Consider the following 144,179-nt stretch of genomic DNA (forward strand, 5'->3'; position numbering starts at 1 on the left):
ATTGTACAATGCAGGATAGTGAAAAGAACATGGGTTTTGTTTCAGACAAATCTAGTTACTAATTCTCAGCTCAGAAATTCATTGGCTACATGAACCGCAGGATGGTTTCTGCCTCCAGAAAAATGGCATGCCAATACCTTACAGAATTTTAATAAAAATGATGTGCCTACTATACATTAGGTACTCAAAATAGTATTTATTATTATAGAATGTTGGAGCTGAAAGCACCTTAGAGTTTATCTAGTCTGACTCCTTATCTTACAGAGGTAGAAATAGGGACTTGCTTAGATTACTTGAGGGTTTAAGAATCTCTTAGAATTTCACTACAGTGTTGCAGTTGCCCCTTCCACTCCTCTGCCCCAGATTTCATCAAAGACATCCTAATTTATAATTCCAGTGGAGGTATTTTCTTTGATATTTTGCTAGACCTCCCTGCTGCATTCATTAGCTGAGTATTTCTAAAAACTCTGCCTCTTTGTTCTCAGGGCTCTCAGGACCTCTCACTTTATTGGAATGCCAAGTCTATCTAGTGACATCTTTGTCCCCTTAATTCTGGTGTGCCAAAGGGTTTTATCTTGGGCCACTGTCTTTCATACTCCTGTATGGTTACACTCCTGTTTTCTATAACTCCTATGATAATAACTTGCAAATTTGGACCGCCATCCCAGAGCTCTTTCCCCAAGCTCGAGACAGTCAGCTCTGACTAGCTGCTCAACCATCTACCTGGAGCTCCCTCAGCCCCTTCATGTTCAACAGCACTGAAAGTTAATTCATTAGACTACTCCCAGGTCCATGTATTGGTCCTCTTATAGGCTCTTCTTCAGTAAAAGGCACCACCAATCATCCAAACACTCAATCAAGAAACTTAGGACTCATTTTTTAATTCTCTCTCTCTTTCCATGCCCTGCTCCTGTACTAAGTATTTCCAAAATCCATTCCCTTTTGTGCACTAACACCACCCTTGCTCTAGTTTAGGTCTTCATTGTCTTTCTTTGGAATTACTTCTGCATCTATCTTAGGTGGTCTCTCTGCTTCTGAATATATACCCCTCACACCCATCATCCACAGTAAGCAGAGTAAATTGTCTAAAAATGCTACTCAAAGTGTGGGCCTCAGACAAGTGGATAACTTTCCACACATAACCAAATAAGAAGCTTCTGCCAGAATGAAAAACTACATCACTTATCTTGCTGTTTAAGTTCAGTAGACTTTTTTTTTTTTATCTCGAGATTTACTCGAGGAAAGACACAGAGTGTTGATTTACATTCTGCACATGCTTCTTACATCATCACAGATCAGCATGTGGAATAGGACCCATCTCAAAAAGTCCAGGTCCCCAGCATGGCATGTAAGAGCCTCTGTGATCTGCCACCTGCCTCCCTCTCCACCCCCTTCTGTCCCCTTGATCAACCTTATCCCTTCTGTTCCAGCCACACCAAACTTCTTATTGCCCTCTCCTTCTCCCTACCCACAACCTCTTTCCTCCAGCCAATCCCACATTTGCAAGAAACTCAAAATGATGCATTTCCTCCAGGAAGCCTGTCACCATCAGCATCCCTTTCTTACCACCTGCTCTACTTCCACTGCATATTATACATTTCATTTGCTATATTGATCATATTGTTTTATAATCATTTATTTAAATGTTTCTCCCACCCAAAATAGTAACTCCTTAAAGATAGGATCTGTATCTTATTCATCTCTATTAGTCAGAGTACATAATATAGTTGCTGCAGTAACAAATAAATCCTGAAATCTCAGTAGCTTAACAAAATTAAAGTTCACTTCCTCATCACACAAAGTCCCATCCAGAAGTATCTCAGAAGATAGTTATCCCAGATGGCTCACTGTCATGTGATAATTCAGGAACCCAACTGTTTGATCTAATGACGGTGCTAACTCCTAAGGCCTGAAACTCCTTTTCTGGATCTACTGCTTTCAGCTGGCCATGATGAATGAGGAAGAAAAGTCAAGGTCATGCAAGCAGTCAGACCTGAAAATGGCCCTTATTACAACTGCTCAAATCCATTAGTCAGAACCTAGTCACATGGTCTCATCTGACTGCAGGTGAGCTAAGAAATATGGTTTAGCTATGTGCCCATGAGGAAAAGGAAACTTCCGTATGAGCAGCCAGTTGTGCCTAAGCCACATCATCCCTGAATTTCCAGAATTTACCACAGTACCAGACACAATGCTGCAGGTTCTCAATACACACTTCTTTAGTGAATAAATGGCTGTGTTCTCACGTTTAGTCAAGTCTTTATTCCTCAATAGACTAGGTCCAGAATGAAAGATGGGTATTGATTGAATGAAGGAAAGAAGGAGTTTGGGAGAATGGGAGCTATGAGAGTCAGTGACAGGCACAAAAGTGGAGAATGACAAGTGAAACATCTTGAGGAGAGACTTCAGGAAGCCATGTTTGGTCTCAAGAGGACTTCGCTCCACTTTCTTTGCCATTTCAGGCAACAACTCAACTGCTTGATAAAGAACTTTCAAAATCTCTCCCTCATTTATCTGTCTATTTACATTTTTCATTTCTAGCAGCTTAAACTTGAAGAGTAAAGAGTCTTGCATTCCATTTCTAATGACCCCACATTTTTTTCTGTGTGCTTCAGTTCTCTGGGAAAATCTTTAAAGGTTACTCTTAAACTAAAGTAACTTTCCCATTTTTTAACTTAAACCATTCCCTCAAAATCTCTTGATCTCAACTTTATATGGCACTCTTCAAACAAAACATAAATTCAGGGCTTGAACATCTTAACAAGTGTCCCTTTAAAGGAATAGCATTTAATAGTAAGAGCTATTAAATAATCAATCCAAAGTTCAGAATGGTATTAATAGAACATGATGTGAGATGGATCAAAAACACGTCACACTCTTGGGGTATAAAACAACCCACTTTAAACACTTACATGGAAATACTCAAGTCCTGTTCTCAGAAGGTGGATCAAAGGGTTTCATTCAGCCTGACCCCTCTTTGAAGAGAATTATGACTTTAAGCTCTTGTAACCTAATGAATGTAACATAATGAAACATCCAACCAAATAATGCCCATTAGATAGCTTTGTAGAAGCAGAGAAATTTTAATTAGAAGACTCCCAGTATTGTGGAAATCAGGCTATTAAAGCTATGGGGCATGGAATCTACTCTCTAGTTACAAAGTTCACCAGAGTTAAGCTAGTCCAGCCAGCCACCCTACACACAAATCCCTATTCTTTCCCTAACCACTTTCACACTTTGGCTTCAGGCTTAGAGGACAGATCCTCATCTTTAACACTACATCTTGTCTGACTTTTTATTTCAACAGAGGCTTAGGAAACAAAGACTTGGACCACAGTGTTTGCCTTCAGCCCATATGGCTAAGCCCGCATGGCACACCGGGGTGAGATCTCTCATGACACCTGCAGTCTGCTCTGCTCTCTGAAAGGCAACATTAAATAGTCATTTCTGCACACACTTCACTAATACATTGGCTTCTTTGGGAATTATTTGAGTACTGATTATGTGCAGGGGCACTGGCTAGCATCCCTGATTATTGCTAAAAAGCAAAAGGCACACTTTAATGAGCTTAGGATCTAATAAGGATAAAAGGCATAGACACCAATAATTGAATTTCAAAAATATTTGCTGGACACCTGTTCATACCAAATAATGTACTAAGCCTTTGGAATTAAAGTTACATGACAGTCAGGTTCACACAAATAATAATAACTGTGTGAATGAAATCTGTATAAATAAAAGCACTAGGGAGGTATATATGATGGTAATGGTAGTGGTAGTAATAAATGATAGCAAAAATAATAAAAATTAACACTTATTGAGTTATTGTGTGCTTAAAGGAAACTTTCTTGATTACTTTATTGTCATAGTAAATAATTATTTGCAATATTATTATCTCTGTTGTACACCTGAGGGAATTAAAGCACAGAGAGATTAAGTGACTTGCCCAAGTTTACAGCATTAAGTGGTGGAGACAGGATCCACACTTGGCATTCTGACTCCAGAACTGTGTTACGAATGTTTGAGATGTAATTGGAAATGGAATCAGTGACATCCCCATGGGGGAGATGACATTTCACTACCTCTCACAGATGAGTATAGAAAAATGAAAGAAGAAAGTCAAGTTTCTCAGGGAGGGAAACAGTGTGGGCAAAGACACAGAGGCATAAAAGAACATGTCACATTCAGGCACTGGCCAGTTAGAGCTCCCTGGAGCACAGAGATAGGGTCCATGCAAGGGAAAAACATAGAAAGATGAAGTGGAAGAAGAGGTGGGTAGAATTCCACATGCTGCCATGTTTAGGAACAGGAACGTCACCTTGCAGGCAATGAGAAAGTTTGCGGATTATGGGCCCGGGAAGGGATCTATCAGAAGCCCCGGCCTCCCTGCCATGCTTGTGCAGCCCTTTCTCACTTCTGCCCAGCTGCTGATCATATTTGTTTCAGCATTTGACCAGTTCCCTCCTCTCCGTACCATGGGACTCAACTCTCATTCTTTAAGAGTTTGTGGGAAACAGTCACCGTCTCAAACATCTGCTCCTTTTAAGCAAGTTGGAAAAGTTTACTTTTAACTGAAATTCACCAGAATAATGAAAACAACTGCACTTGAAAAATTACTATATAAAGCACCTTTAAAATAAAATAAATTCAGGGCCTAGGCTGTTTGACTGAGCCTCTTGAAAGGATTGATATTTATCTTTTTAAAAAGGAAATAGTATTTAATGACTACAAGTACTTAGAAACACAATCCAAAATTCAGAATGTGAATACTACACATGCCAGGCAAAGTTAAAGTCCCAACTGTGGCTGACGAAAAGTTCATTGCTTGCATTTTTCTGTCATGGGTGTCCTGTTTTTCCGGACCCAGTACTCTATCTCCAGAGCCCAAGATAATGGAATCACTCTACTGTTCTTACCGTACGAGGATGTACAGTGCCTGGTCTCAAAGACTCTCATCAGTCCCTGTGACCTCTGTATTGCGATTTCTACACATCTGGGAGGCTGCCACTCAAATGGTCATCAGGCATCTCCATGTCAGTCAAATCAAGCATGGAATACAATTGTTCTTCAATCTCTAGGAAAACAAGCGGGAGGGAGTGGCTGCTGTATCATCTCCTGGTAAACTAAGGGGATGCAGGGGAGCAGTTTGTCACAGGGGAGCAGTCTGCCCCTGGTGCTGGCAATATGGATGTCCTTTGTGGTACAGAATTTAAAAACAATAATGAAATCAAGTATTCTCCTGTGCTGCAAATTCTAAACAAAGACAGTGATGAAACCAGGCTCCCCATCAAGGTGGGCCACATGCACTGCAGGCTCCTTAGTGTGTCACAAATTCCTCCAGCGACTGGCTGGATTTCACGTGGGACATGGCTGCTGCTTTGGCCACTTTAGGTGGCATTCCATGTGGACTGAAGGCAGAGATTATCAAAGCACCCAGGAGAACATCCATGTTCTCCACCTTCTACTGAGAAATCTTTCCCTTAACTCCTCAAGTGAGAGTCAGTGTCCTTTACTGCATTACGAAAGACCACTTTGGATGGAAAGTGGGGAGGTGTCATCTAATAATTAAGATGGGCAAATGGCCCAGATCCATTAGCCTGTGCATGTGTGTCAGACGTGGTCCCTATCATTCCACTGGGTTTTAAACAAGGAAGTAGCATGATCACATTTGTGTTTCACAGAAATTGTTCTGATGGTTGATAGTAAACGGGGCACTGAGCAAGAATCTATTGGGATGTGATGGAAAAGAAGATGAGATTATTTGGCTGGACAGACAAAAAATCACATAAAATATTCTGTGATGCTTTTCATCTGTAACCCTATTAAAGCTGTGGGCCACAAGGTTCAGTCCATGAAGAATGCTACATGGAGGTCAACCTCCAAAGGCATTTTTAAAATAATTCCACTCTGTGTTTATGTCCTAACTCCCAAACTGTATTCTCTTCTCCACAACTTTTTCATACTCTTCTCTCTCTAATGCTTCTCATTTGCAAATAGCCCCTAGAAAAATCTCCTCCTGCATCCCCTTTATACTCTGTTCCTATTCCTGCCTCCACTCTTCATTCTCTGCCACAGATGTTCAGCGTGAAGAAAAACCTTTAGGAAACAGACTGGTAGGCGGGTGGAACATTTGACTGCCAATTACAGATTCTCCTTAGCAGAGGAAAAGTCTGAACACTCCCAGGTTGATAATTTTTATTCTATCACACATCCTCAATTAAGTGCTGACTAGCAGAAAAAGTAAGTGCCATAGGAATTCTGAGAAGTATCAGTGTAAACGAAAATACTTAGCGACTTGTACTTATTTCTACTTTAAGCAAATTCTTCTGAGCTAGAAACACTTTGTATTTATATTACACACACAATATATAGCCACTTTATTTCTACTGGTCTGAATGCTCAAATATTAAATAATTTTTTATTTTCTATGCTAGACTATAATCATAAAAATACCAAATTGTCTTAATAATAGACAGCAAAAACAAACATTTTCATTAATCTCTTACAGTATTAAGATTAAATAAAAATATATTTGTATAATTTTGTCATACATTATTTCATTTATTACTTGCAGAAAGTGACTGGAATCATTCTTACATACAGATAAAGAAACCGAGGTATTGAGAAAATGGGTTAAGGTCACTGGACTGGAAAAGCAATAGAGCTGGAATAGTAACATAGGTCTTCAAAGCCAAATTTTCAGCTCTATGGACTCAGAGAACTTTACAGATGTGGTTTCCTATATGCCATTCACCTGGTCTTGATTCACACACTAGGAAAATGTTCATTAAGTACTGACCACAAGACATCAGCAACAGCAGAGGGTTTCAATGGATGCTCTTTTCATTAAGGGGCCCAGATACCTAATCATGAGACTGGCCTCAGGTCATTGATCCACTGTCATCCTTTAAGCATCTTTTTGTCTTCTGTCTTGATGACACCAAAGGCCTTTGCAAATGTAAGTTTTTCTATGAAGAATAGAAAAAGAGGGCTATATAGCCTTCTTAAAGCTTTACAAGGGAATTCCTGAGTAAAACAGAAAAATGAGCCATACTTAAACTGGCTACTTCTCTGAGGATTTACCAGTAAACGATCCTACTGGCTCCAACATCCAAATGCAGCCCAGAACCACTAATGTGTATTCTTTAATTCAACACTTACAAAAGCCTGAGTAGTGTAAATAAAGAACAAAACATGCTGCATTTAAAACCTGACTTCAGGGGATATAGAATGGAGAACAGTCTGATTTAAATCCTTAGAACTGAGCTGGGACACAAAACCCACAAAAGAAGTTTGTCAGATGCATCCTCATTTGTCTGTGGCAAGAAGCAGCCAACTGAGAACAGGAAGTAATTTTCAATTAACCGGCCACACAAAACATGCCCGAGCCTTCTTAGCCATAATCATTCAAAAGTAAATACTATTTGCCTTAATGGGCAAGATGTCTTCAGAGCTTATTTGGAATCGAAGCTATTGTATAGCAATGCAACCACATCCCCATGGGTGAAAGTGCCCCTCATCCATGTGAGCACTCAGCTGCTGAGATCCAGGACACCTGCGGCCTTGGTTCAGAAGAGTAAGGGCTTCAGTAGCTCGCTGGCAGAGAAGATGCCAAGGTAAGTGAGGGAGAGAGTAAGGGCGGGCAGAGATGGAAAGAAAGCAAATACATTGATTCCAAGAAAGCCCCATTCCCCAGGCAACACTCAATAATGGATTAACAGGGGCAAAGGAGTTACAGAGAGTTAGAAAGTCAGCTCCAAATAGATCAAATATCCACACCACGTTGCCTCTGAGCTCCTCCTCTGCCTCAATCCCCAGAGCAAAGTAAACCATCAAACCATCATCTGCCTCTGCTCACTGATTTCATAAGAGTATGTCTAAGCAGAATCACCTTTAAAAAGAAAAAGTATATATAAACTCCCTGCAGGGTTGCCATGCCAAAACGAACAGTTCCACGGTGAACGTGGCTTGTCACACCACTGCAGGGTGTCAAATTGAGCAAACTACTGTTTATGGACAAAATGAAGCAGCAGTTTCTTTCCTCTTCTCGCTTTCGAATCTCATCTCTGATTTCTGTTTCAGGCATAGAGCTTGGCACTCTAAAAGAGGTGCTACTGTCGGAGCCTAGTCAGAACTCAAATAATTAGGGGAAAAATGTTAATCTTTATACGGTAACGTTATGGAGTTGATGTCATTGCTTTCATTCCATGACCTTAACATAAAGTTCTGTGCTTTATCTGGTCAATTTAGAATTGTTAAAAGTGCATGTATTAGTAGGTTTTCATGCTGCTGATGAAGACATGCCCGAGACTGGGTGATTTATTTAAAAAAAAAAAAAAAAAAGACTCACAGTTCCACGTGGCTGGGGAGGTCTCACAATCATGGTATCATGGCTGAAGGCAAAAGGCACGTCTTACATGGCAGCAGATAAGAGAGAATGTGGCTGGACACAGTGGCTCACACCTGTAATCCCAGCACTTTGGGAGGCAGAGGTGGTCGGATCACTTGAGGTCAGGAGTTCGAGAAAAGCCTGACCAACATGGTGAAACCTTGTCCCTACTAAAAGTACAAAAAATTAGCCAGGCATGGTGGCACACGCCTCTAATCACAGCTGCTCAGGAAGCTGAGACAGGAGAATTGCTTGAACTCGGGAGGCGGAAGTTGCAGTGAGCTGAGATCGCACCACCGCACCCCAGACTGGGTGACAGAGAGAGACTCCATCTCAAAAAAAAAGAAAAAATTAAGAGAGAGAATGAGATGCAAGTGAAAAGATGTGCGCGCGCACGCACACAAACACACACACACCCTCTGCAGTCACCTCTCCGGGATGTACACACACACACACACACATACACACCCTCTGCAGTCACCTCTCCGGGATGTACACACACACACCCTCTGCAGTCACCTCTCTGGGATGCACACACACATACATACCCTCTGTAGTCACCTCTCCGGGATGTACACACACACACACATACACACGCTCTGCAGTCACCTCTCTGGGATGCACACACACATATATACCCTCTGCAGTCACCTCTCTGGGATGTACACACACACACATACACACCCTCTGCAGTCACCTCTCCGGGATGCACACACACACACACACATACACACGCCCTCTGCAGTCACCTCTCCGGGATGCACACACACACACACACACACCCTCTGCAGTCACCTCTCTGGGATGCACACACACACACACACCCTCTGCAGTCACCTCTCTGGGATGCACACACACACACACACCCTCTGCAGTCACCTCTCCTGGATGTACACACACATACAAACACACACACATGCCCTTTGTAGTCATCTCTCCTGGATGCGCACACACACGCGCGTGCGCACACACACACATTGTAAAAACATCATATCTTGTGAGACTTATTCACTACCACAAAAACAGTATGGGGGAAACTGCCCCATGATTCAATTATGTCCCACTGCTCCCCTCCCACTACACATGGGAATTATAGGAGCTACGATTCAAGATGAGATTTGGGTGGGGACACAGCCAAACCATATCAGTGCAATAGAGAAAAAGAAAACAGGGTAAGGAGACCAGAGCAGTCCCCTGCCCCATGTTACCCAGAGGCTGGCACTTTCCATTCCTAGCCACCTATATTTGAGATCAAACTTCTAAACAATATGCTTATCATGAATTCCTGATTATTTGTCATTTTTAGACATTATCTATTCAATTTTCATAGAGAATGAAAACTTGATCTTAAACCAGACCAATACTAGACAGTCACTCATGTGCTCACACATGTGCACACACACACTTTCCCCAACTTTTTAATGTTCGATCACATTTTCAGTTAAATTAACTACTGCCATTATTAGGACTATGAGAATGTTCTTTACAGCAGAGACATAGAGACACCATGGTCACATTCCTTTCTCACAGAAATGTACATATTTTCTGGAAATAATAATGGGTTTAATTTTTTAAATGCACCTATCATACAACTTTCCCCCAAGCGCTCCAACCATGAGGTAATATTTCTCTCAACGTCATATGCATCAGGTAGTCTATCAGTTTCCTTCCACACAAGCATGCGCGCACACACACACACACACCCTCTGCAGTCATCTCTCCTGGATGTACACACACACACACACACACCCCCCCTCTGCAGTCATCTCTCCTGGATGCACACACACACACACACACCCCCTTCGCAGTCATCTCTCCTGGATGGTAACATACACACACACACACACACACACACACACCCCCTTCGCAGTCATCTCTCCTGGATGGTAACATACACACACACACACACACACACCCTCTGCAGTCATCTCTCCTGGATGTACACACACACCCTTCGCAGTCATCTCTCCTGGATGGTAACATAAACACACACACACACACACACACACACACACACACACACATATACACCCTCTGCAGTCATCTCTGCTGGATGCCTATCTCCTGCTCCATTCTGGGCTGGCTGCTCTCTTGCCTGAATTGCAGCCTGGGATTTTACTACATCAGCCCTCTGGGAATTCCCTTCCCCTTTCTTCCGGTAGAATCCTGTTTCCTGGATCCTGTGTCTGTCTCCTTTGTGGTTTACTCCCTCCCCTTTATGAGGCATTATGTTGGTGCAATTATGGCAAAAACCGCAATTATCTTTGCACTAATGTATCTGTCAGTAGCTTCCTAATAAAAAGTGCACCAGAAAATTAAAGTTTAAGACATTTCATGTTTAAAATTATCTTTATTTTTACTTCATACTTAAGTGACATTTGGCTGAATATAGAATTATGGACCGGAAATTCTTTTTTCTCAAAATTTTGAAGTTATTACCACATCATCTTCTGGTTTCCCATTACTATTGAAGAAGTAACAGTGTTGATTCTTGTTTTGTATGCAAATTTTTTTATTTTTTTGAAAACTTTTTAGATGTTTCCTTTATCCACAGTGCAGATAATAATTTGGCCTTATGTGAGTCTTTTTAAATTCATCAAGCTAGGTGTTACGTGGTCTTTTCAATATGGAAACATGTCTTTCATTATTTAAATCTGTTTTCTTAAAATTTTTCTGTAGTAATGTCTTCCTTTCTATTTTATCCTCTATTCTTTCTTTTTGGAAAGCTTACACTTTCAGTGTCAGAGATCCTAGACTGGTCCCCTACTAGCTTTTCTCTTTTATTTTCCAACCTGTTGTTCCATTTCCCAGTACATTTCCTCGAGTTAAGTTCCCAAACTTGCCAATGAATTGTTAAGAATTTGTCCACCATATTTTAAATTTCTTTTATCAGAAGACATTACATAAAATGCCTGAAAATTCTACCTAAGAGATACAACCAAAAGCGATTGCCAAATTTTTGCTCTCAACTGAGAAAATGAATTATAAAGTTGTGCACTAAAATGTAAGGAGTGTTTCCAGTAGTAATTGATTAATCTATCATCATCAGAGAACGTTTTAATGCAATAATTGATATTTCTACATAATAACTAACTTTAAAAACCAACATAAAAAAAATAGGACACATATGTTGACCTAGAATGTATTTACTCAAAAAACAGTCATTTCTAAATGAAAGGTATTACGCTAGGTTTCGTGAAGACGATAGACATGGCAATGAATTTACTTATATAAAGCACTTACATTAAGTGCCTTAGTAAATATGGAAATTAATACATGGTCTTTTCCTGACAGGAACTGAGAGTCCATATTGATATAAGGGAACCACATTGTTTTTATTCTTGCTTAAACATAAATCTGCTATGCCTGTCATTTCTCTAAATTTCCATTAGATGCAGGAACGCTCCTATTATTTTAGTACATCAAATCAGCCAGTCAGTCTGGTAAACAAACCTTTGTGTGCCAGGTTTGTGCCAGGCTGTAAAAATATAAAGTTGAGCAACAAGTGGAGGCTACTTCTGGGGATCTTGTGTCCTTTAGAGAGTAACAGGTTAGTGTAAAAAGAAAGACACACACAGTTGCACACAAAGCCCCTAGGTTTAACCATGGATAAGGGGAGATTTAAGACAGAGGAAGCTTCACTTTATCTAGCCTATGCTCAAACTCTATCTGTTCAAAGTTTCTGTCATTTTGTTTATTTGTGTAGCCAGAGGTGGAAGAAGAGGTAGATAGCACTGTTTTCGAAAAGGCACCGTAAGGGGCCAGGCACCGTGGCTCATGCCTGTAATCCAAGTACTTTGGGAGGCCGAGGCAGGCGGATCACTTGAGCCCACAAGTTCGAAACCAGCCTGGTCAACATGGTGAAACCCCGTCTCTACTAAAATTTCAAAAAAATTAGTCGGGCATGGTGGCATGTGACTGTAATCCCAGTTGCTCAGGAGGCTGAGACAGGAGAATCACTTGAACCCAGGAGGCAGAGGTTGCAGTGAGCCAAGATCGCACCACTGTGCTCCAGCCTGGGCAAAAAACCAAAACTCAGTCTAAAGAAAGGTGGGGGACACTGCAAGGGACCCCCCACTTCTTAGGCACAGAAAAAAAAAAAGCAAAAAGCTTCCTGTGGGTGAACTTAAAAGCAGAAGGATGGGAAGAAAAAATATTGCAAATTGTATCACCTTTAGGAAGACAGTTCTCAGCCTCGACCTAGAGTTACTTTGAACTGCCTGCAAATATCTGTGCATGTGCTTGGGGCAGGTGTGCGAGCGTCTGCATCCAGATATGGCTCTGCATCAATGAGTTGTCCTCAGGAGGCTGGCAGGCCACAGGAAGAGCACGCCCCAACTTCATTTGCACTAGTAAAGACCTCAAAGCGGAGTCTGTGAGCCAAGATCTTTTCCCCACTCACACAACCACATTTGGACAATGAACTGTTAAAAAACATTCTGTCCATTTCTGCCCTGTGTCAGAGGAGCTCGCAAGGTCAGATGCTTGGACAAAATCAATTTCTATGAGCAAGGAAGGGTGGTTTCCTTCAAGGTGGTAGAGATTTATACTGTGAAGGATGGAAGAAAAGGCTTTCTCTAGGAGACAGAAAAAGTAAGGCAACATCTAGGGTGCACCCATGAGGGGGCCTCTGAAAATATTAACCTTTCTCTTTTTCCTGTGGATAGAAGTAGCAATATTTAACCTCCAGCTTCAATATTATGGTCTTGTTATCCCAAGTGTTTAGTAAAAGCTATTACATTTTAGCTTTATGTTGATGGTACTGTGGGAAATACAAGGACAGGACAATAAAGAGAATAGTGTCTTACCCATTAGGGTCATTAGGGCCAGCAAGGTATTCGGGAAGAAAAGTGATCCAAGAGGTCCTACAGGGGAAGCAAAAGGCTGACCACATGGAAGCATCTGGGAAATGCTCCCTGGAGTTGTGGACAACTGAGCTGTGTTTTGAAGGATGAATAGGAGTTAACCAGAAGAAGAATAAGGTAGGGTAGATCATTTCTGTCATCCCAGGCAACCAAGAGGTATTTATAAACTCATCATTTCTCCTTCATCATCAGTCACAGGTCCAGCTCAGTGACTCTAGAACAGATATGCACTGAAGTCCATCCAATGCATTTACCACCTGGCGCCATGTGGGAACTGAATTCTGTCAGTCATTCGCTGCGTAACTGTGCCAAAACATTACTGAAAACATTACTGGACCCTTGTTTGCACTCATTCATAACTCCACCTCACATGAGGGCACTGAAATTTGGAGGCAAACGACTCAGAATATCCTTTCATTAATTTTTTTAGATCATCAGAAATTAAACAAAATCTAGTTTAATCTCATGTTATTGTTGCATAAGGGCTATAAGCATTAAAAATTTACAACAATGTTCATGTTTTATGTATTCAAGTAACTAAAATAAAAACAAAGTGTCCTAGAGATCCTCAAGAATGATTTTTTTCTTTAAAAGTGGCTTGTATACTGCTGAAATTGATAAACACCACGCAAGCTGCTTTGGATATTGAAAAGTGATCTCTGCATTGTTCAAGAACTAAAGACTTCCGCCTCCCTCTCACCGCCCAGCTCCTCCCACCCGAGAGCCTCTAGGTCAGGATCATCTTCTCTTCTGTCTTGGCTTACACTGCATGATTGTTAGCTCTGTGTGGTTCCACACAGAAGAAAAAGAATGGCAGAGGAGGAAATGCAGAGGGCCCTGCCACACCCCCTGAGATTTTGCTGTCTGTGATGATGGAGGCTGAACCCCTAGAATGTACCCAATTATCATCATTGTGCCAAATCCCCAGAGTAAAAAACTTAGGCTTTGGTGATTTGCACAGTATTACATGATGGCCAAAAAAAAAAAAAAAGAAAAAAGCACCACTAATCCAAACTTGGATAATTATACTGTACCATAATAGGCAGATAAATCTAGAGGGAAGATGATTATTTTTAGGGTTGGGTACCATGAATTCAGCTCCAGCCTCTGCCTTTTACCAGCTGTGTGTTTGGGACTTCTGAACCTCAGTTTCCTCATCTATAAGGTGGGATAATAACATTGGCCATATCTGTTTTCAAGGATTTTTACGAGAATTACATGAGACAAAAAGTGTAAAAAAAAAAAAAAAAAAAAGGCTTGGCAGGTTGTAAAGTGCTCCGTGCATTTGCATGTATAGAAAACAAAAGGCAGACCTAGGAGAGTGGCCAGGGCACTCAAGCTAGGTGCCTCCTCAGGCCTGACCCAGATCTTCTCACCATCCCCAGTACCCCTGGCTGGACAACACTGGGTTGATGCTGCTGACTCCTCAGTGTAACTCATCTGCACGTCTCAGTAGATTGGGATGACTCAGGAGCAGCTGAAGCATTTTCAAATGCACATCCCTCCTCAAATCCAATCTGAACCGGCCACCTAATTCTTTTGTTGTCTTTCAGCTTGGAGCACACTAGGAATGGCAATTATGAAATTTTAGAAGATTCTTTGGCACCATTAGAATGAAATTCATCTTCTGAACAAAGAAGACTTGCTAGCTTTGCATACAAATAAAATCCACACAAAAGCCTGGGATAACTTCCATTTTTCTCCTTGGCAGAGTTTCTGTCCTCTAGAAATAAAAGTGATTCTAAAAGGCAGCATGCTTTGCAACTCTGTTCTTCTTCATTAGAAATAGACTGAGCCCTGTAGAGGGAATATATGGGGAAAATGCTATGTTGAGAATTAGCAGTGCTTGTCAAAATAATAACAGCCACTTATTCAATGCCTACTACATGCTAGATACTGTCTCTGTCATGTCATTAAATTCTCACAACGGTTCTAAGAAAGGTACAGCCATCCCCACTTTATTTATTTAAAAAAAAAGAAGAAAAAAAAAACTTGAGGTATAAAGAAGTGAATCCCCTTATCCACAGAGACTGAGCAGTGAGACTGAATTCACACTCTGGTGTGATTCCAAGCCCGTGCTCTTTTCAAAACACAAATTGAACCTTCTCTCAAAAAAAAAAAAAAAAGGGAGGAAAATACTCGGCATTTCCCACCCTGGTGTAGCAGGGTCATGGAATTCTTAGTTGGAAAGGTGAGGAGGCTGGGTTTGCTGTGAGGATCCCTGCATAGACCAAGCTTGTAAGAGCTGGCAGATGAGGCTTTTATTTTATTTTATTTTATTTTATTTTATTTTATTTTATTTTATTTTTTTGAGACTGAGTCTTGCTCTGTCTCCCAGGCCACAGTGCGGTGGCACGATCTCAGCTCACTGCAACCTCCGCCTCCCGGGTTGACGCCATTCTCCTGCCTCAGCCTCCTGAGTAGCTGGGACTACAGGCACCCGCCACCACACCCGGCTAATTTTTTTGTATTTTTTTTAGTAGAGAGGGGGTTTCACTGTGTTAACCAGGATGGTCTAGATCTCCTGACCACATGATCCGCCCACCTCGGCCTCCCAGAGTGCTAGGATTACAGGCATGAACCACCACACCCAGCTAGATGAGGTTTGTTTCACAATGACTTCTGTGCATAGGAAAGCATCGTAGAGCTTGAGAGGGAATGACGGAAAGCAGCTCCAGCTTTTAGAGATGAGGTACATGCACTGACAGAAAGGAGGGCACCTGCTATTGTCACCCCAAGCACAGGCAGAGCCAGGCCTCAGCAAAGTGGCAGAGTTGGCCGAAGTGGTCTCTCTTGGCTGGGTAGTGAGCTCAGTAAAAGGTACTCTGGACTTGGAGCAAGGCAGACTCAAACCCCAGCTCCACTGTTTATTAGCCTTGTGACTTGGGAAAGATACTGCAAGTCTCTGAGCCTTAACAGGGTTACTGGGGCAATTAAATGAATTATAAGCCTTAACATGGAATCTATCTCACGCAGGTGTTCAAGGCAGATGCACCACTAGACTATAAGGAGGAACACCTTGACTGAACCCACTCTGCCCCTGAGTTGACCCCAGAAAGCTGGCAGTAGAGTGCACAGGACATTGCATGGTTAAAACATTCCCCAAACACCCATTAATTCATTCTATCTCCACTGGATCAAGGGTTTTATATTTTGGTGAGGTATCACTGAAGCCCATGCTCTGGTAAAATAATTTAGAATGGCAAATAAAAAGCAGCAAATCTGTGTTTTCCTATAAAGTGTAAATTAGAAACGATAAAACTGTTAGGAGACACCTAAGTCATCTTGACTAAGGACACTCTGATGCATTTGTCAACTTTACAATCTTTTAAAAATGGGAATCTTGCAATTTTGAGCAAGTCATTTAGGAGACAGAACTGATTCCTCATCTTAAGCATTTCATAGCTTTTCTATTTGTAGAATTGAAAATACCACATAAAGAGAGAGGTCACATAGTTCAAAGTATTTGAATATACAATCCAAATAACCAGTGATTTGGGAAAAGACAGTAAATCTCTTACACACAAGAAATGACACTTTAAAGTAATGGAATGGTTTCCAAGGACATCCTTCACAGACCCAGTTTGAACAGTGGACACCAGCTGTCTGGACAAGTTTTCACATACAGGAATGTATTGCTCCGTGAAGTCTCATTAAGGATGTAGCTGTGACTGTCTGTATCCTTCCACTCCCTTTTCCCGTGGTTGAGACTTCTGACAATCCAGTGCTGGCCAGCCCTACACAATTCTCCAGAATATGCTGGACCAAAGAAGACAGACTTGGGCAGCTATGGCCATTCACTGTTAATCCAGCCTGGTCTTCATGCCCCTCATCAGGTGATGAGAAAATAGCTTTGTTAATTCTGTCATTGTTTTTGTTTTAACTCTTAGCTCAACATAATTTAAACTTACAGAAAAGTGATAAGATTCTACAAAATAGTACATTTTGCCCAGCTTGCCCTAATGTTAACATCTTACATAACCATATTAAAATTATAAACCCAGGAAATCAATGTTGCTACAATGCTAGTAACTGGACTGCAGACCAATATTTTGCAATTGCAAACAATGTTGCAGTGAAGAAACTGGTACATGTGCATTTTCCTAATATTGAAATAGGTCTTCAGGGCAGATTCCTAGAAGTGAGATTGCTGGATCAAAAGATAAGTGCATAGTCTGTGAAGTGTTTATAGCCAGATTATCCTCCAGATGAGTTAAACCAGTTTGTGCGCCCACTAGCAACTGTGTGATAGCACCTGTTTCCATACAGTCTTGCTAACAGGATATATTATTAGACTTTTAATCTTTGCTAACCTGATAGGTGAGAAATGGTATCTTGTGGTGTTTTAATTTCCATTTCTCTCATGATGAGTGATCTTGAACATTTTCCATTTGTTTGAGGGCCATCCGATTTGCTTTAATCGCTGTCCCATGGAAAGGCGCAAAAGACCACCTTGGTCAAAATGTCCATCCATTCAGCTAGGTGCAGGCAGAGAATGAAGGTCACAGAGACTCCAGTACAAAGGCTACAGATATAGGCAGCCACTGTCCCTCCACTGGCTCTTTCTCCGTGCCCTGGCAACATCCCATTCTGCTTATAGACACCAGGGGCTGTCCTCTCCCCAGAAAACTGAACCTGTAGAAAGAATATGGGCTGAAAATCAGATCAACCCGGTACTACTTCCTACCTACATCGTTTTGGGCTAATTATTTCAACTCTGAGTCTCAGTTTCCTTATTTTTCAAATGGGCATAGATAAAATCTATTTCACAGACCTGTTATAATGATTAAATGAGTCAGTGGACACAAAGCTTCTCCTTAGTGACTGACAAGCAAGAGATCCTCAGTGAACATTAATTCTCCTGAGTTACCTTCTCCTCCCACACAGCCATGGAGTTGCCCTGCATTCTGGAGTGTCCCTCACCTACAAACACCCACATCTGGTGCAAGGGGTACCCATTGAAGAGGCCCAAACCCAGACATTTCTCCTTTGACCCATGAAGCTGGCAAACAGGGTGGCTCTTAGAGACTACAATTTAGACACCATGTTGTCTGGATCAGAAAAACAATTGGAGTGGATAGGGGATATGGTTGCCAGATTCAGCAAACAAAAATACAGAAAACCCAGTTAAATCTGAATTTTAGACTCTATGTATAAAAAGTTACTCAGGGCCGGGCGCGGTGGCTCAAGCCTGTAATCCCAGCACTTTGGGAGGCCGAGACGGGCGGATCACGAGGTCAGGAGATCGAGACCATCCTGGCTAACATGGTGAAACCCCGTCTCTACTAAAAAAATACAAAAAACTAGCCCGGCGAGGTGGCAGGCGCTTGTAGTCCCAGCTACTTGGGAGGCTGAGGCAGGAGAATGGCGTAAACCCGGGAGGCGGAGCTTGCAGTGAGCCGAGATCCCACCACTGCACTCCAGCCGGGCTACAGAGCGAGACTCCGTCTCAAAAAAAAAAAAAAAAAAAAAAAAAAAGTTACTCAGGTAAGATGCTCTCCTAAATTTAGAAACCTCATAATACTACTATAAGTGCATTCTTAAAATATGGTTATTTGATAAGCCTAGATTAGATGAATAAATACAAGACACTTAAATTAGAATTTCAGATAAGCAATAATTTTTTTGGTATACATATGTCCCACATACTACATAGGACATAAAAATTTATACTAAAATTTTTTTAGTCGTCTGAAATTCAACTTTAACTGGGAATTCTGTATTCTGTCTGGTGACCACGTTAGGAGACTTCCTCATCTCTCTGAAAATCACCTGCTTCCTTCCCCCACATGAACAGGAGGTATCCATTGTCTACTCTCTGCAGACCATGGGACTAGCTGGTGTCAAAGGATACAGAAGTAAATTACACAGGTGATCAAACCAAATAAAGAGAAATTTTCATGGATAAAATGCCTAGAAGTTATATCTCTCAGGACACTTTCAATTGCAAATGACAGAAACCCACCTCATGCTAGTGTATACAAAAGATGGAATGTATTTCCCACATAGCTGAAAATGCAAGGGATACAGCTGACTTACGTGTGTCAAGATGCAAGAGTTCAATGATGGCATTAAGAAAATCCCTTTTCTCTACCTCTCAACTTCGCTTTTCTGTCTTGATTTATTCTTAGGCACACTTTCCCCACATGGTAGCAACCAGCAATTTCAGCTTATGTCATCCTTACAACTAATGGTCCTAGGAAGAGAAAGAACTCTGCCTCCCTCCTGTTTGTCTTTGCAAAAGGCTCAGAAAAGACTCTATCTTAGTCAATTTTCTGTTGCTGTAACAGCATACCACTGACTGGGTGATTTATTTAAAATATATATAAATATTTTTTTACAGCCCCGAAGACTAGGCAGGATATCCAAGGTCAACGGGTCACATCTGGTGAGGGTCTTCTACTGCATCTTCATATGGTGGAAGGCAACACACGGCAAGGGGGTAAGAGCATGTCAGCTCAAGTCTCTCTTCTTCTTCTTATAAAGCCGCCAATCCCCATCATGGGGGCCTACCCTGATGATTTTATCTAATCCTAATTACCTCCCCAAAATCCCACATCCATACATCATCAACATATGAATTTGGGGATTAAGTTCCAACACATGAAATTGGGGTACACATTCAAATCGTAGCAGACTCAAGGGCTTTGATCATTGCACTCTCCTGTGACTGACAAGTGGAAGTATTAGCCCCAGCAGAGAGCTTATGAATTGGTTTTCCAAGAGAAAGATGAAAGAGACATGGTCTTGGCCACCGAAAGAACTAGCAAAAAGAAAACATGCATGGGGATGCAAAATCTACAATGACTATATTGCTCAATAAAGTTTGTTAGTCAAATATTCAATAACAAAAGAGATTCCTACTGTTACTCATTCACAAATAGTATAAGGAAGAAATCAAAGGAAGGATATGATGGATGACTAACACGTGGCCTATAATATCTAAATAAAATACTTAGTATATGTACTGAAATACTTAGTAAAATACTTGTATGTGTATGTATAATGAAATAAAGTAACATTTACCACCCTTTATCAGTCTACCTGATATAAGGTTAAAATTGACGGGGAAAAATCTCTACAGATGATTGGGCATTAGTAGAAAACAAAGTAATCTCAAGATTCCACCAAGGCTACTAATGATAACTAAACACATATTACTGTCAAACAGAAGGAGGGGGCTGAAGTCTGATTTCTCACCAAGTGAGAAAGCATTTATATGCCTGTCTAAACTTTTTCATAAGATGGCCTGACTCCCACAAATGCATGGCTTTATAGATGTCAGCTTTTCTAAAGCTGCCTTCTCCTAATCTAATAGTTGTATCCTAGGGAGGTTTTTCTGAATGGAAGAATTCAATAATTATTAAATATCGCAAGCTTGAAATTACTTGCTTTAATGGAAACAACATTTCCGGTGACCAGTCAGCCCTGAAATCAAACAAATAGTTCAAAATGATGGCTAGACATGGAGGCCAGGAAGCCAGTGAAGTGAATCTTTTGTATCTCAAAGGACATACTAATTGGAATTCATGGTAGAATCCAGGTAAGTGATTGCTAAGGTTTGATCCACAGATACCTCTTTCAAAACAGCAGAGAAAATGCCTTGTGGCTTTTGTGAAGGGAGCATTGCACAGAGAGAACATATGGTGCAGAAGGCAGCAGTTAAGGGCACAGAAAAATGTGGGAACTGTATTCAAAATCCTTCTCCCAAGTCTTACAGGGTTTCTCCACCAATGAGAATAGTTTTTCTTTAGTAGCATTTGGTATATGTGATCTCAAATACCAGGTCAACAGTAAGGAAATGTTTCTCAAGCTAACTGCTTACAAAAATAGAGTACAGAAAATATTATACTTTATAATTAGAAGAAATAGTCATGTGTTTATAACATGTAATACAGGAAAAAAACTGAGTGAAATCACATTTCAAGTTATCTCAGCAAAGTATTATTCAAGGAAACATATTTCCCCCTTAGGAAGCTTGAATTCCTGTGTAAAGAACAAAATTGCCTTCCTCTTGTTTGTATTTCTCTGAAAATCTCATTTCACTTTTCCTGGGTCCTAGAGAAGGATGACATTTTAGATATAAAATCACAAGCTACCATCACTCTTTTGTTTTGGGTTTTTGGTTTTTTGTTTGTTTTGAGATGGAGTCTTGCTCTGTCACCCAGGCTGGAGTACAGTGGCACAATCTCAGCTCACTGCAGCCTCTACCTCCAGGGTCCAAGTGATTCTCGAACCTCAGCCTCATGAATAGCTGGGAAGCACCACCCCACCCAACTAATTTTTGCCCTTTTTTTAAGCAGAGATGAGGTTTCACCGTGGTGGCCAGGCTGGTCTCGAACTTCTGACCTCAAGCAATCTGCCCGCCTCAGCCTCCCAAATTGCTGGGATTATAGGCATGAGCCACTGCACCCAGTCACAAACTACCTTCACTCTAAATCTAAGAGCAAAAACAAGAAACAACCAACAAAACTCAAACTAAGGAAATGTCGATCAAAGACAGGTAACCAAAGAATCAACATTTAACCTCAATAATCCCTGGAGAGCCTCACGTAGCCCAGCCTCTGCATGAAGTCACAGTCAAAGGAAACATAAAGTGGATAACAGTGGCATTAAGGAAAAATGTAGGTCTTTAAGAGGGGAGAAAAGCATCTTCTTTACACATCTCAGCACCCATGAAACTTCCCAAAAATAGCTTCAGATACTGTTTCCTCTTCCCCACCCCTCCTGCATGTGGGTCCTACACCCCAACAGTCCCTTCTTTCTTCATATGTATGTAGCAAGTCATTCTGACGCCCAGTCCATGCACATTCCTGGGCCTGCCTTTCCCAACAATTAGTCATGTTTCTCCGATCCAAGGAAGCTGAAGATACCTCCATTAACTACCTTGACTCCCCCACTCAGAAGCCACTAGGGCCTCCTTTGCTGAGTAGTTCTTCTCTTGCTCTGACTGTTTTCCTTATGAGAGACCCTCAGGCAGCTTTTCCCTTCATTACACACTCATGCTCCTGCTCTATTCCCCCAGAAGTAAACAAGGGAGAAAGTCGAGAAGCAAAATTCTGGGAAAGAATTCAGACTCCCCGCAAAAAGAAAATGGTGGTGAGTTGAAGGAAATGGGATAAACAGTACAGGTGAAACTACATGGAATGTCCCTGTGGAACAAAAACTCCTCTGGTTCCTCTGGATGGAAATCTGCAGGGAAATCTACCATGGTGTTGCTCCTAGATGCAAGAAAGTTAGGGGTGAGCCCAGGAAATAGGATTTCATGCAAAAAAAATTACATCGTTGGCATGTACACTCTTGTGAATAGCAGCATTATTCGTAATGGCCAAAAATCAGAGGCAACCCAAGTCCATCAACAGATGATGGATAAACAAAATATGGAACATCCACACAATGGAATATTAGTGAGCCTTAAAAGAGAAGAAATTCGTGACACATGCCTTAACATATGCATCAGCCTTGAAGATATTATGCTAAGTGAAAGAGGTCAATCACTAAAAGATAAATACTATAGTCATTAAGCCATTACTGAGAGTAATCAAAATTAGAGAATGGAATGGTGATTGTCAGGATCTGAAGGGAGAAGGAGTGGGGAGTTGTTTAATGGTCATAGTTTCAGTTTTGCAAGATAGAAATGGTTCTGGAGACTGGTTGCACAACAATGTGAATAGAGTAAGTCCTCACTTAACCTCATCAATAGGTTCTTGGGAACTGCAACTTTATGGGAAACTGTGTATAACAAAGTCATTTTTTCCTTATCCCTGTTAGAAGCACATTGAAGGAAACGACATTATTTGAGGACCTTCTGTATGTCTTTTGCTTAAAGTCTCAGTTTCTAAGAGCCTGTCTTTTACTAAAGTCAGTTTCCGAGAACCTACCAAGGACATTAAGTAAGGACTTACTATATACTCAACATCACTAAACTTAAAACACTTAATAATGATTAAGATGGTAAATGTTATCTCTATTTTACCACAATTAAAGTGTTTTTTTTTTAATATCACTTAAAACAAAAAAAAATGATCAGGAAGATGTAAAGGATATGACTGTATAAACAATGTGCATTGACTGGGGAGAAGCCAGAGGCAGATAGACAAATTATGAAGCCATTGTAGAAGTTCAGTGGAGAGTCTATTTTTACACACTATATAAATATCAAAATTTCACATGTACCCCCCAAATATTTATATCTGTTAGGTATTAATAAAAAATAAAAAACAAAAATTAAAAAGTTCAGGGGAATCATAGCAGAGGCACAGCCCCCAAGATGAAAGAGGGAAGGACTCCGTGCTGCACTGCCTGCCTCCTCCGCTGCCCAGCAACTGCAGGGAGGATCCAACTGAGAAGCTTCTGTCCCTCTGAAGGGCTGACAGGTCAAGTGTAGACACACTGCACACTCGATCACACCTGTGTGATTGGCCCAACTGATCAGAGAGACCAGAAAATCAACATTGTCCCCAGGTATAAATTGTGGTCCTGCTGAGCAAGCAAGGAGTGAGCAAAACTCAGGTCAGAGAACTAGCAAGTCCCTGAGCCACTTGGATGAGAGCCTGAGTACTAGTTCCTCAAGTCCTTTGGCATCAGTGGGGCTACAATTTAACCACTAAATTGACCCGAGTGGCCCTTTCACAAAACCAGTTTCAGATATTTATTTCTCATAGTTCTGATCATTCCACCCACACCCATATTGCAGGCTGTGGGTGGATTCCTACTGATCATTCCACTCACAGCCTGCAATATCAATGAAGCTTAGTGTCAATCCCAAGATCCCACCAGAAACACAGAGCAGCGACGCCGTCCAGACAGTGGCAATTATTTGTAAACCGAAATGTCTGGGTTCCCTTGAGGCTGTCTCTGCCCCTCGATTCATGTAATAAAGACACAAACCTAATTGCAAGGACCTTGAAGAACAATGTAGGACTATAGTAGGCTTTTGAAGAAACTTAAAGAGAAATTACTCCCATAGGAAACATGGCAAGATTTCTCGAAAGTCTTTTCTGAACATATCCCTTTTCCCCAAGAAATCCAAGATCAAGGTGCAGCAAGTTCTGCTCCTGATGAGAGCCTTCTTCCTGGTTACAGATGGCCACCTTCTCACTGAGTTCTCTCATGGGAGACAGAAAGAAAGAGAGTGCTCTCGGAAGTCTCTCTTCTTATGAAGGCACTAATGCCGTCATGAGGATCCCACCTTCGTGACCTTATTTAACTCTAATTCCCTCCCAAAGGCCTCATCTCCAAATACCATTGTATTGAGAGTTAGAGCTCCAACATATGAATTTTGCTGGGACACAAACATTTAGTCCATAAAGTACTTAATATATTTAATCCACAAAGTGGCAAAAACTATCTTTGTCATCAAAAAAGTTCTGTTTTGAACAGATAAGAATCATTGTAGCATTTTTGAATCTTTAAAATGCTTCCAGCTGAAGATTTTAAAAGAGGAGAGAAAACTATATTTTTAAAGAACTGCATGATTACTATGAGTCCAAAAACCCAGCCACTGAAGGCAATCAGTGGGTGTATCCTGAGGAAAAAACCTCACCGTCCAGCAGCCGCCTTGTCCTGTCCTCCCACAGCTTGGTGTTCTGCACTTCCTTGGATCTGTGACTCTCTCCTGTGTTTTCTAATAAATTCCCCCCTTTTTTAAGTTAGCTAGAATCAGATTTTGTTGTTTGCCACCAAAAGAGCCTTACCAGACGCAGGGTTTCCTATTCAACTCCGTTAAGGCTATTAAACCGAAGTTGTGTGATATTATGTGATATTCCATTGTGATCTCAACTTCTTTGTAAAGTGTAAATGATCTCCAAGATGCCTTCCAATTCTGGCAACCTATGATTTTTTGAGAGCTCAGAATGAGCCAATGTATATATCTGTGTAAAGTCACTCCACTGATCATTCCACCCACAGCCTTCAATATGGATGAAGCTTAGTGCCAATCCCAAAATCCCACCAGAAACACAGAGCAGTGAGGCAGTCCAGACGCTTCCAATTATTTGTAAACCGAAATGTCTGGGTTTCCTTAAGGCTGCCTCTGCCTCTTGATTCATGTAATAAAGACACAAATCTAACTCCAACAAATCTAACCTTGAAGGCCAATATAGAACTATAGTAGGTTTCTGAAGGAACTCAAAGAGAAGTTATTCCCACAGGACTCATGGCGAAATATCTTGAAAGTCTTTTTTTTTTTTTTTTTGGAGACAGAGTCTCGCACTGTCGCCCAGGCTGTAGTGAAGTAGCGCGATCTCAGCTCACTGCAAGCTCCGCCTCGCGAGTTCACGCCATTCTCCTGCCTCAGCCTCCGGAGTAGCTGGGACTACAGGCGCCCGCCAGCACGCCTGGCTCATTTTTTGCATTTTTAGTAGAGTTGGGGTTTCACCGTGTTAGTCACGATGGTCTCCATTTGAAAGTCTTTTTGAACATATCCCTTTTCCCCAAAATTTGATAAGATGAAGCCGCTATTCCACCTTTCACTCTCCGTGCAGTGTCTTCATTGCCAAATGCGCTCCAATTTTCTTCCCTTCTCTGTGTGATGCACCACCCTTGCCCGTGCACCCAAGCCACTTCCTCCAAATCCTTACATGTGATTAGGATTTTCCCCAGCATGTCCTAAGTCCGTTGGTCATCTACTTGCTGCTCTGATTTTCTTGCAAGATGCAGCTTCCTAGAATTTTGGCAAATAGATTGCACAGTCATTCAACAAATATTTACTGAACTCTTACCATATCTCTATAACTGGGAGGAAGAAGGTGCCACTGAGAAAATGCAAGATGCATATCCCATTCCAATTCCAGCCCCACTCCATGTTTTATTTCTAAAGTTTAATGAGTAGAAATACATACACACATACATACACGCATATACTACTCCAGTTGGCAGTTAAAAATGCCCTCATTTAACCTAAGCTGCACATGACCCCAGTGGGATGCTGGTATCACAGCCTCAGCACAAATGTGACAGCTGTGTCATGCTAGCCCAAAGAGGGAAAGGGCCACCACCATTTGCAAGGTGCTGGTGCTATCTGGAGTGCCTTCCTTGGCTGCCTGGAGGGAGATGCTGCTGTAACTTTTTCTAAATAGGGCTCTAGGGCACTGCTGACAGGTGATTTCAGCCTCCTGGCTCATGCAGTGCAACTGACCCATGTTTCATTGGAAGAATAACTACAGAAATGGCCTTATGGGGCAGCAAAGACATTTCTTCAGGAAGACTCAAGGTAAATTATTTAATGAAATCTCTTGCCCTTAGGAAGGACCAGAGCTCACATAATTGAACCTCAAGTCTGAACACTTATATTACTCTCCTCCGAGGGGCAAATTAAGTTATTATAAGCCAAAATGATAGACTTTTTGTAAAGTGACCTCTAGTTTTCTATCCTTGGCAGACATCCTAATAAGCCACCACCATCTCATGCCTCTTAACTAGCACCTACACAGCCATGTGTTCTCCCCTCTTCTCCATTCTCCACATTTTAAGACAAAATTAAAATCAATCATATCATCTTTATGCTTATAACCCTTGAACAACTGCCCTTATACATGTAGGATATAGACAAAACTTGTCACCTGATCCACTAGTCCCTGCATGGTCTGCCTAGTCATCTCCCAGCCTCACTCAGGCCCCACTGTTGCCTGTAGAGCTACTCCAGCCTTGTCTCTGTTCCTTCAATGCCCCAGCTTGCTTTTCCCAGGGCCTTTGCATGTGCTATTTCCTCTGCTGAGAACATATCATCCTCTATCCTTTAACTAGTTACTCATATTCTTCCTTCAATTTCAATTTAAATCTCAGTTCCTATGGGAAGAAATCTTATTGCATATTCTTATACCAATCTTGATCATAAATAAAATGTTCCATTTATTTTTGCAGTTCTTTGATCAAAGTCAGTCTTTCCCATTACAGTATAAATTTATAAGAGCAAAGGCTGGGACTTTGTTTTGTTATTTACTTTTATTTTCCCACGAACGGGCACAAGACAGAAAGGAAGGGAAGGGAAGAGAAGGGAAAGGAAGGGGAGAGGAGGGGAGGGGAAGGAAGGGAAGGGAAGGGAGAGAGGGAGGGAAGGAAGTAGAGGGAGAGAGGGAGGGAAGGAAGGAGAGGGATGAGGGAGGGAGGGAGGAAGCAAGGAGGGAAGGGAAGCGAAGGGAAGGGAAGGGAAGGGAAGGGAAGGGAAGGGAAGGGAAGGGAAGGGAAAACCTGACTTGAGAAGTGGTTTCTGGGCATCTGACTGGAGTGACAGCATGGATGTGCTGCCATCCCCTGAAACAGACAAGACCATAGGATCACCATCTTGGGAAGATGATGAGCTCACTTTAAGACTTGTTGTGGAACATCCCAGTGGTGGGGTTCCACAGGATTTTTTGTCTATCTGAAACTCAGGGAAACAAGCAAAAACTGAAATATAAATGCCTGTCTGCCACTGCTGCATGAGTGGATGCAATGGCACAACAAAAAAAGAGCAGAGAAAGAAAAGCAGTGGACCAGAGGGAAGCTTGCAAAGAGCCCGTACTTCAGCTATGGGTAAAGACTGAACAAGCTTTTAGGAAGACAGAGACAGAATGTTCAGGATTATAAAGATCCAGAGAACAAGGTCAAAGACACCAAGGAATCACTTCCAGAAGGAGGGAAGAGCCAACACTGTCCAAGGTGACTGAGAGGCCCAGGATGGTGTGGACGCAGAAGTGTTCAATGGAGTGACTTTGATAAGGGCAGTTTCAGACCATGGGGATTACAAGTGAATGTGCAGACAGGAAGGGAAAGCTATAATTATAGGCAATTCTTTGGAAGCTTGGCTTAGAAGAACAGAATGAAGGTGATAAAAAGAAAGCAGTGGAAGAGGATGAAAATGATTTGGGCATTTTTATAGGTTGAGTTAAACCAGCAAAAGAGGGAGTGGGTATAAGTGACAGGAAAGGGGATGGTACACACACAAAAGGTTGAAGACAGTGGAAGGACTGGCATGAAAGGACAAACCACAGTTAATTTCCAGAGCCTGGCACCACATCTGGCACCCAGGAGACGATCAATAAATATTGAGTGAATTAATGACAAACAAATAAACAATGGATAGAAATAAGTGATGAGGCTGACTTTGAGGAAGACTGACTTTCTCTCCCCAGGATAGAAAGAAGGCAAAATAGGTGATGGTATAAGTAAATTGCTATGGATTATGACTAGTGTTGCAGCAGAAGCTTCCACTTTATTTGTTTTTTAATGCCATGCTCACGAGTTTAATCAGCTATTTTGTTTTTGTTTTTCAGAACAAAGCTGATAGACTTACAAATGACTTTGTTAAGTGAATTGGTGGTGGTATGAGGTGATCACTAAGATCAAACAATCAGTTTACAAAAAGCTTCCATTTTGAATAAGGACTTACTCATTAGCAATTTGGAGGTGGAAAGTGTTGAGAGATTGAGGTGTTTGTCACATGATGACCCCAAATGAGATCCCCCTGATTTTTCCTGGCAACTGTCCCTTGGCCATCATGGATGCCACTGAATAAAATGGAGGTAGCAGTGTGGGGAAATCTGGTCTTCGAAATCAGGAAGACTCAGGTTTAATCCTACTTAATTTGCCATTCATTCGACTTGGGGAAAATCACCTAAACTCTCTGTATCTAAATCCATTCTCTATAGAATGGTGCTAAAAATTATTCTTTACTCATGGGATTTTTTGAGAATGAGCAAAGTGTCTACCACAGGAATGCTCAAAACTTGAAGATGATATGGTTGCTGTTATTGCTTGTGACATTGATGTTGTTGTTGTTGTGATGTTACAGCTGAGAAGTAAACCCTCCTGCATTTAAATATTTTATTTATCAGAAAATTGAGACTACTTTATGACTGTCCCTGGGTGGGCTAGCACAGTGTCCTACCAACAAATTAAGAAGCCAGCTGGCAACTTCTTGAAACCATCAAACATGCATAAAGTAGTCTGATACACAGTCAGAGAAGACATGAAGGACAGAAAGCCCAGGCTCCACACTGACAGGTAGCCAACTGGGTGAAACAGATACTTATGCAAAACAAACAACCGAGCAAAGTAGTCAACTGCAGTGGGTATGGGGCCAACAGTTGGTGCAGTGTGTCCCATTAACCCAGACAGTACCTGTCCATATGGGGATTTGGGTTCCATGCACACAAGTTGTGGCAGTCAGGAAAAGTGCTAGAGCAGCCCTGAGCCAACATCCTGAGAAATGCTTTGCTGAGGTCACCATGGGAGGACAGTGTCCAATGCAGAAACCACAGGGCAGGAGCAGAACTAAAAAGAGGAGTCAAAGTCGAGAGTCAGGGCAGAGACAGAAGAGGACCTGATCAGAAGTAAAGTAGGCAAAGCTGGATGATTGCAGAAGACCGGGCTCAGGTGTTTCAAGTTTGCCCTCAGTTTTTGTGCATGTGAAACAAAGGGTCACGACAGATCCCAGGATAGATCCTAGGGCCAGTCACTGTGCATGGAAACCACACATTTAGAATTTGGGGCTCTATCCAATTTTTCTTCTGTGAATTCCTTTTTGGTTTTTTTTGTTTGTTTTTTTGTTCATTTTACTATTAATTTCCTGGTATTTGTTTTTCAATTCCTAAGTTTAACAAAGTCCTTTGGGGAAGCAGTCAGCACATAAATGCATATATTCTAGTTATTTTCATTTTGTCATATTAGATGGACATATCTTTGAAACTACTTTAAAAACCCTCCTAAAACAAGTCAGAGCACAAATAATTAAATAATATATATTTTTAAATATATAGCTATGCATATTTTCCAACTTATTTCACATTTGCCACATTTTTTCTCATCTAAGTCTTTTTTTTTTTTTTTTTTTTGAGATGTAGTCTCACTCTGTCACCAAGGCTGGAGTGCAGTGGTGCAATCTCCAGCTCACTACAACCTTCGCCTCCTGAGTTCAAGTAATTATTCCACCCCATTCTCCTGAGTAGCTGGGATTACAGGCACGTGCCGCCACACCCAGCTAATTTTTGTTTTTTTAGTAGAGATGGGGTTTCACCGTTTTAGTCAGGCTTGTCTCAAACCCCTGACCTCAAATGATCCACCCGTCTTGGCCTCCCAAAGTGCTGGGATTACAGGCGTGAGCCTCCCTTCCCAGCCCTAATCATTCTTATCTTCCTGTTTCTGTCACCTCTATTCCAGAGAGTCCTGATCAATTCTGTAACCACCCCAAATTTCTTTTGGAATGAGCTGGAACTGAGGCTCAGAGAACAAGCATAAATGCCAATACTCTGGTTACTGCTATTGCTGTAATGAAGTGCCTGTTGTTTATTACAACCCAGAAACCATGTGCCTTTCCCAGCTTCCATGAATCTATAGCAGACTAACTTACAACCATGCAAGCAGGGAAAACCTCAGATCTTTCACAGTTCTTGACAAGATCATGTTTAATGATAATTCCCCACTCTTCTCACCAGTAGCCAAGAAAGTCCTTTCCACATAGCAGGGTCTCAGTAATAACAGGAATGTCAAGAAATAATGAGGAATCACTTCTCAGCTTACAAATTTGAGGCCATACTACTGGTAAACGTCAAAAACTCAGCCTCTTGAGATAATCAAAATTTTTTCAATTAAATCTCTAAATGACCATTAGTCAATGACTTACATTAGTATTGAATGTTCAATTATTATTTGTCAATTAAAAATAAAATAAAACTAGCTTTTTAAAACATAGTTTTGAGCCTGTATACTGTAGTACAGGTTGAAGCATGACTTCTGAGCTCAAACTGCCTGGGTTCAATTCCTAGCTCCCCAGTTCCTAGCTGCATGACTTTGGGCATGTTTTATAACTCCCTTGGTTCTTCAGTCTCCTAAATGATAAAATGAGGACACTAACAGCACTTACTTCATGGTCTTGTTGTAAGAATTAAATAAGTTAATTTAGATAAAGCACTTAAAACAATGTCAGGCATATATATAATATTATTGTACAGTTTCTATTCCAATTGCAACAGCACATTCCAATGTATCCAAACTATTTTTAAAACTCCAGCTTTATTAGATCTGCTGATTGCAGGCAGTTTCTTGAGATGGATTGAAACATTTAACCATCAGAAATGATGGCTGCTTGTCCCAGGACAAACCTGTGCAATGGCATTGTAGACATCGGGTGCCCAGTGAGGAAGGGAAACCCCTGCCAAAACTTTCATGGAATATGGTGATACTTCAGTACTAAAATACTGGTTTGTGAGGCAGTTATGTGGGGCCTATGTTGTTTTTAGAATGCTTCATTGTTTGATAAGGCAATATTAATTCATAAATGTCAGCAAGTCTGGAACTGCTCGAGGAAGCTCCCAAGACTCAGGGGTCTCCTGACTCATGATACACAGATCATGAGGGGAAGAGGGAAAAGGTCTGTACAAGCAACCTGTCAAGGGTAGAGGATGCTCTTGACCTCAGAGCAGCACTGGAACTTAATATCATACTGATATGCCAATATGAGTTTATCAGCAAAGAATGAGAGGGGAGCAAGTCATTGTAAATCTCAATCACCAACTGTTTACTCTATTCAGATTCACTAAACTGATGTCAAGGTTTCAATTCCACTTATGTAATAAAACCTTAGCCAAGAATGCAATATTAGTCAACAAAAAAAGGAGGAGAGTAACCTTTTTTGAGCACCTACAATGTGTCCTTAATGTGTGTTATCTCAGCCTTGTAAAATGGGCCTTAGTCCCCTTTGTACAGTTGAGAAAAATGGAGGCTTCAGAGAGGTTAAGTAACCTGACTGTGGTCACAGAGCAAGTAAGTGGTGAAGCCAGACTCTGAACGAAGGTCTGACCTCCAAGGCCTGTGTTCCTTTTCTGCTACCCTTAAGCACCCCAGCCCTGGATGTCCATCCCATCAGACTATGAGCATCTTATAAGCAGGAACTGTGGGGTTTTTTTCACCACTATATCAGAGCATAAATATATAATATAATGGAACATAACATAGAGTAGCCTTTAATATATTTTTATTGAACAAATGAAATTGGATATGAGACAAAACCATAAAAATAATCTGATCCTCAAGGACAATCAATCACTCACAGTAAAAGCTATAGGGTCCTTCCCAACTCCGCTGGGAAGCTGTCACAAATAACCATACAACTCTACAAAGTCCTTTCTGGACAATCTACCAAGAGCCACTGGGGCTGACTGATTAAAAGAGCAGCAATTATACTGGAGGTTCCAGGAATACACAAGTAAAGCACGGTTCATTTAAAATCCTATTAAATATCACGCAGTATCTTATGTTGAAATGACCCCAAGCTTCCAGTGGGAGTTGATAACTCTTACTAAGAAGCTTGGAATGGAGTCTGATCAGGCCTGTCAGTCACCTGAGGTCATGAACAGCCTGAAACATCCAGGTCTTTCTCTCTGCGGGGCTTTCAAGAAGTTGGACTAAACCCCAGCTGGCTGAGACTTCGGCTTGTCCTTAGAGGCTATCCTGGGGTAGGCTTACATGAAAATGCTCTAAAATGCAGAAACACATAGATGGAGGGTATGAGTGGTAACTGGAGTAATGAATAGAGAGATGATTTGCCAAGACACAAAGGCAGATGGTGGACAAAAACCAAAGCTGAGAGTCAAGAACCAGATTATACCCGATCCAACGGAAGCAGAAAAGGCCAATGAAGAGAGTCTGGGTATACTGCTGTGAACCCTGTAGAGGGTTACAGCTCACTTCTATGGGCTGCTAGGCTGTCTGACTGGCTCAGAGACAAAGGTTTTAAGGAAACATGAACCATTCCTGCACCCATCCCCAGCAAAGCCAACAGCAGGATCCTGGAAAGGATTCTAAAGTTTTGGCTTGTGCAGACCCCAGCAATGGGGCAAGATGGTGTCTGCAATGGTTCTGAAATCTTTTTCTTGCTAGGCAGTGAAGGGTGAAGCTGAGGATTCTGAATGTGCTGACTTTCCATGTTTCGTCTCCTCTATGACACCATACACCTTGCACCATGACTCTTCCTTTGCATCTGGAATCTGTTGGGGTTGGCTCAGAAAAGAATGGGCCAACTGTCTGACCCAGGGCCTTAAACATACTCAGTCCACGATTAAAATGGCACATGCTGGAGTCAACATCATCTATAGAGAGAATCCCTTGCAGCAGTAGATTTGCTGACAGAATTTATAAATCCATCATTAGCTCTTCAGAAACAATGAGACTATTTCTTGCCAGCACTCAGGGATGAATGCATGTGCTGTGCATGCTGACAAACAGTTTTTACAGTTTATAAATACCAGAGCACGTGCTCCCTACTCCAATGGGAATATAGCTGGCTTGTCTGCTGCAACAAGGCACAATTTCATCAGATAATTGCTACTGGAAAAAGAGCTCTGTGTGTGCTTCATACAGCTGGCCTTACAGCACCATGGAACTTTGCAGTAAAATGTATACTCATGCTGGTATCTGGCAGGATTCATTTGGAAAGAAAGTTATCTTCAAATAAAGCTACACAATGCTTCAGGAAACAAATGTTCTGCTCATTGATTTTTTTTTAATGATGTAATAAAGTCCATCGTGGACACACATGTAGTTGCTTCACCTCTTCATCTTTCTCATCAGGGAAGAGGGACCCCGATGGCTCCTTACTATGAAGTGTTTATGGGACATACTTGAATAATTTTTACATATTTACAGCCATGATCTTGTTCTTTCCTTTTCATACATTAAGACACTGAAGCTTAGAAAGCTAAGGTAAGTAGTTTCCCCATGCCCAGCTAGAGAGAAATAAACAGATCTGGAACACAAACAGGTATTCTCGGCTGGGTCCAGTGGCTCACACCTGTAATCTCAGCACTTTGGGAGGCTGAGGCAGGCAGATCACTTGAGGCCAGGAGTTCAAGACCAGCTTGGCCAACAAGGTGAAACCCCATCTCTACTAAAAATACAAAAATTAGCCAGTGTGGTGGTGTGCACCTGTAATCTCGGCTACTTTGGGAGGCTGAGGCACAAGAATCACTTGAACCTGGGAGGCAGAGGTTGTAGTGAGCTGAGATGACGCCACTGCACTCCAGCCTGGGTGACAGAGCGAGACTCTGTCTCAAAAAAAAAAAAAAAAGAAGAAAGTATTCCAACTCCAGACCCAGTGCTCCTTCTCATCTTCAAATCCCTTGCCAATCAGTGACATTTTTTGTTTTGCAAAAACCTTTACAAATTTCACTTAAAAGTTGCTCCAATATGTTCTATGATTCTGCTATTTTAGATTTTTATTTCTTAATTCAAAATTCTCATCGTCTTTTCACACAATAATACTTCATAAATTACCCTTCTATTCACTACTGTAAATGTTTTGACATCGAATTGTTTTTGGTTTCATTAATATATTGCAAACAGAAAATACCTGGTTCTGCATGGGTACCACATAAGATAAGCCAAAGGGGGTCTTGCATTATAATAATATGGGAGCTCATTTATGGAATGTGTACTATATGCCAGGCACTGCACCAGATACTTTATATAGATTAGCCAATTTCATCCTTACACTAGCCCTATGAGAAGACTGATATCATCCCCATACACAGATGAGAAGACTGAGGCTCAGAGAGGTTAAAGTGCTTGCCCATGATCACAGACAAAACTAGGATTAGAACTTAAGTTTGATGCAAAAAGGCATGCTTCTGTCCACTGTCCCTTTTTCCCAACCAGTAAGTTGTAATACATTGGTACATTAACATTAAACCTTGTAGCTGTGTAACTTTGGTGCAGTAGGCTGAATAATGGCCCCTGAAGACATTCATGTTGTAATCCCTGGAAACTGTGAATGTTATATCAACAAATGACTTTGAGGATGTGATTAAATTGAGGATCTTAATGTGGGAAGAGTACCCTGGATTATCCAGTGGGGCCTAAATGTAATCACAAGTGTCCTTATAAGAGAGGCAGACGAAGATGTGACACAGAAGAGAAGGCAATGAGACTGTGGAGGCAGAGATTGGAATGATGTGGCTACAAGCCAAGGAGTGCCAGCAGCCATCATAAGCTAGAAGAGGCAAGGTCCAGATTCTACCCCCAAAGCCTCCAGCCAGAACCAGCCCTACCAACTCCTTAGGTTTAGCTCCTAAGATTCAGTTCAAACTTCTGGCCTCCAGAACTGGAAGAAGGTAAATTTTTCATCTTTTCAGCAACTAAGTTTGTGATAATTTGTCACAGCAGCCATCTGAAACTAATACTCTTATGAAAGTCATTTAAGCTCTCTACTAAAACACCTACCACACTTGGATGTTGATTAAATTGGGTAGCACCTAATAAATATTTTCTCTTTCTTCTCCTACTTTCCTGGAAAAAAAAAAAACTGTGTAAAAGTTTAAAAACAGGGATTCTTTACAGCAGCAGAAGGGAGCTCTAAATGGAAACCGAATAACTTGAAGAACTCAAGACATTGATTATTCAGAGGGCAGTTAGTAATTGGTTCTACCTTCAGTAAGTGTGAAATAAGGACAAATGGACTTGAAACTGCCATTAGCAACATTTAAGTCAAATGTAAGGGGTAAGGTGTGTTCTCTCAGCCTCTGGAGGTCTTGAAAAACTGAGAATATGTTGAGAATCTAAGCAGACATCATTTCAATTACTTTTTGAGGCTCACTACATTCCTGTGACTCTTCAGCATAACATTTGTAGAAATTCCTACTCAAACCAGGTGTTCAGAAATGCCATGTAACTAGAAAGTGATGGTTAGACAATACTAAGTCTGGCTATTTCATCGCATTAAGGAGTCATCATTAATTTTTAGTTTTACTAATGGCATTGCAATCATGTTTAGAAAAAGACTGCTCTTTTAAAGATACTTTGTGAAGTATTTATGGATTAAATGATATGATTGAGACTTGCTTCAAAATAAACTGGGGAGAAGAGGAAATGAGTCACAGAGATGAAACAAGTTTCTCAGGAGTTGATAGCTGTTGAAGCTGGTGATGGTCACAGGAAAGTATATGGTACTATTCTTGCAACTGCTGTATATATTTACACTCTTTTATAATAAAAGCAAGGAGGAGAGGGAGGGAGAAAGGAAAGGAGGGCATCAAAGAGGAGGGGAGCCAAGGGGAGATGGGGAGGCAGGGGAGGGGAGGACAGGGAGAGGAGGAAGGGGAGGGGAGGCAAAAGGGAGGCGATAAGAAGGGGGCAGGGAGGGAGGGAGGGAGAGTGCTGTGTCTGTATTCTAGTCTGGATTTGGTCTCTGTTGCTGCATGGCATACTGTATTAGGCCATTCTTGCACTGCTGTAAAGAAATGTCTGAGACTGAGTAATTTATAAAGAAAGGATGTTTAATTGGCTCACAGTTCTGCAGGCTTTACAGGAAGCATAGTCCTGGCATCTGCTTGGCTTCTAGGGAGGCCTCAGGAAGCTTACAGTCAAGGCAGAAAGCAAAGCAGGAATGGACACATCACATGGCAAAGGCAGGAGCAAGCAAGGCAGTGCAGGGGGCGGTGCCACATGCTTTTAAATGACCAGATCTTGCAAGAACTATCATAAAGGCAGCACCAAGGCATGTGAGATCCAATCCCCTGATCCAAACACCTCCCTCCAGGCCCTGCCTCCAGCATTGAGGATTACAATTAAACATGAGATTTGAGCCGGGACACAGATCCAAACTATATCACATGCCTTACTTAGGTAAGTCATTCCTTTTCCTCATCTATAAAATGGGAGGGGGGCCAGACTGTCACATTCCATAGCTTTAAGCAGTGCTTAGACATCAAGGACCTGTGAGTTTTCTCTCTCTCAGCTCACCCCTCCTCTTTTTCCTGTGTTCTTAAATGCTTTGGCATTCTTCCTGAGAAGGACAAAGCAGCAGATGCTGAAAATGAACAAAGTTAAGCCACCAGGTGATTTAAAAGCAAACGAAAATCATGCACTTTTTGAAGTTCAAGAGGTTTTCACCCAATATCATTCCAGCATTTTAGGGGCCTTCACTCCTCGCCACCAGACACAGGGAAATAAATGATCTTTGCAAATGTTTTTAATAGCCTAAGTTTTAAGGTAGTCAATCCCTTGGGCCATCAACAACAGGAAGTAAAACCTCATTGGTTAGGATTCTACTGAGAAGATAAGAAAAATCAGAAAGTAGTTTAAATCGGTTTTTGCTATGCACATTTATAATGAAAGCCAAGTTAGAAGGGAACTAGCCATTTTGCAGTAACAAAGCAAATTATACAAGTGTCAGGGATATAAAGAATTCCAGCAATTGGGCTGGGCACGGTGGCTCACGCCTATAATCCCAGCACTTTGGGAGGCTGAGATGGGCGGATGGTGAGGTCAGGAGATTGAGACCACCCTAGCTAACACGGTGAAACCCTGTCTCTACTAAAAATACAAAAAATTGCCAGGCATGGTGGCGGGCGCCTGTAGTCCCAGCTACGCGGGAGGCTGAGGCAGGAGAATGGCGTGAACCCGGGAGGCAGAGCTTGCAGTGAACTGAGATCTGGCCACTGCACTCCAGCCTGGGTGACAAAGCGAGAACCCGTCTCAAAAAAAAAAAAAAAATTCCAGCAATTAATATATTCATCTCAAATCTAAGAAAACAAGCTCAGAGAGGTTCTCCCCCATCTCCTACTCACCCAGCCAGCACACCCTGGTGCTAGTCGTAAATCCCCAGGCATCCTGGTGCCCACTTCTTCCTTAAACCAGACATGGACATGTAGTAGATAGGACCTGTTACAAGCTTGTCTAAGAACTTGAGAAATACCTTTGTGCTAACATGAAGCAAACCTTTAACAATAAATTGAACCATATTGAAACTGCTGTTATTCTCAATCAAAAAGTGATAGATATTGGCAGTTCCATATGGTACAAATTACCCATTTCTGAACATTAGTTACAGATTCTCCAGCAACATTAATCAGCCTCTATAAAACAGAACAGCAGTCTAACAGCATAGAAGCCCCAAGACAAGGGTCCACCATAACTATCCAGACAGAAACAATAGCAAGTGCCCCTAAAACTCTGAGTTAAATACAAAATAAACACTTGAGGGAGATTTCAGGCATGTACACAAGCAATTGAGGACCAAAAACAAACAATAAAAAAAAACACAGGAAGAGCAAGTAAAGTCACAAAGTTACCTATATCTGCATATTTAAACCTCTACAGGGAAAAAAAAAAAAAAGAGAGAGAGAGAGAGATCAGTACATCTAAAGGTGAAAGATCTTTTAACGGAAGTAGGGTGGTCAGCAAAAGGGGAGAAAAGAGAAGCCCCAGAGGCAGAGATTAGTAGTGTATATGGCTGGAAAGTGGGATCTGGGAGGCAACAGACTCCGCCTGCTCAGTATCAGTGAAGGTTTTATCTCTAACATCAAACTGAACTCACCAGATCACCAGACTCAGAGACTAGCGCCCCAAACAGCTCAGGTGTCACCTCCTCCAGGAAGCCTCTTCTCTCTTTGCTCTCTCTCTCCAAACAGAGAGAGAAAGAGGTGAGTCAATTGACCCCTGTTTCCTGTTGGCCTGAAGGCCCCCAGAGGATAAGGATGGAGTCTCAGTCTGCTATTCCCGGAGGCTGCCCTGAACATACATCAGAGCAAGCGCTCAGGAAATGCTGAATGAAAACAAGCGGAAGTTGAAACAATCTCCAGGGCAGAGGGAATGGGAAAGAGAAAATCGACTCAGGTGGGACAGGTGCCTGGGGAGTCAATGGCCTTCCAAACCTCCATAAAGAACTGCTGTGGATGAAAACAGATCTGAGGAACTGGAAGGAGAAAAAGCGGTCGCAGGACAAGAAGAAAGAACTGGAAAGAATTGCAGGATAAAACTCCTCAAGTGGTCGGGTCTCCCACAAATGAACCCTGATACCCAGGACCAGTCAACACAGAAACAGGCAGTGCCTCAGTCCCCAGCCAGCATCCCTGCAAGTGCGTGTTCAGCCACTGACTCAAGCCTTGGAGAAAGAAGGAACCCAGCATGTCACCATGTGGGAATGAAGAAGAGGAGCCCTTTGTGGATAGTGGGGAAACTCAGAGAGGCTAAAATAAACACAACAAGGCGCTGCAATTTGTGGCATGGAGGCCTAGGGATGTGGCAGGGATTCTAACTGAAGAGTATGGCAGGGATTGGGCTGAGAAGGAGTTGAGGGAAGGGTTTGCAGCTGGCCAAGCCCAGAGGGAAGCCACCATCGCCACTCATGCCACATAGCAAGCCGCTCTCCAGCAATTAATATGAGACACAGGCAGAAACCCAGTTCCTACACAGGTCCAACTATCAAAGCTCCCCTTAATCTACTTGCTCTCACCAGCGAAGAGACATTTCTAGGCTCTTACAGAGCCACAGTTTATGCTTTGTCTGCCATGCAGTGTCCTCAAGGACGGATCCTCAGAGCCTGTTCCAGCTTCAAGGGGCATTCTAGAAAACTGTCTCTGTAAACAAATGTGTCTGATTTCTGGATTAGGAAAGGAAAGATACATAAGCCAGCATTTCCCCCTTTCAGCTCACATCCTTAAAAAGTCAAAGTTTGACAGCATTTGTGGCTCTTTGTCCCTTCAGATGCACTCTGTTCTGATGTTTCCTTAAATCCACTCCCTAACACGGCAGAGCAGGGGGCAGTGAAAAGCACAGGCCCTGGAGTCAGCCTCCTGGGTCCAGAGCCCAAGCCCACTGCTGACTCTTGAACTTTCGCAAGCCACTTTCCCTGCAAACCTTAGTTTCCTCATGCCTTGAACTTATGCAAGTCACTTTCCCTGCAAACCTTGGTTTCCCATTTTAAAATGGGAACAGTAACAAACTTTTCTTCCGGGGTGTTGTAATAAATAAATGCAATTATACAGTTAGCTTATTATTACATTATTATTGCTGCTGTTGTTATTACTATTACTACTGTTACTATTATTACATAAGCAGTCTTCAGTTACCTCACCACTAATTAGAAAATCTTTGATAAAACAAGATCCCAAATTCTATTGCTGTGCCTCAAAACTATAGTTACTCCAATATCAAAAATGCATTTTGGAGAAAAGATTTTTTTAATGAGCAGGGGGTAACACACATGCATGTAATAAACCTCCAGATTTAAAAGTGGCCATAAACACTGTTTAGTTATATCCATCTCAGAAGCCATAGAAACATTAAGAGGAGTGATGAGTCAAAGAGTTACCTATATCTGAAAACGCCCTTCTTTCAATGAAATGCATCTACAAACATAACAAATCCACGTGGCTCTTCCATTGGGAAGATTTCAGGTAAAGAATCCCATAACCAGCCCCTGGTGGCATGCATGAGAGTCTCCACACGTCTCCAAAATTAACACTTTAGCTAAATTCTCTCCACATGGGATAGAATTGCTCTGCCACTGTCTGAAAATGCATTGGTATGTCTTCTTTCCTTGTGAGAAGTTTCTACACGAGATGCAGAAATTACCATCTCTACGGCTATTGGAAAATGTTGGCTCATTTTATAGCTGCTGGCATAGCTTTTTCCAGAGATTTAAGTTTCACTCCTCTGGTCATAATGAATCACATCTGTGTGTTTGTACAACATTTCTCCCTTCTTCCATTCACTGAAAGTATTCCTGCCTGTGAATGTGTAGGTTTACTCTGCTCTGCAACATTTTTTAGGTAATGAGATTTTGTCTTAGGAGTATACATTATTATAAAATTCAAAATATATACTGAAGAAATATCTGTAAGGGCACACGCTTCATTCATATATGCCAATTTGGAGGGTGTCCCAAACACCTACATGTTTAATCAGTTTATGCTGGACAGCACAATTTAGTCATGGACATGTTCTTCTATCTGCCAACTCCCATCAAGTCTACTGAAAAAAGAGTTAGCATACGCTTGGTACATACCCAAAATTCAAAACGTAAAGAAAGGAGGGCTCTTGGTACTCCAGAAAGAACATTTTTCTTCCAAACCAATCCTGAACATACTAAAATGTAGTTACTCAACATAAAAACACACAACCAAGACATTCTCCATACTGAATTAGGAAGTTTATTAGGCTCCTAGTTTCCATGTTTAGAACATGAGCATGGATTGACATGCATTGTCTCATTTTGTGGATCTCACATGCATGTCGTCTCAGTCAGCTGGACCTCTGATTCTACTCATGAGTAATTTAAAGTTAGCTCAATGTGAGTAAATGACAAACACAGAATGATGCATAAGCTGTAGCCACAAACCCCACCCAATGCCATTTGTCTTATATTCCAAAACCATATCACAACTCTCTCGTAAAAAATAAATTTCAGAACAAGGCATTTAATTGACCTCACAGAGAAAAATAAAGACAATTCTATCATTTCAGAATTCAGCAATGAATGTCCAACTATGGCTGAAAGGTACACCCTGAGAATTAAATGATTTTAACGAACCCATTGAGGTTTATAAAGCTGTGTTAACCTAATGTCGGGAAAGGATAAGAGAAACAGGCACAAACACCCCCGCTCATTTTGCTGTGCAATTCTCCAAGGAGGTGGTGTTACAAATGTCCTCATTGTCTTCAATGCTTGAAGCATCTGTGGAGTCGGGATCGCTCACCACAATGCCTACAGAAGAGAGACTGGTAATGAAGGCATGCATCCGCTGTGCATAAATATCCCTAATGTTAAAGTAAGGTAGCTCATGACACTTCTCTGGTACATCCTCACTGCACTGGTCCACATCAATGTCCTTTTGCTTCTGGTAGTACTTGGAAAACTTGTTGAAGATGATGGTGATGGGAAGGGCCACCACCAAAATGCCACAGATGATGCACGTGCTGGCGATGAGCTTCCCCGCCAAGGTGACTGGGTGGGTGTCTCCATAGCCCACGGTTGTCATGCTGATGGTGGCCCACCACCAGCAGATGGGGATGCTGGTGAGGCTGGATGTGTGGTCATCTTTCTCCACAGAGTAGATAAGCACAGAAAAAATGGAAATGCCCACAGAGAGGAAGAGAAGCAGAAGTCCAACTTCATGGTAGCTGTGCCTCAGTGTGGCACCTAGAGACCGAAGTCCTACTGAGTGCCGGGCAAGTTTTAGAATTCGGAAAATCCTCATAAGCCGTAGGATCTGGACCACCTTGCCCATGTTCTCAATATCCTCACTCTCTTCCTCCTTGGTGTCTACAGCCAACGTGGCATAGAAGGGAATAATGGAGACAAAGTCAATGATGTTCAGAGGGTTTTTCCAGAATTTCTTTTGACAAGGAGCGGCAGCCAGCCGGACGGCAAGCTCCCCGGTGAACCAGGCAATGCACGCGATCTCCACTCCTTCCAGCACTGGATCATCCACTTCTCCATCCTCATTCTGGAACTCCGACATGCTGTGAACGCACATGGCCACGATGGAGGCCAGCACCACGCTCAAGGAGGAGATAGCGATAAGCTTAGCAGACAGGCAGTGTGCTGGGTTCTCCATTCTGATCCAGATTTTCTTACGGAGCTGACCAAATCGCTGTGTGTCAAACTTCTCCAGCTCTTTCTCAAACAGAGACGACTCTTCAAACGAGGAGTCGGTACTCACGTCATGGCTTTTCTGATCCCAGTCCTTCTCGTGGTTTTCCTCTTTGCGTTCCTGGTAGCGATTGCTGCAGCAGGAATCAATGAAGAGCTCGTTGATGCCCCAGTACTCGATCTCCTGGCAGAATGAGAACACGCACAGCTCCTCCATGACGTGCAGCTTCCCCGTGTAATAAAAATTCAAAACATATCTGAACAAGGAGGGATTCCGATCAAAGTAGTATTCCTTATCAGCCACACTGTAATCATCACACAGCTCCAGAATGGCCTCTTCAGAATGGCAAGTAAGCAGCTTCCCCAGTCTGGTGTGAGGAAACCGCAGGAGGGTGCTTTGGTCAACAGACTGCTTAAAGCCCCCCACATTCAGGTTGACAAGTTCCTCGTCCTGTCCAGGGCGATGGAAAAACTCACCAAACACCATGGTGGATACAGGAGGCAGAGTGCTGGCTGGCAAGGGAGACGAGGAAGATCAGGCTGCACCTGGAAAGAGCACAAGATGATATTAGCACTCTGTCCTGCCGTGCCCGGCCAAGCTTATTTTTAATCTGCCCTTTCCAGGATGATGGGCTACATTAAAAGCAAAGCAGGAAATGCAATAAAAATGAATACATTATTATGCATTATGATCAGAAGAAAATCAACACAAAACAGATTTTCCCCCTAAAACCTCAGGATTTTGGGAACCCATTTTCTTTAGGAAAGAGAAAAGATGACAATATAATTTTTATGAACGCTAATTGCCATTTCTGTGTTCATTAAGCATTCAAACTGTACTTCCCAACCTTGCCCCCCAAAATACAATGCAATTTAGCTCACTTACATAATATAAGCATCTCCAGAGATTCAAGCACGGGCTCTTCATGTTTGGGAAAACTCAATTCAGATGTGATAGGCTAGTTGCTGCCAGGCTTGAAGCTCATCCCTTCCCATCCCTGGGGCTTGGTCATGCCCCCAATGCGCACATCAAAGGGGGCTCAGCTCAGCTCTTACAAAGGATGTGAGTTTCCCTTTGCGTATCAATGTTTTACTCCTTTAAGAGAAAGCCCTACTCCCTATGTTTGGATGTGGACAATCAAGAGGATATAATTATCTCCCTGTGCTTAAGTACCTTATATCTTAAAGATATCATTACACTTCATGAGATGGTGTTTCAGGAACATCCACATGAAAAGCACCTGACTTGGGAAAACCTCTTTATGGTCATTGCACTATCAGTTTCCTGACACAAACGCGCTCCACCCCCATCTCCTCCTTCCCCTCACAGACAGTCCCCATGTGGCCCTAATCTATAATTATCTTTCCATAGATCGTCTATACTGGGTGAGCACGTGGCCTGTTTTTAGTTCTGACACTAATCAGGATGCACCAGGTCCATTTCTCAGAGAGAAAATAACAGCTTTTGATCCTCACCCAATGCAATGATGCTTCCTCAGAACAGATGATACAAATAAAAGGAGACTGTCATATACTGAGTCCCCACCTGATACTACTGGATGCCTTTACACATTATGTCATTCAGTCCTTCCAACACTATATGGTAGCTGGATAGAAAAATGGGTACTGCTCTCAGACTCTCTAGGTACATAATAGGTAAATGGTGGAGCCAAGATTTAAACCCAGGTTGAATTAATTCCAAAGTCCAGGTTCTCTCCACTACATAGACTTCCCCCGCCTTCTTCCTTTTTATAATCTAATAATCCAACGTGAGGCATGCTATGTGAGAGGTCAGTCAAGCATCTTTGGGATTACTGAGAAAAAAGCAGTGACCTTAGCTGGAGAAGCTTCATAGCAGAGGTAATATGTAGCTCAAAGGTTCAAGTGGAGTCCACCTGATATGGTTTGGCTCTCTGTCCCCACCTAAATCTCATGTTGAATTGTGATCCTGTGTGTTGGAGGTGGAGCCTGGTGGCTGGATCATGGAGGTGGTTTCTAATGGCTTAGCATCATCCCCCAAGTGCTATCTCGTGATAGAGTTCTCATGAGACCTGGTTCTTTCAAAGTGTGTAGCATCTCCCCCTTCACTCTCTCTCTCTCTCCTACTCTGCCATGTAAGACATGCTGGCTTCCCTTTTGCCTGCTGCCAGGATTGTAAATTTCCTGAGGGCTCCCCAGTCATGCCTCCTGTACATCCTGCAGAACTGTAAGTCAATTAAATCTTTATAAATTACCCAGTCTCAGGTAGTTCTTTATAGCAGTGTGAGAACAGACTAACACACCACCAAACTGAAAGGAAAAGGACATTCCCACCAGAGGCATCAAAGGGTAGACAGAAGCCAGATTGTGAAGGACCCTGTACATCAGTCCAAAGAATCTGGATTTTATTCTGTCAGCAAGATCACTAAAGGGTCTTAATCAACAAGTGGACATAGCTATGTTTGTGACTGTGACTTAGAAAGCCACCAATGACAGCAGCATGAAAGCTGCATGGGGCAAAAGCTGGGCCCAAGAAGACAGGGCTGCAATAGAACAGGTTAGGGGTGGCAAGGACATGGACACACACAGTGGCCTGCATAGAAAGAGGAAGTGATAAACTCAGAAGAAGTTTATAAGATAGAATCTACAGGATTTGGTAACTGACTGGAAAAAAAAAAAAAGGACAAGGAAGCAGAAAGGCCAAAAGAGGATGTGTTTTCTAGTCTGTAAAAGTGGGCAGACAGTAACACCATCAAAGGGAGCAGAAAGGCCAGAAAAAAATCTCTTTCCCCTTATGTTTATGGAAAGGCAAGGTTGTCTGCAAGAGAACAAATTCCTCCTCTGAAAAAAAAGAAAGGAAATAATAAAGATTAACATGCAAATAAATAAATGGAGAATAAAATTAAAAACAGAAAAAAAATCAACAAAGCCATTGGTCATTTAAGGCAATCAACAAAATTGACAAATCTTTAACGAGGCTAATCAAGAAAAACTGAAATTACTTTGGGAGGGCAAGACAGATGGATCATTTGAGGCCAGGAGTTCAAGACCAGCCTGGTGAACATGGCAAAACCCCATCTCTACAAAAAATACAAAAATTAGCTGGGCATGGTGTCATGCATGTCTAGTCTCAGCTACACGAGAGGCTGAGGCATGAGAATCACTTGAACCCAGGACGGGGAGGCTGCAGTGAGCTGAGATCGCACTACTACACTCCATCCTCAGTGACAGAGTCAGACTCTGTCTCAAAACTTAAACAAAACAAAGGAAAATAAAAAAATGAGAGAAGATTCAAATTAGCAAAATCAGCAATGAAAGAACAACACCACTATCGACCTTACAAAATGAAAAGAACTATAAAGGAATACTATGAACAATCATATGTTCACAAATTAGATAACCTTGATGAAGTGTACGAATTGCTAGTGTCGACAAAAAGAGTCAAACTCTGTAAAATACTTAAAGAGATTTATTTTGAGCCAAATACGAGTGACCAATAGCCTGTGACATAGCCCTCAGGATATCCTGAGAACATGTACCCAAGGTTGTTGGCCTACAACTTGGCTATATACATTTTAGGGAGACACAAGAAATCAATCAATATATGTAAAATGTACATTGATTCTGTCCAGAAAGCCCAGAAAACTGGTAGCTGAGGTGGGGGAGCTTCCAGGCCATAGGTAGATTCAAAGATTGTCTGATTGGCAATTGGTTGAGAGTTAAGTTATTGTCTGATATGGTTGGGCTTTGTATCTCCACCCAAATCTCAACTCCAATTGTGATCCCCAAGTGTCAAGAAAGAGAACTGGTGGGAGGTGATTGGATCATGGGGTGGTTTCCCCATGCTCTTCTTGTAATAGTGAGTGAGTTCTCACAAGATCTGATGGTTTTATTAGGAGCTCTTCCCGCTTTGCTCATCTCTCATCTGCTGCCATGTAAGACATGCCTGTTCCCCTTCTATCAGGATTTTAAGTTTCCTGAGGCTTCCTCAGCTCTGCAGAACTGTGAGTCAATTAAATGCCTTTTCTTTATAAATTACCCAGTCTCGTGTATGTCTTTATAGCAGTAAGAAAATTGAATAATACTGTAAATTGGTACCACAGAGACTGGGGTACTCCTACAAAGATACCCCAAACTGTGGAAGCAACTTTGGAACTGGGTAACAGGCAGAGGCTGGAACAGTTTGGAGGATTCCAAAGAAGACAGGAAGATGTGGAAAAGTTTGGAACTTCCCAGAGATTTGTTGAGTGGTTTTGGCCAAAATGCTGGTAGTGATATGGACAATAAGCCCAGGCTGAAGTGGTCCCAGATGGAGATGAAAAACTTATTGGGACCTGGAACAAACACTCAGTCTTGCTATGCTTTAGCAAAGACAGTAGTGGCATTTTCCCCCTGCTGTAGAGATCTGTAGAACTTTGAACTTGAGAGAGATGATTTAGGGTATCTGGTGGAAGAAATTTCTAAGCAACAAAGTATCCAAGATGTGACCTGGGTGCTCTTAAAAACATTCCATTTTACTCATTCACAAAAGATCATTTGAAATTGGAACTTTTGTTTAAAAGGGAAGCAGAGCATAAAGGTTTGGGAAATTTGGAGCCTGATGATGCAATAGAAAAGAAAAACCCATTTTCTGAGGAGAAATTCAAGCTGGCTGCAGAAATTTGCATAAGTAACCAGGAGCTGAATGTTAACTGCCAAGACAATGGGGAAAATTTCTCCAGGGCATGTCAGAGGTCCTGGCGGCAGCCCCTTTCATCACAGGCTTAGAAGCCTAGGAGGAAAAATGGTTTCATGGGCTAGACCCAGGGCCCCACTGCTCTGTGCAGCCTTGGGACATGGCACCCGGCATTCCAGTCATTTCAGCTCCAGTCATGGCTATAAGGGACCATGGTATAGCTCAGACCATGGTTTCAGATGGTGCAAGCCCCAAGCCTTGGTGACTTCCACGTAGTCTTGGGCCTGTGAGTGGATAGAAGTAAGAATTGAGGTTTGGGAACCTCTGCCTAGATTTCAGAGGATGTATGGAAATGCCTGGAAGTCCAGGCAGAAGTTTGCTGCAAGGGCAAAGCCCTCATGGAGAACCTCTGCTAGGGCAGTGCAGAAAGGAAATGTCGGGTTAGAGTATCACATGGAGTCCCCACTGGGGCACTGCCAAGTGGAGCTGTGAGAAGAGAACCACCTACTGTCCTCCTGACCCCAGAATGGTAGATCCACTGACAGCTTGCACTATGCACCTCGAAAAGCCACAGACACTCAACACCAGTCCATGAAAGCAGCTGGGAAGAGGGCTATACCTTGCAAAGCCATAGGGGTGGAGCTGCCCAAGACCATGGGAGCCCACCTCTTGCATTACTGTGACCCAGATGGGAGACATGGAGTAAAAGGAGATCATTTAGGAGCTTTAAGATTTAATGGCTCCCCTGATGGGTTTCAGACTTACCCCTTTGGGGCCAATTTGTTTTGGGGCCAAAACAATCCTTTGTTTTGGCCAATTTCTCCCATTTGGAATGGGAGCATTTATCCAATGCCTGTACCTCCATTATATCTTGGTAGTAACTAACTTGCTTTTGATTTTAGAGGCTCCTAGTTGGAAGGACTTGCCTTGTCTCAGATGAAACTTTGGACTTGGACTTTTGAATTAATGTTGAAATGAGTTAAGACTTTGGGGGACTGTTGGGAAGGCATGATTGGTTTTAAACATGAGGATATGAGATTTGGAAGGGGCCAGAGGTAGAATGATATGGTCTGGCTTTTTGTCCCCACCCTTGAATTGTAATCCCCATGTGTCAAGGGAGAGACCTGGTAAGAGGTAACTGGATCATGGGGGCAGTTTCTCCCATGCTGTTCTCATGATAGTGAGTGAGTTCTTACAAGGTCTGATGGTTTGATAAGAGGCTCTTTTCTCTTCTCTCACCACTCTCTCTTGCCTGCCACCATGTAAGACATGCCTCTTCCCCTTCCACCATGATTGTAATTTTCCTGAGACTCCCCCAACCCTGCGGAACTGTGAGTCAATTAAATCTCTTTTCTTTATAAATTACCCAGTATTGGGTATGTCTTTATAGCAATGTGAAAACAATACATTGTCTAAAGACTTACAATCAATAGGAATGTCTGGGTTAAGATAAGCAGCTGTGAAGACCAAGGTTTTATCATGCAGATGAAGCCTCCAGGTAGCAACTTCAGAGAGAATAGATGGTAAATGTTTCTTATCGGAATTAAAGAGACTGCACTATCAGTCCTAAGGTTTGTGTTGATGTTAATGCTGGTAAGCTTTTCCTGAATTTCAAAAAAGAGGAGGGTATAATGAAGCATGTCTGACCTCTCCTTCTCATCATGGTCTGAACTCATTTTTCAGGTTAATTTTGGAATGCCCTTGGCCTAGAGGAGGGGTCCATTCAGATAGTCAGGAGGGTTTAGAATTTTATTTTTAGTTTACACTAGAAAGACATGATCTACACAAACTAACTCAAGAAGAAAAAGGAAATCTGAATAAACCTATTTATTAACAAGTAAAGATACAGAATTTGCAATTTAAAAAATGTTCTTATGGAAAGCTCACGTACAGATAGCTTTGCTGGTGAATTCTACCACAATTACCACCAATCTTTCACAAACCCTCCCAAAAATTAGAAGAGAAAGGCATACTTCCCAGCTCCTTCTATGAAGCTAGTATTATCCTAATACCAAAATTAGAAAAAGACATCACAAGAAAACTACAGGCCAGTATCCCTTATGAATACAGATGAATAAATCCTCAACAAAACATCAGCAAACCAAATCCAGCAACATATAAAAAGAATTATATACCATGAGTAGTGGGATTTATCTCAGGAATTTAAGGTTAACTTAACATGTAAATCAATCAAGGTAATATAAATACTAAAGAAATAATGAAAATGACATTATCATCTCAAAAGATGCAGAAAAAGCATTTGAAAAAATCTAGCACTCTTTTGTGATTTAAAAAAAAACTCAAAAACTAAGAATAGAACAGAACTCCTCCAATTTGATAAAGAGCATCTATGAAAAACCCACAGCTAAAAACATATTTAATGATAAAAGACTAAAAGCATTTCTCTTAAGATGAGGAACAAAACATGAATGTCCAATCCCACCACTTCTATTCAACATCATACTGGAAGTTCTAGTCAGGGAAATTAGGCAAGAAAAAGAAAGAAAATGCATCCAGACTGAAAAGGAAAAGTTAAACTACTTCTATTTGCAGATGATATGATCTTGTATATAGAAAATCCTATGGAATATATATACGAAAAAAAATTATAACTAATAAATAAGTTCAGCAATTTTGCAGGATACTAGATTGATATACAAAAAACTCTATCTCTGTATACTAGCAATAAGAAAATACAAATATGAAATTAAGAAAACAATCACATTTTCAATAGCATCCAGAAAAATAAAATATTTAGAAATAAATTTAAAAGTGGCATAAACCTGTAAAATGAATACTACAAAATGTTGTTGAAAAAATTAATGAAGAAATAAATGAATAGAAAGACACCCAATGTTCATGGATTAAAAGACTTGCGATTGTTAAATGGTAATACCCTTTAAATTAATTCATAGATTAAATACAATTCCTATAAAAATCCTAGCTGCCTTTATTCAGAAATTGACAAATTGATTCTAAAATTCTAAAATTTCAGAAATTGACAAATTGATTCTTAACACACTTGTCAAAAACCAATCAATAAACTGAAAAATAAGCCCATATGGGCTTTTTGATTGATTTTTGACAAGTGTGTCAAGACAATTCAACAGGGGTAAGAACAGTCTTTTCGATAAATAGTATTGGAACAACTGGATAGTCACATGCAAAAAAAAAACCTAAATTGTATATGTATCCCACACTATATATAAAAATTAACTTTAAATATATCAAAGGCCTGAATGTAGGTGCTAAAATTATAAAACTCTTAGAAGAAAATATTAACATAAATTTTCATGACCTTGAGGTAGGGAATGACTTCCTAGCTATAACACTAAAATTACAGTAAAATAAAGAAAAAATAGTTAAATTGACTTTATCAAAATGTAAAATGCACTTCAAAGGACACTATCAAGTCAAAAGACAAGTATCAAGAAAACAAAAAGACAACCCACAAAATAGAAGAAAATATTTGCAAATCATATATCTGATAAGGATATAGTATCCAGAATAAAGAATTCTTACAACTCAATAATAAAAAGACAAACAAACTCCTTTAAACTAGGCAAATAATTTTGATAGACATTTCTATGAAAACATATAAATGGCCAAAACGTACTTGAAAATATGCTCAACATCATTAGACATTAGGAAAAGGCGAATCAAAATTACAATGAGATACCACTTCATACCAGTATGATGGCTATAGTCAAAAACTAATAATAATGCAAGTGTTGTATTATGATACATCAGGTGTTGGCAGGGATGTGGAGAAAGTGGAATCTTTGTGTGTCACTGGAAGTAATGTAAAATAGTACAGCCATTTTAGAAACAGTTTAGGCCCATTCCTCAAAAAGTTAAACAGAGTTACCACATGACCCAGCAATTCCATTCCTGGGTATAGTCCCAAGAGAACCGAAAACATATGTTCAAATAAAAAATGTATGTAATGTTCATAGCAGCATTATTCATAATAGCCAAAAAGGGGAGATAATCTAAATGTCCACCAAGGAATGAAGTTCTGACACAGACTACAACCTGGATCAACTTTGAAAACATTATGCTAATGAAAAAAGCCTACTAAAAAAAAAGACAATAAAAGATCATATATTGTATGATTCCATTTATAGCAAATATCCAGAATAGTCAAAACTATAGAAACAGAAAATAGGTTAGTGGTTACTGGGGGCTGAGGGTAGGGGAGATGAGTACTATTAATGGATTTGGGTTTCGTTTGGGGGTGATAAATATGTCTTGGAATTGGAAAGTTGTACAGTCATGAATATACCAAGAACCACTGCATTAAACACATTTTTTAAAAGGTAGATTTTTGCTGTATTCAAAGCATATCTCAATAATATTGTCATTTAAAAAGGGATTCCATCCCAGCACTTTGGGTGGCCAAGGCAGGAGGATCACTTGAGCCCAGGAGTTTGAGACCAGTCTTGGCAACACACTGAGACTCCATTTATATTTATTATTTTTAAAATTATGATAAAAATAAGTGAATAAATAAATAGGGATTCTAGATAATAATTAAAAAAAGAAATAATAGAATTAAAATCTTGCCATTTTGTAACTCATAATAAAATAATAGATCTAGGCAATGATCATCAATGGCTGATAAAATCCAGATAAAAAGCTGATGGGGAATCATAACAGAGATCAGAGTTACAATATCTGAACCCACTAATCAAGCCTAATGTAACAAAATAACTAGATTTTACTGAAACAAAATAAATATTTTAGAGGAATATGTTCAATAATACCAAAGGGGTGCAATCAGCAAAATCAAGACTGGGAAACCTTACAGGACAAATGACACAGATCAAATAAGAGGCATACAAAGCCAATATACAGACTTTGTATAGATCCTAATTCTAACAAGCAAAATGTTTACTATATATACATATGTATATTTATTTTTTTCATATATATATATATACACACACACACATGAAAATCAGGGACTTTTGAAAACTGATATGGTCTGGCTCTGTGTCCCCACCCAAATCTCATGTCAAACTATAATCCCCAAGTGTCAGGGAGGGGCCTGGTGGGAGGTGACTGAATCATGGGGGCAGATTTCCCCTTGCTTTTTTCATGATTGTTAGTGAGTTCTCACAAGATCTGGTTGTTTGAAAATGTGTAGCATCTCCCACTTCACTCTCTCTCGCTCTCCTGCTTCACCATGGTAAGATGTGCTTGCTTCCCCTTCGCCTTCCGCCATGATTTTAAGTTTCCTGAGGCTTTCCCAGCCATTCAGAACTCTTAATCAATTAAACCTCTTTCACTTATAAATTACCCAGTCTCACTTAGTGCTTTATAGCAATGTGAGACCGAACTAGTACAAAAATCAACTAGATACTTGATATTATTAAAAAGTTATTGTTAATTTTTTAGTGTCCCAATAGTAATATAATTATGTTCTTAAAAGGAAACCCTTATCTTTTGGAAATACATACTAAAATATTTATTGATAAAATTACACAACATTGGGGATTGATTTCATAATAATACATGGAAAGGCAGGAGCACTGATCATACAAGATGGCTATGAGTTAATCACTGTTGCAGCAGGAGACGGGTAGGCACACAGGAGTTTAACATACTATTTTATTTTTGTACATGTTAAAATTCTCCACTAAAAATGTTTTAAGAAAAATGTACTAAGCATCTTTTTTCAGGCTATGCACTGTGGAAACTGCTTTCATATACACTATTATTCACTCTTTTATTCTCAACAACTGGTGCAGTACATAGACACTAGCAGGCAATGAGTACATGTAACTGAATGAATGAATCATTTTCTTTAATTCTCTAACAGCCCTAAGTCGTAGACCTTAGACTCCTGTGTTGCAAATGGGGACATCTGAGGCTCAGAATTTGCCCAACGTTGTCCAGCTTTTACTGGGCAGATTCTTTTCACGATGCCTCAAATATGAGTATTTGAAGATTTTTTTTAAGTGGGAGGAGGTAGAGACTGGCTGATATTCTCATTTGCATATTATGTCAGCCATACTGTAAGGACATTGACGTTCACACACTGAAGTCACATGGGGTCTCAAATGAGACGCATCTGAGGGTACAGTGGCATTGGCCACAAAGTAGAAGACCCAACTGCTATTTTCATTCTCTTCTTAAAGCTAAACTTAGCTTCACTGTATTGATTTTCCTCCCTACTATCAACCCAAATCACTCATGGTGAGAACACTATATATACAGTATTTGACCACTTTGTCCCTCTTGGTGTTTATAAGGTTGAAAAGAAGAAAAACATGTCAAAAATCCAAGATACTCACTGGCAGCTTAAAATAAAAACTACCATTGATTCAGTTGCTTCCAACTGGCACCCTGTAAAGCTTTTTCAAAGCCATTAACCTCTTATTTGCCTCCTCTTGGTCCACTTCCTGCTCTTGTTGCTTCATGCTCTCAAACTCACCTAAGAAAATATTCTCAAAATTGTGTCTTTTCAAGGCTGACTCATACACATACACACAAGCTCATGACTGTCTCTGATAATGCACCTGCTTTGCTCAGAAAAGTAATGAAAGTATTATAATACAAGCCAATTTTTCTTACTGGACAGAACTGCTTTTTGGTATCAATTTCATAAAAGTAAATAAAAACCCAGATTTGTTTTTCCTTCTTGTTTTGTACATGTCCAAAAATCTATATTAATCCTCTTACATCAAAGAAAAAAATACACCATTTTCAGTATTTAACACTGCCTTCTTTTTGGAACATTATTCTAAGAGTTTTCTTTTGTTCTATTAAATTTAAAAAGAAAGCTCATTTCAATTTTTTTAAAGAGTAGGTCATGCTAAATTCAGTTTCTGGTCATGCCATGTGGTGATATACAAAATGGGAAAACCAAGCAAATGTAAACAGAATTAGAAACCTAAACTCAATCTATACCCATGTCTCCTCCTTACCACCCTCCTACCAGGCGCCTCCCAGGTAAAAGTCTTCTCTTACAGCATTGTCTGAGCATGGCGAGGCTCCTACATGGAGCCATTACCTCCAGTAGCTTTCCAAGTGGTGCAGCCCAGTCCACTGAGAAGGCTTTCTGTAAAGCGTAAGCCCCACTGGCCAAACAGGCAGGCAAGAAAACTCGCTGCCAGGTCTGTTCTGCACTTGACATGTTCTGACATCATGGGCCACAGTCAGACAGCACACCAATGACACAGGTCCAGAAAGTTTGCAGGGTCCCAGGGTGCTCTATTTCAGAGCATTCATAAACTGAATGCAACGTTAAAACGTTGAACTTAACAAAACAAAAACTGTGTCCTCTTATTCATGCTGAATTATCAGCAGCAACTAGCAAAAAAGAGGGAAAGACTAGGATTCTGAAAACTTGTGTCTGAGCTCCCTCTTCTTATGTGCATGACCTTGGGCAGGTGAAGCCTTGATCTATAGAAGGAGATTATAAACCCACCTTGAGGATAAAATAACAAATGTAAAAGTCTTTTGAAACCATAAAGCATGAGACACATGTAAAACTGTATTCCAAAAATAAAAGATTGATATAACGGTATTTCTACCTTCCCCCACTTCTTTCCTCTATTCCCTTCCCTTCTCTTACTCCCACCAACTGGTACAATCACATTAAAGTTGTACTCACTCCCTCTGGATCTGTATTTAGTGTGACTGCTACTCTCTGGAAACTCCAGGGATCTCTGTAATTCACACAGCTCATCGCCAAGCAGAGAGCTGCTCAGAAGGCTGAGTGATTTAGTGAGCCAAGCAGCCAGAAAGCTGTCCTTTTTGTAAAAAGCAAAGAATCATAGATGATAGCTTTTCAAACAGAAACAGGAAAAACCTGGACTTTGCCACAAGAGGGGCCCCTAGCCCTGCTGCAAATACTCCATCACATCTCCAACTGAGCCAGGTTGCTTGGAATCATGCACATACAGAGGTCTGTCATGGGAAAGCTCTGTTGCCCAGAGGGGGGAGTTTTGGAGAATTTAGGCCCAGGCCAAATTAATGGTTCTCCCTTCTCTACCTCCCCACTGTATTCACCCTCTCCCATAGCTCATTTGTGTACACCTTGATTTTAGCACATATCACAAGGCGTTATGATGTTATCTACAATTCTCCTTATTCTCCACAAGTCTGACTGTTGCTCAGTCTAGACTCCAAGCTCCGCTGTGGAAGGAACCATGTATCATCCTCTTACAGCTATAGCCCCTTATGCTAAGTGCTGCCCATAATCTAGTAAAAGATACTTGCTTTTATCTGGAGGAATTAACAAAAGCTGTTACTACTTTTGTCAAAGAGCTAACAGAATGATCTAGAACAGGCATGGCAAAATTAAATACCTCCGGCGACCAAACAAGTCAAACAAATGAGATGGCTGGGGATGGTGGTGAACTGTCCCCACTTATCTAAGAGGCAGAGGCTACTCAGCACTGGAATCCTTTTTAGGAACAGAGGCCCAGTATAGACGTATCATTCGGTCTTCCCAGGAGAACCTGGAAACCCTGATCCTTATGTGCAATATCTCAAGTTTAGTTAGAATTGATCCAACATGTTTTAAGCATTATGTGGCTCAAACAAAGATGTGCCTCTGGGCCAGGTACATCTGATGAGCTACCCAGTCTGTGACGTAAGCCAAACTCTGACCAATTCCAGTCCACAACATACATTTTAAGCCAGACTGGCTAACATGAACACAAATGGAATCTAGTTACAATAGCAGTAGTGTCATTCTCTCAAGTCTGAACTATAAATGTCAAAAAGGGAGAGGGAGGAAATGTGAAACACGGCATTTTCTAAAGCTGTCCAGTGGTGTCCCTTAATGTAACTCCAATCTAATCCTTCAAGACCAACACTTTTCTTCCCATAGTCGTCTGTCCCAACTGCCCAATCGATTTGACCATCCATCAGAAGAGTCTAACTTTCATCTTTCTCACTACACTGGAAGGCTCATTCTCATCCTGCTTTGATAAATAATGGTGCTTGAGAAAATAAGATAGAATGGCAACTCTTACCCTTGAGGTGGAGATGCCACACGCTCTGCCTTCATCCTGCCCGGTGGGACGTCCATCATCATCCAAGACGCTCTGCCCTTCTCAGCACACTGGAATGTGTGGTGCACATAGGCATTTGGTGGCCAAAAAGAAGGGAAGAATCCTGTTCTCTGGTTGTACAGGCCAAAGCAATCACTGGAAAATCACTCTCACCTGCAGAAAAAACCATCAGCCAAGCTGTAACTGCAAGGAACAAATACACCCAAGACATTCTATCTCAGGATCAGCACTCTGGGCACTTTGCTGATGAGACTCAAATCTGAAAGCCCCACCTAATTCTCAGCATGTGGAGGGTGGTCTCTTTCCCCTGTGGAACCATCACTGCCAGTGGACACGTGCTAGGTTTAAGGATCCTCGGAACTCAACAGTAGTGAAAGTCTTAGAACTCGTCTACTGGCAGAGGCCACTAAAACATCTAAAGACAAAATCAGGCACTATAATTAGGGCTGCAGTTACCTACTCCCACAAGGTTTCTTACAGAAGTGTTATTCTCCCAGCTAATTCATCAAGGATATACTTGTAAGCTTCTAAATGAATGCATTCTAATCCATTTCAAAATCCAACTTCTGGGTATTACTGCTATAACAGAATTAACACTGCTGCTCTAATTTGAAATCAATAGATTTCAAAGGCTGGCCAAATTCAATGTTGCTTTATTTGCCCATTATTATATTTCACAGATCAGAAATGACACAGGTGTAATCACAGTTTCTGTGTGTGGTTATGTGTATGAAGTGTGTGTTGGGGGGTATGTTTTAAGTTTCTGTCACAACAAACAAAAGCCAAATTTCAGTTTGTCTCTGAATAAATTTTAAAAAGAAAAAAAATTCCAGTTTCCACCCAGGTAAGCCTTGCCTCATGCTGATGCATTCCCATACATTGGCACTAGTTTCTAAGCATCCATCCATTGATTTTCATGTTTTTCAATCAACACCAGGTCCAAAAGAGGGAGAAAAAAAAAGAAGAAGAAGAAAATATTGATTCTGAGCAAAAAAAAAAAAAAAAACATGAAAAAAGTGCCTCTGGCTAGGTCAGTCATTAAACAAACATTCGCTGTGGTTTATGATCTGCTGGGCATTATCTTAGGCATTGGGATTATAAACCAGATGCAGTGCCTGCCCCAATCCCCCAAGAGCTCTCAGGCCCAAAACCAAATAAACAAGTGAATAGCATCCTAACAACATCAAGGGGCAATGGAGGGGGAATGAAGCAGGAACACAGTTTCCAAGTTGTCCCAACAACAGCAGAGCAATCCTTCAGCACATCTGGACTTTGCAGAGGGGTAAATTCCCACCGCCAACAGAGATGATACTGAAGAAAGATCCAGAAGCAAAATGCAACTCCACCCAAACTGAACTTATAAGATGCTACACTTAGCAGAGGAGGTAGAGAAATCTCAACAGGGTAAGTAAAATCAATTCAGGTGCTAAACTCCTCCTCCTTCCTCCTCCATGCTTTCCTCCTCCTCCCCTTCCTCCTCCTCCTCCTTTCTCCCTCCTCCTCCTTCATGCCCTCTCAGTAGCATGTCCTTGGGTCACCCTCAGTTCTCTGCATTCCAATGAAACACACAACTGCTGCTGAACCTTGGTAAAAGGATATAGCACACACATAGTCTTCCTTTCCCTATCAGATGCCTTTCCAACTGTAGCACATTTTAAGGGAAGGTAGGATTAATCTGGCTGAGAGGTAATTAATAAATCACTATATTAATTACTAAAGAAAAAATAACCAAATAATTAGGCTATGCAGCATTTCTAAGAATCCCCAAGCACTACCTAAAGTTCATTGCACTGGCTTACCACAGGAAGGTCAGGGCCGGTCCAGGGACAGACTGAGAAGTTAGCCAAGTGTATCCTTTTTATAGCACTAGTACCTAATGGGCCTTTAGTCTATGTCTAATGAATAAATGACATCCCAGGCTGTCCCTTTCTCTCCCCCTCCCTGCAAAACTCAGAATTCCTGTGCCTTGCCCCATTTTCCATCACCATGATTCTGATCCAAAAAAAACTGGACTTTTAGACAAGATGTAACACCAGACAATATCTCTTGTTATGAATTTATGTAAATTAGCACCCCTCTAAGAGCATTCACATTCTAAGTGTGACTTCTCAATATAAAATTATAACTAGCATCTTCTGAGACCCACAGGAAGCCAAGTATCTTTTTAGGAGTTTTATACACATCTCCTCTGCCCTCAGCCATGATAAGTGGTATTATTCCCATTTAATAGGTGGGACATTGAGGCTCAGAGAAGTGACCTGTCCAAAGTCCTACACCTGAGGTGCACCACAGCCAGGAGTGAAACTCAGGTGGCTCTGCCTGAGATCAGTTAGTGTGGAAAATCAAGATCTCTCTTAGTTGTCGGGGAAGGTCAAGCAGGGATTGCGGGGAGTGGGCAGAACATGACCCAAGCCAGCAGGCAATGGGGAAGAAAAATGTGTGCATCCAACATATCCTCCCATTCCTGCCTAACAATCCCATCCAGTGTTTCCATTTCTCTGTGTTCCTACCAGCCCAATCCTTGTTGGCTTGTTCAAAAGAAAAGAGCATTGTTTGTGACTTAGCACTTAATAGATTTCTGACTTTCCTGAGTGATTCAGCCTGATCCTGGAAAACACACTAAGCTCACTCAAGTATTGCCACCTTCTGCAGAATTCCCTCCTTTCTTCACAAAACTCTCTGCATCATCCTTGTACTTCCCTCCAGGGTGGCTATATTTCCTGGTGGGTTGACTACAGCATTCAAAAGTGAACAAGTGACTGCCTCTGTTATTGAGAGGGAAAACGTAATGACTAAGTGGCATATTGGACTCTTTCGTCTTCCAGACACCTGATACCCAATCGTGGAACAGAACCCAAGGAAAAGCAAATGGACAGCAGACAGTCCACATGAGTGAGAATGACTCCCTGCACCCTTCTCCCAGGTCTCAGAATCATAGGAATAAGGTTGCTCTCCAAAAACCACAAAATCAGTGCCTGATAGATCAAAGCAGACACTCCAAGTGACACTGCACCATAAGTCTGTGTCCTCTGTACTTGCACAGAATCCTGTGTGGCCCCATCACTGTTCTGGCCATAATCTTCTGAAATGTTGTCACACCAGTACCACCCACTACACTGGGAGAAAGCCTCCAGTTAGGGACAGTATCCTAATATCAATCTTCATATTAATTATCCCTGTCACAGAGTAGTGCATAATACATTTTTTGAACCAATTCCTCTTCCCTGAGCCAATAAGACTAAATTAATGAAAAGAATAAATATGGATAATGAAAGGCAGCTGGTAAGTAGTAGAAGCAGAGAAGGAAAATGTGAAAGACTGAGGTAGGTTCCCAAGACCCATCCCAGCAGTGGTGAAAACAGAAGAGTCTCATCCTGAAGACTCAGCACGTCCAACTCAAATGGTGGGACATTTCGAGTAGGGTCTTGAGTTTCAAGACCTCGGAGTTTCAGGTATCTTTATAATCCCCAAAGACTTCCCTTTGTTCTGACTCCAGGCTCCCTGAGGCATCTCCTGCTGATCTGGGTTCCCACACACCTTGCTATCAAGAGCAAATGAGCTATACAGACAACACAGGTGTCTACTCTGCTAGTTCTGTCTATGACTGTACTGGAACTTAGTAAGACAGCAAGAGGTGTATTTATGCAGTTTCCTGTGAGTTTCTATGCAAGTCAACCTCCTACAGTTTGATCAGCTCTGGGACACCTGAGAGTGAAATGCTGAAGTTGCAAGGTTAAGAGATAGCTGACTCCAACCTGTGATAATCTTACCTGGAAAATGGGACCTGTGAGTACCCTCCTGGCAGCCGGCTGGCTTATCTGGAGATATCCTGACCTTGAAAACTTCTATGGCAGGATGTCTCAGCCTCAGCACTATTGGTGGGGTCAGGTAATTCTCTTGTGGGGGCTGTCCCATGCACTGTAGAGTGTTTAGCAGCATCCCTAGCCCCCATCTACTAGAGGCCAGTTATACACCACCTACCCATCACAATGCTGTGACAACCAAAAATGTCTCCAGATACTGCCAATATCCCTTGGGGATCCAAGTCATCCCCACTTGAGAACCAGTGCTCTACAAGTAGAGTAAAAGAACCCCAGGCAGCTGTTTGGGAGCTGGAAGGTCAGAAGGTTTGGAATGACAAATTGTACTAATACTTCACCTGCTGACAGGGGCTGGGGATACCCTCCCAACACTTGTTCTTTCAGAATTCAGTCATGGCATTTCCAGTGTCATACAACCAAAACTTTAAAAATGAAGAAAGATAAAAGCAAGTTTAACCTTTTGTTGAAACTCAAACCATGCTTCATGCAATTTGAGTCTAAAGGTTAGTGAGTCTGTCTTAAATTTTCCAACATTTTCAGTGCCAGAATGATATAGTGTGCACATGCACTAATCTAGTTTCAGATCTCTCGCCTGCTGCAGCTTTCTGCAGGTAGTGCTGCTCCTGCTGAATACGCACACTCCTGACCAAAGCTCCAACCTTGTGGAGACTAATTGGTGTCCCTGGAAAAAAATGCAAATTCATGTCAGTTTTGTAGTCTTGCTACCACTCATCAACCACAGACTCACTTTTAATAAAATCTGAAAGCAATAAAATTATATGAATAGTAACAAAAGGTGAAACTCAACCCTACTTCTCTCTATCTGGCTTAACTAATGAAAATTGTCACCCAGTGTTTTGCTTAAATAAAATTAAAATATCATAATCATACTGCCATAATTGGATTTAGCGTGCTAGAAAAAAAAATTGTACTGATATTTAAATCCTATAATCCAAAGCAATCAGAATCAAACATCTTCCAGTTGATTCAGACAGGGCATTACTAAGAATATCCCTCCACTACTCACTCTGTCCAAATTTAACTCTGTCAAATTTCAAGAAGTACCTTAAGTTAATATGGCAAATCCTTGAATTAACATGATTTTTTAAAATCTGTCCCTAAAAGAAAATGAAAACTTCTCAGGGTCTAATATATTCAGGGACAAACCAGTAAGTGCTTTCTAAAGCAAAGTCTCTAAATGACTTTTGAAAGGTTAGTATAAATTATATTTTTCTTGGTCATTCAGAGTGAGTAAATGCCATACCAACTGCAGAAATCCCAAGACTTGACACATGGGTAACTAAACACCACCTTCCTTTCCTCTTGCCCTATGTTTCTAGACAACCTCCCCCTGGGGAATGGAGGGGAGGCAGCAGGGATGCAGCTGTGTCACCTCCACAAGAAAATCTAGAGAAAGGAAAGGAGAGACAGGCAGACCAGGAGCTTCCCTGGGGAAGGGTGTGCACCTCACAGAAGGAGGCACCACACAGCCACTGAGTGTTGACAAGGCTCTAGGGTCACTCTGAGTGGTCCATGCAACTGCTCCTGGCCCCAGAAAGGAACTGCACTGGCTCCATCCACCTTGTAGTCATCTCCCTACTGCATGGCTAGCTGGAGACAGAGGCTAGGGCTGTCCCATTTGAATGCATCAAACGACTGCACTCACACAGGCAGATAAAGAGGAACTGAAAGCAAGCAGCTTTGGAGTGAGCAGGAAAGTATCGTACAATGATAGCAGTGAAAACTTCTTAAAGAAACCTTTCTGGAGGACATCATACCAATGTGTATCACAAAATCCCAGGGTTTCGCATTTTGGAATGTATCCTGAAGAAATAAATCTGACAAGCGTTGAAAGATGCATGTACAAGGTTGTTCACTGCATCATTAATTATTTGTAAGAGTGAAATGTCAAAGACAACCTGCACATCCATCAACAGAGGAATGATTAAATAGACCGGGGGTAGCCATGCAATGAATACTCTGTAGCCATTAAAAATGCTGAAATAATAAAAGTTACAGAAGTTAAAGCTTCCTTATACTAAGTCTGGCCCTGTGCTTTTTACATGTCTAAATCCATTTAATCCTCGCAGCACCCAGACAAGTGGTGTTTTTATTGCATTCATTTTGCAGACGGAGAAACTGGTAGAGAAGTTAACTGATTTTAGGGAGTCAACAGCTATTAAGTGACAACTCTATAATTTGAACCCAAACAATAATGCTTCAAAGCCATTCTCTTAGCTACTATAGCTCTACTGCCTTTAAAACCATTACAAAGTCACAATATGCTAAGTATAAAAGAGAAATAATTATGGTGCAATATATACCATGATTATATCTTTGTAAACTACGTCTTTTTAGAGTAAATAAGAATATATACCAAAATGTTAAATTCATTGTCTCTGGATGATGGAATTTGGAGTGATTTTCACTTTCTACTCTCTACCTTTCAACATTATGTATATTTCTCACTTTAAACAAATAGGTATTATAAAATATTTATGAAAATAGTTATTTCTACATAGAAAAATAAAAGGTCATAAGCAGCTCCAGTCAGCATTTGGGCAGGGGAAAAGGGGAATGAGAGAGATATCGAATGAACATACAGATTCACGTGAGAAAGGGTCCCCAGCCCCCAGCCAAAGCCCTCCACTATCCTGAGATGCTGCTGTTCATTCATGGCTGCTTTATGATGGGCAGTATCCTGGGAACTACCAAGGACAAAAGATAACATGGATCTTGCCCTCGAAGCTTATAGGAGCTGAGAAGAACAAGAAGGAGGGTAAATGGGTAAATAAATAACTGTAATACAAGGTGCAGTAGTATGTCAGGCATGGGAAAAGGTACAGAGAAGTTATTGAGGAAGTTCAGAAGAGGTAGAGTCCCTCGAGATAAGGAAGTGGGCATAGCTACATGAATAGGTAGCCTTTGGAGCTAACCCTTGAAGAGCGAGTCAGGTATGAACAAGGTAAAGGAGCCAGGTAAGGGTAAGAAGGTTCTTCTCCAAGGAGAGGAAAGAACACATACAAAAGCATGATGGCAGGAAAGTTCGTGGTATGGACAGAGAGCAGAAAATGGTAGACTTGGGCTATAGGAGGTAGCCTGTGACAGAGCTATTTATACAGATTATTTCTTTTAAAATATGAAGAACTCTGCCTGTACTATCTACATCTTTGTGAACTAGGAATACCAAAGTAAGAGATGTCTCTGGGAGAGGAGAATGGATTGATTGTCTGTGGCCATACAGAGAATCTGTGGCTACAAAAGGACCATACCCCAGGCCTCCTGAAAGATTTAGCCACAAGGAACCGATCCGAGACTATAAAGTCCTCTTGGAGTTACTGCTCTTCCTAGAACCTTTAAAAAAAAAAAAAAAAAAAAAAAGTTGACACTTCCACTGGGTGTGCCAATCTACCAGGAATCCCAGTGATCTGAAATGGCAAGCAGTGAATTCCAGTAGTGCCAACTGACATGCAGACAACAACAGAAACAGCAATATTCCATTACTTCATCCCACTCCTCTTTTGTATTCCATTTAATCTGTTCACTTAAGAGTCAGAGTAGGGGGTCTGTGTTGAACTGCAGGAGGTCCTTGAATTTAGACAGAAAAAAAAATATTTATTTTCACCAATCTCTAACTAAAATTTTAACAATTCCTTCCATTAAGAATGCAGGTATCGGCCCAGGGTAGTGTATATTACCAGTGCCAATGACTTCACACCAACAGAAGTGTGAAAAACTTAATATCCTATCAGAGTTGTTGCAGAGATCTCAAAATACCATTTATACTCATTATTACTTTAGAATCACAGTAGTTAATGGCCCTACTGCTAGATTTTAATTAATGAATTAATAAGCACATATATTGCTAACTCATAAATTGCTTTTACTATTTTGGTAATTGCATTTCAACATAACTGGATTCCTTTACATCCTGTAGGTTTCATCTTTAGTATTTAAATGCGCTATTCTGAAAAGGGGTCCATAGGCTTCTCAGACTCCCAAAGAAGTTCATGGCAAAAGGAAGGATTAAGAATCCTTGGCCGGGCGCGGTGGCTCAAGCTTGTAATCCCAGCACTTTGGGAGGCCGAGACAGGCGGATCACGAGGTCAGGAGATCGAGACCATCCTGGCTAACACGGTGAAACCCCATCTCTACTAAAAAATACAAAAAACTAGCCGGGCGAGGTGGCGGGCGCCTGTAGTCCCAGCTACTCGGGAGGCTGAGGCAGGAGAATGGCGTAAACCCGGGAGGCGGAGCTTGCAGTGAGCTGAGATCCGGCCACTGCACCCCAGCCTGGGCGACAGAGCAAGACTCCATCTCAAAAAAAATAAAAATAAATAAATAAATAAATAAATAAAAGAATCCTTTAGCTAGAGATCCTGTTAAAATGTGCATCACATCATGTCACTCCTATGTTCAACCCTCCAGTTGCTTCCATCCTACTCAGAGTCAAAGTGGCCACCATCCACCCTCCCCTAACTTCATTTGTCTAATCTTACTTCAGACTCCTCTTCTCCTCTATCATTCCCATCTGGCATCCTGGTCTCCTTGCTAATGCTTATCCTGTCAAGTGAGGCACATCTTAACTCAGGGCCTCTGCAGTGGCTGATCCCTCTGCCAGGAATGCTCTTTCTCCAGGTGAGACTGCATGGCTTGCCTCCTCACTTCCCTCAAGTCTTCACTCAAATGATATCTTCTCAACAACACCTTCCTCGGTTAGCCTATCTAAAATGTCAATAACCCCCTAAAAGTTCAATCCCCTTCCTTGCTTTATTTTTAATCCATAGCATTTATCACTTTCAAAAATATACTTAGACATATACTTTTTAATTTCATTATCTTATTTACTGTTTGCTTCTCCAGTCCAATATGAGCTCCCTTAGTGCAGGGATTTGCATCTGTCTTACGTATCACTGCATTCCCAGTCCCTAGAACTTCATCTGACACATGTTAAATTCTTAACAATGTATTTGCTGAAACTATCACAAGGACAGAAAACCAAACACCGCATGTTCTCACTCACAGGTGGGAACTGAACAATGAGAACACTTGGGCACAGGAAGGGGAACATCACACACTAGGGCCTGTCGTGGGGTGGGGATCTGGGGGAGGGATAGCATTAGGAGATATACCTAATGTAAGTGACGAGTTAATGAGTGCAGCACAGCAACATGGCACATGTATACAAATGTAACAAACCTGCACGTTGTGCACATGTACCCTAGAACTTAAAATATAATAATTTTTTAAAAATTTTTTTTGCTGAATTAATGAGTTGGTTGACATTTGCCAATAGCTTAGCTACTGGCTGCTTCCATTCTGTATCAAATTTTAAAGTCTCTCTTGCCCACTGCATTAGCTGAGAGAAAAGAAATCACAACAAACGTGCTTTTAAAATGGTGGTCACCACAGAAGACAAGTAGCTTATTTATCAACCACTGCAGATGGCAGGTACATTTTTTTCCTTAATTAGGAGAGTTTTTATTAAAGACAAGATAGATAAGTTCTAACATACACACACATACAAGTTATTGGCTGGCTCAAATTATATCATAAAACAAATACCAAAAAGTAAATGGAAAAATTGGGGATGTGGCATAAAATCAACAAAAGCATACTAACCCAGATTGTAATAGAAGTGATGCTGGCTGATAAGATCATCATACAGATTCTACCTGGCTAATATTAAAAGGAAATGGACAGTGTACATACTCATGAGTAACTGTAGGTGGCAAATCACATTAACACTGCTCGACTTAATCTACAGTTGTTAAAATGTAAAATTACCCATCTTAAGGCATGGCTGCTTATATATTCAACTAGTAAAAATGCATTTAACACTAGTAAAGATCTAAAGAGGCAAGGCTGTCTTTGCATAGACGTATAAAATACACTTTACCCCATCCTGTAACCTGGAGAGCTTTGTTTTCATAAAAACCACCAATTATAGAATAATCTATCAACCAAAGTTAAGACTAGACTTTTTGTAGTTCTTATCAAATGTAAGTCAAGGACAAATAAAGTACTATTTTATATTAAATACATCCTTATATAGACATACTCAAAGCACTCACATTAAAACAGACACACACACACACACACACACACACACACACACACATTAAAGTCTCCCAATCTCAAATTCCTCTAACGCAGCTTCTTGAAATTATTTTCTACATTCATCCTTCCTTTTACTCTACAATTCTTGACCTAATACCCCATTTTTAAGCATTTTTGCAAAGGGCAATTCCAGGTGACCAAACCCAAAGGACACTTCCCAATCTGCATATCTGCATCTGTCCATAGCATTTGTCCTACTGACCTCCCCTGCTTCTGCAATTCACTAACACCATTTGCTGTATTCTCTCCCACTTGTCTGACTACTCATGTTTAGTTTTTATGAAACTCTGTGTCCTCTTCCCAAATTTTAAATCTGGGCTCACAAAATATTGATAAAATGCCTGCAGGAGCAAGGCAGGGGCCCAAAATGAGAGGAGGAGGACACCTGGCCACTGTAACTACCAGGGAGCACAGGTCCTGCTGAAGGAGGGCACTGGCCAACTGTTGTCCCTTATCAGGTGGCCAGATCACTCAATTTGTGAAGAATACCTATAAATTTTATTTTTATAAAAAACCAATTTTTTAAATGTTGGCAACTATGGTTCTTCAAGTTTTAATATCATCAACCAAGCTGAAGACACCTGCAGCCTGGATACAATCTGCAGCCTCCAGCTTTGTGTCATCTTCCACCCGGCCCCACCTACCACCAGGGCCTCCTCCCTGTGCCTCTGCTCTTCTCATTGGCCAATGTCATCTGACAGTGGAGTCCAGATGTGCATCTCCAGCCCAGTCTCCATCCTGCATTCCAGACTCACAGAGCTGCCTACCAGATGTGTCCTTCTGAATGTCCCACTGGGGCCTTACAATAAGCACATCCACACTTTCCCTTCATCCTCTACTCCCTTCACACCCGCTTACTCAGGCCAGACACCTGGAGGTCACCCTAGGCCCCTCCTTTTTCCTGCCACGCAGGCCTGCTGGCAGCCAGCCAGCACTGAGGGTGAGCAAATACACATCCCCATTGCCTCTCAAATCGATTTTTTTTTTTCTATCCCTCCTCCTTTAATCCAGACACTCGGTATTTTTCCACTGGTTCACCACAACAGACACCTAACTGTCCCCCGTGCCTTAGGCCTATTTCCATTCCCTACCCTCAAATTCTTCCTTCACACTCAGCTGAAGTTACCCTTACCATGCACATTGGATTAAGTTATACGCTACTCACCATACTTAAAGTCCCCACATGGCTCTTTTGGCCTTCAGGGTAAACTCTGGATCCAGAATGCTTGAGGTGGTATCCTGGCTTCCGCGCTCACTAGCTGTGTGACCTTGGGTCAGTCATTTAGGTTCTTTGAGCTTTAGTTTCCTTATTCGTATGGCATGGATACTAAATATCAGATACCACAGAGAAGTTATGAGGATTAAAAATGAGATAATACAAATAAAACACTCTGTGCTTGGGATATAGAAATGTTCAATTAAATGGTAGCTATTATAAATTGTTATTATTATTATTATTATTCCTTATCCATTAGCCTTTCCTGTCACAACCGAACTGAAACTCTAGAACAATAAAGAATTAGTGAAAAACAGTCAGACATGGTGGCTCATGCCTGTAATCCCAGCACTTTGGGGGACCAAGACAGGAGGATCACCTGAGGTCAGGAGTTCGAAACCAGCCTGGCCAACATGGTGAAACCCTGTCTCTACTAAAAATACAAAAATTAGCCGGGCATGGTGGCACATGCCCGTAGTCACAGCTATTCAGGAGACTAAGGCAGGAAAATCGCTTGAACCTGGGAGGCAGAGGTTGCAGCGAGCCAAAATCGTGCCACTGCACTCCAGCCTGGGTGACAGAGCGAGATTCCATCCCCCAGCAAAAAACAAAAAAAACAATTAATGAAAATCCCTGAAAGTGCTCTAACTTCTCACAACTCCAGGTCTCTGCACTTGTTTGGTCTGCTCAGAATGTCCTTCAAGACTCAGCTCTATCATATTCTCCAGAACCAATCCCAGACCCCAGACCTCTCCCTGCCTCAAAATCAGGCTCCCTTCCACTGCACCCCACACACCAGTACCTGCCTCCATCAGAGTACTTAACTTGCTGAAATTCAGTAGAACAATTTACTCATTGTCTCCACACTGCACTGTGAGCTCTGCAAAAGCAGGCCTATTTTTTCTTAATTTTTGTATCCTTAATGCCCAGCCAAAAGTAATGAATAAGCAAATGATCTTTTTTAATCCCAAGATCAACGCAGAGAACCAGGCATTAAGATGATTCCCCACTTATGAATGAGGAAATTGAGGTTTCAAATAGTTAAATGGAAAGCAGAGGTGGCAACCCCAGAGCCCACGCCCGCTCTCCAGTGAGCCCCATATTGGGGAGGCACATCGTACTCTTTGCTTCTGTAGGGGGTGGTGGTTGTCTGTCCTAACACACCAGGCTCATGTCCTTAAATTCAACTGTATTTTGGCTTTATCTCCCTAAATGAGTATATAAACAATACCAATGACTTATATCACCTCATGCCCTTTCTGTGGAGAGCTGCAAAACATTTACAAAGCACAGGGATAAACAGAAGAGTCACACAGTTTGTTATGTGCTTATCTCTATAAAGTATGTATGTGCCGTCTTCTTTATAAGGTCCATTACAAAATAACTTTTCTGGAAAACATTTATATAGTGCTTACTTTGTGCTAGGCACAATTTGAAGCATTTTACTTTATGCTACCTAATACTAGATAAATAAATACTATTATTACTCCCATTCTGCAAATGAGGATACTGAGGCCACAGAGGTTAAATAACTTGTCCAGCCAAAAAGAAGTGGAGCTAAGATCTGAATCCAGGAGTAAGAGCACAGATTCTGTTACTACCACTTTCTGTTTGTATAATGTAGCTAAATAATTAAAATTATTCCTTGAGATTTCTTCATCTGTTGATAAATAGATGATAGATAGATAGATAACTGACAGCAAAAGGTAGATAGATGTAATATAATAATAGTACCTACATCAAAATTTGATTATAAGAAATAAATGGGTTAATATGTATATCACATTTATAACAGTGTCTGGCATATTATATAAGTGCTATATCAATATTTACTATTGTGATTTTTGTTTTGTTTTGTTTTGTTTTTTTGTTTTTTTGAGACAGAGGCTCTGTCACCAGGCTGGAGTGCAGTGGTGCGATCTCGGCTCACTGAAACCTCCGCCTCCCAGATTCAAGCGATTCTTCTGTCTCAGCCTCCTGAGTAGCTGGTACTACAGGCATGCACCATCACGCCCAGCTAATTTTTGTATTTTTAGTAGAGACAGGGTTTCACCGTGTTGGCCAGGATGGTCTCTATCTCTTGACCTCGTGATCCACCTGCCTCAGACTCCCAAAGTGCTGGGATTACAGGCCTGAGCCATGGCACCCAGCCTATTGTTATTTTTATCACTAAGTACTGACAGAGCCCTGAGTGCCATCTAAGAAAGAACTGGAATTGTAAGTACACAGGAAATGCTCCCACTTATTTGATGCTAATTTGACCCGCTCTAGAAAGACCTTGGAGCAAGACCAGCCTGCAGCAATACTGGGAGGCCAGCAGTTGGTCTGCAGGGATTTAGTTTCCTCCGCCCCTTTGAGAATATCCCTTGCTCCCTCTCTGAAAATAACGTCATGTTCTCTCCTTGTACCCCTTTCAAACTAGTAGGAAAGGCTAGGAGATTAGTCTTTAAACTGTGGTATGAAGTATAAGACCTCTGGACGTTTCCTACATCTATTATGGTTCTTTCGACACAAGCAGCAGCAACCGGTTGCAGCTAACTCAAACAAATGCAACTTTTTCAGATGGCTATGTGAAGCTCCTAGAACCAAAGAGAAGCCTGAAAAGCCACACCTGGAAACAGGCAGGAGTCAGGGTCCTTCTGAGGAACCTGACAGTTGAAATTACAGGAATAATCAATATAGTTAAAATGGTAATACAACTCAAAGCAATCTACAGATAGATTCAACGATATTCCTATCAAACTATTAATGTCATTTTTAAAGAATTAGACAAAACTGTTTTAAAATTCATATGGAACCAAAAAAAGAGCCTGAAAAGCCAAAGCAATCTTAAGCAAAAAAAAAAAAAAAAAAAAAAAAAAAGAAAGAAAAAAATACCTAGAGGCATCACATTACTGACTTTAAGCTATACTACAAGGCTACAGTAACTAAAACAGCAAGGTACTAGTATAAAAACAGACACATGGACCAATGGAAGAGAACAGAGAACACAGAATTGAAGCCACATACCCACAACCATCTGATCTTCAACAAAGTCAACAAAAATAAGCCATGGGGAAAGGACTCCCTAATCAATAAATGGTGCTGAGATAACTGGCTAACCATATGTGGAAGAACAAATTTGAACCCCTACTTATAACCATGTACAAAAATTAACTCAAGATGGATTAAAGTCTTAAATGTAAGACCTCAAACTATAAAAATCCTAGAAGAAAACATGGGTTTTCTTTCTAAAAAGCATTTATTAAAGTAAATACTTTTCTCAACATCAGCCTTGGCAAAGAAGTTGTGGCTAAGTCCTCAAAGTAATTTTAACAAAAATAATTGACTAGTGGGACCTAATTAAACTAAGGAGATTCTGCACAGTAAAAGAAACTATCAAAGAGTAAACAGACAGCCTACAGAATGGGAGAAAAAAATTGCAAATTATGCATCTGACAAAAGACTAACATCCAGAATCTATAAGGAATTTAAATCAACAACAAAGAACAAATAACCCCACTAACAGACACTTCTCAAAAGAAGACATATAAGTGGCCAACAAGCATATGAAGAAACACTCATCATTACTCATGATCAGAGCAATGCTGGCAAGGTTGATGAGTAAAGGGAACATTTACACACTGTTGCTGGGAATTTAAGTTAGTTCAGTCATTGTGGAAAGCAGATTGGAGATTTCTCAAACAACTTAAAACAGAACTACCATTCAACTCAGCAATATCATTACTGGTATATCCAAAGAAAATAAACCATTCTACCAAAAAGAAACATGCATTTGTATGTTCTTCATGGTCTAATCACAATAGCAAAGACATAGAATCAACCTAGTTGCCCATCAACAGTGGACTGGCTAAAGGAAATGTGCTACATACACACCATGGAATATTACACAACCATAAAAAAGAACAAAATCATGTCCTTTGCAGCAACATGAATGCAGCTAAAGGCCATTATCCTAAGAGAATTAACACAGAAATTGAAAATCAAATACCACATGCTCTCACTTATGTGAGTGGGAGCTAAATGTTGGGTAAAGATGGACATAAAGATAGGAACAATAAACAATGTGAACTACTGGTGGGGGAGGTAGCAAAGGGGGCAAGGGTTGAAAAACTACCTATTTGGTTTTATGCTCACTACCTGGGTGACTGGTTCCATCATACCCCAAACCTCAGCATCAGGCAATATACCCATGTAAACAAAGCTGCACACATACTCCCTGAATCTGAAATAAAAGTTGAAAAAATGAAAAAAAGCAACTACAGGAATAATGTATAGAGAAAGAGATCTCTTTAGAGAGCCACCACAGGAAAGAACTCACTCTAGTGGTCTCTTCCATTCTCAGACAGTGTCAGACTGGCTGAGCCTACACCATCTGTCCACCCAATGGCTATACTGGGGCAGGGAGAAGAAGCTGGCTGAAGGAACCTCTCAGGGGATCTTAACAGTTACTCACAAAGTCAATATTCAACAGTGCAGTATAATTACCCAAAGGGAATTAGGGAGACCCCAGGAAGATGAAACAGACATGTCGCCAAAAAGTCCACTCAACCTTCCCAGAATTCTCGATTCAAAAAAAAAAAAAAGTCTAAGGAATTTCAGCCATCAAGGAACAAAACCAATTAACTATCTGGGTGACAGAAGTCCCTCTCCAATGCCCCCAAAGTCATACCAGTACATAAGCCAGTGACATCATCTTGCTACTACTTGCAATGCCCTTTCCCCCTCTGTGGATGGCGAGAGGGACTTTTCTAAACTGTTAAGTCACAGGCCATGCACAGTGGCTCACACCTGTAATCCCAGTACTTTAGTGGGGCTGAAGCAGAAGAATCATTGCTTGAGTCCAGGAGTTCAAGACTAGTCTGGACAACATAGCAAGATCCCATTTATACAAAAAAATAAAAATAAAAAATGAGTCAGATGTGGTGGTACGAGGCTATAGTCCCAGCTATTCAAGAGACTGAGGTGGGAGGATCGCCTGAGCCCAGGAGTTGAAGGCTGTAGTGAACTACGATTGTGCCACTGCACTCCACTGGGCAACAGAGTGAGCCCATCTCTAAAATTTAAAAATACATAGGCCAGAATATGCCAATACTCTATGTAAATCTTCAGTAGCTTCTAGCACCTTCAGGATGGAGTCTAAACTCTATCCTGTCTGTTTGGCCTCAGCATCCAACAATACACCTCATACCTCTGCCTTACTCCACCAAATTATCTACCATCTCCAGCTGCACCACACACTCTCCCTTCCAAACCTCGTCGAAGCTGTTCCCTCTGATTGGGGTGTCCTTTTCCCTTCTTTTCCAGTTAACTCCAGTTCTGTCTTCAAGAAATCAGTTCAAATGTCACCTCTTCCAGGAAACTTTCTCTCAATGTACTCCCTTCCTTCCCATATACACGCACCTAATGCTACACAGGCGCCTCACCTTTGTGCCTGCAGAACGGCATTTCTTAGCAATATCACTGACATATGGTGGCATCAGTGCCTGCTACACAGTAAACAAGTGGGAGATGTCCAGGGAAAGTTTAACTAAACGAACATTCCACTTAAAGGAAAAAACAAGGGTTTTCCTGCTCAAAAGGTTGTGGAGATGGCTGCTTGGGAGGTACCTTCTCACCATATTGGCTTTCCTAGGGGCTCCAGGACATGGCGATGACAACGTCTGACTAAGCTGTTGTTTTTCTATACCCCATCTGAGCACCTGACATATTGTAGCATTTCCAAAGGATTTTAGAAAAGTGTTTATAGATGCTAGAAGAAAAGAAGGTGGTTTTTGCCAAGCTATATAAATCTTCAGCATATTTACAGCAAAACTCTCAGAGGTCCAAGTGTCTATTGCTGTAGTATGTTGCCAGAGTGACTATTTATTTCATGAGGTTAAAAAAAGTTTTACTTAACTTTTTAAAAGATATAATAAACATGATGGTTTATATAGCCTCTAGACCATTCTTTGGAAGGTAGTAAAAACGGGTTTATGCTTCACAAACATCCGTATCCAGTCCCTGGAAACCATCCTGGGAGGATTTTTTAAATGCTTTGCCCAGAACTATCAATTATAACTAATCCTACACTTCATCAATATAAAAAAATTATAAAATAATGAGATCCCCAGGCAATGCAAGTCAAAAAAAGTTTTAAATTTGACTTATTAAAATGAATTATCACACCTATCCTTTCTCCAGCCCATTTTCTAAATACACCCAGCTCTCTGAGTTTCCAAGTTCTCCATATAAGAACGAACAAGGTAGAATTGAGCTGAGGAAGAAAAGGAGGTCCTTGGAAGAACACCCACACCCTAAGGCAAGCCCAGCAGTGACATTAGCCGGCTCAGGGCCAAGCCTCAGGAGATGGTTGTAGGCGTCATCTCTGAACAGGTGCAGGCTTTCCTTCTGCCATGCAGAAAGTTCTCACTCCACAGCAAATCCAAATGCATGCTTGGAAAAAACAAACCCCAGGCAATCTGGAGTAAAACGTGGCTTTCTTTACCTGATGTTCACAATCAAAGTTTCTGTGAGTTTCCTACCGAAGTCAGTTTAACAAGGGAAATTTGAAATAGTTTCACACTCAATCTATTTGGTGGTATCTGAAGAAGGTCACAGTAGAATGGCATGAACAGGGTTTATGGAGGGCTGTTATTGTCTGTTACATAAAAAAACATAATGTGCTCTTTTGTGGTCTGTCTACTTATATCAAATTAGCTAAGCAGTCCACATTAGTGAGCACTGCCTCCTAATGGAGACACTAGGGTGTGTGTTTGTATGGATGGGTATGTGGTGCAAGTGTGTGGCCCCCTTCCCAGGAGAGAAAACTCATCTCCTCCCTTCTACATCATACAGTACTCGGGTCCTGGTACTCAAAACCATATCACTGTGCACTCATTAGGGCTTACATCTGCTTTGGTGGGGCAGTCTGAAACCTAATCCTAGTATCTAATGATGTCTGCATGGAAATTGTTTCTGAGTTGCTCACATAACTTATAAATGAAGGATTGTAAAACAGGGCTTGCTTATGTATTCTTAACTCCATTGATGTGAGTTATAGGGATGACTGGTAAAAAGCAACTAAAAGCAAATCTACTGGAATTCAGGGCCACATTAAACTGTCCGTCCTGTAATCTGTACTTCAAACCCCCATAGAAAAAAAAAGCCCCTGGGATCATGGCAGAGGGGAGGCAGGACTAGACTGCAGCTCCGTACAGCATGCAGAGGCTTGCATTGTGAATTTTATCTTCAGATTGGCTGCAAGAACAAACCAGCAATACCGAGAGGACCACAGACCCTCTGAAGGAAGCAGACTGCTCCTGCAGGACCCAGGAGACCCACAAATACTGTGAGTGCCCCAAATGCAGAAGTGGGAAAGGTAGACACTTCTCCCCCAGATACACACCCCCAGTGGAGAAGCTGAAGGTCTGTTTGCAGGAGAAGTTTCCAACTGTACCTGGAACTGAGTCAAGTTAGAGAGCCAAGCAAAATACAGAGGAAGCAGCAGAAAGGCCCTGGGAGCTCACTGGGTCCCCTAGCAGCCCATTCCTGTCTGGCACCACGGGGATCCATCGTGAGGGTGACCAGAGGTGCAGGGGGTAAAACTCAACAAGGAGAAGGAATTCTCTAGGCAAAGTTTGTAAGAATTTGAACAGGGTGAGAAGCCCCCTGGCCAGAACTCAGGAAAGGGTGTGGATCTGGCATGCAGACTTCACAGGCCGGGAAGAACTAAAGCCCCTTCTTTCTCAGCTGGGAGGCGGATAGCCTCGGGCAAGTTTCTAAGACCCTCTCACCCTCCACCTGGAAATAGACTCCGGGCTGTAGGATGGGACACGGTGGGAGTGGGACCAGCCCTTTGGTTTGCCTGGGAACTGGGTGAGGCCTGTGACTGCCAGCTTTCCCCCACTTAACTGAAAACCTGCATGACTCAGCAGAGGCAGCCATAACCCTCCTAGGTACACATCTCCAGTGACCTGGGTATCTCACCTCCATCCCCCACAGCAGCCACAGCAAGACCCACCCAAGGAGAGTCTGAGCTCAGACACGTGTGCCTAGCCCCATCCCCACCTGATGGTCCTTCCCTAGCCACCTTGGTAACTGAAGATAAAGGGCATATAACCTTGAGAGTTTTAGGGCCCCACCCACTGCTGGTTCCTCCTCATACTAGCACAGCTGAAAGTGCCACCTCCTGGCAGGGGGCCAACCAGCACAGAAATAGAGCATTAAACTACCAAAGCTAAGGATCCTCATGGAGTCCATTGCACCCTCTGCTACCTCCACCAGAACAGGCACTGGTATCCATGGCTGAGAGACCCATAGACAGTTCACATCACAGGACTCTGTGCAGGTAACCCCCAGGACCAGCCCAGAGCCAGGCAGACTTACTGGGTGGCTAGACCCAGAAAAGAGACAACAATCACTGCAGTTCGGCTCACAGGAAGCCACATTCATAGGAAAAGGGGGAGAGTACTACATCAAGGGAACACCCCATGGGACAAAAGAATCTGCACAACAGCCTTCAGCCCTAGACCTTCCCTCTGACAGAGCCTACCCAAATGAGAAGGAACCAGAAAACAATCCTGGTAATATCACAAAACAAGGCTCTTCAGCACCCCCAAGCAAATCACACTAGTTCACCAGCAATGGATCCAAACCAAGACGAAATCCCTGATTTACCTGAAAAAGAATTTGGGAGGTCAGTTATTAAGCTAAACAGGGAGGGACCAGATAAATGTGAAGCCCAATGCAAGGAGATCCCAAAAAAATGATACAATAAGTGAAGGAAGAAATATTCAAGGAAATAGACAGCTTAAAAAGAAAACAATAAAAATTTCAGGAAACTTCAGACCCACTTTTAGAAATGTGAAATGCTCTGGAAAGTCTCAGCAACAGAACTGAACAAGCAGAAGAAAGAAATTCAGAGCTTGAAGACAAGGTCTTCGAATTAACCCATCCAACAAAGACAAAGAAAAAAGAATAAGAAAATATGAACAAAACCTCAAAGAAGTATAGGATTATGTTACATGACCAAACCTAAGAATAATCAGTGTTCCTGAGGAAGAAAAGAATTCTAAAAGCTTAGAAAATATATTTGGGGGAATAATCGAGGAAAACTTCCCCGGCAGTGCTAGAGACCTAGACATCCAAATCCAAGAAGCACAAAGAACACCTGGGAAATTCATCACAAAAAGATCTTCACCTAGGCACATTGTCATCAGGTTACCCAAAGCTGAGACGAAGAAAATAATTTTAAGAGCTGTGAGACAGAAGCACCAGGTAACCCATAAAGGAAAACCTATCAGATTAAGAACAGATTTCTCAGCAGAAACCCTACAAGCTAGAAGGGACTAGGGCCTTATCTTCAGTCTCCTCAAACAAAACAATTATCAGCCAAGAATTCTGTATCCAGTAAAACTAAGCATCATATATGAAGAAAAGATACAGTCTTTTTGAGACAAACATATGCTGAGAGAATACGCCATTACCAAGCCACCACCACAAGAACTGCTAAAAGGAGCTCTAAATCTTGAAACAAATCCTGGAAACACATCAAAACAGAACCTCTCTTTTTTTTTTTTTTTTTTGTTTTTGTTTTTTGTTTTTTTTTGAGATGGAGTCTCGCTGTGTCTCCCAGGCTGGAGTGCAGTGGCGTGATCTCGGCTCACTGCAAGCTCCGCCTCCTGGGTTCACGCCATTCTCCCGCCTCAGCCTCCCAAGTAGCTGAGACTACAGGCGCCCGCCACCACGCCCGGCTAGTTTTTTGTATTTTTAGTAGAGACGGGGTTTCACCATGTTAGCCAGGATAGTCTCGATCTCCTGACCTCGTGATCCACCCGCCTCGGCCTCCCAAAGTGCTGGGATTACAGGCTTGAGCCACCGCGCCCGGCCTTTTTTTTTTTTTTTCTTTTTTTTTGAGACAGAGTCTCGCTCAGTCGCCTAGGCTGGTGTTCGGTGGCGCAATCTCGGCTCACTGCAAGCTCCGCCTCCCGGGTTCACGCCATTCTCCTGCCTCAGCCTCCCAAGTAGCTAGGACTACAGGTGCCCGCCACCATGCCTGGCTAATTTTTTGTATTTTTAGTAGAGACAGGGTTTCACTGTGTTAGCCAGGATGGTCTCGATCTCCTGACCTTGTGATCCGCCCGTCTCGGCCTCCCAAAGTGCTGGGATTACAGGCATGAGCCACCGCGCCCGGCAAAACAGAACCTCTTTAAAGCAAAAATTACACAGGACCTATAAAGCAAAAATACAAGTTTAAAAGCAAAAACAAACAAACAAAAACACAAACTACACAGGCAACAAAGAGCACGATGAATGCAAAGGTATCTCACATTTCAATACTAACATTGAATGTAAATGACCTAAATGCTCCACTTAAAAGATACAGAACTACAGACAGGATAAGAATTCACCAACTATCTGCTGCTTTCAGGAGACTCACCTAACACATAAGGAGTCACATAAACTTAAAGTAAAGGGGTGGAAAAAGGCATTTCATGCAAATGGACACCAAAAGTGAGCAGGGGTAGCTATTCTTATATCAGACAAAACAAACTTTAAAGCAACAGCAGTTAAAAGAGACAAAGAGGGACATTATGTAATGGTAAAAGGCCTTGTCCAACAGGAAAATATCACAATCCTAAACATATGCACCTAACACTGGAGCATCCAAATTTATAAAACAATTACTAACAGACCTAAGAAATGAGATAGACAGCAACACAATAATATCAGGGGACTTCAATACTCCACTGACAACACTAGACAGGTCATCAAGACAGAAAGTCAACAGAGAAACAATGGATTTAAACTATACCTTGGAACAAATGGACTTAACAGATATATACAGAACATTTCATCCAACAACCAAAGAATACACACCCTATTCAACAAATGGAACTTTCTCCAAGATAGACAATATCATACGCCATAAAATGAGCCTCAATAAGTTTAAGAAAATTGAAATTATATGAAGCACTCTCTCAGACCATAGTGGAATTAAACCAGAAATCAATTCCAAAAGGAACCTTCAAAACCATGCAAATACATGGAAATTAAATAACTTGCTCTGAAATGAGCATTGGGTCAAAAATGAAATCAAGATGGAAATTTAAAAATTCTTTGAACTGAATGATAATGATGACACAAACTATCAGAACCTCTGGGATATAGCAAAGGCAGTGTTAGGAGGAAAGTTCATAGCCCTAAATGCCTACCTCAAAAAGTCTGAAAGAGCACAGACAATCTAAAGTCACACCTCAAAGAACTAGAGAATCTAGAACAAACTAAACCCAACCCCAGCAGAAGAAAGGAAATAACCAAGATCAGAGCAGAACTAAATGAAATTGAAAGAAACAAAAAAAATTACAAAAGATAAATGAAACAAAAAGCTGGTTCTTTGAAAAGATAAATAGAATTGATAGACCATTAGCAAGATTAACCAAGAAGAGAAGAGAGAAAATCCAAATAACCTCACTAAGAAACGAAACAGGAGATACTACAACTGACAGCACTGAAATACAAAAGATCATTCAGGGCTACTATGAACACCTTTATGCATATAAACTAGAAAACATAGAAGAGATGGATAAATTCCTGGAAAAATACAACCTTCCTAGCTGAAATCAGAAAGAATTAGATACCTGAACAGACCAATAACAAGCAGTGAGAATGAAATGGGAATTTTTAAATTGCCAAAAAAAAAAAAAAAAAAAAAAAAAAAAAAAAAAGGCCAGGACCAGCTGGATTCACAGCAAAATTCTACCAGACATTCAAAGAAGAATTGGTACCAATCTTTTTGACACTATTCCACAAGACAGAGAAAGGAGGAATCCTTCCTAATTCATTCTATGAAGCCAGGATCACCCAAAACCAGGAAAGGACATAACCAAAAAAGAAAACTACAGACCGATATCCTTCATGAACATAGAGGCTAAAATCCTTAACAAAATACTAGCTAACCAAATCCAACAACATATCAAAAAGATAATCTACCATGATCAACTGGATTTCATACCAGGGATGCCAGGATGGTTTAACATACACAAGTCAATAAATGAGATACATCACATAAACAGAATTAAAAAACAAAAATCACATGATCATCTCAATAGATGCAGAAAAAGCATTAGACAAAATCCAGCATCCTTTATGATTAAAACTGTCAGCAAAATCGGCATATAAGGGACATATCTTAATGTAATAAAAGCCATCTATGACAAAACCACAGCCAACATAATACTGAATGGGGAAAAGTTGAAAGCATTGCCTCTGAGAACGGAAACAAGACAAGGATGCCTACTGCCACCACTCCTCTTCAACATAGTACCTGAAGTCCTAGCCAGAGCAATCAGACAAGAGAAAGAAATAAAGGGCATCCAAATTGGTAAGAAGGAAGTCAAACTGTCACTGTTTACTGGTGATATGATCACTTACCTGGAAAACTCTAAGGACTCTTCCAGAAAGCTCCTAGAGCTGATAAAAGAATTCAACAAAGTTTCTGGATACAAGATTAACATACACAAATCAGTAGCTCTTCTATACACCAACAGCGACCAAGTAGAGAATCAAATCAAGAACTTAACCCCTTTTACAATAGCTGCAAAAAAAAATAAAATACTTAGGAATATACCTAACAAAGGAGTCAAAACACCTCTACAAGGAAAACTACAAAACACTGCTGAAAGGAATCATAGATGAGACAAACAAATGGAAACCCATCTCATGCTCATGGATGGGTAGAATCAATATTGTGAAAATGACCATACTGCCAAAGGCAATCTACAAATTCAATGCAATCCCCATCAAAATACCACCATCATTCTTCACAGAATTAGAAAAAACAATTCTAAAATTCATATGGAATCAAAAAAGAGCCCACATAACCAAATCAAGACTAAGCAAAAAGAACAGATCTGGAGGCATCACACTACCTGATTTCAAACTATACTGTAAGGCCATAGTCACCAAAGCAGCATGGTACTGGTATAAAAATAGGCACATAGACCAATGGAACAGAATAGAAAACCCAGAAATAAACCCAAATACTTACAGCCAACTCATCTTTAACAAAGCAAACAAAAACATAAAGTGGGGAAAGAACACCCTTTTCAACAAATGGTGCTGGGATAATTGGCTAGCCACCTGTAGGAGAATGAAATTGGATGCTCATCTCTCACCTTATACAAAAATCAACAAGATGGATTAAGGACTTAAACCAAGACCTGAAACTATAAAAATTCTAGAAGATAGCATTGGAACAATAACAAAAATTCTAGAAGATAACATTGGAAAAACCCTTCTAGATATTGGCTTAAGCAAGGATTTCATGACCAAGAACCCAAAAGCAAATGCAATAAAAATGAAGATAAACAGCTGGGACCTAATTAAACTAAAGAGCTTTTGCATGGCAAAAGGAACAGTCAGCAGAGTAAACAGACAACCCACAGAGTGGGAGAAAATCTTCACAATCTATATATCTGACAAAGGACCAATATCTAGAATCTATGACAAAAACAAACTCAAACAAATCAGTACAAAAAAAAAATCCCGTCAAAAAGTGTGCTAAGGACATAAATAGACAATTCTCAAAAGAAGATATACAAATGGCCAACAAACATATGAAAAAATGCTCAACATCAATAATGATCAGGAATACTCCTGCAAGAATGGCCATAATCGAAAAACCAAAAAACAGTAGATGTTGGAGTGGATGTGGTGAACAGGGGACACTTCTATACTGCTAGTGGGAATGTAAACTAGTACAACCACTATGGAAAACAGTGTGGAGATTCCTTAAAGAACTAAAAGTAGAACTACCATTTGATTCAGCAATCTCACTACTGGGTATCTACCCAGAGGAAAAGAAGTCATTATTCGAAAAAGATAAATGGATACACGTTTATAGCAGCATAATTCACAATTGCAAAATCGTGGAACCAACCCAAACGCCCATCAATCAATGAGTGGATAAAGAAACTGTGATATATACAGATATAGATAGATACATACACAGAGAGAGAGAGATGAGATGATAGAATACAATGCAGCCATAAAAAGGAATGAATTAACAGTATCTACAGTGACCTGAATGAGATTGGAGACTATTTTCTAAGTGAAGTAACTCAGGAATGGAAAATCAAACATTGTATGTTCTCACTGATATGTGGGAGCTAAGCTATGAGGATGCAAAGATGTAAGAATGATACAATGGACTTTGGGGACTCAGGGGGAAGAGTGGGAGTGGGGTGAGGGATTAAAAGAGTACAAATAGGGGCGGAGCAAGATGGCCGAATAGGAACAGCTCCAGTCTCCAACTCCCAGCGCGAGCGACACAGAAGACCGGTGATTTCTGCATTTTCAACTGAGGTACTGGGTTCATCTCACTGGGGAGTGCCGGACGATCGGTGCTGGTGAGCTGCTACAGCCCGGGTGAGCTGCTACAGCCCGACCAGCGAGAGCTGAAGCAGGGCGAGGCATTGCCTCACCTGGGAAGTGCAAGGGGGAAGGGAATCCCTTTTCCTAGCCAGGGGAACTGAGACACACAACACCTGGAAAATCGGGTAACTCCCACCCCAATACTGCGCTTTAAGCAAACAGGCACACCAGGAGATCATATCCCACACCTGGCCAGGAGGGTCCCACGCCCACGGAGCCTCCCTCATTGCTAGCACAGCAGTCTGTGATCTACCGGCAAGGCAGCAGCGAGGCTGGGGGAGGGGCGCCCGCCATTGCTGAGGCTTAAGTAGGTAAACAAAGCTGCTGGGAAGCTCGAACTGGGTGGAGCTCACAGCAGCTCAAGGAAACCTGCCTGTCTCTGTAGACTCCACCTCTGGGGACAGGGCACAGTAAACAATAACAAACACAGCAGAAGCCTCTGCAGACACAAACGACTCTGTCTGACAGCTTTGAAGAGAGCAGTGGATCTCCCAACACGGAGGTTGAGATCTGAGAAGGGACAGACCCCCTGCTCAAGTGGGTCTCTGACCCCTGAGTAGCCTAACTGGGAGACATCCCCCACTAGGGGCAGTCTGACACCCCACACCTCACAGGGTGGAGTAAACCCCTGAGAGGAAGCTTCCAAAGCAAGAATCAGACAGGTACTCTCGCTGTTCAGAAATATTCTATCTTCTGCAGCCTCTGCTGCTGATACCCAGGCAAACAGGGTCTGGAGTGGACCTCAAGCAATCTCCAACACACCTACAGCTGAGGGTCCTGACTGTTAGAAGGAAAACTATCAAACAGGAAGGACACCTACACCAAAACCCCATCAGTACATCACCATCATCAAAGACCAGAGGCAGATAAAACCACAAAGATGGGGAAAAAGCAGGGCAGAAAAGCTGGAAATTCAAAAAATAAGAGCGCATCTCCCCCGGCAAAGGAGCGCAGCTCATCGCCAGCAACGGATCAAAGCTGGACGGAGAATGACTTTGACGAGATGAGAGAAGAAGGCTTCAGTCCATCAAATTTCTCAGAGCTAAAGGAGGAATTACGTACCCAGCGTAAAGAAACTAAAAATCTTGAAAAAAAAGTGGAAGAATTGATGGCTAGAGTAATTAATGCAGAGAAGGTCATAAACGAAATGAAAGAGATGAAAACCATGACACGAGAAATACGTGACAAATGCACAAGCTTCAGTAACCGACTCGATCAACTGGAAGAAAGAGTATCAGCGATTGAGGATCAAATGAATGAAATGAAGCGAGAAGAGAAACCAAAAGAAAAAAGAAGAAAAAGAAATGAACAAAGCCTGCAAGAAGTATGGGATTATGTAAAAAGACCAAATCTACGTCTGATTGGGGTGCCTGAAAGTGAGGGCGAAAATGGAACCAAGTTGGAAAACACTCTTCAGGATATCATCCAGGAGAACTTCCCCAACCTAGTAGGGCAGGCCAACATTCAAATCCAGGAAATACAGAGAACGCCACAAAGATACTCCTCGAGAAGAGCAACTCCAAGACACATAATTGCCAGATTCACCAAAGTTGAAATGAAGGAAAAAATCTTAAGGGCAGCCAGAGAGAAAGGTCGGGTTACCCACAAAGGGAAGCCCATCAGACTAACAGCAGATCTCTCGGCAGAAACTCTCCAAGCCAGAAGAGAGTGGGGGCCAATATTCAACATTCTTAAAGAAAAGAATTTTAAACCCAGAATTTCATATCCAGCCAAACTAAGTTTCATAAGTGAAGGAGAAATAAAATCCTTTACAGATAAGCAAATGCTTAGAGATTTTGTCACCACTAGGCCTGCCTTACAAGAGACCCTCAAGGAAGCACTAAACATGGAAAGGAACAACCGGTACCAGCCATTGCAAAAACATGCCAAAATGTAAAGACCATCGAGGCTAGGAAGAAACTGCATCAACTAACGAGCAAAATAACCAGTTAATATCATAATGGCAGGATCAAGTTCACACATAACAATCTTAACCTTAAATGTAAATGGACTAAATGCTCCAATTAAAAGACACAGACTGGCAAACTGGATAAAGAGTCAAGACCCATCAGTCTGCTGTATTCAGGAGACCCATCTCACACACAGAGACATACATAGGCTCAAAATAAAGGGATGGAGGAAGATTTACCAAGCAAATGGAGAACAAAAAAAAGCGGGGGTTGCAATACTAGTCTCTGATAAAACAGACTTTAAACCATCAAAGATCAAAAGAGACAAAGAAGGCCATTACATAATGGTAAAGGGATCAATTCAACAGGAAGAGCTAACTATCCTAAATATATATGCACCCAATACAGGAGCACCCAGATTCATAAAGCAAGTCCTTAGAGACTTACAAAGAGACTTAGACTCCCATACAATAATAATGGGAGACTTCAACACTCCACTGTCAACATTAGACAGATCAACGAGACAGAAAGTTAACAAGGATATCCAGGAATTGAACTCATCTCTGCAGCAAGCAGACCTAATAGACATCTATAGAACTCTCCACCCCAAATCAACAGAATATACATTCTTCTCAGCACCACGTCGTACTTACTCCAAAATTGACCACGTAATTGGAAGTAAATCACTCCTCAGCAAATGTACAATAACAGAAATTATAACAAACTGTCTCTCAGACCACAGTGCAATCAAACTAGAACTCAGGACTAAGAAACTCAATCAAAACCGCTCAACTACATGGTAACTGAACAACCTGCTCCTGAATGACTACTGGGTACATAACGAAATGAAGGCAGAAATAAAGATGTTCTTTGAAACCAATGAGAACAAAGATACAACATACCAGAATCTCTGGGACACATTTAAAGCAGTGTGTAGAGGGAAATTTATAGCACTAAATGCCCACAACAGAAAGCAGGAAAGATCTAAAATTGACACTCTAACATCGCAATTAAAAGAACTAGAGAAGCAAGAGCAAACACATTCGAAAGCTAGCAGAAGGCAAGAAATAACTAAGATCAGAGCAGAATTGAAGGAGATAGAGACACAAAAAACCCTCCAAAAAATCAATGAATCCAGGAGTTGGTTTTTTGAAAAGATCAACAAAATTGACAGACCACTAGCAAGACTAATAAAGAAGAAAAGAGAGAAGAATCAAATCGACGCAATTAAAAATGATCAAGGGGATATCACCACCGACCCCACAGAAATACAAACTACCATCAGAGAATACTATAAACACCTCTACGCAAATAAACTGGAAAATCTAGAAGAAATGGATAATTTCCTGGACACTTACACTCTTCCAAGACTAAACCAGGAAGAAGTTGAATCCCTGAATAGACCAATAGCAGGCTCTGAAATTGAGGCAATAATTAATAGCCTACCAACCAAAAAAAGTCCAGGACCAGATGGATTCACAGCTGAATTCTACCAGAGGTACAAGGAGGAGTTGGTACCATTCCTTCTGAAACTATTCCAATCAATAGAAAAAGAGGGAATCCTCCCTAACTCATTTTATGAGGCCAACATCATCCTGATACCAAAGCCTGGCAGAGACACAACTAAAAAAGAGAATTTTAGACCAATATCCCTGATGAACATCGATGCAAAAATCCTCAATAAAATACTGGCAAACCGGATTCAGCAACACATCAAAAAGCTTATCCACCATGATCAAGTGGGCTTCATCCCTGGGATGCAAGGCTGGTTCAACATTCGCAAATCAATAAACATAATCCAGCATATAAACAGAACCAAAGACAAGAACCACATGATTATCTCAATAGATGCAGAAAAGGCTTTTGACAAAATTCAACAGCCCTTCATGCTAAAAACGCTCAATAAATTCGGTATTGATGGAATGTACCTCAAAATAATAAGAGCTATTTATGACAAACCCACAGCCAATATCATACTGAATGGGCAAAAACTGGAAAAATTCCCTTTGAAAACTGGCACAAGGCAGGGATGCCCTCTCTCACCACTCCTATTCAACATAGTGTTGGAAGTTCTGGCTAGGGCAATTAGGCAAGAGAAAGAAATCAAGGGTATTCAGTTAGGAAAAGAAGAAGTCAAATTGTCCCTGTTTGCAGATGACATGATTGTATATTTAGAAAACCCCATTGTCTCAGCCCAAAATCTCCTTAAGCTGATAAGCAACTTCAGCAAAGTCTCAGGATACAAAATTAATGTGCAAAAATCACAAGCATTCTTATACACCAGTAACAGACAAACAGAGAACCAAATCAGGAATGAACTTCCATTCACAATTGCTTCAAAGAGAATAAAATACCTAGGAATCCAACTTACAAGGGATGTAAAGGACCTCTTCAAGGAGAACTACAAACCACTGCTCAGTGAAATAAAAGAGGACACAAACAAATGGAAGAACATACCATGCTCATGGATAGGAAGAATCAATACTGTGAAAATGGCCATACTGCCCAAGGTAATTTATAGATTCAATGCCATCCCCATCAAGCTACCAATGACTTTCTTCACAGAATTGGAAAAAACTGCTTTAAAGTTCATATGGAACCAAAAAAGAGCCCGCATCTCCAAGACAATCCTAAGTCAAAAGAACAAAGCTGGAGGCATCACGCTACCTGACTTCAAACTATACTACAAGGCTACAGTAACCAAAACAGCATGGTACTGGTACCAAAACAGAGATATAGACCAATGGAACAGAAAAGAGTCCTCAGAAATAATACCACACATCTACAGCCATCTGATCTTTGACAAACCTGAGAGGAACAAGAAATGGGGAAAGGATTCCCTATTTAATAAATGGTGCTGGGAAAATTGGCTAGCCATAAGTAGAAAGCTGAAACTGGATCCTTTCCTTACTCCTTATACGAAAATTAATTCAAGATGGATTAGAGACTTAAATGTTAGACCTAATACCATAAAAATCCTAGAGGAAAACCTAGGTAGTACCATTCAGGACATAGGCATGGGCAAAGACTTCATGTCTAAAACACCAAAAGCAACAGCAGCAAAAGCCAAAATTGACAAATGGGATCTCATTAAATTAAAGAGCTTCTGCACAGCAAAGAAACTACCATCAGAGTGAACAGGCAACCTACAGAATGGGAGAAAATTTTTGCAATCTACTCATCTGACAAAGGGCTAATATCCAGAACCTACAAAGAACTCAAACAAATTTACAAGAAAAAAACAAACAACCCCATCAAAAAGTGGGCAAAGGATATGAACAGACATTTCTCAAAAGAAGACATTCATACAGCCAACAGACACATGAAAAAATGCTCATCATCACTGGCCATCAGAGAAATGCAAATCAAAACCACAATGAGATACCATCTCACACCAGTTAGAATGGCGATCATTAAAAAGTCAGGAAACAACAGGTGCTGGAGAGGATGTGGAGAAATAGGAACACTTTTACACTGTTGGTGGGATTGTAAACTAGTTCAACCATTATGGAAAACAGTATGGCGATTCCTCAAGGATCTAGAACTAGATGTACCATATGACCCAGCCATCCCATTACTGGGTATATACCCAAAGGATTATAAATTATGCTGCTATAAAGACACATGCACACGTATGTTTATTGCAGCACTATTCACAATAGCAAAGACTTGGAATCAACCCAAATGTCCATCAGTGACAGATTGGATTAAGAAAATGTGGCACATATACACCATGGAATACTATGCAGCCATAAAAAAGGATGAGTTTGTGTCCTTTGTAGGGACATGGATGCAGCTGGAAACCATCATTCTTAGCAAACTATCACAAGAACAGAAAACCAAACACCGCATGTTCTCACTCATAGGTGGGAACTGAACAATGAGATCACTTGGACTTGGGAAGGGGAACATCACACACCGGGGCCTATCATGGGGAGGGGGGAGCGGGGAGGGATTGCATTGGGAGTTATACCTGATGTAAATGACGAGTTGATGGGTGCAGCACACCAACATGGCACAAGTATACATATGTAACAAACCTGCACGTTATGCACATGTACCCTACAACTTAAAGTATAATAATAATAAATAAATTTTAAAAATAAAAAAATAAAAAAAAAGAGTACAAATAATGTGCAGTGTATACTGTTCGGGTGATATGTGCACCAAAATCTCACAAATCACCACTAAAGAACTTACTCATGTAACGAAACACCACCTGTACCCAAATAACTTATGGAAAAATAAAAACAATAATAATAATAAAAGAAGAGAAAAAATAATAAAACAAAAATTACATGAGAAGGCAACGTGTGCTGCTTTAAATCTAGAGAGACTGGGAGAAGAAAATTCAGTGCTCATCACCAAAAAGATGCACCACACTGACATTCAATTTCTAACTACATCAAGACGTCTGGGGAACCTGCTTAAAAAACAAAGTTCTCAGGTTTTGCATAAACTTTGACAAGACTCCTAAGTTCACATCTCAAAAGAGCCTACTTTATAGGAATTGTGGTTTAAGGAGAAGATAAGAGGGCATGGGAACACCGATACCTTTTTACACTGTGGCAAAGGTGAGTGGGTGGGTGGATGGATGGATGGATGGATGGATGGATGGATGGATGGATGGACATTTAAATGGGTGGGTGGAAGAATGGGATGGATGGATGGACATTTAAATGGCTGGGTGGAAGAATGGGATGGATGGATGGACATTTAAATGGCTGGGTGGAAGAATGGGATGGATGGATGGATAGATGGATGGATGGATAGATGGATAGGACACACAGATGAACACTGCCATACATGGTACTTTCTTTTTATCCTTTTATCCCAGAGGAGACAAGCTCTGTCATGGAGGCTCAGGACTGAGCCTCAGGGTTGAATCTCATCTTCGTAACATCTAAGCACCAAGGGAAAGAAGACTGGGGTCTTATGTCAGTGGCCGCATGAAGGTACCACACTTAGAAAACTCAGATCTTAAAAACCCACAAAAAAAAAAAAAACACTGCCAAGAAGTGTTTTGTCTTTGAACTCAAAGACAAGAATAATGAAATGCTTTTGCCACAACATCTCCACTCAATCCAAATCTACAAACAACAGTCTTTAACCATGAAGTTCTCCCATCTCTTTGGCCAATTACATTTTTATCTCAAGTAAATCATAGGAAATGCTTTTCAGTTCACCATGGCATGTCCATCAGGGCTTAGGAAAGCCAGTCCAGTCCATAGCGGAATAAAAGTAAAAAATATATAAGCATGTTGAAGCCCCAAACTTAGTCTGCTGGCATTCTTTTGTCTCAATACACTAATTATTTGCCAGGATTTAAGCCAGCATTCCTAAAGTTCAGAGGCAGCAAATGACTTGACTGATCTTTGGAGTAACTTTCTGTTCTATGGTCCTATTTATACTCTCATTCCCTACAACTAGAAATTCATCACTGGATACTCTATCCTTCTTCAATGCCCCATCAGGCTATCTGTGATGGCCATTTTTGATGTTTAGGCCAGTATATTCTGTTAAATGTGATGTGATGGTTAATTTTATGTGTTAACTTGGCTGGATCACAGGGTGCCCAGATATTTGGTCAAACATTATTCTGAGTGTTTCTCTGAGGGTATTTTGGAAGACACTGGCATATAAATTCGTAGGCTTTGAGTAAAGCAGATTGCCTTCTATAATGCTGGTGGGCTTCATCAAATCAGCTGAAAGCCTGAACAGAACAAAAAGTCTGGCCTCCCTCAAACAGCAAAGAATTTTCCAGCAGCCTGCCTTCGGACTTCATTGTAACATCAGCTCTTCCAGGCTGTATAGCAACTGCCTCCAAACTTGAAATGGAGTGTTGGCTCTCCTAGGTTTCCAGCCTGCTGGCCCATCCTGCAAATTTTGGACTTGCCAGTCTCCATAATTGTGTGAACCAATTTCTTATGATAAATCTCTTTCTAACGTATGCACATCCTATTTGTTCTGCTTGTCTAGAAAACCCTAACACAAATCGGTTCTCAGAAAACAGACCAGATTTACCTCTCTTATCTTTTTAACAGATATTCATGCGTCCAGAGGAAGTGTCTCATGCAATGAAGAAGACCAGGTAAGGAGGGGAGTCCCACTGAAACACAAAAAGTGGCTCATAACCATGCCCAGGGCTCTCCATCAGTCCTTATCCCATCTACATTGGAAGGGTTACTGTCTCCTCACAGTAAACTGTCTCCAGACTTTATTATTAGTGTCTCTTCATTTAAGCTAATTTGAAAGCAGCTTATCCATGATCAACAGTGAGCAAATGCTTAGAATCCCACCACAAATGTTCCTACATCCCCATTCATCATTCTGCTAATTCAGTTTATAAAAAATAATCCAAATTAACACATATAAATAATGTTATTAAAGACCATTGCAGGAAGATTGCATTTTTAAAAGAAATTATAAAATCACCAGGCAGTAAGAAAAAAAAAAAAAAAAAACAGGGAAGGACAAGTGATATGCTCAGTTACCCAGATTTGGGGACAGAACCAAAGCTAGGATTCAAATATCTAATCTTCTAGAAGTACTCAAAGTGATATGCTTAAAGTTACCTAGATTTTGAGATAGAGCCAGAGATAGGATTCAAATGTCTAATCTTCTAGAAGTGCTATGTAACTACATACAGAGGTATATATGGGTTAATTTGCCAAGGAGCTGGACTCACATCCCTAACCTCAGAAAAGGTTGCCTTCCACATAGACACAAACCTGCCCCCACACCCATCCTGTGTCTCTGCTCCCTTTCACAACCACGCTATATGTGTATGGTCTGCACTTCCTCACCTCCATTCACCTTTCAAGCCAGTCCAATCTCACTTTAGGTCCCACTTCTGCAACACACCTCCAAAAGAGGCTTCTGCTTCCCATGCTTGCACCTCTCCAGTCTATTCTTCTATCTGTTCTTCACAGCCTTCCCAGGCAATCTTGTATAAATTTAAATTGGCTCGTGACACTCACCTTCTGCAAATCCATTTTTCACAGCCCTCAGAATAAACCATAAGACCTTGAACTTGACCTAAAGGGCACAGCTTGATCTGACCCTGGCCGGCCCTCTTCTACAACTTCCTCCCAGCTGTCCCCACCCTTGTTCTCCTGAAGTTCCTGAATAGAACAAAAAGAGGTTCAGTGCTCATTCCTGCCTTAGAATCCTCAGCCTGGAATTCTCTTTCTCCCACTCTTCACTTAATGGACTCCTTTCATCACTCAAAATGAAATGTCTCCTCTTTAGAAAGGTCTTTCCTGACCCTCTCATCTAAACTAGTGACTCCCTACCCTTGTTACTCTCTCCCATGAAGTCCTTTAGAGCACTTACCACCACTTAAATTTTGCATTGGTTTGTTTAATGCCTGTCTCCTCCCACTTCTCACCCCACCCCACCCCACCCCACCCCCGTTTCCTTTACCACAGTATACCCCGCACCTAGCATAGTACATAGCATCATGTAAGTACTCAAATACTTGTTGAATGAATGTATGTACAGATTTGAATATATAATGAGAATATATATATGTGACTATGTAAGTTAATCATTATGTCACCTTTGGTGAGCATCTGGTAAGTGCTCGGATGACTGATTGGTAGGACAGTCAGCAAGATACTTCATTCATTTGGGACTTCACCAAACTCACTGAAGCTGGCTGCTGCCAACATTAACTGCTTAACTGTAACATTATTGGCTAAAAGGATCTGGAGTCTCCAGATCCTTATGCCTTTATCATTCAATACTTGTGCAACTGAAAACAATATTTATACAGTATCTCCTCAAAGCAAATCATAGTGCAAGGCTGTGCAGGATTCCAAAGAGAATGAGACCTCTTGCCCACAAGAAAAATACCACAACCTAGTCTAGTAACTATTTTTAGCTTATTAAGGAGTTTACTTTTATAATGTGCAGATTTTGATCCTCTTAACAACTGTGAAAAAAAAGTATAATGTGCAGGTATGCTAAAAAGTTTCAAAAGATGATCTAGAGAAATGATAAAGAAAAACAGGGATGAAAATTCTAAATCAGCTTCTACACTTTATTGTACATTTTAAGCCTTGTTATTATGTTCATGATAATTGAGTATTCACTCCAGGCTTCACCAAACAGCAGGCCCCTGAAAAAATTAAAACCCCAAAGCTCTCCTCTTTCTCCTCCTCCCCAGCTTGTACTTACTCCCCATCCCCTGCCTCCACTAAGCACCCAGGGTAGTCCAGACCGGCAAGCAAAGGCCAGGTCCAGGATGAAATTCAAACTCAGTCCCCCACTCCCCAAGGACTCTGGATAACTCGCTGTCCTCCTGTTCTGCTCCCTAGCTCCAGACAGAAGTAAGGCAGAAAGATGCTGGACTTCAAGTCAGATGACCCCTGACTGTGTCCAGGTTCAAGGCTCACTTTGCCTTAATTTCTTCATCAGCAATATGGGCTTCCTAACTTCCATCCTGCCTACAGCTTATAACTCTCAGTTGCTCTGAGGACTGGTTCCTACAAACCACAATATGTTGTACAAATGTGACCGAGTCATTGTGATTTTTATCAGGACTTAAGTATTTAGTATCTTGTATTGTTCTATCTTGTCTCATTGATCTGGAGTCTCCAGATCCACTACAAGTTCAAGCTCAAAGACCACATCATAGATTCTACCTACCTTCATTGCCTGTAGTACTGGGCACTTAGCACCCATACATTAAGTACTTGTGAATTGGTCACTGGTTGATTTACCTGACAAAAGTGAGTCATAGTGCAAAGTGTTCTGTGATTTTTCTGAATTTCTTATATTGATCAACATATTTTCTGAAAATCACCATAATGTTTCCCTGGCCCATGATCTTTATGGTTTATCTTCCTTTTTTCCTAACCAGCTGGGCAGAATTTCACTGAAAAGCAGACTATTTTGTCAAAGGCAAAAATAATATTTTGCTAATGCAGTCTTTAAGGTTCCTTTTAAGGCTGAGACATGGGACCCAAAAGTCACTTGATAACTGCAAGCCCCCTCTGTCACTGTGCAACAAACGCAGTCCGAGATCCCACTAAGCACAGGGTACAGTGTTGGAACTGTAGCAATAAATGAGGAAGACTGAATCTCACAGTGGCTCTGCAGTCAGACTGCCAGGGATAGAATCCTAGCTTCACCTTTTCCGGGCTGGGTGACCTTGTACAAGTTTCTCAGTTTTTCTCTCTCTCCTCCTCTAAAATAGGGTAATAATAGAACCTATCATCCTAAGATTGTCATCAGGATGAAACGAGTTAATACATGTAAAAGTTTTCAGCTTTTAGTGCCTAGTACAGGGTAACAATAAATATTAGAGATCTAGATCAATGTAGCTAAACAGACCAAGACCCAGATTAGCAAAATGACACATCAAGTCAAGGAGCCTTAAAGAAATACATATCAGAGCTGGAAACCAGGTCCCCACATCCTATTCTCTTCTCTGTGATGTTTCTTTGTGGGTATTTCACACAGGTGGCACTCTGGAAGATCCACTTTCCTGACACCTGATAAACAGAGTCAGTAAACACACCCACCTTCTCCTCTGCTTCAACCTAACCTGCAGAGCCAATCTTCCTGCTAGTGAGACTTCAGGCCCGCCATTTCCCATTGGCCTCCTATCTGACTCAACATGCACCTGGGGGGTTCCAACTACTGCTGGCTCCCACAGCAATACTGCAGTGAAGAAAGCAAGCATCACATCCTCATGCAGTTCTTATGAGAATTAAATGAGATAATGCCTGGAAAAGTGCCTAGCAGAGTATCTGATATATAGTATGCAGCCAATAAATGTTATCTACTAAAAAACAGAAGAAGGAAAAGAAGGAGCAAAACCCTGTGGTGCCTACTGTCTCAAAGCTGACACACATTCCAACAGCAAATGCCAGACACAGGGCAGATTGAGATGGGTGGTAGAACAGAGGGATGCACGTCTGTGAAGAATTACAGTGAAGGGCAAAACCCACTGAAGACAGGAGGGAGCTGCAGTTCCCACTCTTCCCCTTCCTTCTTAAAAGAAGACGATGATACTGTTGGTGCTTTGCTGGCAAACTCAAGCTCCAGAGCTTTGGGGTTTTAATAATATTTCAGAAGAGAACAAAGACTGATTCTGACCTCCCAATTTGCCCTCATACGCTTGACCAGCAAAACCTTAGCGTAGCTGCATTCATCAATGGCTCTATTCAGGCAATAATGGCTCAGACAAAAGATTCAATTAAAACAGATCCCACAAGTCTCCTTAGTATATTCACAACATGCTTTGGCCTCTATGGCACTTCCATATAACCTTCTCCGTATCCCAATATTGACAATTCCTAGTTCGGAAATGACAAACATAATATTAGAACAAGAGAAGAAGGGAAGCTGGTGAGAAAGAAAGAACAGACTAGACTGGGTGCAGAAATCATATCATCCATTTGCTGTCTGTCCCCGAGTGCATCCTGGGGCCTGGCCCATGGCAGGCTGGTTGGAAATGCATACTGAACGAGTCAATCTCCTCAAGAAGGTCACAACCCAGGTAAGAAGTGGAGTCTACACATTACACCAAGTTCAGATAGAGAATCAAAGCCACCTCTTCGGCTCCAGATATGCAGGGAGGACAAAGCATGAGAGCATATGCCTTCAGCAAGGAGACAGGTACGTGCTTCCTGTTTACCTGGGCAGATATTTGCAAATAGTCTAAGAAGGGGGGCAACTAGGAGTGACTTACACAGTTCTAAGTGAATGGTTATGCAAATCGCTTGAGCAAATACAGGGAAAGAAACAGGAAAGGCTTCTGAACTGGTTTTCCTCCTCTGCCCCAGTATTTTCAGAGGGTACGGTGAAAGACAAGAAACCCGAAGGCTCCGGGCCAACCGCAAAGCTACTCTCCAGGAGGAACGTAAGGAACACCTACCACCCCTCCCCCAACTTCGCGCCTTGGCACCAAACTAGGGCCCCTGGGTCATTTTGGCAGGTGGAGGTAGCTCTTTGCTGTCCTCGAGTGAAGCTTTCGGCTCGGTCTCCCCAGAAAAAAATGGGGGAAGACATCAAGGATGCAAAAGGTGCTCCTTTCTCCAAATGAACGAGAAGGGACAGAGCGGGGTGGGGGGTGCAGGACAAGCCCTGCAATGCGAAAGGCGCCCAGCCAGGCTCGCCGCGGCCCCTGCCGGCAAGACTGGCTCGCTTGCTAGCCAAGGTGCCTCAGGAGGTCGGGCAGCCACCCAGAAGGGCGCGGAAAAGAGGAGTTCCTGACCCCGGGGCACCCATCCCCACCACTGCCACTGATCCAAACGCGGAGTCCGCAAGTGACTCCACACCTGTGCTGCAAGCCCCACGCCATCCCCAACCCAGGGCGCAGGGCTGCACAAGAGCAAGGACCCTGGGTTCACTCTTCCCTGCAACTGTCGCGGGGCGCCTAGCACAGCTGCAGGGCAAAGGGGAGGGGAAGAACGACAAAGAAGGCGGAGCAGACGGCCCGGGAAGCATTTACAAGCGCCAGGAAAGCGCCTCCTCTCGAGGAAGGGCAGGAACGGCTTCCCGGCCAAGGAAACGCCCCGGGGATACCCCTGCGCGAGGTGCCGCCTTTCTCCGGCTCATTGATTCTCCCGCCTCCAGCTGGTCCTCCCCCATGGCCATAGCCCACCCCACTCCCCGAAAGCTGATCCTAAATACCTTCCCCGAGGCTTTCAAAGGAACCCAGACACCGGTTCAGCAGCCCGCAGCTCACGCAACAGGCGGAGCCTTGGGGTTCCAGCGACGGCGGGCTCTGGGCACCAGAGCATGCGGACGCCGCAAGCCAGGCGCCCAGCAGCACAGAAAGTGCCCTGCGGCCGTAGACCCTCGGGGTCGTGCACCGGCGACCTGGACCACAGGGGACTGTGGCAGCAAAAGGTGGGGGAAGGCGCGGTAAAGTTGCAGGGTCGCCCGGAGAAGTCCCCGGAGCGCGCAGTGAGGTGGGGACGCCAGCCAGGTACCTGCAGGAGTCCGGGCGCATCCGGCTCGCTCCGCTCTGCGACGCCGTCCGCCAGCGCTGCAGGGATCAGGCCTCGCGGCGCAGCCCCGCGCCTGCCGCCGCGGCGGCGAGGAGAGCCGGGCGGCCCGCGTCGGCCGGTCTGTCCGTCGGTCCCGCCCAGCTGGAGCGAGGCTCCCGGGAGCTGCGGGCGGGGCGGGGCGGGGCGGGGCCCGCCGCTCGGCCGCCGCCCCATTGGTCGCAGTCCGCCAGCCCCTCGCTTCGGGCTGGCAGCCGGGCGCCCCGGGCCGAGGGCGCGGGCGGCTGAGGACTGCGGGGCTCCGACCGCTAGACAGGCGGACAGACTGATGGACCGAGACACTGCCCTGCAGGCAGCGCGCCCCCGCCCATGCCCAAGTGCAGAGTCACCCCGGAGTGGCCGGCGCTGTCCGGCTGGGAGCAGGAGCGCGCCCCGCACCTCCCACCTGCGCTCCCTCCTGGGCCCGAAGCGCTGGAAAAAGATGACCTCCCCCGCGGCCCCGGCGGTTGGGGCAACCGCCTCTCTAAAGTCGCGGCCCCAGCGACACTTTGCTAATTTGCCTGGATTTCCTCAGGAAGTCGCGAGGCCCAAACTTGTTTTAAAACAAAGTGCGAAGGAGAATACATACAGCTCCAGTTCCTGCCAATGTTTGCTACCGGTCCCGCTGCCTGAAGACTCACGCACAGTGCAGAACAAGATGCTCTGTCTCATTCCTCGATTCACCGAGTCAGAAGTGCCTGGACATTTGCACCAAGCAGATGCGCCTCATTTGTAGAAGAGGAACCAGTCGGGTCCCCTTTCCGAAGGACGAATGGAAGAGGGAGTCAGGGGACGTTGCCTTCAGCCGACGTTGAGAAACAAACCACGACCTCGGCGAGGACAGCGTGTGGTCCAGAAGGCATCGCTGGCCTCGCTGCACTGAGCAAGAGCGCTCAATCAACAGCCAGGAGAAATGGGACGCTTCGGGACCCACCCCCGCGCTCCCCCTCCCGCCCCCAAACTGCAGATTTTTAAGTTGTGCAGACGTGCAATAATTCCTTGGAGCCAGCTGCTCCAAGCTAAGGCGCCCAGTGTTCCCTGGGTTCCCACCCGCAGCATGCGCCCTGCCAGCTGCCTCCAAGCCAGCACCCGCTGACCACTCACCTCAGGCAAGCACCTAGGGAGACGACGCAGATTCAAGCTCCAGGCCTTGAGCCAAGCACTGGGGAGGGAATGGGGGCAAAGAGGTGGTAGAAAACACTTTCCTGAACTTATTGAATACCCTGTGTTATCTGTGGGTTTTCTAATTGTTCTTTGCTTAATGAAAAACCCACGGTGGAAATCAGAAAAAGGGAATAATCCTCACAGTATCTTGTGGGCTTCAAAGAGGTTTTCCCCTTAAAGGGGGTGGTGGTCCAGAGGAGAGGCTAACAGCAGGCAGGAAGGGCAGAGGAAAAGCTAAAGCCTAAGGTGGTCTTCCCCTTGAGACCTGGAGCCCACCAAGCTCCAACAGTTTCATTTGACTTCTGGAAAGCAAAGTACAGATGCATGTGTCTGCAGAGCACTGTTTTGAGCCATTTGTCCCTAATTCCATGGTTCTTTGCTTCCTGCAGTCTTGCCTCCTCGCCTGTGGAAAAGGATCCAAAGCATTGGTTTACACTGCTATTTACAAGCAACTGAAGAAGGTAATTTTCTTACATGGTTCATCATATTTAGCATAAGATCTAAGATTGTTCCAAAAATATATTTACATTTTATCAACACCTTAGAAGAATGCTCCCAGATCTCTCCCAGCAGTTAGCTATTTAATCATTTTTAAATCACTAAGTTTATCCGAAAAGTCCAGCATGGTTTACTTGAGAAGGAAATATGTTCAGAATCTCTAAGCACTGCAGAAGGCATCTGCAGTGCAGAAGAGTTGGCAGTGAGGTCTTTCTCCCAAGGTCTGGGTGGCACGTGTGAGCAGGCAGGAAGGCACACACAGTGGGGGCCAGGAAGGGCCCCTGGGCATCTGCGGGAGCTGAGGGCAGAAGGGGTGGGCCTCCACGGTGGGCATGCAGGAGTGGGCACAGAGAAGGGCCACAGATCTGAGAGTCAGAGAGACAGGACTTCTTCCCCTGCTGAGCCCTGCAGTGTGCCACTTCGTCTTTCAGCCCTGGTTTTCTCATCTGTAAAGAAAGTTCTTCTCTCTCAGGTAATCATGTGAAGCCAATGAAATAATAAACAGGACCACTTCGGATGACCCATAAGGCAGGTCTGCTCCCCAAAAGTTTACTCTTGAATGTTGACGAAGGTTGAGCTAGGCAAAATGGTAAATTCACACACATGGTATGTAGCCCCTTCCCCAACCCCAGTCTCCATTACCAGGGGCAAGTTGTGACCTAACTGCCTCCTTTTACCCACACACCCATCTCCTGCCCAGTCTTTATGCCTGGTGATATGACATCCCATTCCCTCTTAATTAACTGTGCTTATAGGGAAGCATCTGGATAAGCTCTGCATTTAATCTGTGAGGAGTCGATCATTTAATCATCGTTGACAGTAATGCTCATTCCTGTGTCGTTTCAGAGGACTTCTGGAGTGGATGGAGACACATGCCACCAATGGATGCATTTCAGTCTGTCTTCCGGGCCTCCTTTAGAGGTCTCCCTCTCTTACCCACCTATCACACGCCCATGTCTTCCACAGCCAAACCTGTCCCCAACTTTTTGTTCTCACTAAAGTCCAAATGACAGAAATCTAGCTGGATTAGTACTTACCTTAGCCTTGAAGGAAAGGGAAGTGCTCATTAGCTTCTTAAATTGGAACAGGTCTGCAGGTGAAAATGAAGCTGTGCTCATCTCTGGCAGGAAGGTTGGGCATGAGGTGTCTAGTCCTAATGAGCAGCGTTTATTTGGTGGGTGCCTCCCACTTTCCACTTTCTACACAGCCGCCTGAGTATCACTCCAGTTAGTCTGAGCATATGAAACACATGCAACTCCCTAGACCCACCATGCTTTTTCATGACTCTGAACACACAGCAGTGCCTCCTCCGCTAAGAACACAGTTCCCCACCACCAAGCTTTGCTTTGCCCAACAGACCCCTTCCCCTTAGGACGAGATTCAGTGGATAATGACATCATAATCATGACCCTCTGGGAAGCCGCCTCTCTCATCCTGGGTTGTGTGTCTCCTCTCCACACTCCCTCAGCACCCTTTGCCTCCCTCTTTCATAGAATCTACCATATGAGATTTTAACTGTTTATCTTCCACTCGACGATGAACTCCTTGAAGACTGAATTTCTAGGACCTTTTGTTGGATCTGCACATTTGTGAAGTGAATTACTGAAGGCTGCCCAGTTTCATCTGCTCCTAGTCAAAACCTAAATCCCTTATTTCTATGCTATCTTTTGTCAGGTAAAAATAAAACATGTAAACCATCATATCGCTGTCTTTGCTTGGCTGCCGGGAAGCTCAGAACTAAATTTACGTTAAATTAAATTTGGTTCTCAACCAGCTAGAATGTTTTTATTTCAGATTATTGCTACAATGATCATGCTCTTTTCACAAAATTATTGTATCACTCTAACTGCCCTATGGTATTATTTTTATATCAAAAGTTTCCTAAGGCCAGGGGTGGTGGCTTACATCTGTAATCCTAGCACTTTGGAAGGCCAAGGTGGGTAGATTGCTTGAGTCCAGGAGTTCAAGACCAGCCTTGGAAATATGGCAAAACCCTGCCTCTATAATAAATACAAAAATTATTCAGGCATGTTGGTGCATGCCTGTAGTCCCAGCTAGTTGGGACGCTGAGGCAGGAGGATTATTTGAGCCTAGGATGTGGAGGTTGCAGTGAGCCAAGATGGTGCCATTGCTCTCCAGCCTGGGTGACAGAGCGAGACCCTATCAAAAAAGAAAAAGAAAAAAAATCCTTAAATCTTTATGATCTTCACGTCCAAAGACTTGAATTCTGATTCAGCTCTGTCCCTGATTAGCTCAGTGATATTTCCTTTTGGGCCTTCCATTTGGGTTGGGACTATATGATCTTTAAGGCCCTTGCCAGCTCTAAAAGCTTTATGTTTCTGTAGATAAAAGGAGACACTTTATAAATTATTAAAGAAAGAAAAACCCTATTAGAGGCTATGTCTCCAGGCACAAAGGAACGCTATCCTCAGGTACTCAGAGTCACCCTCTGAAGGCCCTTGAGTTGCCCAAAGTGAGTGCCACAGAACACCTGTACCTGGCCCTAGGCATGGAAAGGAAGATGTTTCCTCCGTCACACTGGCAGGTCCTCATAACACTCTAGCATAGGAAAGGCTCTGTCTGAGAAGTTAGCCCACGAAAATATCTCAAGGGATGGCCTTCCAGATTGCTCATACTCTGGTCACAACTTGATTTTTTACCACATTTCAAGCTCTTCACACCTTTCTCTCTGCCTTACTCATTCCCCACCACCTCCCCTCCCCTCTCCTCGGCACTTTCCTCACATTCCAGCCCTACAGAAGTGGCCCATCTCTCCTCTGTGCTCACTGCATACCATCTGAGTCTTGCCTTTCTGGTGCCTCATTCCTATAGTGCTTCCTTCTCCACCTGGAAAATGCGTGCTTAACCTCCAGGATCCAGTATATGTCACCCATTCTATGAGGCTTTCTCTGACTCGCAAAGCAAATTTAGTTGCTTTCTCTACTGGGTTCCATTATACTCTGTACAAAGCTCCAATTACAGTTAGACTCTTGTACCATCATTCATTGTCTATATGGATGGATTAAACTGTGAGTTCCTTGAGGGCAGGAACTAAGTGGTGTTATTCATCTCAGTATCTTCAGAGCACATTATAGATGCTAAGCAAATACTTTAAGAATGAAAAGTGACCAGACATGGTGGCTATTGCCTATAATCCCAGCACTTTGGGAGGCCAAGGTGGGTGGGTTACTTGAGGTCAGGAGTTCGAGACCAGCCTGGCCAACGTGGTGAAACCCCATCTTTCTAAAAATCCAAAAATTAGCCAGGCGTGGTGGTGGGTGCCTGTAGTCCCAGCTACTCAGGAGCCTGAGGCATGAGAATCACTTGAACCTAGGAGGCGGAGGTTGCAGTGAGCCAAGATTGCACCACTGCACTCCAGTCTGAGTGACAGAGTAACACTCCATCTCAAAAAAAAAAAAAAAAAAAGTGAATGAAAAGGGAAATGATTGGATGCCTGGATAGGTGACTGGATGGACGGATGAACAAAGATAACAGGGGAAGGTATACAGAAAAGCAAACCAAGAGGGAGCAAAGACCAGATATGTCATCCTCATGGTTGTTCCTCTGGGGGCATTTTGCACTTCTTTAGTAGCCCTTCATTTGTGGGGCAGAACTTAAGGCGTATCCTTCGTTTCCAACTAGACAAATGAAGAGTATCCCCATGGCAAAGAATGCTGGGCATACCCTCATGATCTTTTCTGCTTTCTCAGTAATAATATCTGCAAGTATTACCTGGGTACTAGAGTGACCAGCTCTTCCCAGTTTGTCTGAAAATGCCCCAGTTTTAAAATTCAAAGTCCAGCATTTCAGGAACCACTTTGTTCCAGGGCAAACCAGGACAGTTGGCCATCCTCCTAGCGATATTGCTGCCTAGGATAAAATCTACACAGCCTAGCCCCACACGCAGTGAGAGGAGAGCATGTACCTGACTTATTTCCTATGGGACATCAGTGGAAGTGGCACATTCTGCTTCTGGGGAGTGTCCTCACAGGAAGAGGGGAGTGCCTTTCCCCTTCCCTCTTTTGCCTTCATGCTGTCTGAAGCACAGAGAAGATCACTGGATCTGGATAGACATTTGAATTTGAACCCGCAGGTACAAGCCACATGATAAGGATGGTCAGATGAGTAGCTAGAAGGGGCCTAGGTTCTCTTAACAGCACTGGACTGCCTTCATTTATATGAAAGAAATAAACTAGCATCTCATTTCAGCTGTTGTTATTTGTGGTTTCTGTCACTCACATCCATCTTCAAGGATCGAGTTTCTGCCTGCTGAAAAGTGGGGATTCAGATGTCATCCTCACACCTGGGTGCTGCCTTCTGAAGATCCCTTCTCTTCATGTTCCCCAGTCCCTTGTATTATGAAAATACCCTATGTTGAAGGCAAGAGTAGCCCATGGCTTCTGGCCCAGGTACCAGGTCCTAGTCTGTGTGTCTGGTGCAGGTGATCATGGCAGTCAGTCCACTCCCTTCCACCTCCTGTATGCAGGCCACTGAGAGCTCCCAAGTCTAAGCCAGAGGAGGTTCTGATAAGTGCTAGGTACAGCTGAAGTTTTATTCCAAATCGTGAGCAAACTGGAGATTGTGTCAGAAGTATGCAACCTGTTGATGAGTTTCAGTGTGTTAAAGTTTTGGCATAGCACTCTTGAGTCTTCATGATGGTTTTCATTATTAAAAGTTCAAATATATTTATGAATGAGATTCAAATAAAATGTTTAAGGAATCCCACAAAGAATGGAAAGAAAGGAAGAAAGGATGATGGAAAGGAAGGAGAGAGGGAGGAAGGGAGAGAGAGAGACAGAAAGAGAGACGGCAGGGGGAGAGAGAGGGAGGAAGGGAGAGAGGGAGGGAGGGAGGGAGGAAGGAAGGGAGTGAGGGAAGGAGGGAAGGAGGAAAGGAGGAAGGGAAGGAGGAAGGAAACACCCTATGTTACCAGAATCAAGGCTGCTAGGACACAGCCTTCCTTCAGCCCTGCGGGAAAGACCTGGCAAACTCGCTACCCTGCTCTTAGTGATATAAAGAGGAATGACAGGTCTAGTGTGACCCAGGGTTGGGGAAGGGAAGGAAATAGGAGTGTCCATCATCGTGAGACAAAGGGTTCCTCTAAGTGCTCAAGTGGAAAGTCATCACCCCACAACACAGGCACCCAGGTTCTCCCGTGTATTCCAGAAAGCCTGTGTTAAACCAAATATCATACACAAGAGGGCCACACATGGCATCACTGGGCTGCATCTGTGAGGAAGTTGACCCCTATCCTCTGAAAGAAAAGGGGCCTGGAGTCAGCTGTAACTCTACCCTGAACGTGCTCCTCAAGTGGAGGTGGGAGATGAGGTCAGGACCTGAGGCCCGCATGGGGCAAGGAAGGGAGCCCAAGGCCAGGCGTCCAGGCACAGGCTCAGCCAGGAGCCTGGGGACTAGAATGCTCGTTCTTAGAGTTTAAGAAAAGAAAAAGTGTGTTTAGACACTATTTCTCTGAATGTCTTTCTGTTCTACATATTATGTCTTGTTTCATTTTCTATTAAAATTTCTTTTGAAAAAAAATCACCATTTCTTTTCACAATAATGAGGAGGAAATTCTTCCATTTCAAAATATGGTGGTGAGAAGGGTTCAAAAAGTCGTTCTGGATGAGCATGGTGAGCAGTGAACGTCCCACTCTCTGTCAGCGGTAACTCACAGGTCATTGCATCTTGAATGCACCTCACTCTTCCTCTTTATAAACAGCTGGAAATATAGAGGAGTGTTGGTCAGCTACACTGACTTATTCATCTTTATTTCCTTCTTTTATTTCCCTTGGATGCAGAGGGTTAACTTGACCATACTCTTCAGTAATGGCATATTGTCATCATCACTTTCAAGGCCTCTCTCCTGGTTTGTTCATTTGTTTGTTTGTTGTTTGTTCGTTTTGCTTATTCCCTCTTCCACACTTGCATGGCCAACCCACTATCCATAGGCAGCCATTTTTTTTTTTTTCCATAGATGAAGTCTCACTTTGTCGCCCAGACTGGAGTGCAATGGCGCAATTTTGGCTCACTCCAACCTCCACCTCCCTGTTCAAGTGATTCTCGTACCTCAGCCTCCCAATTAACTGGGATTACAGGCGTCCACCACCACGCCTGGCTAATTTTTCTGTTTTTAGTAGAGATGGGGTTTTGCCACGTTGCCCAGGCTGTTCTCAAACTCCTGACCAAGAGTGATCCACCCACCTCGGCCTCCCAAAGTGCTGGAATTACAGGCATGAGCCACCGCGCCCAGCCATATAGGCAGCCATTGCCATTCTAACATGCTTATCAATAGCTTCTTTTTCCATGTGTCCCTATAAAATGCATATGACTGTTTTGAATGCATACTGTTTTAATTTATGTAAATGGTAATTTGTCCTTTATCTCAATCTTTTCTTGTGTTCCACTCCACACGGTGTGGTGTTTTTAGCTCCATCACTCTTGCTCTGGGTGCATCTGGCCTGTTCCTCATTATTACCATGTTATCCACATGCTGCCCAACACTCCCCAGGCACAGATGCACAAACTACCCCAAATGCCCCCCCACACAAACAACACTGGGATGAACATCCTTGCATGTGCCACCTGATGCACATGGGGAGAATGTGAGGGGGATACAGAGTGCCAGATTGTTGGTTAGAATACGAACAGATCTGATAAGAGAATATTGAAATGCTTCTGCATTGGCTGGTAAATACCCACGCCCCCAAGCCCCATGAACATCCTTCCTGTTGCCCCAGCCCTGTCCCCAGGACACTTCAGACTTTTCCACCCTCTCAAGAACTAAAGAGTTAATGCCTGGAGCAGCTAGAACTTACAGTCTGTCTAGCAGTTGTTAAATATTTGAATATGATCCCTGGATGATTGTCGCAATATGATTGTCTCAATCCTTATTTCTCTAGAGAACAGCTAAAAACAAAAACTTGCCAGTCCAATCTCCAGTCCAACCTTTAAGAAATAGTAGAGCTGGCCGGGCGCGGTGGCTCAAGCCTGTAATCCCAGCACTTTGGGAGGCCGAGACGGGCGGATCACGAGGTCAGGAGATCGAGACCATCCTGGCTAACCCGGTGAAACCCCGTCTCTACTAAAAAATACAAAAAAACTAGCCGGGCGAGGTGGCGGGCGCCTGTAGTCCCAGCTACTTGGGAGGCTGAGGCAGGAGAATGGCATGAACCCGGGAGGCGGAGCTTGCAGTGAGCTGAGATCCGGCCACTGCACTCCAGCCTGGGCGACAGAGTGAGACTCCGTCTCAAAAAAAAAAAAAAAAAAAAAAAAAAAAAAAAAAAAAAGAAATAGTAGAGCTGCAGGAACCCTGCTGATATTTCAGTCAGCATTACCAAAGTCATGTTCTACTCTGCCTGCCCAGAGACGTGGGAGCCAGCAGGCTGTGACTAGTCTTCTGATGTCGGGACCAAGGCAGCCAGAGGCAGTTGTCCCAGCAGGTGAAGAGCACTAGAATTTTAACTTAGCCCCATCCCTCTCTAGCTGAGTGACTTTGAGCACATCATTTCTCTGATCCTCGGCCTCCTCATTTGCAAGATGATTTGATACAGAGCAATAGAGGGGAAAGGAGAAGCTATATGGTGTCAGGTTCAGCATTATACTAGCTAAGTCACCTTGGCCCACCTGTGCCTCAGTTCCTCTCATGCAAAATGGGGATAATGATACTGTATTGTAAAGTCTGAAATTCCACGTGCCACTGACATCTTTGAGCCTCACAGGTCTCCAGAGGCTTAGCCATGAGTTCCCATGCTCTCGCTAGATATGCCCCCACACGGTGGTAAAGGCTCCCTGCCTGGCTATGTCCCCTATCAGCTGGACCAGCTGCATCCCTAACTCAACCTAGTGGATTTTATCTCCCTGTCAGCCCATGAAACTACTCATAAAGCTGATCACATCCTCTTAAGGAAACCAAGAGGCACCTGACGCTGTTGTCGTTACAAAGCCTGCCTCCCACAGTCCCTATTGGTTCATTCTGCTCATGAATACCACCCCATGTGGCCCTGCATAGCAGGCAGCATCCTCCACCCCAGGGCTGTGAGTATATGTGACTAATAAACTGCTGTCAGAACCACCTGTCAAGTGTCACGTGTCCTATGTGCAGTCATCCCATGCTATTTAGGGCAAAAGAGTCCTCCTTTACCAATGGAATGACTAGGAGGTGAGCAGAGCAGATGCCTGTCTTCAAAGTTGTAAATTGAAGGGAATGATATACACAAAGCACCTAGCACCTTGCCTAGGTCTGGTAGAAGCTCATGCAAACAAAAATAAGAGCAAACAAGAACGTAGCCAGGACAGGATGTTGGTGACAACCAGAGGTTGAGGCACTGCCAGAACCTGGGTGGGAATCAAGCAGGATCTCTCTTATGTGCTTTTGAAAAGACCTACGTTGTGCAAACTGATTTCATGTTTCATTGCCAAAAATGAAAAAACACATTAAAAAAAATATACTCCTATGAACATGCTCTTTTCTGTAGGACAATGAGAAATGTCATTCAGAATTAAATTGGTGACTGCTTGGACAGCCTACATTTTTCATTTCCAGGATCTGAAAGATAAGGTTGTAATATAAGACTGCTTTCTTCTCCAAATCCCCCAGAACCTGAAAAGGATGCCGGGTCTCTGGAATCCACGGCAGCAATGGGTGATGAGTCTCCAGCATCTGGGTGACAGCAGACTGACTCTGCTCTCAAGTCTCATCAATCCACATTATAAGTCACACTATGTCTCTTTGGCTCCATTTTCTTACCTGTAAAATGGGGATTTTGAACTTACTAATACGCCAGACACGAAGCTAAAGAAAGGAGCTGAAGAGACAGGATAAAAAAGACGAATAACAGGTTCCTCCCTGTAAGAGCTCGCAATTCAGTGGGCTGACACCATCTGCCTTATCCACCAGATAGAGTGTTAGGATAACAAGATAGCAGGATAGAGAGTTGAGAGATAAGAGCACTATATAATGTGACAGGAACTGCCACTTGTCACTCAATTTCCATTCTGCCCTGCTATCTTAGTAACAGAACTCCCATTTTTACAGGGCAGACATGTCCCCAACTAAACACATTATATTTCCCAGCCTCTCTTGCAACAAGTGTAGAGAGACCAACTTTTAGAATCAGATGTAAGCCTATGCATTCTCTTATGTTTCCAGGGAGTCTCTTTAAAAAGGGGAGTCATGCCCTTTTCCCTTTCTTCTTCCAACCTCCTCCCTAGAATGTGGATGAGGTGACTGGAGTTCTTGCAGCCATTTGCGGCCATGAGAACAATGGGTACACCCTGGGGATGGCAAAGTGTGAGCTAATGGAGTACAGGGCCCTCACCTCTTTGTAGGGCTATTTTATCAATGTTGTATACTGCAAATCACTGTACTTCTTTCACCTGAGAGACAAACAGGTAACTTACGTATATGTGTGTGTGTATGTGTATATTAATGGAACTGATTCCAATCTCGACTGATAGGAAAATATTTAACATTAATAAGTATTCACATAATCCCTACCTTATTTAGCTCCTAAAGATCTCATGAGATTTATTTTAAAACTAACGTTCTTCAAGAATTTTTTAAACTTCTGGAATATCAAGTGATCTGGTGGTGCTGAGCAATGCAGGTATTTTCACAACAATCTTTAGGAAATTCAAATCAACGCTTGGGCTTAGGTCACTTTATGACTGACAAGTCTGGAAAATTCTATTTTCTTTTGAAGTAGCAGGTGAACTTGTAAGACAATAAATCAGCTAGACATGACTTGAGGCCACATGTACCCTCATTCACAAGCATATGCACATGCTTACCTGCATGGATGGACACGTACTTTCAGGAAGCCACACTACGCATCACACGCGTGCACAGCCACACATAGGTACACTTTCACATCCATACTCGATAGCAGACTCCAGTGGATTTCCTGCAATTTTGAAGGCCCTGGATTTCCCCTTCACCAGAACACTAAGCGATTATGAGTTATTATTTTCAATAACTTGGTTATACAATGCTGGAAGTGGGGTGATGAGTCATAAAGAGCAAGAGCAAGAAAGCTTGGTAGTCAGTCCTTGATGGTGAAGGTGGATTTACGGAAAAGCAGAGAAAGGCAGATTCCCTTCTACACATAAGTTCCAGGGTCAGAAGGAGAATCCTGATGAGCCAGGGGCAATCTGAACATCCAGAGGCCTCACTTTCATGGAGGATACTGCCGTGAGAGTGTGAGTTAAGCTCCTCCCTGAGCTTCCGTCCTCCTCCCTCCAGGCATGCTCCTCCAGACAAGCAATTCTCAATTGATTCAATCACTGTTTGTATATTTTGCTATCTCCTTGAGCTCAGCCTCTAGCTCTGATCCCAGTCCTTTGAGAACCTCCTCAGTGCTGTACACTATGCTCAGGACTTAAGAAAACACAAAGATGAAGAAGACATCGTCTCTGCTCTCAAGAAGTGACATTCTATCAAATAATTGAGAAATAAATATTGATAGCCAACTCCATAAAAATATATAGATAATTATAGGAGTTGATACAAACGATAGAACCTTGGGAAATTCTCGGTTGTCCCATCCACAACTTAAGAATAATAACTTCTGCCATCAGAAACTTGTGAGCTTAGAAACTACCCTCATAAATTATTTAGGGATTCCCTCTAGTACTCAGCAAACCTTTTACTCAGTGTTAATAAACTCTAGTTTATCCAACATTTCCCAGAAAACCCCATCCAAGTCTTCTCCACTCTAAACCCTGGAAATCTTCATGCCGATTCAATCCTCAGGTCTCATTCATAGCAGAGAACTTGTCTACCTACTTACTAAGAAAATAGGCCAGGCGCGGTGGCTCACACCTGTAATTCCAGCACTTTGGGAGGTTGAGGTGGGTGGATCATGAGGTCAGGAGTTCGAGACCAGCCTGGCCAATATGGTAAAACCCCATCTCTACTAAAAATACAAAAATTAGCCAGATGTGGCGGCATGTGCCTGTAGTCCCAGCTACTCAGGAGGCTGAGGCAGAAGAATCGCTTGAACCCAGGAGGCAGAGGTTGCAGTGAGCCAAGATTGCGCCATTGCACTCCAGCCTGGGTGACAGAGAGAGATTCTGTCAAAAGAAAGAAAGAAGGAAGGAAGGAAGGAAGGAAGGAAGGAAGGAAGGAAGGAAGGAAGGAAGGAAGCCACAGGAGGTATGGCCCCTCAGTTTCCATCTCGTCTACCTTGAAGTCTCCCTTTTCTCCTGCCTTGAAGAAAGTTGCTTATATCCAAGTACTTTGGAGAGTCAAAACAATAATGACCAAGACATCCGAGAACATAAAAAGATAGAGTTTTAGGCCGGGCGCGGTGGCTCATACCTGAAATCCCAGCACTTTGGGAGGCCCAGGCAGGCAGATCACGAGGTCAGGAGATCAAGACCATCTTGGCTAACATGGCGAAACCCCATCTCTACTAAAAATACAAAAAATGAGCCAGGCATGGTGGCGGGTGCCTGTAGTCCTAGTCAGGAGACTGAGGCAGGAGAATAGTGTGAACCCGAGGCAGAGCTTGCGGTGAGCCGAGATCGTGCCACTGCACTCAAGCCTGGGTGACAGAGCAAGACCACGTCTCAAAAAATAATAATAATAATAATAATAAATAGAGTTTTAATAAACAATCACTGGTCTGAATATGTTCCCCAAAATTCATGTGTTGAAACTTAATGGCCAATGTTATAGTATTAAGAGATGGGGTCTTTAGGAGGAGAGCCCTCATGGATGGGATTAGAGCCCTTATAAAAGGGCTTAGGGGAGTGATTTTACTCTCCTCCTCTTCCACCATATGAGGAGATAACGCACAAGGGCCTTCTTGGAAGCAAAGACCAAACCTGCTGGTACTTTGATCTTGGATTTCCCAGCCTGAAAAACTATGAAAAATAAATGTATGTTACTTATAGTTTGCCCAGTCTCAGGTATTTTGTCATAGCAGCACAAATGGACTAAAACAATCACCAAGGAGCTAATTTACAACTGTAGTGTGAGCTTCACAGCCTCCTGGAAATCTGCAGGCTTCAGAGTTGTTGCAGGACCACTGACCGCCTGCGTAGCCTTGAGCATGTAGCTCAACTTTTATTCGTTAATTTATTCAACCAACATTTTAAGTTCTATTGAGTGCCAAGTGCACTGACCAAAGATACAATTTAATCATTCTAAAATGAGGGTAATACTAATATTTACTTACAAGTTTGTCCTGAGATTTCAGTGCCCCACCACGCATCATAGGGAATAATAAATGTGAATTATCTTTCACAGTTCTTCCTGGCCCTTAGTACCTATACTCCTTTTCTGTATATAAAGAGAAATCTCTCATAAACAAAACAAATTCCTAGTTGGATAATGAAGAGCATCAATATAAATCCTGAATAAACTTCAAGACATACTCTTCCATTCTCACAATGAAGTACTGAGCTGTAAGTAATCTGGTTAACTGAATTCTTGTTATATGTAAACTATTCCAGGCAGAGTCGGCAAATACTGTCATATGATGACAAGCAGAATCCCTTAGGCTAAAGGGCTAGAAACATGGCTTCCAAATATGGTCTTCCTGGCAGTCAGAAGAGCTATGTTTCCATTCACTCTTTCCACCAGTCAACAAATGTTTTCCTAACAGTAACATTGTACCAGGCCGGGTGCAAAGAACTGATATTTTATTAAATGTGAATTTCAAGGGCAGAGATTTAGAGGTATAAATTCTTTTTTTTTTTTTTTTCTTTTTTTTTGAGATGGAGTCTCACTCTGTCACCAAGGCTGGAGTGCAGTGGCGCGATCTCGGCTCACTGGAAGCTCTGCCTTCCAGGTTCACACCATTCTCCTGCCTCAGCCTCCTGAGTAGCTAGGACTACAGGCACCTGCCACCACACCCAGCTAATTTTTTGTATTTTTTAGGAGAGACAGGGCTTCACTGTGTTAGCCAGGATGGTCTAGATCTCCTGACCTCGTGATCCGCCCGCCTCAGCCTCCCAAAGTGCTGGGATTGCAGGCGTGAGCCACCCCGCCTGGCCACAAATTCTTAATTGTCTTCATTTCTCTATCACTGAATTTATGGCAGCAGAAAACAATTTTGGTAATTCCAGGTAAATCTGGTAATTCTTAGAGTTAAACTCTGTTAATTCAGGCTCTTTCTCTGCCCCCTTCCTTCCCTTATCCCTTGAAGTATCTGTGATCATAGAGGACTGTGTACCACCCAGCAACAGGGTAAGTGGAGTAAAGTCTCCACAATGGGCCTCTGCCCACACTGGCCTCTGCTGTGATGGCCTCCCCACTGCTTGATGCTCATCCTACAACCATGACTCATCGCTGATGTCCACTTGCTCACTGGTCCCTCAGTTGCTTGTTGAATACATTCTGTTCCCTCATGGCCCTGACCCCAGTGCTTCTGGTCCATCCCTTACAACATTTCTGAAGTACCTTTGCAGGGTTCAGAAACTCTCAGCCCCTTTCCCTTCACTCAAGGCACCTGTAAGACACTTGGCCTCCCAATTCCAGACAGTTCAGTCAGCTGTCACTACTCTGGTTCCATCGCCATGCTGGAAGCAGATATTGCTTGTGAAAGTGGTATTGGTATCCTTTGCCATGGGATTTTCCAAACGTATCTGGGATTTCCAGCTTCCTCCCCTTCACAGGGCCTCTGCCAACTCTCTCAAGGCTAAATCCCAAAGGACTTCCCACCATCTCATGGCAAGCTCTGTGTAGAAAAACTGGTTCTTCAACTATTCTCTTTTCCATCTGTCGTTTGTGCCAGGATTTGACTCTTGAACTTTAATAATTAATCCTTTTCTCTCAAAGTCATTGTTTTGGGCTTCCAGAGCCTATTTTGCAAGAGTCCAAAGTGAAACTCTGACATTTATTTCTTTTTGCACTCCTATAATAACAGTAATCCTCGCTGAAGCAAAAGGATGCCTCTGACTAAATAGAAGATTATGTACAAAAATCATGGAGTAGGAAGCCCTCTGGTTAATATTTTAAAACATTATCTCACTACATATTAACCACACAACATGGTCCCTGCCTTGAGAAGCTGACAGTCAGTGAGAAATTTTCACCAAATTGTGAGTTAGGCCAATTGACCAGATCCAGTGTAAGTGGCAAAGACTGGCTGTAATTAGCAAAAGCTGATTTGTAAAGCAACCCATAGATTCAGCTCTATTCCAAACATTTGTGGGGCCATAACCAGAGCTCAGGTAAAGGTCCCCAGCCCTTGAACCAACACTCTTGCTTTTCCATCTGGTTCCTTCCAATAGCCACAGGGATCCCCACACTCATCCTGAAGGACACCTCAACCCACACAGCCAAGATGTCCATAAAGCATGGTTTCAGAATATGTTGTACCAGAAGGTTTTCATTTTTCTCAAATGTGTTACCATCTAGAGATAAGTTTAAGCTAATGTCTTGGCTTGGTAGTTCTGTGGACCATAAGAACTAGTATAAATACAAAGCCCAAACCTGACTGTGAGAATAGAAAAAAAATTATTCCATCCAGAATCCAAAGTGGAACGGGCAAGATTTCTTGTTAACTCCTTTGCCCTCAGTATTGTGTCCAGGCTTTATGTAAGGCTAGTAATTACTGTCCATATTCATTGAATTTAAAAGATTGATCAGAGCAAAAGATGGATGGGTCTTGAGGAATGCCAAGTCATTACTTTTTCTCAGGAAAAGGGAGCAATTTAACCTCATAGAAACTGAGATCCACGTTTGGCCAGTTAGCCATTCCCTCCCATGGCTTTGTATAAAAACAGATGATGCAAACCTGGGGCACATGGTGGACATGGTTTGTCAGACTGGTGGTGGCAGTGCCTGTAGCAGCAGGTTTGATCAATTGGCAATATTTCTGCTGTTTGCTCCTTAACCATCCAGAGTGTATTTGATTCTTGACAATTCCCAATTATGGTCTTCTCAACTCTCATGAACTCTGCGAATTCCCAAGAAATTACCCTTTGCTTAAATTTGTCAGTCATTTTTCAGTTACTTGCAACCAGAAATGTAATCAAATTTGCCACCAGGAAGGCCTGTTTCTTTCCCTCTGCTGCTCTCTGCAATTCTGAATCTTATGAGCTCTTTGCCAAGCATTCTTTCTTCCCCATAGGTTTGAATGATATTATTTGTGAGTTCTGTGAGTCTAGCCTCCTGCCTCAACGATATCCCCAGGCCATCAGCCACACCAGCTTCTTTAGGAGACCGGATCTTTGGTCATTCCAGATGACCCATGGTATCTCATTTTTTAGCTGATGCCAATGGCCTGAGGGTGGAACTAGAACAGAAGATCCACATCTCTGTGCCTTTACACTGATTGATGGTAATGTTAAAACTAACATTTACTAGAGCTGGAACCCAGGGACACATCACCTACACCTTTATTGCTAATAGTTCCATATTTTAAATAGGATATTGGACTTTGCCTTTAGATGGATTCTACAAATTCCACAATTACCACAAATGTTTTTCTTCTTTTATCCTGAGAGAACACCACCCCAAAGCCTTTGAAACAGGTGTTAGTACATCATAGGAAAGGCTCATTAAGGTCAGAAAACACTGATGTGGATCCCTCACCTAGCCATTTCATCAGAGTTCCAACTGCTTTTCACAGGCCTCAGTTTATCTCTCTCTAGAGCAAGTTCAGAGGTTAATATTCCCATCCATCCACCCGTCCATCCATCCATCCATCCATCTATCCATCCTTCCCTTCATCCATCCATCCATCCATCTATCCTTCTATCCACCTATCCATTCATTTCTTCATCCATTCATTCATCCATCCATGTATCCATCCACCCATTCATCCATCCATCTCAGCCCTGCAGGCACCTGACAATCTCTTCCCTGGTGAGAAACTTATAATCCTAGTTTTCTGTTTTCTAACTGTCTAAATTATCCTCTAAACACCCCTCCCAATGTATCCACCTCTCTTGATTGGTGACCCTCATTCACTCAAGAGATGAAACTTTTCTAGATCAGGACTTACTCCCGGTGGGAAAAGTGTCTGCCACTTATTTCTCAGAGATGCCAGAGAATTCTCACTTGTCAGGGAAGTGATATTCCTATCTTCTTGGGGCAGACTAGCACTCAGAGAATCATGTCTAATAGCCCTGCAACTCCTTCTATATAAAATAAAATGTACAGGCACCAATAAACCGTTCATATTCCAAAGCATTCTCTCAACCAGCAGCTGGAAAAGGGCTGGCATGTTGGAGAGGACCAAAATGATAAAAGTCATCATCATCATCACCATCGTCATCATCCTGAAAAAAATTAAGCCTGTTTCTTTCTTTTCTTCCTCAGTCATGGATTTCTGTAGTAATACTCACATCTAAAATCAAATCTGAAAACCACTGGCCCACTACTAAACAGGTTAAGGTATTTCAAATCTGGGACCACTGTTAATTCATTTAGTTAGTGTCCCATAATTCACACATATTTTAATTTTTTCTGATATTTTTATCTCAATAAAAGCGGAAATACATGTGAATTTTAAAACTCACACGTGTCATTTATTTAATATGCTCCCTAAATCAATGCTTTGACAGAACTGTTTTTTCAAAAGATCCTACAAATGTTGCATTGGATATATTTATACAAAAAAAAATTCTAACTGTGTACCATACGTATACACACACGCATATATATATATATTTCTAAACCTGGCAACCTGTCTCTTACTTGTGCTTCTCCTGCATGCCCCCCACTCCACCCCACCCCCACATATGTACACAAATCCACAGCCTCAGGTAACCTGTGGTATCCAACACTCCTGTCCTGCAACCTGTCTAGGCTCCCTACATGACCACTGATTCTATTGGCTACTCATGTCCTCCCACCAATTCTGTCACACTGCTAATGATCTCTCCTCTCCCCTGAAGAAAACCAACTTTCTCTAAAAAGCCCATGTTGGAAGACACACATTTATAAAATTCTCGGCCTAGGTCACTTTCCCCTACAGGCGATTCCATGCAGATAACAACCTGATAAATTCATGCAGGAAAACAAAAAGTTCCAGGCTCCTGATTGAAAAGTTCATTCTCAATAAGGTTCCAGTGCTCAGACACAGAACCCTCTCCAGGTGAGCCCCTCACTTCTCAAACTCCTGGGCACCATTCTGCTCGGAGCTAAGATGCTACAATGAGACCCTCCTTATCTCAGTTCTATGGAATGCTTTGATTCAGGGATGGCAGGATACTGCCTGCATTTCAACGATTACTAAGAAGCTTCTGTAATGTATGCTCTTAGCTCTGGAAAGGTGGGGCAGTCCAATTCAGTAGGAAAAAAAAAAAACGCTTTCAATAAATCCAAGTGGCAGGATAGAGGGGAAGAGAGAGAGGAAATGGGAATACAAGCTAGATTCAACACAGTTTCTATCCTTGGTGCACTCTTGGTGAAGTAAGGAAGCACGTATTTTTAACGAGCAAGATGATTGACTTCCTTCTTCCTGAGTTCCCTTTTTTTGGATACCTTCTCTTTGGGTCAGGTCAGGCACATGTTAAGTTGGGATAACTGAAAGAAGGCTTTGTAATAATAACTAACTTTTTTATTTCTTTTTTTTTTTTTAAGATGGAGTCTCACTCTGTCGCCCAGCCTGGAGTGCAGTGGCACGATCTTGGCTCACTGCAAACTCCGCCTCCCAGGTCCAAGCGATTCTCCTGCCTCGGCCTCTGAGTAGCTGGGATTATATGTGCCTGCCACCACCCCTGGCAATTTTTTTTATTTTTAACAGAAACAGAGTTTCACCATGTTGGCCAGGCTGGTCTCAAACTCCTGACCTCAAGTGATCTGCCTGCCTCGGCCTCAAAAAGTGCTGGAATTACAGGCATGAGCCACTGACCCTGGCCAACCACCCTGCCAAGTGTCTGGTATCATACAGGGGGTTAGGATTTCAACAAACGAATTTTGGAGGGACACACAAACATTCAGACCATAGCAGGGCTGAGCTGCCTGTGATCCTGTGATTTGCTGTCAGGGGTGTGTGACTCCCCATAGGTCAAGTAGATGCTATGGGACATAGCTCAGGTTGGGCCACCTTGCAGGCACCTCACATGGGAGGACTGCCCATCTGACACAAGGACCCTATCAGCAAGAGGCCCTGCCTGGGCACTGGGGGCAGGAACTGGGGGGAAGTGGAAGAGTTGGGTCTCCCACATGCAGAGACTAAGCAGGGGTGTTCTACGGTGAGCAGCCTGTGCAAACACTCCCCCAAATGCCAAAGAAAGAGGCAGACAAATCCAGTTTCTCAGAGAGATGTCTTTATTAAGGACTTACGAACAGAAACCATGTCCCAGGTGCCATGAGATGGGATGGCAAGATGGTGAATCCCTGCACCATGATCTTTTAGACCCAGGGCTTCTATACCACAGGGAAGGAACGTGTAGGACAATTGTAGTGGACCCTCAGGGAAAGGCAAGAATGCTGTGGAATCTGTCTAAAGGCAGGATTTACAGTAACAGTAGATAAAATAGAAATCTTAGAGGCATCCCCAGAACTGGAATTAATCAGAAATCAACATGGCAGGTTAACATCCAAGATGGAGTTGCTTTATCCTTTACAAAAAGGGAAGCCCTGGAAGCCCACTAAGGAGCTAGCCCACAGAGGATATCAAGAGCCCATTCTTTAAAGAAAATGTGGTACATATATACCATTGAATTACTATGCATCCATAAGAAAGAACAAAATCATGTCCTTTGCAGCAATATGGATGCAGCTAGAGGCCATTATCCTAAGTGAATTAACAAAAGGACAGAAAATAAAATGCCACATATTCTCACGTATAAGTGGTAGCTAAACATTGGGTATTCATGGACATAAAGAAGGCAATAGACAACAGGGGCTTGTAGAGGAGGTGGTGAGTGGAAGGGTTGAAAACTAAGTATTGGGTACTATGCTCAGTACCTGGGTGACAGGATCCGTTGTACCCCAAACCTCAGCATCACACAATATACCAAAGTAACAAATCTGCACATACCCCCGAATCTAAAATAAAAGTTGAAATTGTTTTTAAAGAAAAAGACATGAAAGAAAAAAATGCATTCCCATCAGCCAGAATAGCAGTGACAATCAGCAGAGAGAGGATTACCTGTGCTGACCTAGCTAGAGACTGGCCTTTTGTCCCTCACCCAGCAGTGAGTTCACACCAGCACACACCAACTCATACCATCTTGTAGGAGTGTGTTACTGCATATCTTTTCCCAATTCCATGTTCAGTAGCACCACGTTGGGAGCTTGAAATCAGCTGTGATGGGATATTTACCCCTTAGAAACCTGTAAACACTACAAATCAGGGCATTTTTCCAGACAGCCTATTGTCAACCATTTACCAGTACACCCCTGCCTGTCTGCCCCAACCTGTGCTTCCACCCATTACTAGATTGACAGCTGACTCAGGGAGGAGGCAGGGGAGGAGAAAAAGGAGGGAAAAAAGCAGGCCATGCTCCAATGGCCTCTCCAAGCCCTTGGAGCATGGAAATGGCTTAGGATAAGCAAGAACAGTTTTGAATGACATATGAGGTTGGCATTTTAAACTAGACTCGACTGATTTTAATAAATAAACAAACCAAAACCTATGAAATCTCCCAAGGAAATGGGAGCGAGGAGTTGGTTGTATGCCAGTTGAGGATAGTGATTATAAGAAATAGTCTGTGCCAGGCACAGTGGCTCACACCTGTAATCCTAACACTTTGGGAGGCTAAGGCAGGAGGATTGCTTGAGCCCAGGAGTTCAGACCAGTCTGGGCAACATAAGGAAATCCTGTCTTTACAAAAAAATAAAAAATAGCTGGATGTGGTGGTGAGTGCCTGTGGTCCCAACTACCTGAGGGGCTGAGGTGGGAGGATCTCTTGAGGGCAGGAGGTCTAGGTTGCAGTGAGCCATGATTCTGCCACTGCACTCCAGTCTAGACAACAGATTGAGAACCTGAAGAAAAGCAAAGCAAAGCAAAGTGAAAAGGAAGGAAGGAAGGAAAGAAGGAAGGAAGGAAGGAAGGAAGGAAGGAAGGAAGGAAGGAAGGAAGGAAGGAAGGAAGGAAGGAAGGGAGAAAGGAAGGAAGGAAGAGGCAAGGCAAAGAGAAAGAGAAAGAAAGGAGGGAGGGAGGAAGGGGGTGAGGGAAAAAGGAAGGACGGAAGGAAAAGAGTCTGTGTTTACACCGAGTGACTAGAGTGTCCTCAGAAAGCCCTTCCATCTGTCTTCCTGCAGCACCTAAGGTGTTGAGCCACAAACGGCTCTAAAACACACACATTCTCAATACACACATAATTACACCTTACTCCTTGCCTGGCCACTGAGCTTGCTGCATGGTATTGGGTTAATTGCTTTCCTCTTGGAGCTCCCTCCTTCTCCTCGGGAAAGAGACAATTGGAGGAGATGAGCTGTCCTCTCCAACATGCAAAACCTCCTCCGTAAATTCCACACACGCACACTCTGCAGGACACCACATTAGTCATCACGGAGACTGACAGTCACTTTCCTCTGCAAATTTCATAACCAAGAGAGAAGAGGAGGAACAAAGCTGAGCTAGACTGCCACAGTGGGGGATCTGCAGCAGGAGAGCCCATGGATTTTGGCATTTGAGTCTGCAGTGAGCTAGAACATCCTCTGCTGTCTGCTTTCCCACATGCATGGTCTTTAAGATAAACTGTTTGCAGGGAGCACCCAAGGCTATATTTATTGATCAACATAATCTGGAACATAATCTAGGAAGCAATCTAGAGCAGGAGTTTAAAAGCCACAGCCACAAGCTAAGAAAGGTTGAAAAAAATCTAAAGAATATTGCTTTATAACAGTCACTATATGAAAAACATACTTGCACACACGTTTATAGCAGCACAATTCACAACTGCAGAAATATGGAGCCAACCTAAATGTCAATCAACCAACGAATGCATAAAGAAAGTGTGGTATATATACACAATAGAATACTACTCAGCCATAAAAAGGAACAAAATAATGTTATTCACAGCAACCTAGATGGAGTTAGAGACCATTATTCTAAGTGAAGCAACTCAGGAATGGAAAACTAAATATTGTATGTTCTCACTTACACGTGGGAGCTAAACTATGAGGATGCAAAGGAGTAAGAATGTTATAATGGACTTTGGGGACTTGGGGGAAGGGCAGGAGTGAGGTGAGGGATAAAAGACTACACATTGGGTACAGTGTACACTGCTTGGTTGCTAGGTGCACCAAAATCTCTGAAATTACCACTAAGAACACATCCGTGTATGTTAGTCCATTCTCATGGTGTTATAAGGACGTACCCAAGACTGGATAATTTATAAAGGAAAGAGGTTTAATTGACTCACAGTTCTGCAGGGCTGGAGAGGCCCCAGGAAACTTACGATCATGGTGGAAAGGGAAGCAAACATGTCCTCTTCACATGGTGGCAGCAACAAATGCTGAGCAAAAGGGGGAAAAGCCCCTTATAAAACCCTGAGATCTCGTGAGAACTTACTTACCATCATGAGACCAGCAGGAGGATAACCAGCCCCATGATTGAATTACCTCCCACTGTGTTCCTCCCACCACACATAGGGATTATGGGAACTATTAGGTTGGTGCAAAAGTAATACAATTCAAGATGAGATTTGGGTGGGGATAGAGCCAAACCGTATCACCATGAAACCAAAAGCTACCTGTTCCCCAAAAACTATTGAAACAAAAATATATGTATTACTTCATAACATATAAAAATTATATTGAATTCCAATGTTACCATCCTTAAATAAGCTTTACTTGGGACGTGGCCACACCCTTCCATGTGCATATTATCTGTGTCTGCCTTTCAGCCACACTGGCAGAGTAGGGTATTTGCAACAAAGACTGCATGGCCCACAAAGCCTGAAATTTTTACTTTCTACCTTTTATGGAAGTTTGGCCAACTCGCACTCTAAGACCACGGAAACCTTATTCTTCCATGACCTGTATACACTTTCTTCTGTGGTTAACTGAGGAACTACCTCTTCTGATCCCTCAAAGCCCAGATTAATGACACTGAAGCATTATGGCTTCGAGTGCTCCTCAATGCTGGAGGACTAAGGAAGAGCAGGACACTAAGATAGCAGGGCCTCATGCCATAAAGAATGAAATCATGTCCTCTGCAGCCACAAGGATGCAACTGGCAGCCATTATCCTAAGCGAGTTACCCCAAGAACAAAAAACCAAATACCACAAGTTTTCACTTATAAATGGAAGCTAAACATTGGTACTCAGGGACGTATAAATGGGAACAATAGACACTGGGGACAACTAGAGGGGAGAAGAAAAGAGAGAGACAATAGTTGACAAACTAACTATCAGGTACTATGCTCATTACCTGGGTGATGAAATCATTTGCGTCCCAAACCTCAGCATCACACAATATACCCATATAACAGACCTGCACACATACCTCTGAATCTAAAATAATGGTTTAGTAAAACCTCAAACTTTAAGAATCCCAGAATAAAACTTAGGAAACACCATTCTAGATGTCAACCTTGGGAAAGAATTTATGACTAGGTCCTCGATAGCAATTGCAACAAAAACAAAAATTGACAAACGGGACCTAGTTAAACTAAGGAGTTTCTGCACAGCAAAAGAATCTATCAACAAAGTAAACAGACAACCTAAGAATGTGAGAAAATACAAACTATACATCTGAAAAAGTCTAATATCCAAAATCTATCAGGAACTTAATTCAACAAGCAAACAACAACCCCATTTTGAAAAGTGGGCAAAAGACATGAACAGACACTTCTCAAAAGAAGACATACATGCAGCCAAGAAATAGATGAAAAAGTGCCCAATATCACTAATAATTGGATAAATACAAATCAAAACTGCAATGAGATACCATCTCACACTAGTCTGAATGGTTATTATCAAAAAGACAAAAAACAAAATGTTGTCGAGGTTGCACAGAAAAGGGGAATGCTTATACATCGTTGGTGGGAATATGAGATAGTTCAGCCACTGTGGAAAGCAGTTTGGAGATTTCCTAAGGAACTTAAAACAGAACTGCCATTCAACCCAGCAATTTCATTACTGGGTATATACCCAAAGGAAAATGAATCAATTTCCAGAAAGACACATGCATGCATATATTCATTGCAGCACTATTCACAATAGCAAAGACATGGAATCAATCTAGGTGCCCATCAATGGTGGATTGGATAAGGAAAATGTGGTATATATATATACCATGGAATACTACACATCCACAAAAAAAAGAACAAAATCATGTCCTTTGCAGCAACATAGATGTAGCTAGAGGTAGTGAATGTAGTGAATTCACTACATAGATGTAGTGAATTAGCACAGAGAAAATCAAACACGGCATGATCTCAGGCATAAGTGGGAGCTAAACACTGAACACACATGGACATAAAGATGGCAATAGTGGACACTGGGGACTACTAGAGGAGGAATGGTGGGAAGGGAGCAAGGGTTGAAAAACTACCTATCGCTACCTCAGCGATGGGATCATTTGTACTCCAATCCTCAGCAATGCGCAATTTACCCAGGTAACAAACCTACACATGCACCCTTGAAACTAAAATAAAGTTGGAAAAAAACCCAAAAACATAATAAAGTTGAAATTACTTAAAAAAAAAAAAAAAAAAAAAAAAAAACAGAAACGGGGGTAGGGGCCTGGCTCAGCCTGGGAGTCCTCACCTCTGACTGCTCTGAGCCAGGTCCATGCAACCCTCTGCCTCCCCTCCCCTCAGCACTCTGCCCCTGTTGGAGGAGCACCGAGCAGCACTGCTTGCTTACTAAAGAGGAGGAAACTGAGATCCAGAGGGGCTTGTTAATCAGTCTTAATCTAAGGATAAACTAGGAACAGGAGTTTTTTTGTTTTTTTTTTGTTTTGTTTTGTTTTGTTTTTTTGAGACAGAGTCTCGGTCTGTCGCCCAGGCTGGAGTGCAGTGGCCGGATCTCAGCTCACTGCAAGCTCCGCCTCCCGGGTTCGGGCCATTCTCCTGTCTCAGCCTCCTGAGTAGCTGGGACTACAGGCGCCCGCCACCTCGCCCGGCTAGTTTTTTGTATTTTTTAGTAGAGACGGGGTTTCACCGTGTTAGCCAGGATGGTCTCGATCTCCTGACCTAGTGATCCGCCCGTCTCGGCCTCCCAAAGTGCTGGGATTACAGGCTTGAGCCACCGCGCCCGGCCGGAACAGGATTTTTTTTTCCAATCACTGACTTCACTGACTGTGAAATGGCTTTTTTTGACCCTTAGTGATACACTGGGCAAATGAAACAACCTTTCAGGTCGTTTTGTTCGTTAAAAGTCCAGTTTGGTTTAAAATAAAATTTTATATTGACAGTGATCTCCCAACCATCCACAACTGTCACTTCCCCCATCACTTGCTGGTCTGTGGCTGAAGAAACCTAGCATGGGGGACAGGGGTGGTGTGTGGCCAAGGGGACCTGGAGAGGAGGACAGGTATGGTCTGTGGCCAAGAAGACCTGGAGTGAAAGACAGGTGTGGTCTGTGTCTGAGGAAACATAGAGTAGAGGACAGGTGTGGTCTGTGCCTGAGGAAACCTGGAGTGGGGGACAGGTGTGGTCTGTGACTGAGGAGACCTAGAGTGGGAGACAGGTGTGGTCTGTGGCTGAGGGGACCTGGAGTGGGGAATAGGTGTGGTCTGTGGCTGAGGGGACCTGGAGTCGGGGACAGGTCTGGTCTGTGGCTGAGAGGACCTGGAGCAGGAGACAGGTGTGGTCTGTGACTGAGGGGACCAGGAATGGGGGACAGGTGTGGTCTGTGACTGAGAGAACCTAGAATGGGGGACAGGTGTGGTCTGTGGCTGAGGGGACCTGGAGTGGGGAATAGGTGTGGTCTGTGACTGAGGGGACCAGGAATGGGGGACAGGTGTGGTCTGTGACTGAGGGGACCTAGAGTGGGAAACAGGTGTGGTCTGTGGCTGAGGGGACCTGGAGTGGGGGACAGGTGTGGTCTGGGCCTCCCCTTGCTGATCCTTGCCGTGGAGGGGCCTTGTTCTTCCCCAGTCCCCTGCCCTTTCCTTCTTCAGGGTGAAGACCTCTGGGATGTTGAGGCAGGAAGGAGAGACAGAGAGGAACAAGCCTTTTATGGTATGTGGGGGTGGGTATGTGTTTTTTGGGGGCTGCTTCTTTGTTTTCACTGAATCAGCTACTGCTGTGGTCTTCTGTTAGCACTCACAGCTTCTCTAGTTTCCACCAATGGCTCTCATTGCCATTGCATGGCAGGTGTATGCTGGGCTTGCTTTTGTTGGTGACATGAGGGGGACAAACTCGCACTCAGGCTCACCTCAGAGGACCTGACAGGGCCTTCTCCCTGCCTTCCACTGAGCTTGGAGATTCTCTGTCTTCCACTTTCTCTTGCTGCCAGTGTTCTCCCCTGACAGAGGCTTTCTTAGGGGCAAACCTGCACTCCTGAGGGATCCAGCAGGGCCCAGGGAAAGTTATCATTCTGGCCACGCCAAAGGGTAGGAGCAGAGCAGCGTCACTGCGTTCCTCCCCCTCTGCCTTCCCTCCCAGTCCTCTTGCTTGCTGGGGTTGGCTGGGGCAGGTCTGCAAGACCCCTGCTGGGCAGGTGTCCATGCAGCGAACCACACTCACCTTCCTGCAATGTCCTGTGTTCATCTCCTGGAGCCTCCTACTTCTGGGATTGTGGTGGGCACCTTTCCTCTGCTGAGCCATTCTGCCCTCTCACTTACACATGTCCCTAGTGATCCCTATTGAGCAAAGGAAAAGCCCCACTCAACGCAATAGCTAACCCAATAAAGCTGGTGAGATGGGCCTTGTCCCTGCCACTGAGCCACACTGCTAAGTGGAGGAAAATGTGACCTCCTTCTGGCCTGAGAATATCATTTGCCTTCTGCAAATAGGACCAGCTAATGTTATCAAGGAGGGCTTAGGGCAGGTTTTATTTCAGTAGGGGGCCTTTTCAGGGACCGGGACTAAAACAGGATCCCCTGAGCTCAGAAGCTGGGCACCAGTGGCTTCCCGAACGCCTCCCAAAAGCCATTAGAGGGCAACAGGCTCCCCTGTGTGGCCATCGTCTGCTATTGCATCTGCACAAAATCGCAGCGTCCGAAAATTAAAATGACTCATAATCCCACACGCAGAAATAATCCTGTTACCATTCTGTTGTATTTACTTCCAGGAGGCTTTTCATGAGCACAGTAAGTATGTGAGTCTACATCCCTCTTTGTCCACTTCACTGCCCAAGACAACTCAATTTTGCCACTCAGCCATTTTTAAAATATAGAGTAAATATTGCACAAAACAGTGAAATCATTGCTGGAATACTGAGAAACGGTCATTATTTTGCACTCAGTAGTTTCTCTTTCTCCTCTCCCTCTCACATGTACACACAATTTTTAGGGAATCTTTATTCTTCCAGGTAGGAGTTGGGGGTAGGAGGAGAGCAGGGAGTTTCTTACATGCCCTCCTCAGTGTGTGCCCCAAATTTGCCAGGTGCTTTTTACATGAGAACCTTGTGACGTAGAAACCTGCTAGGCCAGGCACAGTGGCTCACACCTGTAATCCCAGCAGTTTGGGAGGCCGAGGCAAATGGATTGCTTGAGCCCAGGAGTTCCAGACCAGCCTGGGTAACACAGTGAGACCCCTGTCTCTACACAAAATACAAAAAAAAATTAGACAGTCTTGGTGGCATATGCCTGTAGTCCCAGACACCTGGAAGGCTGAGGAGGGAGGATCACCTGAGCCTGGGAGTTCGAGTCTGCAGTGAGCCATGATAGCACCACTGCACTCCAGCCTGGGTGACAGAATGAGACCCTGTTTCAAAAGAAGAGAGAAAGGAAAAACAGACAAAGAAAGAAAAAGAAGGAAAGAAAGAAAGAAAGAAAGAAAGAAAGAAAGAAAGAAAGAAAGAAAGAAAGAAAGAAAGAAAGAAAGAAAGAAAGAAAGAAAGAAGGAAGGAAGGAAGGAAGGAAGGAAGGAAGGAAGGAAGGAAGGAAGGAAGGAAGGAAGGAAGGAAGGAAGGAAAAGAAAGAAGAAAGGAAGAGAAAAAAAGAAGGAAGGTAGTTGCTACTTTACAGATAAATAACCTCAGTTCAGAAGAATGAAATGACTTTCCAAGGTCACACAGCTAATGGTGTTAAGACCAAGAATTAAGCACAGTCTTTGATGACCCCAAAGCCCTGTTATCTCCGAGAGACTAGACCTGCAAGCTAGAGCTCCCTCCCACCCCTGGAAATGGTGTCATCAACTGACATCAGCTGGGACAGTTTCCAAAGTTATTTTTGATCAATTTTACACATTCAGTCAGAATGGCTCCAGCTCACCCTCAGTTGTCTCCAGATGGGTACTCACATTGCCCTCTAAGAAATCACTCCTGGGGTCCCAATAAATGCTCCTCAGTTGGTGAAGGATGTTCTAGATCCTGGAAATTCTCCCTGTAGTTGTACTTTAGCATCTGTAACAAGAGATATGATGCTGTGCTGCCAGGAAGTCCCAAGCTGAAAGAAGATACCCCTCTGTGCCTCCAGCAGTCACCAACCCTGGCTCCAGCCAGACCCTCCCAGGTCTCTGCAAAAGCTGCAGCTCAGCGACCACAGCCCTTGTAGGAGGAAGATTTCTTTAACAAAAAAAGCATGGAGCACCCAGGCTAGCGTGGCCCTCAGAGATCATCCAGGCCAACACAGAAGCCCAGCCCAGAGAGGAGAGCGCTCAGCGGGCTACAGACAGAGGCAGCTCTGCAACGCTCATGGTGGCTTCTTAAGAGCGTTTCTGGTACGTGAAATGGAGGAAGAGCAAACCTTCCAGCGTTTGGCCCATCACTGGCAGCAAATGAAAAACCAGGCTCTGTGACACATTAATCATGGAGCCAGGCTGCTCCCTCCTCATCATTGGCAGGCCTGTGGTAAGTACCCATTAGCCACGAGCTGCTCCATGAGCCTTCCCTTCTCACAGGGAACCCAACCAGGATTGGCGGCTGAGAATGAATGAATGAATGAATGAATGAATGAATGAATGAATGAATAAAGTGAGTTCCAATCAGCGTGAATTTCCTGAATGCCCCTCATGCTGGGACTGGGGGCTGGAGTTACCATATGTGTAAGACACCAGTTTGCGGACCCCAAGCAGGCAAGGCTTGGGGCTGTTTTATTCACTCATACAACGCTAGTTGTATTTACAGTCCCTTGTAATTAGCAGGTTCTCTTTTAAAGTTTTTAAATAAATAACATATTCCTGCTATGGAAAAATTCTCATTCTAGTAAGAGAGAGATGATTTAATGTACACAAATATATTCAGATTTACTCATTCCCTAGCTGATTTTTAGTCCTGGCCAAACATTTTACAGGCCTTTTGCTGTTACCATTTAATTTGCATAGCTGATAAAAAGTGGTTAAAAAACATATTTTAATTGGAAAGATATACATATATGTATATATACGTATATTCTTACTCATCCTAAGTTTTTCTTTTCTGCTTAGCAAAACCAGTAGAGTTGCCAAATTGAACAAATAAAAATACAAGATGTCAGTTCAATTTGAATTCCAGATAAACAATGGGTATATCTTAGTGTGTATATTCCAAATATTGCATATATTCCAAAGATTGCAATACTCCAAGGATTATCTGAAATTCAAATGGAAGTGGGCAGCCTTATTTCACCAGGCAACTGTTCTTTGGGACTCTTCTTGAATGTTGTGGAACATTCTGAGTGGGCTGGAAAGGGAAGCATTCAAAAGTAATCAGCAGATGGTCAGGGCCTCCTTGCAGGGCAGCTGTCCTGAATCCTGCTTTGCTGCCGGGTAAAGGAGGAGAAGCAGCTGTAATAGATTCTCCTGATGATTGCACATCCTATTGAGGCCAGTTCCATGCCGCTAGGCCAAGCAGAAAGCGGAGCTTCTCTGCAGAGATAAAAGGCAGAGAAGTTTGTTGCTGTGCCATGGCTCTGCATCGTGCTGTGACGTAGGTAATTATGTGTGGCTCTTACTATAGGCCTGGAGCTGAGCAGACCACAGGGCCTCAAGGGTTCTGGCATCTTAGACAATAGAGGTCAGGGGATTAGTCAGTGTCTCTGTATCTCTATGCACCTGCCTCCCTGTGTTTCTCCCTGTCTCTATCTCTGTGCACCCACCTCTCTCTCCCTCTCTCTCTCTCTTTCTGGATGTTTGGTGAACTTCTCATACCTCTCAAAGCACGAAGGAAAACAATATCCATGTATAGTCTTGAGAGAACAGTTTGCTCTTTTATCAGATTAATTATTGTAGGAGCTTTTGGCTTTCAGACATGGGGACCCTACTGCAGGTTGGTAAGGTTTTTCTTGTCCACCTGGCACGGAGGAGCTAGGAAAAGTGGCACCCAGAGCCTCACTGCTTCCTTCTCTTTGCTTCTGCACACACAGATGCAGACTTTATGATCCTTGAATGTGTGGGGAGCCTCATGTAAATGAGCCTAAGAGACAAGTATGTCTTTTCACATGTCAGAGACAAGTATCTTGAATTTTATGTAGTTGGTGAGTACCACAGATTTTGCAGGTACAGTCTTAAACTGCTCTCAGTTCTCATGGGGTGTTGTGGTCACATGATCTCTTCTTAGTCTGGGTCACATCCAAGGATTCTATCTTTTGTAGGGAGAGCTCCAAAGGGCCTCACGATTCCCAGAAATCTTTGGTACCTTCTGCCTTTCATAGCATTAACACAGCACCATATGCCATCTGAAGAGTATTATTTTGCTGGGACCTAGAACTCTGGCTATGGCGTAATTGGTGAATTTCACATTTGGGTGGATGTGTGTATCTAAAGAATTGACTACCATGAAGAAACAGCTGTTTAGGGGTGACTAATGCTCCAAGAAGTCACCATGCATTTTCTAGAAACCACAAATGATTATGGAGAGAGCTTTGGACTGAGGCTTAACGTCATATCATCTCTGCTCCTCACTAGCTGTGTGCCCCTGAAGGACACTTAGCTTTTTTGACCCTCAGTTTCCCCACAAGCTGGGGACAATGCCGTGTATTTTGCAGAGGGCAGTGAGATGCATAGATGAAATGATAGTTGTCAAGTGCCCACCGTACATAATACTATGTAGCACCTGCCACATAGTATTATAGTAACTTAATTTTTGATAGACAACAGTTGAGCACCTTTGGGGTGCCAGGCACTTCCTGCAGGTTTAGGGGCATGGGTCAATGAGATGGGCTACCAAAATTTCCACTTTTATTAAAAATAACCTGCAACCCCAAAAAAGGGGTCGAGCATGCAGGCTCTGGGTCAGTTGCCCGGGTTTTCACCCTGGCTGCAGCTCTTCTCAGCTGTGTGAACTTAAAAGTTTTTTCCTCCTCTGTAAAGTGGGGGCTGGTGGATTAGCACCTGGAGGCTAAACAGGAAGAAGGGCATTTGGTAAGGAGCTGTCTGGGGCTCTTTCAGATCAGTTTGCTCAGGAAGAAAGACAGATGAGGCCCTGGCTGCCCAGTGTGGCTACACCATCCTCTCTGACCACTGGGGAAATGTAGGCTCCAGGCAGCTCTCCTCAGCTGCTACACCTATATACAGATGAGTGTCCCATGCCCTCTGAATAGGACTTGTTTGGTTGTGTTAAAAGAAAAACTTCAGCCGAATTAAATATGAAGGAGTTTAATTGAACAATGAACAGTTCGCGAATCGGGCAGCCCCCAGAATCACAGCAGATTCAGAGGAACTCCAGTGCAGCCATGTGGTGGAAGAAGATTTGTAGACAAAAAAAAGGAAGTGACATACAGAAATCAGAAATGAGGTACAGAAACAACTTGGGTGGGTTACAGCCCAGTGTTTGCTTTATTTGAACACAGTTTGAACACAACAGTTGTATTTATGAGTGGTTGAAGTATGGCTGCTGGGACTAGCCAAGACACAGCCACTGATACACACATTCCCAAGTTAGGTTTTCAATCTTGTCTACCTATTAAGTTGGGTTGCAGTTTGTCCACAAGAACTCTAATACAGAAGTACACAGTCCTGGCCAGGCTCAGTGGCTCACACCTGTAATCCCAGCACTCTGGGAGGCTAAGGCGGGCGGATTATGAGGTCAGGAGTTCGAGACCAGCCTGACCAACATGGTGAAACCCCCGTCTCTATTAAAATATAAAAATTAGCCAGGCTTGGTGACACACGCCTGTAATCCCAGCTACTCAGGAGGCTGAGGCAGGAGAATCGCTTGAACCCAGGAGTCGGAGGTTGCAGTGAGCTCAGATTGCTCCACTGCACTCCAGCCTGGGTGACAGAGCGAGAGTCCAGCTCAAAAAAAAAAAAAAAAAAAAAAAAAGTACACAGTCTTTCACAGGCCATATTTAGTTTGCTTTAACAGTTGGTACACAGTCTGCCTTAAAAGAAGTGATAAGCTTGGAGTTTTGGATCTTCTCTGGGTTACTGATTATATTAAGAATCTTACTCTTGGCTTCCTCAAGCACTTAGGAAAAGAAAAAAGGCTGAGCTGAACACAAAAGCATCTCTCTTAAGGCTGGAGTTAAACCCCTATCCGAGGGATTCTCTGCAGCAAGTCCAATCCCATGGCTCATGAGGGGTGAGGTTGTATTCTCTTGTACTGCATCTTAGTAACAAATGTCACTTATTATAAGTGCACCATGGCATGGAAAATCAACTTGTTGGGGGCAGTGGTCCTCTTCACAATAGTATTCATGGAGAAGTGATCTATGTGGCTGGGTTTGAATAAATGAAGTTAGTTTCATTGTATGAATACTAACATTTGGCATCTACCCAAGGATTTCCAAGCTAATTTGTTGCTTTTATTTTGCTGAGATGTGCTGGCCCCTTCCAGAAGTCCCAAAGTCCCCATCAGTTTTAAGGCCTAGAAAGTAAGTTACTGTCAAAACACCTAAATGTGGCTTCACAAGGGAGTCCCTAGAAAGAGTGGAATTTGGAGCTTATATAAGCAGGTTAAGGCCATATGGTAAGGTTGGTTTTGTTTCATGTGTTCAAGTTGTGCTTGTTTTGCATCAGGTGCTGTCTTGGGTGCTGGCAGTGAGCAGCTTGTGTTCACAGGCTGCCTCTCATGTGGAGAGGGAAAAGCATTGCATACACTGAGACCATGTGACACAGAGCTCACCAAATTTGGTTCAGTTCAAACTTCCCACATGAGCTGTAGGTTCTCATGTGGGAAACAAGTATCCCACTCTGATAAGGTCAGGATTCTCTTTCCCACAGAGAGATGTGGACTGTACCGTAATTGCGCAACTTGATGTTGCCATGGATCCCGCCAGAGCTGACGTTGCTTCTTATCAGAAAAGCGTAGGCTGCCCCTACACCTCATGGTTTTCCAGAGAGATCGTGTGAGACAAATTACATGGAAGTAAGAGGAAGTCTCGCCCTGGCCCATGGTGCTCTGTGTCAGAAAGTGATCCAAGCTTATTGTGGCTCTTGCTATTTCTACCCATTTCCTTTTGCCATCCAAAGGAGTCAATTACCTTCATAGATCCATAAACTAGTTATGTTGTGATATCAATGTCCCTGTCAACCTTTTAACTATTCTCACATTAGTCCATTTCAGTAATAGAGAACTTTTAAGTTTTCCAACAAGTAGATGACTTGTTAGACCAAGCATGAAGTGCTCAGGGAGGTTGTGAAAGTCAATAAGACTTATCTTCAAGGTACTTGGGCTAGTGGGAGAACTTTAGGTATGTATTTACCTGTAAGTTTTTCTAGTGTTTAGCAGTTTTTCTAAGTATAAAATTCAGCAATGGGCCTGTCTGTCTCCTTGAGCTCTTCATTTCCCATTGGAGTTCTACACTGTTATCCTCACGTGGCCAGTATGACCCTCAGTCCCAGCAAATAGAGGAAGTAATAAGAGCTACCATCTACTGAGCCTTTAATATGTGCCCCACACTGTAAGAACATCACAGGCATGAACCCAATCTCCCAATAGCCCTGTGAGGTGTTTTCCCCTTTTTACAAATGAGGGAACTGAGCTTAGGAGCTAAGTAAATAAATCGTATACAGAAAGTAGTAGAAGTAGGATTCAAGGCAACATCCTTCAGAGAGGACAAGTCCTTATCTTTAAACCTAGTATTCTGCAGATGCTAGAGAAAGGCATGGACATGTGGCTTCACTACCCTCAATTCTTACAAGAGATAATTATTGTTATGTATGTGGGCCAGTAAAAAAAATTATAGAAGCAAGAAGTCAGCTCACAATTTATAAAGTTGAAGTAAATGCATTGTAGTTTCATGTTTTCTCTTAATTCTGCACAAAACTAGCTAAAAATCTTTTAAATCAGTTACCAGAGGCAATACCTGGGTTAATACAAGCACTCAAAAGCTATGTAGAGTAGCTGTCTCTGAGTCACTTTTTTCTACTCTCATTGGCTTAGCCAATGCTTCCACTGGATCAAGAAAGACTAGCTACCTCTTACTGGGTGCCAGCTCTCTGCTAGTTAGCTTATGCAGTCTATCCTCATTGGCTTAACCAATGCTTCCACTGGATTAAGAAAGACTAGCTACCTCTTACTGCATGCCAGCTCTCTGCTAGTTAGCTTATGCAGTCTATCCTCTTAAATGAATTCAAGGTACTCTAGAATTACCCTTGGCCTTCTTTGTAGGAGTTATGATGTTGAAGATGCAGCTCAGTCACCTATTAGACGATAGCTTCTAGGTAACTGAGTGTATATAGAAATGAGATCATAACCACATTGATTTGAAGTTAAAAGAAGATCAAATCTACCAAGACTAGGGAGCCTAAAGTGTTTGTAAATGTATAGGGTTAAGCAAATCTTCTTTCCAAAAATCTCTGTTAAGAAGGAAGTTCCATTAATCCCCATGGACCTGCTTCAGGACAAGCCAGAAGATCGCACGACAGCCTTCTCTGAGGCAAGTGTGTAGTAGGAAAGTCCAGGAGATTCTTCAATTGAGCCTCTGAATCTCACCTCTAACTAGGATGGGAACTTGAGGTCCCATTAAAAAGCATGGTCAGATGGAGTTTGAAACTTCTCACTGTGAAGTTTCAAGTGTCCTCACACCTATGATTTTTGGCTCAGGTGACTTCAGGGGTGGTTTCCATCTGGCAGATGGTCTTTTATACACCAGTCATGTGTGTATGATGCTGGTGCAGGATGCCCACAGGGCTGGCTACAGAATCAACATGACTGACACAAGGATCCTCCTGAGAGCTGGCTTTAAATTCGTTTTGAAGTATATCTCTGTAGTAGTTAAATTATACTTACCAGTATACACTTAAAACAGATTGCCAGGATTCCAATCACTTGTGATTCCTGTCAGATTCAAGGTATTATTTTTACTGCTGTAAGATCAAGTACTTTCTACAAGTAGTGCAGTATGATTCTGATGGTGGACACAGCTATCTTGCCCTGTGGGTAAGAGACATGGAGTTGAATTTTGGTAGCACTTACTTGAGAATATCTGGCTTTTTAACTTGTTGTACAAGGTGGGAACTATTCCTGCATTAGGGCTCTTATCTGGAATCAACAGATCCCCAGTTCTAATCCGGTAAACAAAAGTTCTTCATGTAGAAAATTGAAAATTCCAGGGTTAGAGTTGACACAAGGCATGGCTAGATTGGTTTCTCCTTCATCTTTATTCTCAGAAAGACCCGCTCTGTTGTGGCAAAGATAAACCTAGAACAGTTTGAGTCCATCTTTATTGCTAAAGATTTTGGGGGAAATGCTTCAGTCCCAGTGGTCGAAGCAAAAGTCCCCAATGGATCCCTTTCTAGCCCAGCCTCTATCACTTAACCATCCTTGAAACAACCATTATGGCCAAGTCTACCTTTCCAACTCCCATGGCGGGGTCTATAGCCTATTATATCCCCGGCAAGTACAGCAGGGAAGGGGTAATTCAGAGTGGAAGACGACAGAAGTAGGAAACAGATGCCCACCCAGATACCCAAGTAAATAGGGTGAAAAATATAAATGGAAGGCGTTTCACAAACTAGGGCTCCCCTCTCCTGTCTTCCTCTCATGGTTCCCCTCCATGTGTCTTCCATGCTGACTGATCTGTCACCTTGCCTCTGCTGCATTTACTCCTATCTGTCAGAGTTTCCATCCCTTTCTATCCTTAACATGATAAAATACAAGGTACTTTACCAACTCTATTTTTGGTAGTCCAGTAGTTTCCTAAGTTTTTCCTTCAAGGCCTGGTCAATGTCCCTACTTATTCTAGGAAACAGTTCAGGTTGTAGCTTTCTCATTGTGTCATAACCACATAAATGAGTTAGGACCTCATTTTTCTAGTTGTTTTAGTCTGTCTCTCAAATAATCCTCCTTCCCAATGTCCATATCCTATTGCTTGACACATTCTTTTTTTTTTCCAGGCGGGAGTGCAGTGATGCAATTATTGTTCACCACAGCCTCAACCTCCTGGGCTCAAGTGATCATCCTACCTCAACCTCCCATGTAGCTGGGACCACAGGCCTGTGCCACCACGCCTGGATAATTTTTTTTTTATTTTATATTTTTTGTAGAGATGAGGTCTCACTTTGTTGTCCAGGCTGATCTTGAACTCCTGGGCTCAAGTAATCCTCCCACTTCAGCCTCCCTATGTACTGGGATTACAGGCTTGAGCCACTGTGCTCAGCCCCATTCTTCTTTCTACAACAACCAAATTATATTAACTGAAGTCTAATGTTCGTGTACAAAAAGTAGGGTACAATGTATCTTTAAGATGGCATGTATTACTCCATGGACACCATTACTTGGACCATCCCCAAGAATATCAGCCCCCTTCTCATTGGGGCTGGCCACTTCAAGGACGTCTCTGAAGAGATGGGAGTGAGTCTTCACAAACTGTCCACAGCTGACATTGTTTCTAGGCACTATGAATTGAGGAGTGATGGCAACACAATTTTCATCAAGATTCCTCTTGGTGCAGAAGGCGGTTATTACAAGGATGGTAACTTAATTGAAACTTAAAGATAGATATCAACCTATATATAGAAACATGTAGGTGAGATATAGATGGACTCCCATGTGCTGGTACACCATCTAACATGGCCTGCCATAGCACAATTATCAGTGGAATACCTACCTTTCGTGGACTACTTGTCCAAGAAAGTATAGTTATTGGTAGCATGAGACTTCATTACAACATGGACCCCGAGTATAGGATTTGAGATTCTAATCACCAAAATATGACTGTTTAGCAGCTTTCTAAAAGGAATTAGGTGTTTGTAGCACCACAGAAGAAAAACTTGGGTATTTCCTTGCATTATTATAGAAGTTAAGGACGTAAAGGAAACTTGGAATTTGTACAAAGTTGATAACTTGGTGGCAATTAACACTAGTGTCCTTTTCCATGTTACTGACGAGTTTATCACCAATTTCAAGTCACTGCCTTGTGTGGTAGAAATTGAGATTCTCATAAAGAACTGTGCCTTAGCATTGCAGTTATCTTGTCTCCACTGTTTCCTTTTAGACTCATGTGGGAGACAGGCATGATGGAGCCACCAATAGTATTCACTTGCTTCTGGGACATCAGTGGGAGGACGACAGCTGGGGAGTAACAAAGCACACCATGACCAGCTTCCTTAGACTTAGCTTCTATTTCTCTGATTTACTTCAATTATATCTAATCTTTCTTACTTTCTATTAAGTCCAATAATGAGTTTTCATTTCTAGAACTCTTTGGCTTTTTCATATATGCCTCTTCTCATTTGATAATGCTTTAGACTTAGGTTTGATACTATTTATATAGCTTTCTGAGATTACTGACTTTGTAAATTCTTACAGTTCTAGTTGAAATTTCAATCCTATTTACTGATTTACACTCAAAGATTTCTTTGTATGTTTTGTTACTTTGTATTTTGAACTTGAGTAGAGCTTTGCACGTAGTCTGTGTGGCCTGGTTTGAAAAATGTGTTTCCATAGAAGCTTTGTTTTTCTGCAAGGTACCCCAGGTTATTCATAACTGGAGGACGTTCTTCTTGAAAATGCGTTTGGTTTTCTACATTACACTGATTGAGAAACCTAAAACCTTAAATTAAATTGTGAGGGCAGGCTTAGTGTTATAAATTCTCAGGGGAAACTATCCTCTTACTTTCCAGTCATGAGACCACGATTGTAGATGGAGAAACTTATCTTTTCTTACTGCTATGTGGGAGCAAAAGGTTTCTAGGTTACCCTTTCAGTGGGAATATAATACCTAGAGTATCTAGACTTCCTGCAAGGGTCCTATTTTTAATTCAAGCCTCTTACAGACTTGAGATGCTTCTGTCACTCTACAGGTACTAAAATACAAGTCCTTGGCTACTGGGATTGACACCATCTCTAACCCCCATTAGCATTCGAGCAGCTGCAGTGTCAGATCATCATTTATTGTTCCAGGTTTGGCTATTTCTTTCATGGTCTAAGATTTCCTTTATGGCCTTTGCAATCTCAACCTTGATCTTAAGTGTATTTATTATATCGTAACATTTCTAGTTGTCATGCAGTGGCCATTTTCATGTTTCTCTGTTCACAATATTTCTGGACCTGAGTCTCTTCACCTATCTAAATGTCTGCAAGTCCAGTGGCTCTGTGGTAGTCACTGCAATGAAGCTGAAAGGACTGTCAGGCCTGGATCCACAGGAATTCACTTTATGGGACAAACCTGCAGTTGTTACTAAAACAAGTGCAATATTTGTGTTCAGTGTGAATACCTGTAGAAAGGTAAGATTATTTTTTTACCACACCTATGTGTCTTGTCCACTTCCAGTGGGAACGATGCTATGTTCACAATTGTCTTCACTGAACTAGTTTGAAAATGAGATTTTAACTGATGAAAATGATGTCCTTTACTTCCAACCTGGAGCAACTGATCCTATGTGCCAGTAAGATGGTGTGAAGGGAAGGGAGGATCAAAGCAGAAAAGGGCTTTCTCTAGAAAGCTTTAATTTTTGGTCCTGCTTGTTAGGCAGGAGACTTAAATACTTCCCTCCTTTTCTTCCCCACCTGGAGTTTGTAGAAGGCAGCAGAAGTGGGTGGAAGTGGGGAAACTCCATTATAAGCTTTGCAGCTGGTGATGCCTGATGATTCAAGAACTGTTGTGTCTTTTCTAAGGGGATGCTGTTGTATTTTCCTTCTGGAAAGATGTGCCTGCCAGTATCTTCTCCATGATACAGTCACATTTCATTACCAACCAAAGAAGAACCGGGCACCCAGTGTTGAGCCAGGACTTGGTCTTATCGCCCTGACCATGAAGTTTTCCAAAAATAGATTCTTCTTGGCAGTATGGGAAGGCAATTCAGTTCAAGGCAACAATAACAAAATAATTTAGCCTCATATAACACTTCCTATCACTCCTACTTGTGTCTATTGTCTCATTTATTCCTCAACTACCTTAAGAGACAAGCAAGAACCATGGTAGTTTCATCAATTAGAAAACTGAGGCTCAGTTCAATGAATATTACAACAAGGTAAAAGGCAAATATCCTACCTGAACAGATCTTCTGAGTGAAAACTTATTAATATCAAGTAGATATTAGTAATTGATACATAAAACTCACCCAAAAAAAAACCAGACTTTTTATATATTAAAAAGCCTATCACTAGAAACTGGAAATACAAATTAAAATGAGTTATTTCTTATCAAATTAAAATATTTGGTAATGTCTATTTTATGTCAGCTAGTGTGTGGTAAACAGCTGTCACATTGCTGATAGTGAAAAAATTTGGTAGCATCTTTACAGAATGCAACTTGATACTATGCTATAAACTATGCATGAGTTTATATTCCTTCTCCTAGAAATATGAGGAAATAAAATGTATTCAGACTTATAGATAAATCCTGTCACTTCAGTATCTGTAACAGCAAACATATATTTAACATAAATATATAGTATGTTCCCTGTATAGATAACTCTTAGAGGTTTAGGCTTTTCAGATTTATGGTACATCAGGTGATAGAAAGTCTTAGCTATTAAGTTAATTCAAATAATATCTTAATGACTATTCAATCATCAAAGTGGGGAAGCAGTGAGAAGATAATGGTATAAAATAAAATTGTAGACAATATAACAAAAGTTTAGAAAAACAGTGGTCTCTGATTGGTGTTAGGATTTCTCATCTGTGCATACACATTTAGAAGGAATCCTCAAACCTAAGTTTATTTCTTTTTTCTTTTTTAAGACAAAGTCTTGTTCTGTCCCTGGTTTGGATTGCAGCTGCACAATCTCAGCACTGCAATCTCCGACCCCAGGTTCAAGCGATTCTCATGCCTTAGCCTCCCAAGTAGCTGGGACTACAGGCCCACCACACCATGCCTGGCTAATTTTTTGTATTTTTAGTGGAGATGGGGTTTCCCCATGTTGGTCACAATGGTCTCAAACTCCTGACCTCAAGTGATCCTCCTGCCTCGGCCTCCCAAAGTGCTGGGATTACAGGCATGAGCCACTATGCCAGGTCCCAAATTTATTTCTAACTTAATTTTTATTATATCACAGTTACTATTTTTAAAGCTAAAACTTTCTATTCAATCTGTGAACAAAAGAATTAACTTCCAAATTGATTCTTATTGACTCATTGTATTCAGAATTCTACAAGAATGTAAAATACCCTATCATAAAATATTTAAAAGAAGCAGTTTTCTTCAAGATTGAGCTTCTGTATTCTGAAAATCCACAACTAGAGTTATTTCTAGAGGATTGCTGGTTTACCCCAGGCCCAGATCCCAAGAGCAGCCCACAGTGAGACATTTTTAACAGGCACTTCAAACTGATAACAGGTGTGTTTGTGTGATGTTTACAGGTGAGGAAATTGAGCCCTCAACTCATTCGAATGCTTAAGGTATAAGTCCTAATTTATTTTCTTAAGCTACTTCTACATATTCCCTTTGTATTTAGCCTTTTTCTTTTTCCCTCAAGGCTTGTAGAAACTGAATCTGAAATGTTTCATTTCTTTCTCCTAGAGGGTGGTGAATAATATAAGTTGAGATTGTTTTGAGTCCCGTCTGAATAGATTTATTTTCAATGGGAGGTATCTTAGAGGTAAGAATGTATTCACTCAAACTCATTGAGCACAGCATACCAAGTACCAGTCTACATATCAGGAAGACAGTGGTGAACAAAAGAGTTTCTGCTCTAAGCCTATATTCATTGGGGAAGATAAGCACAGACATGATATGCTCTGAAGAACATGAAGCTTTTGAAAGGGTTTCAGTGACTGGTGAGTCCCATGGTTAGAATAGTTACACTCTCTGAGGAGGTGATATTTAGGTAGAGAACTGAAGAATGAGGCATTATCACAAATCACCTGTGCTATCTCAAATTCCTAGGAAATTAATAAAAATATTCTAAGTGTTAACTTTTCTGCCTCAAAGTCAGAAATTTGGCCACCTTAACTCATTGCCTATGGCTAATTTACTCTGAGAGTAAATTACATTGTGTCTTTGGCTCATAATGAGAATCAGTGTGAAACCATCATGTCTCTGAATCTTCAAGGAAACTATTGTTAAAGATGGAGGAATACAATGGACTGGCCCTTATTGTATCAGTTCTTTTTGATACTTAATGCCAGGAACATTTTCTTCTGTACTTTGTCTTCAGGAAATGAATCCCATGACACTATCTCCTTTCCTGCCTTGGCTGATAGGAGGCTCAGAAATGAACATTTTATCTACCTGGGATTAAACTTTTCTCTCAGTTGCTTTTGCTTTTCTATGTCAACAGTGTTTTTATCTATCTTTTCTCATCAGTCATTGAAATGCAAATTTTTAAATTCTCCATAAAGACAGTACATAAAGTCAACCTTTCACAGAAGAATTAAGATGTTTATATTATTCTGTTCCTATAGCAGGCAAATGACCTAATATCTGGATAGTGAGGTCTATTTTTGGAAAACTTCAGACAAGGAGAAACGTTAAGGCTGTGCTCCTCAGATTAAAATCTAGACTTGCTACAAATGTTAACAGATGCCCTGTAGCACTGAATTCATAAAAATCTACACCTTATTTTTCACCCTTTTGGCTTCACTTTTTTAAAAACTGTACTTAAATTGACCTAAAAGTCTTTGGGTATGAGACGCATTTTCCATGTAGTTTGTTTATTTTTTCTTCCCATGTAGTTTCTTAAACATTTGCCAAGCCTTGTGATACAAACATTAGAAGACCTTTAAGTTATTACAAAAGGCCTATAAATCAATGTGCTTATCAAGTATATGAAGCAGAAATTCAAGATGCTGTCAATAATCATAGTAATTGGTTCTAACTTCCCTTTTGCTAAGGGGGAAAAAAAAGTAAGTAGATCCCAAAACTTCTAGGCTGGGCACAGTGGCTCATGTCTGTAATCCCAATATTTGGGAGGCTGAGGCGGGTGAATTTATTGAAGCCAGGAGCTCTACACCTGGAGGAGCAACACAGTCAGACCCCATCTCTACAAAAAATACAAAAATTAATAGGGTGTGGCGACATGCACCTGTGGTCCCAGCTACTTGGGAGGCTGAGTTGGGAGGATCTACTGAGCCTGGAAGGTTGAGGCTGCAGTGAACCACAATTGCACCACTGCACTCCAACCTGGGTGACAGAGCAAGATCCTATTTCAAAAAAAAATTATTAAATGACTGAAATGTTTAGAAAATTATTACTTTCAAGTTGTAATGGATCTCTATAAAAAGTGGAAAACATGAACTTTTCAACAATCAGATAAGACCAATGGTAATACATCAAAATGAATTATTTTTGTTTTATTTATTCCTTGTCTTATTCCATGCCTAAAGCTATAAAAATGAAGAAACTGGCCTATCTATATACAATTTTTATCTAGTAAATTATAGATGGTTTATTAAAAGTAGTTATTTATTAATTTCATTACTAATTTGATCAGTCAGATGTGGTGGCTCATGCCCATAATCCCAGCACTTAGGGAGACAGAGGCGGGAGGATAGCTGGAGCTCAGGAGCTCAAGGCCTGCCTGGGCAATATAGCAGACCCTCTTTTCCACAAAAAGGAAAAACGATAAAGTGTAACTAGTTTGATTATAAAAATAGCTTGCATTTACATGTGATATATTTAATCTTTATTTTGCACACTTTAATAGCACTAGATTTTACAGAAGTCACAAACTCTCTCAGATGCAGTTAATCTGTAAAATGGGAGTACTAATATTTATCAGATTGATATGAAACTTAATGAAAATTACTTTGCTTAGTAGTAGGTGTTCCTAAATGTTTCTTCCTTCTTCCCTTAATCTTTACAACTACTAAGCAAAAAAAAATATACTATCTCTTGTCCTGTCTTGTCCATGTTAACACAGTGAGGAAGGCCTGGAACCCAGGTATTCTGTCCCTATTCCAGTTTATTCAATCATTTCCATCCATACACTATAGATTCTGGTACTACAGCAATAAACAAAGTTCCTGCTCTCATGAGGCTTCTGTTTTCATGGGAAGCAAATGTCATGTGGTAGTAAAATAAAATAAAACAGTTAAAGAGATGAAAGTTGATGTGAGTGAGTGAGAGGCATTTTTTGCAGGATCACAGGGGCAAGCCTCTGCAATGAAGTCACATTTGAGCAGACATCTGAAGGCAGGAAGGCATGCTGGTATATGGAATGTTATTCCAAGCATCATTAGTATGTTCTAGAAACAGCAAGGAGGCCAATGAATCTGGAATAGAATGAGGTGGGAAGATGAGATCAGAACAATAGGATTGGAGAGCAGATCCTGTACTGCCCCCTGGTTCCTCGTTCTTACCACACTGTTGTCCTGCTCCTCAGAGAATCTGTAGTTTTTACTTTGTATTCCAGGAACTCTTTTCTAGTATTCTTTTACCCTACCACTAACTCGTAGGCTTTATCAGCGCTCCAATAATAATCTACAATGTGAGTTTACAATAGTCCTCCATTATATATTCTTGTCCACTGTCATAGTGAAAGTGTTTCAATAATATCTCATAGGCAAGGGCACAGAGGCACTAAAGCACTGCCTGGCTTGTCCAGACCCAGTACGCGAGAAAGCAATAGTTTAGAAATTCCAATCCTATTGCAACCTTTATGCAACCATCCTACCTCTTAATATATTCTTCGAATAAAAGCTCCATTTAGAGTCTTCTGTGACAGCGAGACTTAATTCTTTTCTGGTGTTTTTTTTAAAGCTATGCAAATGATGAGAATTCCATGAAACTGTCTTCTACCCCATGGATAAAATTTCTTCATGGATGGGAGTTTCCTTCCCATGTGAAGAGATTTGAAGTTAAAATGTTTACCTTCATGAAGAAAGAAAATGCATTATTGGAAGATATGAGTAGGTTCTTCATCTATGACTATTTTGACACTTGCTCAAATATGCCCATGGACAGGTTAAAGACCAAGTGAAAGCAATTTAATTTTAAAAAGTCAGATTTGTCTAGTTGTGGATATTTAGACAAGATAAAAACTGGAATGAATTAGTAAATCTTAACTGAAAATGGCTGTAGCACTTTCTTTCATAAAATGGCCTAGTCTAAAAAGCCATTGTCATTCATTCCAGCGATGAGATAGATAACAAACAGCCATTTTATTTTAACTTATAATCTTTTTACTTCAAATTTTTCATGATAGGTCTATCATACATATAGCACATAAAGTCTGTTATTTATAACTCCATATATATTTGTATGGTGCGTGTGTGAGGTGTGTGAGAGAGAAACAGAGAGAGAGACAGGGTCTCACTCTATCGCCCACGCTGGAGTGCAGTGGCATGATCTCGGCTCACTGCAACCTCCGTCTCCCAGATTCAAGCAATTCTCATGCCTCAGCCTCCTGAATAGCTGGAACTACAAGCATACACCACCATGTCCAGCTAATTTTTATATTTTTAGTAGAGACAGGTTTCACCATGTTGGCTAGGTTGGTCTCAAACTCCTGGCCTCATGTGATTCACCCACCTCAGGCTCCCAAAGTTCTGGGACTACAGGCATGAGACATTGTGCCCGGCCTGTAACTCCCTATATTTTGGAAGTACAATATAAACATTTGCATGGTAAACTATATAACCATTATATAAAACTGTTACCATATTCTAAAACTTTAGAATCACGACCTATAAATAAAATGAAATCACAAGAGATTGAAGAATTCAGACTCTTGACCTTCATCTATTTAGCTAATATTACCTAGGAATAGATCTAAGTTAATGACACCCTACTATAGAGCAGGTTAAAATGGCAGCCTCTAGTTGAATATGGTGAGACCAAGCAAATTTCACTGGAAATGTTGGCCTACCAGGATAGAGCTTATAACCCTGGCCAGCTTCACTAACAAATGCCTCTTAATTCCTGCAGCTGTACTTCCACTGCAGTATGGCAATATGTGATGCAAAGAAGCCCATGTCAGACCTGCTATGCAAAACAAGTACATTTCTGGCAAGCAGAAACTTGGTGTGTTGCTTCATGATATTTCTCTATAACCAGATTTAGTACCACAGTCGAAAGTAGTTGGCCTATCTGACTAGAAGATCTAATACAGATAACTCTCTTTCCTCAGAAATTACAACAGATGATAAGTGTAAAATAAGTTGGCCAGGTGCAGTGGCGTACACCTGTAATCATAGTGCTTTGGGAGGCTGAAGTGGGAGAGTTGCTTGAGACTGGAAGTTCAAGACCAGCCTGAGCAAGAGTGAAAACCCATCTCCATAAAAGGTAAAAAATTAGCCACATGTACTGTCATATACCCATCGTCCTAGCTACTTGGGAGGCTGAGGCAGGAGGATCTCTTGAGCCCAGGAGCTCAGGACTGCATGAGCTATGTTTGCACCACGGCACTTCAGCTTGAGCTCAGAGGGAGACCCTGACTCTTAAAAAATAATGTTATTGTTCAAGACAGGACATCAGATCTCCTACTTTCTTTTGGTTTAAAAGCTAGTTTTAAGGAAGGATCTGACTTTAGAAGGAGCAAGAAATTTAGAGATCTGAAAATGAATATTAAACTGTTTTTATAGAAAATTTTAAAATAGCAAATCCTGAAGCTAAGGTCCATAAAACTGAAGCAATTTTTCCAAAGGTAGACTCTTTTTGTTAAACAGGCACCAGAACTTTAGCCAAAGACTAGGGTAGTTTGAAAAGAATTTCCCTGGAATGATAGGCATATTTCTTCCTCTGTTTATCTGCAGGAAAAAAGTACAGCTTATACCAACTAAGAGAACAAATTTCTTCCAGAGCCATATCTTGGCCTCTTCAAATACAAGCTGAGCAACATTTTACCCAGAAGACAGTGACAGTACTGTTATTTTAGTAATCTGAAAAAAAAATTTAATACTCATTTTAATTATAGTTGTTATGGTTTTAAAACAAGAGTCATAATTATTTTCTGTCCTACTTTGGAGATAGTATCCACAGTCTTCTGTCTTCTGCGGCTGTTGACATCTGTCATTCCTTCGTAGAGCGTCTATTCTTCCTGGTTATTAAGATAATCCTTTTTCCTTGATTTTATACCTTCTCTAGAATGTGTCTTCACTGTTTCACAACTCTGAAAATTCATTTTCATCTATTCTGAATGTTCTCCCCCATTATATTTGAATATTGTACCTTCTTTATTTTCTCAAGTCTCTCTTTATGGAAATCCTATTAGATATGTTAAACATTTTTATTCTCCCTGCCTCCTAACCTCTCTTTCCTCTTTCTTATCCTAAATCCCTTTGTGTTGAATTCTGGGTAAATTCCTCATATCTGTCATCCAGTTTCTCTCTCTTCAGTTGTAACCAACCCGAGGTTTAACCCATTTGTTGCCTTTTTAAAAGTGTCCATGACTATATTTTTCACAATTAATAGTTCTAATAGGTTTTTCAAATTTGTTTTGTCATGTATTTCTCCTTAGTCTTTATGTTTTGAAACTCACTTTATACTATGGAATAGGTTGTTCAGTTATTGAAATCTGAAGAGTTGTAATCCTGTCTTCTATTTCTGTTGGTTGTGTTTGCTCATTCTTGTTCATAGTGTGTGTGTTAATTTGTATTATTCTCTCCTCTTAAGACACTTCGAAAATCCGGATTGAAGCTTGTCTCTTTGCCAGGTTTATATCTGCTTCTGCTAAGCATCTAAGGGATATTATTGACCCAGAACCAATTTTAATGGCCATTTCTATGCTTGGGTTTCCCCAGGCCATGCAGGTAGTATACATTTGTACTCTAAACCTATACATGGTGCAGACTCATTGACACATTGCTTCCATAAGGCTCCAAACACACTATTTAGTTGTGGTATAACTAAGAATTCACAGTACAAAAATTACTGAATAATATTGTAAATGCTATTTATCAGTTTTCAGTTTTTAGACTTGACTGATAAATGTACAGAAAAAAATGAATTGTAATTAGATTCATAAATTTCTCCAATGTAAAAATTAGGAATAATTAGGAGATAGAAATTGACATTTATCCTTTCCAAACATTCTTTCTTTCATATATATCACTTTAAATCATAAGGTAATTTCTAAAAGGAACAACTACAGTAGTTGTCTAGGCAAGGAGGAAAGCTAACTTTACTTTGCATTTTCAGCTCTCGTATTCTTTGAACTTTATTTTTTGCTGTGTAGGTAATTGAAACATGTTTATAATAATTCTGTGATCTCTAGACTGCACTAAAGGCAACAACTTCTTTAAGTGAGCTTAAGTCTTTGTCTCCAGGATGGACCGTTTATAGGACCCCAGTCTCTCACATCTTGACACACGCTTACCTGCCGCAGTGGAGGGAAGAAGTTCATGCACTGCAAACTATCCTTAGCTGAGCTTCCGACCTTTTTGAGGTGGGAAAAAAATTACCAGAAATCCTTAACTTGAGGGGGAAGGAAACAGCGTTGACTCTATCAGTCACCGCAGGGAGTTTAATTATCATCTAATCATCACATCTGGCCTGTGATGCAAGCTTTTGTACCCCGATTTTGCAGATAAGGACA

At 42.2% G+C, this 144,179-nt stretch overlaps 2 protein-coding genes across 5 annotated transcripts; one reads left to right on the plus strand and one right to left on the minus strand.

The window, feature by feature from the left end:
• Positions 1–41,139: 41,139 nt before the first annotated feature.
• Positions 41,140–96,875, minus strand: KCNS3 (potassium voltage-gated channel modifier subfamily S member 3). Of its 4 annotated transcripts, none has more exons than XM_015111761.3 (3): positions 96,358–96,875; positions 56,246–56,437; positions 41,140–43,147 (listed from the first exon to the last, which is right to left on the minus strand). In XM_015111761.3, the coding sequence occupies exon 3, from the start codon at positions 43,086–43,088 to the stop codon at positions 41,613–41,615; it is 1,476 nt and encodes a 491-aa protein (XP_014967247.1). In that variant the 5' UTR covers positions 43,089–43,147; positions 56,246–56,437; positions 96,358–96,875; the 3' UTR covers positions 41,140–41,612. The 4 variants fall into 4 exon arrangements, with proteins under 4 accessions (XP_014967247.1, XP_001093222.1, XP_077814840.1 ...); XM_001093222.5 differs by lacking the exon at positions 96,358–96,875 and adding an exon at positions 95,715–95,872; XM_077958714.1 differs by lacking the exon at positions 96,358–96,875 and adding an exon at positions 95,413–95,872.
• Positions 95,256–99,130, plus strand: LOC144333613 (uncharacterized). The gene is made up of 4 exons (XM_077958715.1): positions 95,256–96,877; positions 97,322–97,393; positions 97,903–97,958; positions 98,277–99,130. Exon 1 carries the CDS (start codon positions 95,521–95,523, stop codon positions 96,502–96,504), a length of 984 nt encoding a protein of 327 aa, XP_077814841.1. The 5' UTR covers positions 95,256–95,520; the 3' UTR covers positions 96,505–96,877; positions 97,322–97,393; positions 97,903–97,958; positions 98,277–99,130.
• The last annotated feature ends 45,049 nt before the right edge of the window (positions 99,131–144,179 follow it).

Source organism: Macaca mulatta, chromosome 13, assembly GCF_049350105.2.
Source record: "Macaca mulatta isolate MMU2019108-1 chromosome 13, T2T-MMU8v2.0, whole genome shotgun sequence".
In the NCBI taxonomy this organism is placed as follows: Eukaryota; Metazoa; Chordata; class Mammalia; order Primates; family Cercopithecidae; genus Macaca; species Macaca mulatta.

Coding starts and splice junctions, on each gene's coding strand:
- LOC144333613 (XM_077958715.1), top strand. CDS start 95,521: ATGCGGACGCCGCAAGCCAGGCGCCCAGCAGCACAGAAAGTGCCCTGC.
- KCNS3 (XM_015111761.3), bottom strand. CDS start 43,088: ATGGTGTTTGGTGAGTTTTTCCATCGCCCTGGACAGGACGAGGAACTT.